This window comes from Schistocerca americana, chromosome 4 (assembly GCF_021461395.2).
Source record: "Schistocerca americana isolate TAMUIC-IGC-003095 chromosome 4, iqSchAmer2.1, whole genome shotgun sequence".
Taxonomy (NCBI): domain Eukaryota; kingdom Metazoa; phylum Arthropoda; class Insecta; order Orthoptera; family Acrididae; genus Schistocerca; species Schistocerca americana.
This window is the reverse complement of record NC_060122.1, coordinates 280,907,425-281,051,603: the sequence shown is the minus strand read 5'-3', so window position 1 is coordinate 281,051,603 and position 144,179 is coordinate 280,907,425. Positions and strand designations below refer to the sequence as shown.

The 144,179-nt window shown below is 40.6% G+C and overlaps 1 protein-coding gene across 2 annotated transcripts; it reads left to right on the top strand.

Annotated features, from left to right (window-relative positions):
- Positions 1 to 22,782: 22,782 nt before the first annotated feature.
- Positions 22,783 to 127,923, top strand: LOC124612507 (protein maelstrom homolog). 2 transcript variants are annotated; one of them, XM_047140752.1, is made up of 14 exons: positions 22,783 to 22,887; positions 32,220 to 32,358; positions 32,433 to 32,631; positions 43,558 to 43,704; positions 43,781 to 43,914; positions 45,474 to 45,576; positions 69,770 to 69,963; positions 78,734 to 78,901; positions 79,051 to 79,149; positions 79,792 to 79,908; positions 87,485 to 87,566; positions 87,675 to 87,740; positions 99,746 to 99,910; positions 124,657 to 127,923. In XM_047140752.1, exons 2-14 carry the CDS (start codon positions 32,224 to 32,226, stop codon positions 124,686 to 124,688), a joined length of 1,641 nt encoding a protein of 546 aa, XP_046996708.1. In that variant the 5' UTR covers positions 22,783 to 22,887; positions 32,220 to 32,223; the 3' UTR covers positions 124,689 to 127,923. The 2 variants fall into 2 exon arrangements, with proteins under 2 accessions (XP_046996708.1, XP_046996707.1); XM_047140751.1 differs by having other exon boundaries at positions 22,793 to 22,947.
- The last annotated feature ends 16,256 nt before the right edge of the window (positions 127,924 to 144,179 follow it).

The window sequence follows — 144,179 nt, the reverse complement described above, 5'->3', positions numbered from 1 at the left end:
TGATAGTACAGTGAGTTGTTCTGTACCACTGGCATCCGTTGTTTCGTCGCCAAGGACAGCATAATATTCTGCTTCTTTGACTTTGTCGAGTACCTTTTTCATACTGATAGAATCGCAACAATCAGTCAGCTGATTCTGAGTTGTTTTGCTCAGATATGTAGCATTTTTTGGCGCCGCTCTAAATGTTTTGGAGAGACGAACCACCTGAGTCAATGCAAAATTTTGAAAGTGCTCGAAATTTTCTCAGTGTACCATCATCTAGGTGGCCTCCTAACGGTATGTTTTCTCGACCACACAATATGATCGTCTTTACTGTGGGAATCAGCCGCTCTCTGTTTGATTTAATCATTTTCAGTTTCTCAATTTCGATTAAATTATTTACAGCTTTTTCAAGGTTTTCATATGAACTTCTGAAATGTGTGCTTTTTAAAACTTCCATTTTGTGATAATCTGTAGCAGAATTGTTTCTGAAGATTTCTAGTGCTTTTTTGTGTTTGCAAAGTGGACGAGTGAGTAAAGATCTTAGAGCCACAGAATGCTTGCCCCCACTATCTGGACCAGAAAACATCACGCAAGGCAAACAATATGTACCGTTCTGTTATTGGCCATAGACTAGCCAAGAACATTCCTTTAACCAATGAGAACGGAAGTTTTCTTTTTTGTCCACCCTCTGTCTGCTTCGCATATCATAATTACGAGGCTGTTCTGACGACTCCGAAATATCAAAAGGATTTTCAGCGCAAGTAATCGATATACTAGCCACTCCCACTGAGACTGGTTCCGATTCTGTAACAACAGCAAACAAAAACTACAACTTCAACGCGAATCAGAGAATCATACGTAAGCAAATCAACAACTTACCAACAACTACAGTAACTCTTCGGAACTACGGTATATTACAGGGTTATTTAAAAAGCCCAATAATCATTTAAGGGTTCAAAATAAAACTCATTAATATGGAGCTTTTATTATGGGACAAACTTTAAATCAGCTAGTCCCTGTAAAAGTTACGTACAAACCAACCTACTCGACCAAAAGGTATGAAACAACTGATTTTTTCAGATTTTTAAGTTGGTCCTACAGTAAAAGTTGTTCTTATTGATGAGTACTTTAATCCATTAAAAGACTGGTTACCGATTTTTGGTAAATAACGCGGTATAAAAGTATGAAATTCACAGCAACACCGGCATGCGCCCGAAGAAAGCTAGATTAAAAATAATTCAAAACCGAACAAATCCGATGACTGATATTACATTACATCATTTATGCTAAATATTACTTCACGCTGTCTCTTGTAGGGCAGGCAGAGAGGATCGAGTGCTCAGAACATTTTTGTTGCCAACAATGAAATGAGATTTCCACTAAAAGAATTTATTCAAAACCACTACACTTTTTATCGTGCCTTTAACAAAACTATTAGATTGTTATTTTTTACGCACTGAGTATGCTGAGTAACCGAAAGTATGAAACAATTCAATTTATCCCTTTGCTTAAAGCTAGAACAATATTATGAAATGGGGCACAGCAAACTTACCTAAGGGAAAATAAGGAGATCGTGGTTATCAATGTCTTCCTCGACAGAAGGTTCAACACCAGAGGCAGAGATATTAGCGGATAAAGTATATTCAGATGCTTTACAGTTCCTATCAGGTCACATGAAATTGAATGAAACCACAAACAGATGTTATTTGATGGTCTATTAAGATGATTAGTTTCTTTGCGTTAAAGCATCATCTTCAGGTGTAAGTGGTGTCACATATTTTAGCACACGGAGACACCCCAACGTTCGTAGTCAGGGAATCCAGTCCCACGAGGAGAGGAAGTGTTCAACGAATGAAAATCGGCGAAATATTGGGGCGAATAGTGCAGGGGATGCGGCAGCTGTAGTCAGTAGTCGTAAGGGTAAAGCACGAGTGGATTCTCTGACTACGAACGTTGGGAGCATCTCCATGTGCTAATTTATGTGACACCACTTACACCCGAATACGCTGCTTTAATGCAGCGAAACCGGTCGGGTCAATAACAGCTATCTGCGATTCCATTAAGTTTCAAGTCACCATGAATTTCAACGGATGCGGCTGCCCATGTTACAAAGTTATTAAGTTCCTACCTGCGTCAGCACTTCTGTTGGCAATTCATTATTGTGGCGACACTGTTTTTTTTCCCTTCCGATTACTGCTCGAATCGACAAATGCATTTCTTGCTTTAGTTTTAATTACGTTTATCTGGCTAAAAAGTCTTTCCACTTCCCCATTCGACCCATGGTAAAATTAGCCGTGACAGGGCAAAAGTTGTCAATTCGTGAAATGGGTTGACATCATTTGCATCTCTGTGTTGAAGCACTTCACACCAGAAATTAACAGCGTCTGTTTCGGACCATTTGACATGAGCTAAATTTTTTGATTGAATAACAGTTTTTGTTATTGTGCCAGGATCAATATTACACGATTCAAGGAGAGAAATCAATGACTCTTTACGACACGAAGAGCTTTGGACACTGAAAGAAGTGAAATTCTCCTCAACATTTCATTGTTGTCTGGAAGTCGTTGCAACAACTGATTTATTAATTGCTACACTAAGTGGATGCATCTCAGACATAGGACATGTTCTTGTTCTGGGTATAATTAAGATTTTCTCAGTTCATTAATCTTATGTTCGAACTAATATCCCAGATATATTTTGGGACCTAAGTGGTTTTCAAAGTGTAAATTCAATTTGCGTAGGATATGTAGGGACAAAAACCTTTTTATTAATGATTCTGTTATCACTACGTGGTTATTTAACAGCTTACACGGATCCTCTGTGTTGGGTTCAAAATGTTATTAACCAGATACAAATGTGAAAGAATGGTCTTGGAAAATATTTAAATACACCCACCTGGATTCATCAGAAAACACTGACTAAAGCAGTTGTGCAGTGTAACAGTTGTCTTTGATTCGCGTTTTCACAATGTGCGTTGTAAGCTCTAACCGCTGGTCTGTAGTTCTTGTTACCGCAGACTCTATGGACAACCATCGCATAACACATGCGCGTGGAATTAAAAGGGGTCAGTCTGATAAATATCACTATTCAACTGTTGGCGAGGTGAAGAATGCAAAGACCAATTATACGTTTCCCTAGCTAAGAAGTCCAGATTTCCTGGAGAGTCTCACTTGCAGTATAAGTAGCAAATTGAACTGAATGGCTTATACATTTTATAACAATCAAATCCAGAATTACATTTTTCAAAATTTGATTGAGACCATTGTGAATGCCTACAATTTCATTCGTGTTGTCTGTGCCCATACCCTGCAGCTTGTTTAGATCTAATTTCAATTCTTGAGGCGTGTCTTCAATTGCTGCTACACCAGACTGTACATTGTAACATTCGAGATGGCTAATTTTAAACACGTTGAAATGATCGCATTGGCTGCACCATTGTAATATCGTTATTCCTAAAAATTTGGTCACGCTAATGTCTGTTCATTCATTAATAATAATGATATACATGCTATCACCGATATCTAGCTGCAAATTTTCCACAAAATACCGCCTTATTACATGTTTTATAGCTGCACTACATTTTGCTCTACGTATTTTAAGTTTTCTGGCAATATTACTGTCTGTGAATTTACTCTGGCACAGATCAGTTAAGTGATGACATGACATGATAGGACAAGGGGTGGAAACAAATAATGGAAGGGAACCCTCAGCTTGATTCACTTCTGAACACTCTTTCACGGTTTTGAAAGGTATTTTTGTTTGTTGACAATGGTGCCGCCGCTGTTACTGTGGCTTATTATTGTAGCAGAACACGCTAACAGAATATTACGGAAAAATTTACACGATGCTTTTGTGTCAGCAACCTGAATTCTTTCTAGCCAGTCTGCAAATTTACTGTCGCGTAGCGACTGTGCACGAAATGTTTGGGTTTGCTGTCCCTTTACTTTACATATATTTAGCACTAAAACAACAGCAAGTGATTTAAAAAACACTACATTACCACTGGCACTACAGATATGCGCTGTGCATGCAATTGCAGATTTATTAATACTGGAGCGCATAAGAAAACGGGTGCATAACAATACGGCCACAAAACAAAATGAAGACAAAATACTGTGTGTTGTAAATGTTTAGGTGATATAAATTTAAGAGCTGCTAAACGTTAGCAAATTAAATAGTGCTGTTTGCTGTATGTGGAATGGATCAAGTGATTTTAAAAAATAATTTTACCAGAAACCAATCAAACCTTTTTAAAATCAACCATAATTGATACCAGCCAGCAGATGCAAAATCTGCACAATAGACAGGTACCAAAAATCACCAAATTTAGTGAGAAAAATCACTAACTTCGCAATACTGATCCAGAATCTAGTCAACAGCCACCCACACCACACTGACCGAAAGATCAACGAAGTCAAGCCAATAAAGAGTCACAAACTCGACCAATCGTATTTGTATGAACTTCATTAAGTGCATACAAAATAATCAGAAAGATGTACCTCCTCAACGTTGAGTCGACAATGATAAGTCACCGACGTTGTTTCCAGGTAATACTGGTTCATTTTCGCTCGATTCTACCTATTCTTCCTTCCTTTTCAGTGAAAAAAAAACGAAGATCTCCTTGTCTTCATTTCGATGTCACATTTTGAAAATCTTACAAATACAAACAAAAGAACACCTTGATTACAATTAAAAATCAGTTGAACAGCGCATTCTATTGTGCTTGATTCGACAAACCATACAACAATGCCCTATGTGTACAGTAGCGCGGCGCACCCACTCGCAAACCGCACACTCGTATCGGATGGGCCGGTGGTTTTGGGAGAGGTGTGTGTATGTAGCTGCGTACCCGCCCGGTTGGCAGTGCGGTCTAACGCACGGCTTTCCGGGCGGGAAGGAGCGCCTGGTCCCCGGCACGAACCCGCCCGGCGGATTAGTGTCGAGGTCCGATGAGCCGGCCAGTCTGTGCATGGTTTTTAGGCGGTTTTCCATCTGCCTTGGCGAATGCGCGCTGGTTCCCCTTATTCCGCCTCAGCTACACTATGTCGGCGATTGCTGCGCAAACAAAATCTCCACGTACGCGTACACCACCGTTACTCTACCACGCAAACATAGGGGTTACACTCGTCTGGTGTGAGACGTTCCCTGGGGGGGGGGGGGGGGGTCCACCGGGGACCGAACCGCACAATAACCCTGGGTTCGGTGTGGGGCGGCGGAGGGGTGAAGTGGACTGCGATAGTCGTCGTGGGGTTGCGGACCACTGCGGCTGTGGCGGGGACGGAGCCTCTCCGTCGTTTCTAATTCCCCGGTTAACATAACATAACATAACATGTAGCTGCGTTCCGAATGGGTGGCACGCGATTTAAAAACTAGTCACATAAGAACCTTCTTACAGAAACGTAAAGTTTGAAAATACACTACACCTACTTAAAACGGATTACGTAATAAGTGATGAAAATTGTACTGTGGGTAATATAGTACAATTTAATTTGAGATTTGTCACAGGTGGACCCAGATGCTTTGGGAGGGGGGGGGGATTTGTGCCTCTTCCCCCCCCCCCCCCCCCCCTAAACTGCTACTGCTACTGTGTGCATGAACCGACAACCATAGCGCTGTCCGTCAATCGACGAACGGTAACAGGGCAATCCCATGCCCAATCGGAGCGCGTGGCGGTTTTGATTCCTACTGGCATCAGCTAACCAGGGTTAAAATTTCGTGACACAATGTTTCTCCAACCTGTATTGTAGAGGAAGTGAAGGAGACTAAATATTTTTCTACCACATTAGGCTCCACCCCCGTTGTTACACATGTGAATCAGCTGTCTTTTGTGATAAGGTATTTATCAAAAGATGGACTTCCTGTTGACAAATTTATCTGTTTTGCCCCAGGGCGCAGATCAGATGAATTAGTTGATTCGCTAGTAAATTTATTAAGTAAATCTAATTTGGATATTCACTTATGTGGGGGTCAGTCATATGACAGTGTAAGCCATATGGCTAGTACTCTGGTCTTCAAGTTCGAATTAAACAAATCAATCCTCTTTCTGTATATATTACGTATGCAGCTCACGCTCTTAACTTAGTAGGATCATTTGCAATAGAGTGTTGTGCTCAAGCGACTCTTCACTTTTCCCGTTTGTTGCGACAAATAACACTTTCTTCTCTGCTTCGATGAGCCGTTGGAATATTTTGCAGTCAAAATTAAATACACTCATGTTAAAAAAAAAGCACACCTTGAACGACCAGAGATGGGACGTTCATATTCACAGGACATGTACATTAGTATGTTCTGCAGAAATGATTAACATTTCAGTCACCTCGGTTCAGACTATGTCCTGTTGTCTAGTAGGCACAGAGTCCGCCCTGGGCCTGACATCTTGTTCCATGTGTGATGGCATCAAAGCATACAAGGCGCGAATGGTGTCCTATGGTATAGCCATCCATACTGCTGCATTCACCCTGATCCAAAGTTCAACTTTGGTGATTGGCACTGGGTCACGCACTACACCTGTCGTTTCACCATATCCTATACATTTTAGATTTTTCGATTGGCGACAAGTCCGATGATCTGGCGGGCCAGGGCAAAAGGCTGACATCCTGTGACACCAAGAAGGCACGTGTTCATGCAGCAACATATAGTCTTGCATTGTCTTGCTGAAAGATTGCGCCTATAATGTTGCGCAGAAAGGGTACGGCTACGGGTCCCAGGGTGTCATTCACGCAGGTCACACTGGTCACAGTGCTCTGTGATTCCTAGCCATACGCAATAGCATCCCATACCATATGGCTTTGAGTTGGCGCTGTGTGTCTTTGCGAATGCCGCCACTGTGATGCCGCTCCCCCTGTCTGCGACGAACCAAAATGCGGCCATAATTTTCAGACAAACAGAACCTGGATTCGTCCGAAAACGTTATCTGATGCCATTCCTATCCCCAGTGACGTCGTCCTATACACCATTGCCGTCTAGCGTGTTTCTGCACTTTCGTCAAAGGTAGGCGGAGAAATGGACGACACGCAGGTAACCCATGCCGTAATACACGGCGATGGACTGTCACTCCTGATAGTGTACGATGTGTTACACTGTTCCACTACAGTTGCACCAGGTCCTGGGTGGACGCAGACCAGTCCTGCAATGCCATTCGGTTGAGGTGTTGATCTTTTCATGGAATGGTATGGGTGGTGCAACCTGACCAATCTCATCGTGTTCTACAGCCTTCCGTAAGCCATTCTGCAGACACGCTCTGCACTGCCAAAACAGGCGTCCCCCACGAACAGTAATTTCCCAGATGGCTATATCACATTCTTTCATGGCAATAATGCGCTATCTTCCAGATTCACTGATCTGACTGTACGGTTCGCACATATGTCTGTTGGAGTCACCCAGACCTGTTACCTTCGGTTTGTTGCGACAACGAGAGTAGCAGGCACATTTTACCTACAGGTGGTGTTGAGGCGCGATATCGATGTTCACCTTGAACCTTCGGGCCGACATGGTTCAAATGCTAATCATTTCTGCACAACATACTAATGTACGTGTCCTGTGAATATTAACGTCATATCTCCAGTCGTTCAAAGTGTCCTGTTTTTTCTGAACATGAGTGTAGTTCAATTTCATCTCAAAAGGCTTCACTAACATGCGAGACGACTAGAATGCTGAGCAGTTACAATGTCTGAGAACTGCGATAATGACAACTTTTTGATCCGTGACATTGAAAAATTTAATGTTATAAATAAACTCTTGGAAGAGAGGAAGATTTTCGGGTGGATACATTTCTGGTTGTTATAGACAGGCTGATATCTAAATTAGAGAAAAGAAAGAAACTCGTTGGAAGAGTTTTATAATAACTTTGAGTTCCTAAATAACTTTTCTGGACGAAACAACAATGAACTATTGAAATGTGCTAGAGCACTGCAACACCAGTACAAAGACAACTTGGAAGCATTTTCGAGTGGTGAGATTATTTGTTTTAAAGCATACGTGAAGAGGAACGAAATAATTAAAAGATCCTCCCTAAGTACCTTGTACAGAGTTTTGCGTGGAAACCACGTTTCCTAATGTGGAGATCGCATTAGGAATATTTTTGTCAACCTCTGCAACGAATTGTTCGGCAGAGCGCTCTTTCTCATTCCTCAAAAGACTCAATAAATTACTTGTGGTCATTCATGTCGCAGGATCGAGCCAGAATTTGTCTCGCAGTCCTCTCCATGAATTCTGACGTAACACAGCAACGAGATTATGAAGATGTGATTGACGAATTTGCTACAGAGAAAGCATGCCATAAACAGCTTTGCCTGATATGAGTGTAGTGAGTCCAACATGCATTTATTTATACATTGTTATTATCAGCACGCAGCAGCAGTCGTAGTATTCAGTTACGTACAGACGAATGTTACTTGCTGGTCCACATACAGGGGATAGGCAAAATAATGTGAACAGTGGTATTTATGGGATGGATCTGTTCGAGGGTCAACAATGCAGGTAAAGCACGTGTCACCCTGGACCGAGCATGTTCAGTATGGACTAGGCATCGGTGCTGGTTGTTTACGAATAATGCACACTTCGTATTTGCATTCAGAGGCCGACGTCGACGTGCAATGAAAGACCTAATAGAGTTCCAAAGAGATTGTGAGGGCCCGATTAGCCTGGAGGATCAGTGACCAAGACAGTAAACTTTTTGAGTATTTCAAGAGCAACTGGTTCAACAGTCATGACAGCCTACACAAAACATGTAAAGACACTACCATGTAAACATAACAGTGGGCACAAATCAAAACTAATTTCAGAGATCATCGTACGCTAACTTGAATTGTGTCAAAGCAACACAAAACTACGGGAGCTAAAATGACTGCAGAGCTCAACAGCTATCTTCGAGGCCCCGTATCTATTGACACTGTCCGCCGAGATCTCCGTAAACCGAATATTCATGGACGAGCTGCTATACCGAAACCATTAGTGACGACAACCAACGGAAATAAAGCGTAAAACATGGTGTCAGGAACATAAATCCTGGATGGCTGATCAGTGGAAATGCGTCATATGATCCGACGGGTCAACGTTTTCGTTGGGTCGGATTTACGTCTGGAGAACGTCAAAAGAAGCCTACAATCCTGATTGCTTGATCCCAACTGTTAAGCATGGAGGCGGAAGTGCTTTGGTGGGGATAGTCATATCATGGTATTTCGCTGGTCCCATCAATACTCCCAAAGGCCGTGTTAAAGCCAACGATTATGCGAATATTTTAGGTGATCAGGTGCACTCAATGATTCAGATGTTGTTCACCAACAATGATGCCATATTTCAGGACGATAATGCAGCCATTCACACAGCCAGGACAGTACAGTCGTGGTATGAGGAGGATGCACCTGAACTGCAGCTTCTTTCCGGGTCATCACAGTCCCCGGATTTGAACATTATCGAACTCTTGTGGGCAGTATTGAGCACAGACTCCGGAGCAGAGTTCCGCCTCCCTCGTCACTGCAGGAGTTAGAAGAGGTTCTCACCGAAGAGTGGCATAACATTCCACTGGAGACTATACAATCATTATCTGCCAGTATTACAAGAAGAATCGCAGCTGTACTACGGGCAAGTGGGGGTCCAGCCCCTTATTAATAAACAATTCCAAAGTAAGTACTGGTCTTAACATTACTTTGTCTATCACCTGTATTTCAAAATAAGGGACACAAATATTTTTCGCTGCCTAAGGCGGCAAATAGCAGAATTTGCCCCTGCTCGATACCCTATGTTTTCCATATCGACTCCAGTTTCTTTTTCTGTCACATCATCAGACAAGTCGTCCGCTTCATGGAGGCTTTCATTGAACTCTTTCCACCTATTCGCTCTCTCCTCTGCCTTTTTACAGTTGAAGTCCCTTAATGTTACCACCCTTGCTTTTGATTTCACCGAAGTCTCTTTGGACTTTCCTGTATGCTGAGTCAATCCTTTAGGCTATCATTTATTTTACAACTTCTTCACATTTTCCTTGCAGCTATTTCCCCTTGGCTGCCGTGCACTTCCTATTTATTTCGTTCCCAAGTGATTTATATCGTTGTATTCCTGCCTTTGCTTGAACATTTTTGTACTCTTTTTCTTTCATCAATCATTTGAAGTATTTCTTCTGTTACCCTAGGTTTCCTCAGAGTTACCTTTCTTGTACCTATCTTAGTCTGTCCAATATCTGTGAGTGCTTTTTTTAGAGATCTGCACTCATTTTTAACTATCCTGCCTACTATGGTATTCCTTATCGTTATATTCACATCCTTAGCGAACTTCAAACGTGTGTTGCACTGGAATCTTACTGTGTCTCTGGGTCTTTTCCAAGTATATCTCCTCCTCTTGTGATTCTTGAACAGAGTATTCGCTGTTACCATCTGAAATTTATTGTAGAACTCAGTCTTTTTCCTCTCTCATTCATGTTGTGAAGCCCATGTTCTCCCGTAACCCTTTCTTCTGTTCCTTCCTCTACAACCACTTTGCAATTCTCCAAGATTATTAGATTTTCGTCTCCAATTACATACAGAATTATCCACTCAATAACCTCACATACTTTCTCCAACTCTTCATCAACTGCATCAAATACCTTAGCATCCTCAAAGGCCGCTTCTATTTCCCGGCTTCGCTCCTGTTATACGTCGCGAGGTTCCGGATATGGCGGTTTCAAGAGTTCGACAGGAAAGGTAAAGTCGATTGCCAGCGTCTCGTGTTCTTGCGGCCAATTCAGCAACCATAATGAAAGGCTATGTTCCTGTAGCATTTGCAGCTTCTAGTATATCTTGGGTGTAGCAGCGTGGGCCCAATCGGGACACATTTATCGAAAATGGGACAATATGACTTGAAATTATTATTCTCAGTTACTTCACAACGTAATTTCAGAAAACTATTGTTACGTGAGTTCAACAAAGTTTTCACTGCAATGAAAGTAAATTTGAGCAACTTTACAGAGCCTTATGATGAGAAGCAATTGAAAATAATGTAAATGATGGGAAACCGCTAAATCTGGGTATGTAAAAACAGGTTTTACTAATATACTACGTGGTCAGCAACAGTCTGAAAAGCTTGCAAGTATGTTGCAGGGTAGGTTACCCTGAGAAATAACTGTTAAGATAAAAATCAATACTTTGCTCCGTTTCTAGTTAAATAGTATTAAAGTTAGATAATCGGGTCGTAGCGCACGCAAATTCTAGCTGCCGGCCAGATACAGTTAGTGTCAAATTTCTCATAGCGTAGGTGACCTCTAGTTCGGTTTTAGGGAACCAAACGAAGTATATGTTTGGCGACACTGCCTCTGGCGGACCGCTTGAATTTGCGCACGCAAAGGCCCATTTGGCTAAATCCAATGTTAATCAACTCGGAAACGGTAAAACATATTAATTTTTTCTTAACATTTATTTCTCAGTACAACCTACTGCTGTACCTACGCTGTTGTTAAACACAACTTTACAATATGATTAGCCACAGCCATTGAAATTCATGGTAAATACGCCACCCGCTGTGGCCGAGCGGTTCTAGGCGCTTCAGTCCGGAACCGCTGCTACGGTCGCAGGTTCGAATCCTGCCTCGGGCATGGATGTATGTGATGTCCTTACGTTAGTTAGGTTTAAGTAGTTCTAAGTTCTAGGGGACGGATGACTTCAGATGTTACGTCCCATAGTGCTCAGAGCCATTTGATTTTTTTTCATGGTAAATTCAATATTAATAAACCGCAAATAGCTGTTAAGTTGTGATTCATTAACGCCGGTTTTGCTGCGTTAATGCAGCATATTAAGGGCAGGAACAGCATCAAAGAATGCCTGGGGAAACGCACTTGCTTCACTGCTATTATCAAGATGACAAGACACATTTACGCCAGAATATTTAAATCTATAATAGGGTGGCTTATTTTACTTTGCACAGGTGCCTCAAGAAATTCGTCGAGCATATCTTTCTCAATCTGCCTGCGGCTGAAAGAGTCTCTTTCAGTTGTAATTAAATTTATACTTAGATTCACAGGGTTATCAGTAGTCACAATTGCAGCTGTCTTTTCTAACCTGTCCAATAATTTGAAATCAATGAACTTGATGGATTTTGTTTTGATGAAGGTTTCTCGGGTCTCCAGCGTTGACATCTCGCGACGTTTCGGGAAGTGTCATACTACCCATCATCTGCATTCTGACTTCGCCAGAAAATGGGTAGTATGAGACTTCCAGAAACGTCGCGAGGTAATAACGCTACCACCCGGCTGGAGACCAGAGAAACCGTCATCAATACGCCGGGAAAGCCTACAGTCACAGATTTTGTTTTGTTTACAGTACTTGAGTTGAACATTCCGAGCAACGGCATTCCATCGCATCATTGCTGTATAAATCATCATCCGTCTCTACTTCTCCGGACTAGCTATCACAGCTCGTACGTTCCTCATCATCTACTAACTCCTCCACCTCAAAATTTTGCAGTACTCCAGGGGAATTTTAACCTGCAGATTTCCATCGGTATTGTGAATGTAAGCATTTACTTCATCTTTGTTACCACTTGCAATCAAGCTATTTGGCTCTTCCCTATTATCTGTAATGTTTTATTTTTCATACTAAGGTCGCAGGTTCGAATCCTGCCTCGGGCACGGATGTGTGTGATGTCCTTAGGTTAGTTAGAGGACTGATGACGACAGATGTTAAGTCCCATAGTGCTTAGAGCCATTTTCTTATTTTTCTAGCTTATCCCACTTTTCTAACAGCCCATATACAAAACAGTGTCAATTACATAACTAACACGGTTGAACTAAGTATCGGTAGTGGTAGTTGTTACTGAAACATTATCCCTGCCATCGATCTGTGTGTGTTGGTTTACTATTTCGGTATTTCTGTCAGTTACTAGTCAGTTATTGTATCCGCCTGGTAAGCACCAGTTTCCTCATAGACGGGAATGAATTTCTTTCCTGCCACCCATCATTTTCAATAACCACCTTCTGCATCTCAGAGGAACGTTCTCCTCAGGTCTGTCTTCGTCATAATTTTGAAAACGTGGTGGCTGTCAAGCTCCTCTCATGTTACCTCTGCCACGAAATTAGAGTTCGAACTTCTAAGGCCGCGGTTATAGTGGAGCGGCGTGGCATATCAGAGCAGCTCAGTGCGGCGAGCAGAGCAGCGACGACGAAACAAACCAGTACCCGACGCTCACGAGGGAGACAGGCCGCGGCGCATACGTCACGAAGGTAGGGCTGAAATCGTTCACTCGCTCAGCTCAGCAGACAAAATGCGTTTCTAAATCTGTTACCTCACAGCTGGGCGTGTACGTACTAACGAAAATTGCGTCTTCTATTGGAATCTGCTATTATGAAGTCTTACTGATCAACAGTACTACAACAAAATTTAATTTAATATCAATACTCGATGCAAATGGTGTAACGGCTTACTTATAGCATTTAGTCTCTTCTGCTTAATAGTCCTTATTTCATACAAGAAGTGCTGCCTTACGCAACAGATAATCATTTTGGCATGATTTCAGTTTTATTGTATCCCATTACATCTGTAAGAAATTATAAATAGGCCTATGGACTTCCGATCATTGTAGGACTAACCACAGTAAGACCCCATAATAGCGAATTCTAGTAGAAGATACAATTCTGTTTGTACGTACACACCCAGTTACGAGTTAACATGTGTAGAAACGTATTCTGTCTGCTGAGTTGAGCGAGCGGAGCGAGGTCAGTCCTACCTTCGTGAGGTACGCGCCGCGGCCTGTCTCTCTCGTAGGCGCTGTCGGTGTTGCTCAGAGTGCGTGATTATAGTGGCGCTGCAAGCATGGCGGCGATGAGCGAATTAAACATCGGGGACAGACCTTTCGAATGACTCGGTTTACCGTCGGCCAACACTGGCGCATTCGGCTGTTGCTGCGGGTAGCAGCGTCAGTACTGTTGCTGGCTCTTGTGTTTCTTTCGTTGTTTTGTGGAGAAAATTGTATCAGCGGAAGTTTTGATAGCAGCTATGTTTGGTTGGCGTCCTTTACAGGACCACCGAAACAACTATGACCTTAACTGTTTCATTTTGACAAGTTATGTGATGAGGTGGGAGCGGAATTATAGACAGAACGCATCTCATTAATCTCTTATTTCTTTCATTGTCTTAAAACGAGAGTCTATAATAAAGCTGAAGTAGCATAGCTGAGAAACACTCATCGTGTCTTATTACTCGAAAAAAATTTTCAAAGCTATCTCGTCTGGGCAACTTCATTTGGTCTGTTAAATTTCTGTCCTTTCTGACAAGTGCCTTGTGTAGAACGCTCGGTGTTTTATTCATGTTGCTCATCGACAGCCGGTGATGCCGGTAAGTCAATGAAAGTGCAGTGGAGAACATGTACATTACACAATATCGTCAGCAAATTCTGGTGAAGCTTCAATTGGCTTCCTCCAAAAGCACATTCTGTTAATCATTGTGATCTGGAGGCCTTGTTTGTTGAAGTATTCAATCTATGGATCTAAAACGCAAGCCAATGGATCGAAATGTGTTAATGTCAGTTTATCATCTGACACATACCCGGAAGCCATTGTAGAAAAACAAAGTGTATGGCGGTGTACAAAGTTGCAGTCATACATTGCTTAGATGTGCTACAGCTGAAAAACAATGTAATAAACTGCTTATGAAAGAACAATATGGGATCTCTCTCTTGTCATTGACAGTCTTCCCCCAGTACAGTCGACAAACCTTTGCACAGATCTGTGCAAGCAACTTCGACCACTGACCACTTGCTCCGATGGAGCGATATTTGCATATATAATATGCTCGATGTCAACATGCAGACGGTATTTGTTTTTCGATATATCGGTTGAGAGAGGCGTGGTAAAATCTTATAGGAGGTTTTATTAGACTGTGGTGATATGCCTCGTTAAAGTCTGGATGCAGATATAGTTCTCTCAAAACTATACCGATTTTACTCATAAAACTAAAGGAAAAACGTCTGCGCCTTATTTTTGTGGTAAGAGGATATTTATTATCACATCAATTGTGTTTTCCTGTTTAATAGATGCTCGCTTATAGGAGGTTCATTGACGTTAAATACAACTGTTACTGTAAAGTGTTTTTCCCCTCAGAACGGGGTGCGCTTGCGGATGGAGCTACTGGAGGTGTGGGGGCGTGTTCCATAGAACGTCGGAGCTGTGCGTTTGGCACTTAAGATAAACAACCCACGGTCAGGATGGCTGTCAGTTTTATCGCTTTGTTCTGAGGGATGTTGGCATCCCGGTCTATTGTATATGTGTAGCTTGTATCGCTATCAATAGTGCTGACCGCCCAGCCACGTGCTCGTTGGGGACGAATTGTACTGCAATCTAGAGAGTTATCCAGAATTTCGTTGTTGATCCAGGGGGTCCAGTCTTTCCGAGAAATACATTTTGTCTATCTGTGACTGTTTGGCACAGACTGGAGACAGTAATCAATGCCACCAGCAGGATCGTTCTGTGGACCATCAGTGACAAGATAGAACAGGCCTTGCAGTGAGGAGAGGGGCGGTTGACGAGTGGTAGGGGGTGGGGGTTAGACTGCGTCTAAGTTGATGAGTTTGTGACCACTCATCGAGGAGGACACAGGTACAACAGGGTCGATTTTTGCAGTAGTCGTGTTATTACGATGATATTTCACAATCCCCAGTACATGTATTGTTTACGAGTGTTGTTGTTCTTTTTTCACCGCACTTTCGATCTGTAATGGAACAGTGAAGCATTTTCCGTTAGTTATGATAGCGTTTATTGGCCTTCCAGAATTTCGAGCACGTGGGCTGCAAGTTGATTGTCGAGCAGGCATCTTAGCGAACTCTGACTTCAAACAGCAATAGATACTGCCCTCAACTGTATGCTTACAGGTAATACACTTATTAAACTCCTCTCTGTCCAACACCAGCATCTCGTCAGTTGAACACAATTCCCACCAAAAATTAAGACAATACCTCCCATTCCTTCATTTTTCCCACCAGCTTGTAGGTGAATGGTAGAGTTTGAGTACATCTGCCATTAGCTTTGAGTGATACTGAGAAATTTTTTCCGATCAAGATAACACCAGTTTTTAAGTTTTTAACTGTATTGCGATTTTAGGCACTCCTTGTGTGGCGATATGCATATAATTGTCCAATTAGGACAGATCTTTATGATTAATTACTTAATTAGAACCGATCTTTACATTAGTTTCCCAAGCATAATAAAGAAAGTACACTAACCTAACCTTTGGGTGCTATGTTGGCACTTATTGTTTCTGGTAAGAGTTCATCTGTCCCACTAATAATAATTAACTATCAGTTTGGCACAAGGGTTCTTTTTCTAATACCTTCATTCACAAATCTGGCGATCATAGAATGATTTACTTTTTCAAGTTACCTGCAGACCGCTAAATACGAAGAAGAAGGCTCTTCTTTAAAAGTACCAACAATTAAATTTGCAATGTAACGGCCACAAGTGTCTGTAGTTTCGTCAACTGAAATCCAGATAATGCTGTCTTTAAATTAATTGCGTATTTCTTCCAGAACACTTACGTAAATTGTCGGTACGTAATTTTTACGCAAGGTTGATTCATCTGGTATATTTTGATTTAAACAATATTTGCGAAGGAAGCCTTTGAGGATAGGGTTTGTAAGTTTATGAAGAGGTATATTGCTTGCAATGAATGCTTCACATAGATTCATGTTAAACCGACTTTTCTGGTTACAGTTGAACAAATCCCTGCTTGCTGTTGTCAGAATTGTTGTCGTGGTCCATTCTTCTGCATTCCAGCGATATGAAGACTTGTCTTGACAAGCTGGTCTGTTTGAAACTTTTTTTTTTGCACGGTACGTTTTCCTCGCAAACTCGACAGTATAAAACAATTCCGTCATTTGTAAATGTTCCAGAATGTTCAGCCATCCACGAAACGACGTTTCTTTTTCCGGGCGGCACGCCCCACAACACGTTACACGTCGTATAAACACGTCCAACTGTATACAAGCAAATAGAAAGCTAAACTGAAACAATGGACGTGCGACTAAAAGCTTTCGTAGTGTAATTGTTGCCGGCGTGTACGGTATAACGGCGGAGGGGATTGACCAGGGGGGCGCGGGCGCAGCGGCATTGACTCTGTCTGCCTGTTCCTCTTCTGTAATGATTTAGCTAGGTTAGTGATTGCACGCAATTCTAGGTCGCGGTCAATCTGTGAGACATCAAATCTAGATCGATTTAGGGACCGCCTGTCTAATTTTTTAAAATATTGTAAACATAGAGCGGAAATATGCATCGTCACTAGTTTTTAGTTAAAATATGCAATAACCGGTGAAAAAGAGCCAAATATGCAAATGCATATACAGCATGCAGATGCATTAATCCGGTCTCTAGTGATGAAATTTAGGGTCAATGTGACATCATTAACCCTCCTTATGAGTCACATGAACTTTCTGAGTTGCGGTCTTTTTTTCGCTTGTGCCGACACATTGTTGTTTGCAGTGTCGTCGAGCCCGAGGCTGACGTCGCAGGGCACCACGCTTTTGCAGGGGAAGGCTGTACACACCTTTGAGACAAACAATCGCTGTGGGGGTAAGAACCACCTACCTACTGTCCGCAAACAATCGCTGTGGGGGTTAGAACCACACAGACCGATGGCAGGGATAATGTTCAGGAGGTAATATGACGTCATAAACAATGGGATGCATAAAAAACTACTGCATCATACTAGACGTTTAAGTGAATTACTTCTATGCCACAAACTGTATTCGTAATAAATTTCGCAGGCAGTATCCACATATGCCGCTAAATTAGGGTGACCAAATTATTTTCGGTGAAAACCGGGACTCATTCGCCCGGGTGCCAATGGACACCTCATTCCACATGTACCCAGGTTCCTTAATTTTAAATATTAAGGTTTGGTGATACATTTTGTTAACCCGATTATTATAACTAATAAGAGGATACAAAAGATTGATATAATCTGGATTATCTGTATAATTAATGCCATTTAATAAACGTATACAGTAATAAAGAAATGTATTACGATTTTACAAAATTCAACTTTTAATCAACTAATATTAACATTAGCTTTAATATTACTGAGCACTTGTAGATGGAATCGACTGTCCCTGGAGAAAAGGGTATTTTTCACTGCCTCCAGCCTTCTTGATCATGTCTTTGTTCTTTGAGACACATTGATAAAACTCGGCACAATCCATTTTGTAGTTGTACAGGATCTGCAGGATTGCTTCAAGAGAGTCCACCTCCATTCTGTTTCTTTCATCAGTCCACTGGCCATAATGAACGAAAATATTCTTTCCACATTGGCATTACGGGTTGGGATTGCAAATAAATACCTTGCAATTATTACCATCTCAGAGTAATGCTGAAGACAGTCACAGCTTTTAAAAAAACTCACCCACTTCTCATGACATTCCAATGGTGTTTGTTTTTTCATCATTCCACTTGTGTAGACTTTCTTCAACAAAATTTGTCAGTATGCCCAACTGATCAAAGAGAATGGAATCATCGATTTCAATCTCTTTACTCTTCAAATAAGTAACTGTCTCTTCAACTCTTTCCCATTTTGGCACTCTCTTCAGTAACATCCAATCAAACACCGGCGATGAGGGTAAATATGAGGCGCTCCACTTGCTGAGATATTCTACACAAGTGTCACAAAACCTGTTACCTTCTTTTCTAAAACTCCTTTCCACTGCTTCTGATACTTCTGGCTGTTCTCTCCTCTTAGTAACAGTTTCCAGAGTATTTTTCAAAACATCATTTACCTCTATTACACTTTTTGTGCTTCCCTCAATTTCCTTTATCCCATTCTGTAAAGTGCTAAGCTGACTGTGAATGAACCATAAGTAGGCTTCACTTAAAGGGTTACTGAAAAACTGATCCAATATTTTGGGGGCTTTGTCTTCATTTAGGAAAAAATCTTAACGGTTCAAACAGGTGGATTACTCTTTCAACTGCTGGGAACAGTGATAACCAGCTAGTTTTCGAGTGACACATTACATTCGTATATTCAATTCCCACATAATCACAGAACTTCGTAAGCCTCTCTGTTCTAACAGTATATATGTAAAAGTGTGAGTATACCTTCATGACGATAGTTTCAACATCACAGCTTAAACTGTCAGCAGATGTCTGCACGCTATTGTGTAAAACATGTGCAGGGCACCCTATGCCTTCAATGTTTTCATGCAATGTTGCCTTTAATTTGGTAAATACGTTGCATTTGCCTTGTCTTTTTAAACCACCAAAGTTTGTGTTGGTGTTGTCTCCACAAAATGCCACACATTTATTTTTCTCAAGAGCAAACATTTCGATAGTATTCATACAAAATCTTGAAATTTCGTCAGATGTTTCATTAGGTAGGAAACTCACCTTCAAAAGTTTGGTCTGAATTCCCTGATTAATATCGAAAAACTGAACAACAAACGTAAATATTTTAGTGGCCTTATGATTGTTGGCATCAGTGGATATCCCGTAGAAAGAAGACTTTTTGATGTATTCACAAGGCTTTCCTTTAACTCTGGGGAGCAATAACTCCTTTCACTAAGGCTGACACTTTAGTTCTTGCTGAACTAAACTTTTTTGCAATGGAAGAACCATCAAACATAATGCTGTTAAGCTTATTAGTACAATCACTAGATCTATAAGTTTGGTGGTGTTTTACCGCGTGGTAGGCTAGTGTAATCTCGGCTGCTCTATCTTTCGTCTCTTCACTTGACTGATGTTTCACAAAATAATTTTGTAGAGTTTTACTGCAGCTCGGTGCACTGTATCTGTTAATGTGTTTTTTTGACCTGATGTGATCAACTATGTCGAAACGTCCACCATGACTTATACTAATAAAACATTTACTTACGGAACACTCACTCTGCTTCGTAATCAAAACGACCTTTCTTAATGAAATTCCATTCCTTGGAATAACAGTCACTGAACTTGCAGGCACGTTTCGGCATTGCGTTTCACAGTACTGCAGCAATAATACCACTAATATGAGAAAAAACTATTGCAGTTTGTCTGACAAAAAATCAACTACTACACTGTTCTGACAAAGAGTGTGTGAGTAAGTGGCGCAACAATCGGACGGTTTCATAGCTCTATTACAATAATACTACTTATTACTTGTTGGCCAAAGTACCGCTCAAAGTAAATTATTGCCTGAGTGTATCAATACTGATACTGTGATTACTAGTATGGGACAATGGAGGTTTTAGACAAATAAGCTAAAATATATTAATTTCTTGTGTTGTATTTCCTTTAATATAGCGAAATCCCAAAAATTTGAGAAAGTTGCACGAAATGTATTTAAAAACTGAATTCCGGGACCTTTGAGCGTCCCGAAACAAATTTTCGGGACACCGGAACACAGGGATGAAAACCGGGACAATCCCGGTTTTCCGGGACGTTTGGTCACCCTACGCTAAATGCACATACAAAAGTATATCATGGTACCACACTTCAGGAGACACATGAACACTGATGTGCGTGAAAAACTGCCGAATCATGTATGACATTTAAATTTATTACTTCTTTGCTACTAATTCTAATCGCACCATATTTTGCTGGTAGTTTCCAGATACGCCTCTGAATGTACCTACACAAATACATCGCTGTACGACACATAGTTCAAGAGATATGACGTCGTAAACACTGAAATACGTGAAGAAATGCCGCATCAGGCATCAAGTTTTAGTGCGTTTATTCTTTATCACTGAGACGCCCCTGCAGTCGAGTCAAGTTGAGGAAATCCCTGACATCTGGCAGCGCTTTTGACGGTTTTCGTCTGCGAAGAGCTAGCGGCTGTGGACGCAAACATTAGTAGGCTCTATAGCTATGAAGGGGCGTAGCCACAGAGATGTTTAAAAAATCACATTGTGGACACGCGATAGCAGCTGCACCTAGCGTTTAGAAACTGTTCGGGATCTCTTATTTGGAAACTGTTCTTAAACATTTGTACATTATGCACGTTGCTCTGTACAACTGTTTCATAATTTCCAAGGTGTTTTCAGGAATACATGAAAATGATTTTTTTTTTCGATACGTGACTACAAACACAGTTAATTTTTGGTACTGATGGCAAAATGAAAGCCCAGGGAATTCTGGGTTTGTCATCACTGCGTTTAGCGGCTTACGTTAATAAAGATGAGTCTTTTTTTACAAAATAAATGGTGGGCGATGGGCCATTTCTGAATTCATTTTTGGCCGGCCGGGGTGGCCGTGCGGTTCTAGGCGCTACAGTCTGGAACTGAGCGATCGCTACGGTCGCAGGTTCGAATCCTGCCTCAGGCATGGATGTTTGTGATGTATTTAGGTTAGTTAGGTTTAATTAGTTCTAAGTTCTAGGCGACTGATGACCTAAGAAGTTAAGTCGCATAGTGCTCAGAGCCATTTGAACCATTTTTGAATTCATTTTTGGATTCGGCAGATGCAAGTACATAAGAATCAGCTGGAATTATTTATTTAAATTTTTTATTTTTGACCAGTGCAATTTATTTATATCTTTGTTTCAGCTGTAAGCCTTCAGGCGAAAAGTCACAGGAAGAAAAGAAAATAGTATCTGTTCTTAGTATTTCCCTTTAGCGTAACTTTCAAGAAATTGCGTCTCAGAGAAATGGAGCACTTGAAAATCATTCATCCGAAAACTGAAAAGTATATTTGCCATACGATTAAGAACTATAACACCAACAAATCATCACAAATTTAATAAAGTGACACTCTACACAGTTTAAAATCGTACAGTGTAGTTACTTTTGCCCAGTATTTCACTTAGCACTATGACTGTGATCACAGTTCTGCGGACGGTGGCCCAGCGAATGTCTTATGAGGGGAATTCTGATTCTTTCGGTCGCTACCAACTACATTCGCGAAATCAGTTTTTTTAAAGATCTTTTCGTTTCTGTGTTGCCCTACTCACCTTCTCACGGTTTGCCAGTTCTACCCATAGATTCACTAAGCATGTCGAATTTTTTTGTTGACCACAGGTACGGCCAACTTGTGAATTTTCTTTATTTATGTTCACCTTTTCCTGGCTGGAATATTTTCTGCAACGGCTCCGACCTTAAGTTCATCCAGATGAGCGTTGCATGTACTCATACGCAAGCAACTGAAGAGTACCCTGTGTTAAACATAGTTTGTAATTTCTAGAATCCCTTGCCAGTTACGAATTCCTAGTAATCATGTTACATGAAAGTTAACTGACAAATTTGGAAACAAGTACACTAAAAATATAAACTCTGGTACGACAACGTTTTCTTTTTGGGTGTGTGGTCATTTACTTTCATTCTCTCAGAATGGGCTGTTTTCCTGTCACCAGACCTAGTTGGTTCGGTCTTCTCGGGTTTTTCTTCCAGGCCAACTCTACACACTTGCGTTCGTCAGTAAGTTGTGAAGCAGGAGGATGGGCAGAGGAGATAGCGTGGGGGGCGGGGGGGGGGGGGGGCGCATTTCTCATACAGTTCTATAAGCAATTGGATAAGTTGGAATATAGTACCGTGTTTTTTTGCGTCATCTTCAAATGGCATAACAGGTCTCGGAACTCAGTTGTCTAAAAAATCGCAATTTTAGTCTAGGCCCTGCCCTGCCCCCCCCTCCCCCCCCCCCCCCTCCCGCGGCACGTCACCAAAGTCGCACAAGACTTTCCAGTCGTGACCTTGCTCCCTTAAATTTTTTCTGTCTGGAATATCAAGTTGTGTTATTACTGCTTCTTCCAGTTCTTCTGTTACCGTACAGATTCATTTTACGATGTTTCAGTTTAAGCTTATTCTGTGTGGTTTCAGTCAAATGCTCCGCGTTACCAGATACCAAACTCAAATGTTTAACAGCCTGGCCGCTTGGCGCGCTGCTGTGCTGCTATCGCAGTTGCTGGCTACAAACAGGAGCGTCGAGGAGTAGCAGAGCGGGAGCTTAGCTGTTGCTTGTGATCTGCGAAGTGTTTGAGTAAAGTGCGGCCTGTTATTGTAGGTGTTTTGTGCATACAAGTTCGATCTTATTGAGTGTTAAATAGTTTGACTATATAGGTAACTAGCTTACGGATGTCATTACGACAATGTTTTTAATTGGTTGGTGTAGTGTAACAATATATATTGTAGAATGAAATTTGCTACCGTATGGGAAGTTCGCCCATTGTGTTCAATTTGCAGATTATTGTATTTCGAATGATGCAGTAGCCTGTAAATAATTGAATCGATCACATTTATTTATGTGAAGTTTATTTGTTTGTGAGAAAATTAGGTCTACCTGTGGCGTCTTCGCATAGAGTACAGTCAAGCCTGATTAAATTAGAGTTAAATTAAGTATTTGGAAGGGTAACTCAGCATAATAGTTCGGTTATAGCTTTTGTCTAATGAGCTGTAAGATAAGTTTTTGTTAGACGCACTGTTCTGGTATCGAGCTTTTCTGCACAATTTATGGAAAAAACCTAATACATACGCAGTTTAGAAATTCCACCCGGAGCCATGGAAAGAAATAATGAATGAATGTCTTGTAGATTACTTAAAAAGTTGAAGAGAGATGAGAACATGAGAGCTTATCTACATTACCGCGTTCGTAATTATACGTTATTCTCATGCAGTGCTTGGTCCTAATTGCGAAGGGCAATCGCTATGTTACATGTCACAGTAAATCATCAGTAGCTGTATCCAGAATAAGGCTTCAATACTAGTTTTGTTTAAGACAGGTCGAGCTAACGTAGTCTCAGTAATGATAGGCTAAGTATCAGCACATTACAGTATAGTTCAGGTTAGGAAAACCATCTTTACCACCGTGTGGAATGTGTAAGAAATGTGGCTTGTGTGTTCCCCCAATGTAATTACTTACCATACCATGTTTTAGCATTCTGTCACTTTCCATTTCTTGGTACTTCAGAAGTGGAAGTTTTTTTGTTTCTATTAGTGTGATTGCAGGAATATACCCCTTCTAACATTTTCAAAATAAGTTACCATTATCTTAATTACCACCCAAACAATATAAAATTGGAAGGTTGTATACAGTACACAAGGTTAGTAGGAAAAAATCTCAACAATCAAGAGAGGTAAAGATGTATACATGCGTTTGAGTTTTTATTTTGCTAAACAAATGTGGTTCACCATCACAATAAAATCAGTGGGTATTTTGCTATGTATTGTTTCTGTAAAAAATTAATGGTTTTTAAATTTTATCTTGTTTGTATTGGAGGGCAGTATGGAGGTTAAAAATTGTAGAGGGAGACCAAGAGATGAATAAATTAAGCAGATTCAAAGGGATGTAGGCTGCAGTACGTACTGAGAGATGAAGCAGCTTTCACAGGATAGAGTAGCATGGAGAGCTGCTTCAAACCAGTCTCAGGACTGAAGACTACAACACCAACAACAATGTGAAATTAACTGTTGAAATTCCAAGTACACTGAATAATATCCTTTTGACGTACCTTATATTTTAAGTGATTAAACTTATTAAAATAAACTAGTGTTTATTTGTTAGGATGAGAAATGTATGATTGCATAGCCACAGCCAAGTAGGTAGGGCAGGTGGCAGAACTGTGTTCACTGGCAGGTTGAGCCAACAGTATTTGGAAAAAGAAAAAAAAAGTTGATTCAGTTTTGTTTTAAGCAATACTACACATAGTAGACATTATTTATAAAACTAACTTTAACAGATTGCACAAAATCCCTTGCAAATTAAGTTCTTCCAGTTGTTTTTGGATTATCAACAACAGCAACATATGGGGCATGGGAACTGGGCAAAAAGCCTCTCATTTTGATGAGTGGAGTGACAGCAAAAGTCTTAAAGGATGCATAAATTGTATGGTAACATCAGTTAGTGCAGTAATTATTTTAGATTGCCACATGTTGGGATATTTCCAAAGCTACAAATCTTGATGTGATGTAGACTTGCTTGTTGATTTCACATGGAAAAGTCTAAACCAACATAAAAAGAAAATACAAATTCAGTTGCTGACTACCCCCTCGCCACTGAAATGTTCTCAACAAAATATTCAAAATACATTTGACATTTAAATGCTTAGCATGGAACCACAGAATCTTTACAAAAGAAAAGTGTTTCATAACAGAACCAAAGCCAAAAAGGGGCAACTTAAACTTCAGATAACTGATCTGGCAATAAATTTTTACCAAAGTGGTGGACAGTTTACTGTGTATAGGAAAAAAGTTGCTTTTTCAACAGTTTATACAAAATGTATTCAAATTTTAAAAGCAAATATCCAGAAATTAAATTAGGATTTTCTTTGTTAAGTTTTCATCCTAAATTGTATCAGCAGATGCTATTGATACTTCCTCTGAATCTCTCCACAATTCATCACAACATAATTTTGTTAGTGAATATAGTACAGTTTGGAGAAAGTAAGAAGTGTATCATTTAAAATGATAGGCCCTACAGTGTGAAAACCTGACCTCTGCCTGTATGTTAAAAAGTTGTAATGAGTGCAGTCTAAAAGCAGCACTGCTGTTTCCTAAAACAAAAAGCTTTGAAAACTGCATTGAGGGTGAAATCAACAAATTTCAGCTGGCAGGAGACACACATACTGGAAACCTTGCTAACTTTATTGATGATCTGCTATTTAAATTGGGAAAATTTAGCCACATTCTTACATTGCAAAGTCTCATTCAGAACATGACACTTAAAGAATCATCTGATGTAAAGGTTGCCACAATATTAACGGACTTTAGTGAAAATAACTCTTTTACTATCCATGCCAAAGCCCAACAGACATCTGGCTCTTGCACTGTGCATCCTATTATAGCCTAATTAATCTAAGGAATACGGAAGGTGACAGATAATTAAGTCTTTTAATGTGATGACACAAAACATGTCTGCACAGTCCAAAAAAATTCAAGAAACAGTGGCTGAATTCATGGAAGATGCTAAAAAACTGTTTTAGTGCTAACCAGTTCAATAAAAAATTAAATTTTATAAACCGTCTTCTTCAAAATTATTGTAATATCAGGGTTGAGTGAACATAGTTTTGAACTAGCCGTGTAAAAACAGTGCAGTTTCACAGGAGGGACGGTTAAGAGATTAGCACAAAAGAAAATTTTTCAAGGCCCCTAGGAAATAAAATAGCATGTGCATCATATTAGTTTCAGTTTTGCAGTGTTATCACCAGTGCTAAGTTTTTCCCCCCTCCCCCCAAAGAATCTGTAAATCACACACATATTGAACCGGGTAGAACTTCATTTCTGGAAGTTTCTTACATTGGGGAACTTGGAAGCAAGGGGGTCACTAGTGATGGAGCCTACTTTGAAATATAGTTTAAGGAATATAGTGGCATTATTCGGTGAAGAAAATTTGGTTCCATCAAATGTCACTTTTTCCAGTCGGGGGTAGTTGAGGATAATATAAGTAATTGCTACAGGACATGGTGGTACTGTACTATTCATGCATCTTTCAAAACCTGTGGCAGCATTCCAATAGCCAAAAAGGAAAAGATATTTAACTGGTTCTCATTCCCATGTAATTGAATGTCCTCCAAAATAAACTGGAAAAAATGTAGCAAATTATTTATTTATTTCAGTGATACATCTACATATATACTCCGCTAGCCACCAAGCGGTGTCTGGAGGAGGGAACAGTAAGCGCCAAAGTCGTATTTCCCCCCGTGTTCCACTTGCGGATCACGCGAGGGAAAAATGACTGACTGAACACCTCAGTATGAGCTCTAATTTCCCTTATATTTGAATGATGATCATTACGCGATATGAAAGTTGGTGGTAATAATATATGCTCTACATCCTCAGTGAAGACTGGATTTCGGAATTTAGTGAGCAGCCCCTTCTGTTTAGCGTGCCGTCTATCTGCTAGTGTGCCCCACTTCAAACTTTCTATGAGATTTGTAACGCTCTCGCAATGGCTAAATATACCAGTCACGAATCTTGCCGCTCTTCTTTGGACCTTCTCAATCTCTTGAATGAGACCCAACTGGTAAGGGTCCCATACAGATGAACAGTACTCTAAGACTGGATGAACTAACGTATTGTAAGCTATTTCCTTTGTTAAAGGACTGGGTCGCTTCAGGGTTCTACCAATAAACCACAATCTAGAGTTCAGCTTACCCATTACTTGTGTAATCTGATCATTCCATTTGAGATCATTTCGAATAGTCACACCCAGATACTTGACTGACGTTACTGCTTACGAAGACTGATCATGTATTTTGTACTCATACATTAATGGGGATTTTCGCCTTGTTATACGCAGTAGGTTACACTTACTAATATTGATAGATAACTGCCAGTCATTACACCACGCATTTATTTTCTGCAAATCCTCATTGATTTGTTCACAACTTCGAGTGATACTACTTTCCTGTAGACTACAGCATCGTTGGCAAACAGTCTAAGGCCGCTGTCAATACTATCAACCAGATAGTTTATGTAAATCGTAAAAGGCAGAGGACCTATTAAGCTGACCTGGGGCACACCTGAAGTTACTCTTGTTTCTGTTGAAGTTACCGTGTTCCGTACGACATACTGCTCCCTGTCTGAAAACTTTCTATCCAACCGCATATGTCATTGGATAGACCATACGCGCGCACTTTTTGTAGCAAACGACAGTGCAGAACTGAGTTGAACGCCTTTTGAAAGTCGAGAAATATGGCATCAACCTGCATAAAGAGGGCCAGCTGTGTCTTGCATGACTGCTGTTTCCTAAAACCCGCTGGTTTCTGCAGATGAGCTTCTCATAGTCTAGAAAGGTCATTATGTTTGAACACAAAATATGTTCTATGATTCTACAACAAATCGATGTCAGTGAAATTGGCCGGTAATTATGTGCATCCGATTTTCTACCCTTTTTATAGATTGCTATGCCCTGGGTCTTCTTCCAGTCCCGTGGAACTTTCCGCCGTTCCAATGATTTCTGATAGATGATGGATAAGAATGGTGCTATATTTGTAGCAATGATTTCTGATAGATGACGGATAAGAATGGTGCTATATTTGTAGCATAGTCAACATATAATCTTATGGGGATACCGTCTGGGCCAGATGCCTTTCTGGCGTCTAAGGATCTTAACTATTTTACAATCCCAGATACACTAAACACTATGTCAGCCTTCCTTTCGTTTGTTCGATAATTGAAAGGGAGAATGGCGCTGCAGTCCTCTATCGTAAATGAGTTTTTGAAAGCTAGGTTTAGAATTTTGGCCTTCTGTTTGTCATCATCAGTTACATTACCCGTACTGTCAGCAAGAGAAGGTATTGAATTATTTGTAGCATTCATAGATTTTACGTACAACCAAAATTTTTTGGGGCTATTTTTAGAATCTGCAGATAAAATATTGCTTTCAAATTCGTTAAGTCTCGCATTGTCCTTCTGACAGCTGCTTTCATTTCGCATAATTCCTGTTTGTCAGTGGGGCAGTGATTGCGTTTAAAACGACTGTGCAAAATTCTGTGCAATTTCTCATCAACTTCCTAATATGTTTATTGTACCAAGGTGGATCCTTTCCCTCCCTACTTTTGCTAGGCACATACTTCTCTAGCACATGGTGGACAATACCTTTAAATTCCGACAGAAGATGCTCAATATCTTTGTGTCCCGTGGTGAATGCTTGAAATTGACTATGTAGATATTCATTAATAACACTTTTACTTCCTCAAAAACTCAGGTCTGCCTGTCGCCAAGATATCTAATACGTTCCTATCTCGAGTTCGTTTTCTAACCAATTGCTCAAGGTTTTATGTTGAGAGTGCTCCTAGAATGACTTCACATGAATCTGTGCTTCTGCCCCCCTGTGATAAACATCTAATGTTCCCAGTCAATGGATGCTAGATTAAAGCGTCCACCTATAACTGATGGGTAATTTGGATATTTGCTTCCTATGTACTCAAGACTTTACCTGAAATGTTCTGCGACGTTTGTTGCGGATGCTGATGGTCTATAAAAACATTCTAATACAATGGTTAGTCCTTGTCTGATTGACAGCTCTATCCAGACTATTTCACAGTCCGACGCAGTATCGATCTCAACTGCGTTTAAACAGCTTTTAACTTCCTAAACATTGTCCAATCAGAGTTCAAAATTTCACTCCTTTTTATGTCTGGTTTTAACCAGCTTTCACTGCCTAATACAATATTGGCATTGCTACTGTTAATTTCAAACATTAATTCGGGGATCTTGCTACAGACACTTCGACAGTTTACTAACATGAAATTAAGCATATTTAAATCCTTTGGAATGACCTGTTTAGGCGAACTAACAATTTCTACAGTTGGCACACCCACATCAGTGTCGTGAACTGGTAATTTTTCGAGCCAGTGGTTTGTTTCCCATAGGGAGGAACCTAATCTAAAAAACCCCATGTGCACGCCACAAGTACTGTGCTACCTATGTAGCTGCTTCCTGTGTGTAGTGCACTCCTGATCTATCGAGGGTCATCCTACAACCTTCCACCTCATAGCATAGGTCGAGGAATCTACAACCATTTTCGCCACAGAGTCGACATAACCTCTGGTTTAGATTCTCCACTCGACTCCAAACCAGAGGACCCCGGTCCTCCCTGGGTAAAATGCTGCAGATCGTCAGCTTGGCTTCCACTCCTTGAGAGATGGAGGCCGCCTTCACCAATTTAGCCAGCTGTTGAAAGGACCCAAGGATTTCCTCGGAACCCCGACGACAGGCATCGTTGGTGCCGACATGCGCAACAATCTGCAGCTGGCTGCACCCCGCACGCTCAATAGCTGCCGGAAGAGCCTCTTCTATGTCCTGGACAAGGCCCCCCCCCCCCCCCCCCCCCCCCCCAGCAAGCACACAGAGTGAACATTGGACTTCTTCCCCGCCCTAGCCACTATGTTCCTGAGGGGCTCCATGACGCGCCCAACATTGGAGCTCCCAATAACTAACAAACCCCTACCCCCACGTGCCTGTCCGGACCTTGCTGAAGGAGCAGCCACTATACTGGCAGAAAGTGCAGTCTGATCCGGCTCAGCCTCCCCCTCCCCCCAGCATCAGATAGCACACTGAATCTATTAGTAAAATGCATGGGATTCGGCAGGAGCGTGCATCCCCCATGAGGCCTTCGCCTTGAGGCTCGAGACCTCGACACAGTCTGCCGCCCGCACTGAAGTGAGAGTGGGCCAGCCGGCTCAGTCGCACCTGAGCTCGGCTCAGTGATACAGAGCTGTGACATCCCCCCTGATCCTCCCTGCACATCTAGTACAGCAGAGGCTGCCCCAGGCACCCCATCCCCACCGCACCTCAAGGTGGCACTCTGGAGCTTGTTGATTGTGGCCAACAAGGCTTCCAGCAGCGTTTGGACTTTGGCCAACTCCTCCTGAATCCGCACACAACAGACAGTCCCTACCCATGTAGCTAATAACTGATTTACTATAAAAACTTAAGGAAACCTACTGTCACACAAGGTTAACAGCTACACTCTAGTTGGCAGAAAGTACACCCAATAATGAAAATAAAAATTTATGGTAGAAGCGAGATCTGGTGCTTATTCTCCTGCTAGGGGCTAGTTAGTGAATACTAAAGAATAAGACAGTGACCTACAGTAAACATGCTAAGGGCTATCTAGTGAATATTATAAACGAATTAAACAGTGATCTACGGTAAGCTGCACCAACTGATTATCCCTCGTATTTGTAATTTAAACAACAGTTTATGTACATGCGAAAGTGACCTAATAAAACTATAAAAAATGCTACCTGAAATGTACCGAGTCTAAATGAGACTAATAAACGTAAACACTGGGTATTGTACACTGACAGATGCAGGTAAAAAAAAAAAAAAAAACCTTAAGCTAACAATAAGAGTTCAGAATGTAAAGCACAAATACACATTCTACTTTATAGGAACCAATGTGCTTACAGTAAACGATCACTAAAGCCCACAACAAGCTAAGGAATTTAAGCAGACGGCGAGGTGAGTTTTAGCGTTCTGCTAACTAAACCGTATGTTTTTATAGGAACCAATGTGCTTACAGTAAACGATCACTTAAGCCCACAACAAGCTAAGGAATTTAAGCAGACGGCGAGGTGAGTTTTAGCGTTCTGCTAACTAAACCGTATGTAATAAGAGCTCAGAAGTTGTATTGTAACACTGATTTACTCAGATATTGTAGTGTAATACTAATTTACCACGTATTATACGTTTAACTTTTAACGGTCGCGGGTTGCGCTAGTCAAACGTATACAAGTGAGGTTAGAAATCACTGTCAGTATCACTATTCCTAATAAAACGTATAAAAACTTCTACCTTCAATGTATCAAGTCTAAATGACACTAATAAACGTGAATACTGAGTATTGTACACTAACTTAAACTGATAAACCCTCGTGTTGGTAATGTAAACAGACATTTATGTTCAAGCGAAAAATAACCTAATAAAACATATAAAAACTGCTACCTCCAATGTATTGAGCCTAAATGACACTAATAATTGCAAATACTAAGTATTGTGCCCGGAACATATTTAATGTCTGTTAAGAATGTAAACAAATGTTTGCATATGCCCGGAACTGTCCTAAATAGAAACTTAGCTTATCTTATTCAGACAGGATGTATCACAATACAATGAAAGTAAATCCTTGAAAAATATAAACACAATTATGCAGTGTAGATTTCATAGTTTCTGCAGCTGTCGTGCTGTATTTGCTAGATTCCGTATTTACGCTTGCTTATTCTGCAGATGTGCGTTTCCAGTGCTACAGTGCATTAGAGATTTATCCAAGAGCTGCCCTTTTTTTCTTGGTTTGTTGTGCTACAGTGCTTGGAAATGTGATACCAATATATAAAAATTCTATGCCTTTGTTTCTTCTCGTGTGAAGTAGCTGCAGGCATCACATGCAGTGAGGAGTTTTATGTAGAAGCGATGAAATTCACATTGTTACTGCAGCCAAAGATACAAATGTGACCATGTTTTGTGTATATTGTGGAGTGCATGTATATGTTTCTTATGACACACATAAGACGGACTTGACATTATAGATCAATATGTGAACATAAAGCTTTAAACTGCTGAAATTTAATTATATGTTCTCATAAATATACAAGATTAAAGGTACCTGTAGGAGAATGACACAGTGGTTGAAACTACATTGAGAATTTGTTGACCTGCAATGTTGATGGTAACTATTAACAATACAATACTAGACAAAAGTATTCAGACTGATGTGAATTGAGTACTAGGGAAATGAGGCACAAGGAAAACTGAGGATAGTTTTGCAAGATGAGCTCAGTTGTTGTTAGCAGCTGTGTGGATGGGTTACAGTAGTCTTAAGTGTCTACTGTAGGATCAAATGATATTTCATTGTGTGCATGTTAATTATTTGAAACTGTTGTTTATTGTAGCAAGATGGGACCGAAGAAGAAACAGCCAAAGAATGCATTCTATTTTTTTGTTATGGAGTTCAAAGACCAAATGGCAAGGAAGGGTGTCATCTATCCTAATCACAAGGAAGCATTTGATGCTGCTGGTCCTGAGTGGCAGGTGAATACAGCCTACAATATATGGTTTTCAAGCACATATTACATTGTTTTAACTGATATTCATTTTGCTTTCAGCGTCTGAGTAAAGATCAGAGGAACAGATATGAATCAATTGCTAAGGAATACAAATTAGCTGAACAGCAGACAGTACATAAGTATACTACAACGGGGAAAACATTTGAGCAAGTGGATCAAGAAATACAGGAGAGACAAGCAGCACAAGCAAGGATGGAGACAGAAATAAAAACAACTGTTGCTGTTTTGGATAAAAAAGGCATGATGTTTGCACTGTATTTCCAGTTTCTTTCTTTGTTTTGTATAGTAACTGAGTGTAGAAACTCAACAGTCAAACAGATTATTGTACCGTAGACAGCGAATCCAAAAGTAAACAAGATGTCAAAAGCTAAGTTAGAATCAACTCTTTGGTTGAGTTTCTGTCTACTGCTCAGTGCTTTCTGTGTACAATAAGCAAGTATTCGATATATGGATACATGCTCTTCAATCAACTGTGAATGCACGGTAGAGGATACTTAGAATACTTGAGTCTCTCCCCGTTGCATTCACGTGTGTAGCATGAGAAGGAGACTGCTTAAACACATTACTGTGTGCCGTAGTTAGTTGTAATTTTGTCTCCATCTTCCCTTTATGAGTGATACGTCGAATGCTGTTGAATATCTCTCAAGTTTTTCACTTACTATTGATTCTTCAAGTTTTGTAAGTAAGTTTCCATGGGATAGTTTGTGTCCATCTTAAAGGGCCTGCCAATTCTAGTTATTCAGTATTTCTGTGACTCCATCCCATGTGTCAAGTGAATTTGAGGCCAATTGTGTTGCCTTCCTTCGTATACGTTTAATGTCAAGTTTTAGTCCTATTTTGTATGGGTTTCTCACACTATTTTTTACGGCTTCGCTAATTGTAATTGTAAATTATTGATGTTTGAGTTAGAAGGTACTATGTTTTTTCATTTTGTGAAGTGCATAATTTTATGTTTTTGAACATTTAAAGCAAGTTGTGAAACTCTGTACCACTTTGAAATCTTATGAAGATATGATGGAATATTTCTGTAGCTATTTTCAGGCAGTGCTTAGTTATAAATAACGGTAGCTAAGCAAAAGTTATTACATTGATATTAATATAGCCTGCCAGGTAATTAATACAAGGTGCAACAATGAAGTAATGAGACTGAATTTCTTTGCAAGATGTGGCAACCATGCAGGCTTGCGTAGGCACAATATCTTTGACCTTTGTGTATAAGCTGCTTCTAGTCCAAGCGGCACATCGATGCAACTGCTCAGTCATGAGTTGTGCTGTAATAAGTTGTGTCTCTTGTCACGGAAATAGAACCGCATATTATTGTGCAACGGTATACCATTTTTTTTTCGTTAAATTGGAGGAAAATGCGACAACTTCCAGTAAGCTTGAGAAGGCTTTTGGAGAGGAGGTATGTCAAGAGCTCAAATTTTTCATTGGCATAAAATTTTTAGTGAAGGCAGAATGAATGTTGAAGATGAAGGCCACAGTGGACGACCATCAACCTCAAGGACGGATGTCAACTTGGCCAGGGTGCGTGAACTCGTACGATCTGATCGAAGATTATCCGTGAAAATGATTGCAGAAGAACTGAACATCAATCGAGAAACGGTTCGCCTAATAATAACTGAAGATCTTGGTGTGAGAAAGATTTGTGCAAAAATGGTCCCCAAAAATCTTACAGCACAACAGTGAGAAACATGGAAAAATGTGGCAGCCGATCTGTTAGAGCAAACGGAAATCAATCCAGAATTGTTGAGCCGTGTTATCACTGGTGATGAAAGTTAGTTTTTTTCAGTATGATCCAGAGACAAAACGCCAAAGTTCACAATGGTGCTCAAAGGGATCACCCAGACCAAAAAAAGGTCGCATGTCAAAGTCAAAAGTGAAATGCGTGCTTGTGTGCATGCTTTGATTCCAAGGGAATTGTTCATAAAGAGTGGGTGCCTCTTGGACAAACAGTTAACCAATGTTACTACAAAGACATTTTAGAAAGACTTCGTAAAAGAGTTCATCATGTCCGTACCAACATTGGTGATAATTGGATTGTGAATCACGATAATGAGCCACCCCATACTGCTCTGTCAGTACCGCAATTTTTAACCTCAAAACAAATTTCAGTACTACCACAGCTACCTTATTCACCAGATATCGCTCTGTGCGACTTTTTTTCTATTTCCAAGAGTCAAATTGGCAGTCAAGGGACACCATTTTAAAACCACACAAGATGTCCAAAAAGCTGTGATGAGGGTCTTGGAGGATATTACAGAAGATGAGTTACCGAAATGTTACCATCAATGGCCAAAGTGCTGGAATAAGTGTGTGCAATCAGAAGGGAACTACTTTGGAGACAACACTAAACTTGACTAAAACGGTAAGCAACTTTTTTTTTCACATCAGTCTCATTACTTTATTGTCACATCTCGTATGTGTAATAGCAACAAAGGTCTCGATACATTTTCGTGGGGCACACCTGAAGTTAATTCTGCTTCTGTCGATGAGTCTCCATCCATGATAAAATGCTACATGCTATCTACCAATTCTTTTTGCACAGTTTTTTATTGTTGATTTCATTTTGTTGTTAATTACACTTGAATAAATTTGGTGGGACACGCAGACACTGTGGAGTGTCTGTGGTATCTCAGTTTTCTACTCAGGTTGGAATAGTCCAATTTTTTCAATGTGTTCCCCCTGTGGGTCCGGGGGCTAGAATAGGCCCGAGGTATCCCTGCCTGTCATAAGAGGCGACTAAAAGGAGTCTCTCACGTTTCAGCCCTGTAAGTTCAGGTCCCATTTTATGGTTCGACCTGCCACTTTCCAAATTCTACAGAAGTGCGGGCCATATGGGGAATGACATCATACGTGTTGCACGAGTTATCCATAGTGCCATTGGATTCGATCTCCTGTCATTGCTTTGCATCTCCACCTCCAATTCAACTATTTGAGCGAGGACACTTTCTGGGGCATGTCATATTCTTCCAGTGTCATGGCTTTGCATCTCCACCTGCAGTTCAACTTTTTGGGCGAGGACACTTTCTGGGTATGTCGTCTTATTCCGTTGTCTCCTGTCCTCTTTCACCTCCATAACAGTAGGTGCCTGACTTCCTGGGGCATCAGGACTCCCGGCAACAGCCATCATGCCATGTGGCCTGTGCTGTGGCTGGGTGGCACCTATGGGGAGAGCCCCTGATCAGAGTAGGTGGCATCAAGGCAGATGACCCCAATGAAGCGGACTAAGTCATTTCTTGCTGGTGACCGTATGGCACCAGCAGTCTCTAAGAAGGGTAAGATCGAGTACAGTGCTTACAGATACTACCCTAAATCGTTTCCCTCCCTCGCTACACCATGGGACGAATGTAGGGCTACAGATAGAAGAGAGCTGTATTTCTTTGGTATTTAGTCTGTAGCAAAATGGACTCCTTCCTACCTATGAAGCCTCGATTTTTTGTTGAACATCTTGAGAATAAGTTTGGGGAAGTCACAGCTTTGTCCAAGATGGGAAGCGATGCAGGCTTGGTTCAGACAGCATCCCAGCCCAATCCCGGGCGTTACTCGCTTGTGACCAGCTGTGTGATATTTGTTTTTCCCTCACATCCCATAAAAGCCTGAACATGTTCGGGGGATTATTTTCCATAGCGACCTCCTCTTGCAGTCTGATGACGAGCTCCGTGCCAATCTAGAACAGCGGGGTGTTCATTTCATCCGGCGCGTTTACACGGTGGGAGCAAGCGCCCCCCTCCCCTCTAACGCTGGGAACATTCTTCCCCTCCTCTGGCTCCTCTTGTACAGAAGGTGTCCCTTGGGACCCTCTTTCCCAAGGTTTCCACTAATGCCTCAGTGTACACTTGCCAGTGGCTAAAGGAGCCAAAAGCTGCTCGACAAAGAGCTTCACAGTCTTCCTCCATGTCTGAAGTTACTTCAGAGAACTCCTCCCAGCAAGACCCTAAAGAGAAGTGAGAGGGCAAGCAAAGAAGTCGGATACAAATACTCTATCGGTGGCAGTAGGTGACTCTGAGGCATAACCTGCCTCCTTGCCTCCTTCATGCCTTCCCAGCCTCAGGATAATGTCATCCTCCAGTGGAATTGCTCCAGTTTTTTCCACCACCTGGCTGAGCTACGGTAACTGTTAAGCTTTACACCTGCTTTCTGCATTGCCCCCAGGAAATCTGGTTCCCAGCAATGCGCACCCGTGCCCTTTGTGGCTATAGGAGATATTACAAGAACTGTAGCGACTAAAATAGTGTGTCAGGTGGCGTCTGTCATAGTGGGATGGCACTGTGTTTACTGACAGAGGTAGAGATGCCGAAACTTTTCATGTCTCAACTCGACCTCTGCCTCTTAAATACTTGGGCCCTCACATTTCAGTGTGGCTCATGGCACTTTTTCGACCATTGATTTATCCCTCTGCAGCCCCATCATTCAACTGGAGAGCCCACGATGACTTGTGTGGTAGTGACCACTTTCCCGTCTTCCTGTCCCTCCCCCAGTGCCGTTCTCCTGGACGTCTACCAAGATGGGCTTTAAACAAGGCAGACTGGAAAGGTTTCACCTCTTCTGTCACCGCTGAATCTCCCCCACAAGGTACCTTTGATGTGGTAGTTGAGCAGGTCACTAGAACGATTATTTCTGAGGTGGAAAACACGATGCCTTGTTCTTATGGGTGCCCCTGGCGAAAGTCAGTACCTTGGTGATTGCCGGAAATAGCTGAGGCCATTTGAGAGCGTCAGCGAGCTCTACAGCGAGATAAGCGGCACGCTTCCCTAGAGCACCTAATAGCTTTGAAACTGCTCCGTGCCTGAATTTGCCAACTTATAAAAAGACTGAAACAGGCATGTTGGGAGAGGTACGTCTCGACCGTTGGGAGCCATATGTCACCTTCCCAAGTCTGATCGAAAATAAGATATGTTTGTGGGTACCAGACCCCCAGACAGATGTTACTGGCATTAACATCAATGAAATTGCCGAGCACTTTGCTGAGCACTATATTCGAGCCTCCGAGTCACAGAATTATCCTCCAGCATTTCGCACCATCAAACGGTGGATGGAAAGCAAAGCACTCTCGTTCACTTACTGTCACAGTGAACCCTATAATGCTTCATTTACAGAGTGGGAGCTCCTCACCGTCCTTGCCCATTGCCCTGACATAGCTCCTGGGCCAGATCGGATCCACAGTCAGATGATCAAACATCGCTTGTCTGACTACAAGCGACATCTCATCATCATCTTCAACCGGATCTGGTGCGATGGCGTCTTTCCTTCGCAATGGTGGGAGAGCACCACCATTCCGGTGCTCGAACCCGGTAAAAACCTTGATGTGGATAGCTGTCGGTCCATCAGCCATGTTCTTTGTAAGCTGCTGGAACATATGGTGTGTCGTCGGTTGTGTTGGGTCCTGGAGTCACGTGGCCTACTGGCTCCATGTCAGGGCGGCTTCTGCCAGCATTGCTCTACCACTGGTAATCTTCTGTCCCTCGAGTCTACCATCTAAACAGACTTTTCCAGACGGCAAAACCTACGAAAAGCGTATGACACCACTTGGTGACACCATATCTTTACCACATTATACGAGTGGGGTCTCAGAGACCCGCTACAGATTTTTATCCACAACTTCCTGTAGCTTCGCACTTTCTGTGTCCAAGTTGGTGCCCCGTATAGTTCCCCCATATCCAGGAGAATGGGGCCCTGCCGGGCTCCGTATTGAGTGTATCTATTTGTAGTGGCCATTATTGGTCTTGCAGCAGCAGTAGGGCCGGTCGTCTCACCTTCTCTGTAAGCAGACGACTTCTGCATTTCATACTGCTCCACCAGTACTAGTGTTGCTGAGTGGCGTCTACATGGAGCTATCCACAAGGCGCAGACATGCGCTCTAGCCCACGGTTTCCAGTTTTTGGCCACAAAGTTGTGTTATGCACTTCTGTCGGTGTCATACCGTTCATCTGGAACCAGAACTTTACCTTAATGACGATACACTCATCGTAGTGGAGGCATATCGATTCTTAGCACTGGTTTTCGATGCCCAATTGACTTGGCTTCCTCACCTCTGTCAGCTTAATTGGAAGTGCTGGCAGCAAGTCTATGCCCTCCGCTGCCTGAGCAACACCAACTGGGGTGTAGATTGCTCTACCCTGTTGCAGCTCTACATAGCCCTCGCTCAATCTCGTCTTGATTATGGGAGTGTGGTTTATGGTTTGGCAGCACCCTCAGAATTGCGTTTACTTGACTTAGTGCACCACTGTGGCATTCACCTAGCGACAGGAGCTTTTAGGATGAGTTCAGTGACCAGCGTCCTTGTGAAGGCCGGGAATCCCTCCATTACAGGTTAGGCATGCGCAATGGCTCTTCAGTTACTTTGCACACGTTTGTAGTTCTCCTGTGCATCCGAGTTACTGTTCCCTTTTCCCGCCTACAGCGGTTCATCTCCCGAATCGCCAGCTCAGGTCATGGGCTTACAATTGCAGTTTGTGTGCGAACCCTTCTTTCCGAACTGGTGTCCGTGGCCTTTACCACCTATACTTGAGGTTCATTCACAAACACCTCCACGGCTTCCCCTGTACGTTTCATAGGTCCCTAAGGTCTCAGTTAACCCTGCGACTCTCCGCTGTCACTTCCTCTCAATTCTCTACATGTACCAGGGCCATGAAGTGGTTTACACTGATGGCTCGATATCTGACGGTCACATTGGCTTTGCCTGTGTTCATGGAGAACATATGGAACAGTACCCCTTAGCAGATGGCTGCAGTGTTTTCACTGCAGAGCTGGCGGCCATATCTCGTGCTCTTGAGCACATCTGCTCGTGCCCAGGTGAGTCATTTCTCCTGTGTACTGACTCCTTGAGCAGCCTACGTGCTATCGACCAGTGCTGTCCTCATCATCCTTTGGTAGTGACCTTCCAGTAGGCCATCTATGCTCTGGAACGGTCCAGTCGTTCAGTTGTATTTGTCTGGATACCAGGTCACGTTGGAATCCAAGGCAACAAACTCGCCGACAGGCTGGCCAAACAGGCTACGCGGAAACCTCTTACGGAGATCAGTTTCTCTGAAACTGACCTGCGTTCAGTATTGCACCACAAGGTTTTTCGGCTTTGGGAGATGGAATGGCATAACCACAGTATGCACAACAAGCTGCATGCCACTAAAGAAATTACGAATGTGTGGAAGACCTCCGTGCACACCTCTGGCAGGGACTCAGTGGTTGTCTGTCGGTTCCGCATTGACCGTACGTGGCTTACGCGTGGTTACCTCCTCCGTCGCGAGGACCCACCTCGGTGTTCTGTGGATCTCGAATGATGGTCATCCATCTCTTGCTGGACTGCCCACTTCTAGCCACCCTGCGGCGGACTTTTAACTTTTGAAGCACCATACCTTCGGTGTTGGGCGTCAATGCCTGAACAGCAGCTGCAGTTTTTCGTTTTATTCATTTTGAATTTTAGCATTTGCTCCAAGTTTTAGCACATGTCCTTTGTCCCTGTGTGTCCTCCACCATAGTGCTTTCAGGGTGGAGGTTTTAATGTGTTGCAGAGTGGCTGGCTTTTCCTTTTTATCCTCATGGTCAGCCAGCCATGGAAACCTGCTTTCTTGTGTTAACCTCTTCTACCTGTTCCTTGTGTTTTTGTGGCTTTCTTGTCCTGTTTTGTCCATTTCAGTGCTTGTTGTCCTTCTGTCGTTGTGGTTTTTCCTTTCATTCTGTTTTGTGTTGTAAGTCTCATTGTCTTATTCTCACCATTGTGGCATTGTTTTCTTCGGTATGAAGGACCAATGACCTCGTAGTTTGGTCCCCCCCCCCCCCCCCCCCCCCCCTTTTAAACCAACCAACTCCCAATTTTTGACATTCTGAAGTCACAAGAACAAACTGCAGAAGTATGTGTCAGCAAGAGAACTGTGCAGAGAATAGTAAATGAAAGTGTCAGATCTGTAAAAACATCAGGAAATTTGGCTTCATGTCACCTAGAAAGCCTCAAATTCTCGACAGCTGTAACACAAATGAATTGTTTCGACAATATTTTAAAGTGCAAAAATCAAACAATGGAAAATGCAGGGTGGAATGTAATAATATTATGAAAAGGAAAGTTTCTACTCACCATATAGCAGAGATGCTGAGTTGCAGATAGGGACAATAATGACAACGTATTTTAAAGTGTTCCTTGTTTGAAATGTATAGAAGTAGTAGATACCAGGCATCGTAAAATCATGTTACAATCATACTTTAGAAAATAGGCTTGAAAGGTAGTGCTTCATCAGTGCAAAGAATTGTAAGAGACATTGGTTTCAGATGTTCAAGAAGAGTTTTTGAAGGAAGTGACATATGTGCAGCGTGAACCACATCCCTTGTAAAGATGCTTGATACAAGAGGAGGAGGTAGTTAAACAGTGTATTACCCTGATGAAATGTGGGTGAATCAGAATCATTACAGGAATACATGCTGGACAAACGAGTGATGTTACAACAGGTTCTTGGATAATTGTTCTGAATGCTGTCTCCTTTTTCTGATTTGATCGCAAGGTCATAGGTCAACCGATCCCTCCACAGGAAAACACGTCTGATATATTCTATACGACACTGGTGACGGCATGTGCGTCACATGACAGGAATATGTTATCGATCCACCTAGCTTGTACACTTGGCGAATGGGTAAAAAGATTCTTCTGCCTTGCCCGATTTAGGTTTTCTTGTGGATGTAATAATCACTCCCAAAAAAGTGATGAAAACATAAGAGTTTGTCACATAAACTGCAACAAATGAATGCAACAGTTTCACAGTTGCACAGTTTTCCCTGTGCTCTGTCAAAACATGTTTTTAACGTTTTCAAATTTTTCTGTGTGTAGAGCGTCAAATCCTGCATATGTCCAAGCAAATATGAACATGTCCTGGAATTCTGGAGAGCGAAGTTGATTATGTGTGAGTGCCTGAACTTTGATAATTGTCTGAAAATAAAAAATTGAAATTTTCACTTGAGGGAAGACTGGAACCAATGACCTCTCATTCCGTAGCTGCTCACGCTAACCACGAGACCACGGCGCTCCTGAGCTCACACGTTCCTTGATGTTGCCTATCTTTGGCATGGACTACTCAGTTTGTATATTTTGCTTATTTTTTTCATAGTTCCCCACAACTTCTTCCTGTTTTCTCAATTGATCTGTGTTCAATTTTCAAGCCCTATCCACTCTGCCAACTTACAACTAAATCTGAAGGGGGTGCGATGGGGAGGTTCCCTTGTTAGGTGTAAGAAATGCAGCATTGACCACCAGTCAGAAATGAAAGTTGTCAGTTTCAAGAATTGGTTCACTAAACAATCCTTGTTATACGTACTTTGAAGTCAGTCAGTCGTAATTACCATGCAAGTTGCCATCCAGCTGTTACACAGAAAACAAGTGTAGACAGCAAGAAAGTGGATATCATGCTCTGTCTAAAAAATAAATATATTCTGCACAGTATAAGTCAGGCTCGTGTGAACTTATGCAGCTCTTTAATTTATACAAGTCGCGCTACAGAACATACAAATTTGACTTTCTTGCACATGAATGTAGCCCAGTTCTGCGTTTACTTACATACAACTGTCAGTATAATCCGATATAATTAATTAGGGCACAGGTTAAAGACTACGTGGGGGGGAAAAACAAAACATTGTAGATTAGACACTGAATCACTTGTGCATGAAGCAGTAGACAAAACACCCCACCCCCACCCCTTTCAGCCTGGGCATACTGTGTGTGGCATATTGAAAAGTCTCAGAAAAAAAAGACTTTGATAGGGAAGTGAAGATGGGTATAAGCCTTGAACCTATCATCCTAAAGTTACAATCAGATGATTAGGACAGCCTCAGAAAGCAGTTAAGATGGCATAATGTCAGCTTTAGAAATAAAATAATAATATTCATGGTTTTAAGGACTAATGGTTTAAAAAATGTTTGTCGACACATCAATTGCATACGCAGTATAAGAGAGATTCCTAGCCTTTATTGATTAGAAGTTTATATCCTATGAAGTATGCAGATTATGATGTTAAACACATTACACAAGAAGTAGTTAAGCTTTTCCCACTATATTATATACTCTAAATACTCGCGAGAATGCTGCCGGATAAATTCGTCAGAAACTCCTATATTTCAACATGTAAACCACTGTCATTTTCAGAGCACAAATTGGAAAATTCCAGACAAGATATTGGTAGTTTTCAGTGTTATCGATCAGCAGTCACTAGAGTTATTCACAGAAGATGCCTAATTCCTTGCTTGTTTCAATGGATCATGAATGTGGTCTCCTACTGTAATGTCAGATGAGTTACTTTATACTTACAATGCCTGTTGACAGCAAAAATTATGGCAACATATTGATGGTTTTTATGATTACCTTTTGCTTTAGTCTTTGCTACCAATAATTATTTTTTACACACAGCAATTTACACATAACTAAAGTCATTCATACCCCACATACACTAATTATACACATTAAAGTAAATAAATAAATTATATATATATAATTTTTTTTTATAGAAGCAGTGTTCAAGTAAATGTAATGATTTTGGTTTGAGTTTGAAGTTCATTTTGTTGTATATTACATTTCTACTTATGATACAGTACAAATTTGCAATAAATAGCAAGTATTGCAACCAGTTTCGATGATCGTGTCAGTAGACAATCGTCATTTTGAGAAGAATTGTGCTTGATGTCATCACAAAGATGCGTCAGCTGTTCTCATCTTCCGGCATCATGTGGACAATTACTGTGGAGCAATGGATGTAACATGAAGTAAGATTTGTCTCATGTAGACGACTGATCAAAATGGGTTTTAAAATATAGTGTTCCCCTCATAGATTTGGACATATAATACGATATGCCATAGTCAAATAAACCTCATTGTCGTTCGCAGCAACACAGTTTGGCAATGCAGACTTTGTTTGCTTGCTCTCTGCCATCACACATGTACAGAACTCATCCCCTCCTTGCTTCCCTATCATTCCCCCTCTGTATTTTTCCTCTGCTTCAAGAATATTCATTTCTGTGCATGCATTTTCCGATCAGCAGACATGTAGAAACTCATTTGCAATTATTGTTGAAATGTTATGTTTCTGGATGTAGGTCTTTTTGTTTGCAGCAAATAATTTGAAGAACTCAAATTATGTATTAAATATACTATAATTGTGCACAGTGATGACAAAGCTTTTTAACTTTTCAGGTCTTCAGACAAAGATATTTTACTTCATGCACGTTAATTATTACTGTAGAGTCGAAGAAAAGCAGTTCATACCATGTGAACTCGCAATATGTCAATTTAATTTTGCACTGGGAGCTTTTAATTTCTACCATACACTCATCAACCCAGGCAAGTGTTTTGTTAAATCAGAGCGATATCCGAGCAGTAAATTTGCAAATATTTAAATGTGAATTTTCTCTCATAGGTGAGCTTCCACTGGGCTATGCTTTTGAGGCAAAGAAAAGATCGGATGAAACTCACCAGATTCCACTCCCTCCACCATCATCTGCAGAGAAAAACTATTCAAAAATTCTTCTTAATGTAGTGAAATTTATGAAGGTATCTTAATAGCACAGCTTCTCATCTTGTATTTACTGTATATTTTATTATGAATGCTTAGGGTAGTTCATGTGTAAATGTCTGTAGTTTAAATACTTTGGGATGAATAGTTTTATCATTTATGTGTGTGATGATACTAGTTGTACAGCAGAATTTGAGATAAAGGCTGTTGTCTTATCATTTTGTGTTTGACACGAAATATGAAATGTCGTAATGCAATGGTAATAAATAGTTTTTAGTTATCAGTTCAGTGACCAGCTTTATTTTATGAAAATGGCTTAGTTGGCGAATTTCACTGAAGTATCTGCTGTCAGATGAACAACAGGGCTTTCTTGAAAAATTAGTGATCTCTGGGGTACATCAAGGAGCAACTACGGTTATACACACTGGCCATGTACTGTATTAGATGCCAGAAAGGCTGTCAGTACATTAGCCAGATGCAACAACTGTGCGTGGAGTATTCGAGATGGGTTCATCTTGGCCAGAGAGGAAAATATGCTGTAGCATAATGAGAGAGGCAATTAGCAAGTACATCACTCTCTTCTGTTACTGCGTGGCATCAGTCACAGCTTAAGAGTAGAGTAATGAGAAACTTGTTTCAAGTAAAAGAGCTCATGAGCGAGGTGACTCCAGCATATTCGTGCTGGGAGGGGAATCGGTGAAGTGTGATAGTGAAAGACCTGCATTGAAAATAACGTACATGACAACTTCATGTTCCATACATTTCTTAATCATGGTATTTATATCTTTTAATTCTCTCTTGACCTCTTATTTCAAAATCAATTTTGGGGAGAGCATAGGCATTGCGCTTGCCACCAAAACAACACATTGCCATGCTTGTTGAGGTACCTCACAAACTCATCTTTGTGTTTATAAGTTGATTAATATGAAGTTGGAAACTGTTTTACACAAGAGAGGATTGGATGTTTTTCTCCTGCCACTGTGCGGTACAGCTTCTGATGAACAGTTTGATAATTTTTTTCTTTTTTCCCTCACTCAGAACTGTGATGAATGACAGTCTTGTAGTTCACTAATCAATTTCTTTTTTAGGAAGTCCTTTGCATGTTCTTTCAGTTTCAATATTACATCATCATCTTCACTATGGCATGTATCTAGTATACTAAATACCCATGGTACTAAAAAAGACAAGGTCACTTTTGTTTCACCCTACAGGTTGTTTGTAGCTTCTGTTCATTATAACTGGCTAATACAAATTGTAGAGGATATTCCATCTAGTTCCAATATTTTGATGCAATGATTTTCCTAATTTTATCAACAATCCAAATCATACTGTGTAATGTACTGTTCTATCCTCTATGTGGGTGAAGATATACATTGGATAACCCCTCCCTAAGGAACATTTGATGTAATGTATACTGTAATGGTGAATTTATGCACTGCAGAAATCTGTGATGATGAGTAGCTTTTTTTGGTCAGAAATGTCACTATGCTTGTTCCATAAGTAACTTACCGATAGAACTGTTATTCAGTTGATCATCTCAGAATAACTCATCAGTTGATTTATTTATTTACATCTGTGTAATTTGTTATTGTTACAGGATGATGTTGAAGATGGGAAATTTCCACCAATTTACACTTACGGTACTGATGGCACTTCCGAAGCAGTGAAAGATGTTTTAGATGCTCTGTGTGAATACGAAGGTATGATGCACATGTGGTGTTTTCTATTTTAGAAGACGCAAGAGCTGTTTTTTATTCTTGTTACTTAAGTTTGTTTTATTACTGCATAATAGTGGTACACACATAAGAATGCAGGAGTCAATGCGCAGCAGTGTACTGCTTGACACTCCAACCAGTAGGATCATTCTGCTGCTTCTTCTCGAATGCATATGGTACATTTAGAGTTCACTTTCATGTTACAGGATACATATGGTACGTTTAGAGTTCATTTTCGTGTTAGTTTAGGTATGCTTGAATTTACTTCATCACTGTATTGTTTCATAATGGGTAGCTTGATGCAAACCCAGTTAGTACTACATTAAGAAATGACAGTGAGAGCTTTGCAGGTATATACTTTTTCTAAATGGAGGCAGAAGCAAAAACAGTGGTCTGATGTGGCGCATACCTTTGTGTTGCTAGTTACCATGGTAGGCAACAGCTGGAGTGTGACGTGTAGGACAATGTGAGAGAGCACACTGGTGACTCGGCAAAGTTTGCTCAGTGTCTGTGCAGAACACGTCATGCAGCTGACTTCTTAGTTGCCCATCACTATAGTCACTGTACCTGTACATTCTACAAGTCACATTGATTTTGGAGGGAGGGAAGGGGGTAGAGCTGTCATTTGTTGATAATATCATAAGTGCTACATTGCCATTGGAAGAATAGGTTATGGTTGGAGACAGATGCAATACACAAATTTAGCAAAGTAGGAATTAGTTAATTTCATTACAGTAGGTGCTACAGAGAAACACATAATTAAAATAAAAGTAGGACCTGCAGGATACCCTTAATGAACTACTTTCATCAAACTAGTCATAACATAAGACTCAGAGCACAGTTAATATTCAGATTTCAAGAATGTCATTGAATATCCAGTGCTTTTAGGTTCATTTAACTACACTATGTGATCAAAAGTATCCAGACATCTGGCTGAAAATGACTTAAAAGTTCATGGCGCCCTCCATCGGTAATGCTCGAATTCAATATGGTGTGGGCCTATCCTTAGCCTTGATGGCAGCTTCCACTCTTGTAGGCATACGTTCAATCTGGTGCTGGAAGGTTTCTTGGGAAATGGCAGCTCATTCTTCATGGAGTGCTGCACTGAGGAGACGTATCAATGTCAGTCGGCGAGACCTGACCTGAAGTCGGTGTTCTGAAACATCCCAAAGGTATTATATGGGATTCAGGTCAGGATTCTGTGCAGGCCAGTCCATTACAGGGATGTTGTTGTCGTGTAACCACTCCGCAACTGCATTGTGAACCGGTGCTCAATTCTGTTGAAAGATGCAACAGTCATCCCCGAATTGCTGTTCAGCATTGGGAAGCAAAAAGGTGCTTAAAACATCAATCTAGGCCTGTGCTGTGATAGTGCCATGCAAAACAATGGGTGCAAGCTCCCTCCATGAAAAATGTGACCACTCAATAATGCCACTGCCTCCGAATTTTACTGTAGGCACTACACACACTGGCAGATGATGATCACCGGACATCCGTCATACCCACACACTACCATCAGATCGCCACATTGTGTACCATGATTCGTCACTCCACACTATGTTTTTCCACTGTTCAGTCATCCAATGTTTACACTCCTAAAAATTGAGGTGTTGTTTGGCATTTACTGACATGATGTGTGGCTTATGAGCAGCCTCTTGACCGTGAAATCCAAGTTTGCTTACCTCCTGCCTAACTGTCATAGTACTTGCAGTTGATCTTGATGCAGCATGGAATTCCAGTGTGATGGTCTGGATAGATGTCTGCCTATTACACATTACGACTGTCTTCAACTGTCTGCGGTCTCTGTCAGTCAACAGACAAGGTCGGCCTGTACGCTTTTGTGTTGTACGTGTCCCTTCATGTTTTCACTTCATTATCACATCGGAAACAGTGGACCTAGGGATGCTTAGGAGTGTGGAAATCTTGCATACATACGTATTACACAAGTGACATCTAATCACCTGACCATGTCAAAGTTAGTGAGTCCGCGGAGTGCCCCATTTTGCTCTCTCATGATGTCTAATGACTACTGAAGTCGCTGATATGGAGTACCTGGCAGTAGGTAGCAGCACAATGCACCTCTTATTAAAAACATGTTTTTGGGGGTGTCCGGATACTTTAGATCACATTGTGTATGTTTCTTTTCTAGAATTAGATCTGATTACCTTAGAAAATGCCACAAGAGTACAAACAGAAAATATTGTCGTTCCATCGCTTCATTTTTCAACATTGAAAGAAAACCAGTGCGGAACCAAGCCAGATAGCGAATATGGATGTAGCTCCTCTGACATTTGGTATGCTGAGTAATAGAACTGTTGCAATGAAAGTTGCTAAAACTGTAACTGTAAAAACAAGTGGACATAAAAAATGCACTACACTGTTGTTCTTTCATGTTACGCTGATGGTACTAAATTTAATCCAGTGGTCATTTTCAAGTGCAAAAAAATGGCAAAACTTTTTGAAATATCACCAGGTGGTGTTCACGTACATGACAACGGTTGGATGGATGAGGCTGTTATGAAATAATGTATTAACAGTGTGTGGGAGAGAAGGGAAAGTGCTTTATTGAAGAAGAATGCTCTTCTTGTGCTACATCAGTTTAGTAGTAATTTGAAAAATTCTTTGAAACGGAGACAGACAGGGAAATACAGAGTTGCTTGTTATTTTGGGAGGACTTACTTCACAACCTCTTTATGTTTTGATAAATAAACCATTTAAAGTGTTAATGCAAGAGGAATGCATCGAATGGCTGATGGATGAAACCCAACATGAATTCACATCGAAGAGAGCTTTAAAATGGCCTACAATCAAACAAGTGTGTCAGTGGCTAAAACAGTTGTGGTCTAGAGCAAGAGACGACATCTTTCAAAAAGTGCAGCACAAGCAAGTGAAGACCATCTTATAGATGATGATGATGATGATGATGATGATGATGATGATTTAGTTCACAATTTTCAGGGATTTTATAGGTCAGCTCGGTTTTATAAACTAAGAATTTGTTTACTCTGGCTAAGTGTTATTTTTTTTTAATTGGTTAAAAATTAAGGTGCATCTTAGTTGCATCTTCAAGACTGTAAAATAGAGTACACCTTTTTTCACTCAGTATTATCCAGGCCTTGAATTTATTAATCAACTACTATTTCTTCCTGAAATCATGCCCTGAAATGAGGTCCATTCTGTCCAGCATTTTTCCCACCACACCTAGAATAGCCTTTGATCACGCTCCCAGCCTCCTCAATATCCTTGTTGGACACTATGCTCTTTTTGCACCCATTTCCCCTTCCCTGTGGATCCTACTGCTGTGACTGTCCCTGATGTAAGACTTGCCATATACACCCTCCTATCACCGCCTATACCAGCCCTGTAACTGGCAAAACATATACTATTAAAGAGAGACTCATCTGTGAAATGACATTTAGTGTACCAGCTGTTAAGTAAACACTGTCTTTTACATTGGAGTGACTATCACCAAGTTATCAGTTAAGATGAATGGGCATAGGCAGAGGCTGTATGCTGGTAGCACACAATATTGTGTAGCATGCTCTACAACGTAACAGTGTGACCTCATGCCTATTTCACCACATTTGCCATCTGGATTCTTCCCCCATACGCCAATTTCTCACTACTACTTGTGTAGAACTGGCATTACCTTATGTCCGTGGTCCATGCCATGCACCTGGCTTAATCTACATTATTTTCTTTGGTGTTAATATTTCTTCACAGTAACTATTCTTTCTTCACTCCATTTTAGTTTGTACGTCCTTAATTTTGTGACCTGTCTAAGTTTTGTGTCCCCCCCCCCCCCCCCCCCCCTCTGTCATAAGCAGTGCACGTAGCTTCTCCTGTTCTTAGTTTGTTGAAATGCACAATGACAATGAATGGATGCAGGTGATCACACAGGGTGCTTACGTACATGTCACCTGTCAGCCATATCTAGACATATCGGGGGTCCCATATCACTCCAGCTGCACATCCCCGACACCATTACAGAGCCTCCACCTGCTTGAGCAGTCCCCTTCTGACATGCAGGGTCCATGGATTTATGAGGTTATCTCCATACCCATACACACCCATCTGCGTGATAAAATTTGAAACAAGACTTGTCTGACCAAACAACATGTTCCAGTTGTAAACAGTTCAGTGTTGGCGCTGACGGGCCCAAGTGAGACGTAAATCTTTCTGGCATGTGGCCATCAAGGGTACACAAGTGGGCCTTTGCATCCCGAAATCCCATATCGATGGTGTTTCATATGCTGACACTTGTTGATGTCCCAGCACTGAAATCAGCAGCAAAGATCTGCAGGATCTTTTTCCGGCCACAACATTGTCGGGTATGTGATATTTTACCAGATTCTTGATATTCACAGTGCATTCGTGAAATGGTCGTACGTGGAAATCCACACTAAACACTACCTTGGAGTTGCTGTGTTCCATTGCTCGTGTGCGGACTATAAGACCATGTTTAAACTCACTTAAATCTTGATAACAACCTGCGATTTTAGCATCAATAACATAACCTGTGATTTTAGCATCAGTAACCAATCTAACAACTGCGATAGACACTTGTTGTCTTAGATACCCGTTGCTGATTGCAACACTGTATTCTGCCTGTTTACAAATCTCTGTATTTGAATATGTGTGCCTATACCAGTTTCTTTGGTGCTTCAGTGTAGATTAATATACGGGGTGTCTTATATTTACAGTTGAGTCTTTGCCAGTTAATGTCATTTGCAGACTTAATTTGCAGAATTGAGAATGTTTGGATGGAAACAGTGACTCGAACTTGGCTGAACATCAGGACGGATCTGGGGAGGGGAGTAGTGAGAAACCGAAAAAGGTTACCTTGGCTTTTTATGAAAATCTATCATGTTTAAACTTGTTATCCTGAATCCATTTGTAATTGGAATTGACTTTAATATGTGACAAATACTTGTCAACAGTACACATTTGTACAAGAGACAACTTAATGATAACATACATTTGCTCAGAACACTTCAGCGCAACGCAACAAATGAAACACAAACTCTACAATGGCATTAAACCTACTGCTGCTCAATGGTATTGTTTATTTTTAAAGTTCCTCTACTGCCAAAGTAGCAAGAGTTCTGCCAGCTCCGTTGCAGTGTGTCCAAACAACAACATATTGGTGTCATTCAGTTTGCTGCAACAACTGTAAATTGTAGCAATTGCTAAGGAATGCAAGTACAGTTGTAACTGTTGAGAAACGTGGATGTAAGAGTTCTCAGTTCATAATTTTATGTTAATGGTGATTCGTGAAGCAGAGGCCACAAACAACTGTGCGGCAAGAAGAAAATTCAGTGTTGCAGAATTGTTAAAGTCAGTCAGTTGTACATGCCAAACATTCAGCAGACTGAAGTGGAAAAGTTTCCACAAATTTTATCAGCAAGTAGTTTGTTACATGAAAGAGAAACTTATTGAAGACTTCCCAATTACTTCAGAAGTTATCCAAATTAAGGCTGTAGAGAGAGAGGAATTTTTGCAACTTCATACCTGACAGAATTCAAAGCAGTACTGGATGTTGTTCGTTGTTGTTGTGTTGTAGTGCCACAGATGACTTGCTTATGCAATAAGCAGAAAAAGCAAGTGTAGATAAAAATTGTGAACCATTCCTTTTTATTTATTTCTCCCTGTGTTACAAAATGCAGAGAATCAGTTAATGGCATAAGCTTAGAACAGGTATAATGTTAACTCTTTAGGCAGGTACTTCGTGTCAGTGGGTCAGTCTATACCAAGTGGTCCAGTACCATGGGTAAAAAAAAACAGGGTTGTTGTCTGAGCACGGGGCTCACAACCTGAACCAAAAAAAATGGTTCAAATGGCTCTGAGCACTATGGGACTCAACTGCTGAGGTCATTAGTCCCCTAGAACTTAGAACTAGTTAAACCTAACTAACCTAAGGACATCACACACATCCATGCCCGAGGCAGGATTCGAACCTGCGACCGTAGCGGTCTCGCGGTTCCAGACTGCAGCGCCTATAACCGCACGGCCACTTCGGCCGGCACAACCTGAACCACACGCCACTGTTAAGCACTAATGAAGGACTGGGTCCATTACTTCCATTACTCATAATTCATTAAGGTCAACCCAACACACTTATTTCAAATACTATAAATGAAGTTACATTTGAATCTGTCTGACATTAAACAGGAATTAAAAAAAACAATTTCAATATCAGCTGACTTAGTGCGTGAAGCGTGAGTTAAGCCAATAACCAGGTAAACTAAACAGTTCACCGTAATTCAGAAGAAAGAGAAAAACAAAATTGGATCAATACACGCCTTTGACAAATTGACAAATATCCAAAAAAAAATTTACAATACTACTCAAAAGAATATACTGAAGTGGGGATCAGTCATTCACCCGACAGAACACTTCAAAATGAGTTCAATAACTCAGCTGCACCCCAGAAAACAGCAAGACATTAAATACACTTCGTTTGACGATTAACAAACACTCCTGTTTGAACTGCAGTGTCCCAAAGAAACAGGTGCTTATTCTGAAAGAACATATTTTTTTTATATGTTTAATTTACAGCATTAAGGAATTCCAAATCTTTCCCCTTTCTAGGCGGAGGCTGAACTAGAAACACAGTTTTACTGTGAAATCTTACAGGACACCCATAAGCAGTAGCAGACAAGGGGTCAGTACCCACATGTCACACAGGCTAAGAGTCAGGCTGGGAGCCCATCCTACGAGAACTTGTTCACACTGTGCTCACCACAAACTGTAGACATTCTGGCCGAACATCCGCTTGCGGTGGCTGCCCGGACGAAGCAACCAACAGTCCCATGCCGTGCTTCTCACACAGGCACCTCAATTTGTAAAAAGATCTAGGCCAACACCAACTTCGGACTCCCCTCTCACTGTGAGACTTGGCACTGTTTATATGAAATGCCTTCCAGGCAACCAGGAACTGCCGTAGGAGTTTCATGGTTAGCAAGCAGCCCCAGTGTTACAGACATCACACATGTGCTTACACCCAAGCCACAACTCCGCCAGTCTCACCGGCCGCCCTAATCCGACTGCCTCTCGCCGTCCCGCGCGCCTCAGCCGAAAACGCATGGCTGCTCATGCCCGGGGACGCGCCAAAGATAACAAGCCAATCGCTGATGATTGACCAGTGATCTGATCTGGCGCAGCCCCCCCCCCCCCCCCCCCCTCTTTACGTAAAACCCTCGAGATGAGGTTACACAAGCAGGAACTTAGCAACTACCCAACATTGCTAAGCTTGATTTGTGATATGTGCACTCTTTTTTCCTGGTCAGATTGTTGATGCTGTACACAGGTCACCGGGGTGAGGACCTGAAGAACCTGATAGGGGCCCTCAAAGCGAGGCTCAGATTTAGATGACACTTTATGTCCTTTACCCCGTGCTGGGACACGCTTAACAAAAACCAGGTCACCCCCTCTGATGTTAGTAGGACGACGCCCCTTGTTGTGTCGTGCCGCTTCCCTCTTGTGGACGAGATCTATATTGGCCCGTGCTCTCTGCCAGTTCTCGTGGATAATTTACGTTGATATTTCCTCTGGCAACAGGTCCGAGATCGACCACAAGTTAACAAGCGGAGAACTTACAGAATAGGCCAACAGTAAAGCGGACGGGGTGGTTTGATGCGACTCGTGGCGGGCAGTAGTGGCGGGCAGTATTGAAGGCCAAATTGAGCCACAGGAGGGACCTATCCCATTTTTTCGGCTCTTCTCGTGATAAATTATCAAGGCTGATTTAAGTTTTTGGTTAAAACACTCAGCGAACGAAGGCTGCGGATAATAGGGTGTCGTCGTGACATGAGTCACGGCTTGATGAAAACAAAACCTTTCAAACAAAGCCAGGTGCATTATCACTAACCAAAACCTTGGGCGGACCAGACAAGGAGAAGATCCTGTCGAGATGAGCAATAGTATTCTTGGCCGTGACTCCGGTGCTCGGAAACATCTGCCACCCAGCCTGGGTACGGGGCAGTTGGCCCACATAATCAATAAAGAAGCGCTCGATAGGACGCTCAGCATGTGAAGACTGAACAACCCCCGATGCGTGTTAGAACTGGGTTTAGCCATACTGCTTTCCCTGCAGGCTCTCACCAATTTCATAACATCCCGATGTAGGGTTGACCACGTCAAGGATTCTCTAATCTTACTAATAGTTTTAAAGACCCCCACATGTCCTCCAAGAACCGAACAGTGATAATACCTTAAGACGGCCGTGATCAAGGATTTGAGCAAGCAAATCTTAAACCTCTGATCATAGCGAGTACAAAAACGCAAAAATTCCTCTCCTAAGCTCGGAACCCGAGATAGTATCTCCTGCTTCCAGCCGCTCCCTGATCCTGGCCAACTCCGTGTGCTGATGCTGCTCCTCTTCAGGTTCTTAAACAACTCTGGCACTTCACGTAATACAGCACCTACCAGAGCTTCTTCTTGTGTGCCCGGTTGGAAACATAGTTGATTCGGTTGGAAACATAGTTGATTCTCGCTAGCCTCTTCATCGGATTCCTCAAACATGCGGCTCAGGGTGTCAGCTAGCACATTTTCGGTCTCCTTGACATGCTGAACTACGAACTTAAAGGCTGACAAATGCACAGCCTAACGGGCAATCCGCCCTGTTTTCCGCGGTCGTGCCAAAACCCAAGTGAGAGCCTGATTATCGGACTCTAAAAGAAACTTGCGATGCTCAAGATAGAATTTGAATCGCTCGGTGGCGAAGACACCGCTAACGCCTCCAACTCATTAGTGGAATACTTCATCTCAGTGGCAGTAAGGGCACGTGAGGCATAACCAATTGGTCGGCGCTCTCCGTCCTGTTCCTAAACCAACACGCTCGCAATACCGGAGCCCGAAGCATCCCTTTGAAGAATGAAGGGCAAATCAGAATTTGGAATGGCCAGAATTGGGGCATTACTCAATGCAGTTTTAAGAGCATCTAAGGCGCCTTGCTGGCTTTCAGTCCAGTTAAAGGGCACCCCTTTCTTTCTCAGAAAGTTCAACGGAGCCACCAGTTCCGCAAAACGGGGAATGAATTTCCTAAAAAAATTTACCATACCCACGAACCCAGCCACCCCCTTTTTACTCTTAGGTGGTCAAAACTCACGGATGGCATGGGTCCTCAAGTGATCAACCTTGATGCTACTGCAGGACACCACATGGCCCAGAAAGGAGATTTCCTGACGGGCAAACTCGACCTTAGAAGGTTTAACAGTTAACCCTGCCTGTTCCAAACGAGCTAGCACTTTATCAATATGTCCTAAATGCTCTTCGAAGGTCTTACTATAGATGACCAACTCATCCAAGTAATTAAAAACAAACTGAAACTTTGTCCACCAAAACAGAGTTGAGAAGCCTAGAGAGAACCGCAGCTCCGGTCGCTAAACCAAAGGGCACGTGGTTAAATTCGTATAGATTCCAATCTCTTGTGAATGCAGTAAGGAGCTTAGACTCCTCGGCCAGTGGAATCTGGTGGTAGGCTTGATTGAGATCCAATACAGTGAAGTAACACGCTCCTGAAAACCATGTAAAGAAGTTGTGGAAATCAGGAAGTGGGACCGATTCCAAGACCGCCTTTTTATTTAAGGACTGATAGTCAACCACCGGCCTGTAGTCACCTACATTACTTGTAGGAACCAAGAATATTGGGGAAGCATAAGGCGAAGTAGACGGCCGAATAACCCCCTTTTCAAGATGTCGTCAACTATCTGCCTCAACACCTTCATCTTAGGAGGCGACAACCTATACGGTGCTTGCCTCACGGGTTGATTATCGGTGACATGGATACAGTACTGAATTTTATTGGTGACCCCCTAGCTTGTCCATTAACACACGAGGAAACTTCTCCAAGACTTGCAACAACTGCGAGGCTTGTTGCTCAGTAAAATGACTCAAGTTACAACCAGAGACATTACTACTAGCACTACACACCTGAAAATCCCTTGTATAATGGTTACAAAACTGAAACTTGGTAACTGGAGGAAATCGAAAATAGAACACGCCTCCCACGTAATCCAATACCAGCCCAGTAAGCTCTATAAAGTTACATCCCAATAGGATATCCATTCCCAAATTCCTCACTACACATACCTTGACAGGTCAAGAAAAATCGCCAACTCTGCACCCCACCATCATTTCGCCAACCACATCTAAACGCTAGCCATTTACACCCCTACAGATTACCGAAACACTCCGCAGCACTGGGAACTTACAAATGAACTTATGTCTTTGATACCACTGATAGTCGATAAGAGAGATATTACTGCCAGAATCAATCGGAGCACACACCGGCTCATTGTTCAAACTTGCGCAAGCGAACGGTAATCTAGCGTTCGACACTGCCCAGACTATGTTGCAGGCACTAGGAATGGGACCACTGCGACTTCGCCTGCTTGCCAGCTGGTGTCAGATGTTCGACATTGCTCCCCCCTTGACCTTGCACTCACGTGCGAAATGTCCCGGTTGGTTACAACGCTAGCACACGACCTTAGCAGGTACGCTACTTGCAGGCTGGTAATTCCTTCCCTTTTCCTTATACCCACTGCTACCAGAAAATCCTTCGCACTCCCGCATGTCATCTGCTCAAACCCCCTCAATTTCATGAACTAGCCATTCCAAGTCTGCGATGTTGGCCTTTCACCGAACAATACACGACTCCGATCTTCCGGTTTCAACCCCCGCACTATACTTGAAACGACTTCATGCTCCAGGAGGTGAGTGTGAAAGGCCAGCACCGCTGTTTGTACATTGGTTATGTAGTCACTCAGGGACTCCTGCTTCCTCTGTTCTCTGAATACATATTTATTCACTAGGTGGCTTTTGTCCCAAGCGGTTAACTTTCCCTGCACGATCTTTATTCGCAACCCACTCAAGCTACAGTCACTCTCAAGAACGGATGCTACTAATTGAGTCAAGGAACCACTGGATAAAGGATAGAGCAACTGACACACCACACCACCCTTGCCGGCGCATTTAACACATCAGCAATCCTCTCCAACTTAACTAAAAACCACAAAAACTGAACTAAATGCCCCATGGATTCAATCGACAAAGACTCAACTCTCTGGAATGTGGACACCAAGGGGTTTGGAAGTTTAGCAAAATAATTATCCCCACTAGTCTGATCTCGGGATCCAGTCCCAGAGGACTCCATTGGCAAATTCAACGAAGCGTCACCTCCCTGTTCACCCTCCACTGCAGCGCTTTCCCATTCCAATGCACTCAACTGAACTTGCAATTTCAGAACCCGCTCCCGAAAACATTTGCCTTATCCTTGAAACCCAGGCTGACAGCCACCTGCACAAGATCACAAAGTCAGTTAATGAAGTGAGTGATTTTTACGTGCAGACGGTATACTTGCGAGTGAGAAATCTAAGTTTGACTGAATCTGATCCAGGGAGGAGGCACAAGACAACAACGTGTCGCCCACCTGACCAACGCACTCCGCGGATACCTGGATTGGGAGCACCACTGTGTCTCGCAGGCACGCAGACAGCTCACGCACGCCACCGTCGTCAGGCTGCCCCCGAATCCGTAACTCGTGTTGCAATTGGTCCTTCTTCAGGCACCCAATCCCCATGACCGCACATGCAGACATGACAATTCTGTAAAATACGCACACTAACAGCACACAGCAGAACAACAAATTTACAATTTAAAGACAATATCCATTAATTAAAACATGATCCATGTGCAATATCAGTAATCACAGAGCAACCACGCTCTGCTACCAGAAAGAGCACGGGGCTCACAACCCGAACCACACGCCACTGTTAAGCACTAATGAAGGACTGGGTCCATTACTTCCATTACTCATAATTCATTAAGGTCAACCCAACACACTTATTTCAAATAACATAAATGTAGTTACATTTGAATCTGTCTGACATTAAACAGGAATTAAAAAAGCAATTTCAATATCAGCTGATTTAGTGCGTGAAGCGTGAGTTAAGCCAATAACCAGGTAAACTAAACAGTTCACCGTAATTCAAAAGAAAGAGAAAAACAAAATTGGATCAATACATGCCTTTGACAAATATCCAAAAAAACTTACAATACTACTCAAAAGAATACACTGAAGTGAGAATCAGTCATTCACCTGACAGAACACTTCAAAATGAGTTCAATTACACAGCTGCGCCCCAGAAAACAGCAAGACATTAAATACACTTCGTTTGACGGTTAACAAACTCTCCTGTTTGAACTGCAGTGTCCCAAAGAAACAGGCGCTTATTCTGAAAGAATTTTTTTTAAATATATGTTTAATTTACAGCATTAAGGAATTCCAAATCTTTCCCCTTTCTAGGCGGAGGCTGAGCCAGAAACACAGTTTTACTGTGAAATCTTACAGGACACCCGGAAGTAGTAACAGACAAGGGGTCGGCACCCACATGTAACACAGGCTGAGAGTCAGGCTGGGAGCACACCCTACGTGAACTTGTTCACACTATGCTCACCACAAACTGTAGACATTCTGGCTGAACATCTGCTTGCGGTGGCTGCCAGGACGATGCAACCAACAGGCCCACGCTGTGCTTCTCACACAGGCACCTCAATTTGTACAAACATCTAGGCCAACACCAACTCCGGACTCCCCTCTCACTGCGAGACTTGGCACAGTTTATATGAAATGCCTTCCAGGCAACCAGTAACCGCCGTAGGAGTTTCATGATTAGCAAACAGCCCCAGCGTAACAGTCATCACACATGTGCTTACGCCCTAGCCACAACTCCACCAGTCTCACCGGCCGCTCCAAACCAACTGCCTCTCGCCATCCTGCGCACCCCAGCCGAAAACGCAAGGATACTCATGCCCAGGGACGCGCCGAAGATAACAAGCTGATCACTGATGATCGACAAGTGATCTGGCTCAGGTACAGTTCATAAACTTTTGATGTGTTACAAAGATGAAGATAAACTAGTCAGTTTTTGTGTCATAAGTGACCACTTTGAACACAATACTACAGCAATGCATACTTTCGAACTGCTATTAACAAACTATATAAAACAAACTACTCTGCTTAGCACAGTTTTGCAAGCAGATGTAAAAGCAAAAAAATTAACATTTCCTTTCATGAAGGAGATTTTGGACTTGCTGTAGAATGGCAGTTTAAGGAGGGCCAGTCTGCAGCGGATGTGTGAGGACGAGATATTGGTACCTCAAGAAATATTTTAATGTTGTGAAGGACAGGTAAAAGAAATTACCTACGTTTTTGTAAAATGTGATGAAATAGGAGAACTCTGCACCAGTGTGTTGGAGGAAAGATTGAACTCTTTTCAGAAGGTTAAAGACACTGGTACTTTAGACTTTTTATGCCCTAATCGCACAACTTGCTCAGGTGTATGTTCACATCAACATCCCCTGGTCATGAACTTCATCAGAGTGGAGAACTTGTACCACTGAATTTTCAAAATAGAAACATAGTGGCTTGTGTTGACAATGAACTGTAGTGGATTGCTGAAGTTGATAATATTGATTGTCAGAATCAATATGTGCATGTTATATTTTACCTCCCACCGGGATCTAGGACCTCGTTTAAAAAGTTGAGAAGGATTAAGTTGGATTCCAGTTAAATATGTACAAATTGTTTCCCCTCCCCGAGGTTTAACCAACTCTATTGACATGTACTGTCAACAGCTGAGACATCTTGCAAATGCAGTCCAATATAAATGACCTGGAAGGCTGTCGGAATTGGTGCTTCCCCATGATAATGCCCACTGCCGTTCTTCTAGACTGACAAAAAAATCACTATAGAAGAGTTGGGTTGGGAAGTCATTGTGCACCCACCTTATTCATCTGTTCTTGTGCCCTCAGATTTTCGCATTTCCTGCTTTATCAAACAACTTTCAAAGAACTCCTGCCCTGAATGGAAATGCGATCCAAACATGGCTCGACAAGTTATTGGTCTCAAAATCATGTGATTTCTACAGTTGCGATATTGAAAAGCTACTGCAGCTTTGGCAGTCTTGTAAATAGAGGAGTACAGTTTATTATTGGTGACTAAAGTCCTGTTATATGTATATCAAACTTACTGAAAAATGCTACAAACTTACACAATAACCCATACTTTATTCCATTAGCCTAATATCGCAGATGTTAAAACTCACTTTTTACTAACGTTTGTATTTTTTCAGAACATGCAATTTAATCTCAGAGTTGAAATTTATATTGAAGTTTGATGTCGTAAAAAATCTGTTAAGTGCGTAATTTACAGATTTTTTATTGGGTCCACTTAAAGATATTGCGGGCCAAGAAATGAAAAAATCCAAAAAATACGTTTTTTAAAGTGGTGTATCTTTTTTAATGTAAGCTACTCACCAGTGATACTCTGTAAAAAGTAACTATGTTATATAGTGTAGTAGTGGTTTTAATTTGTAGGCCAGCTTTTGCTGAAATAATTGTTCTTTATTGCAATTGCCTAAGGCAACACATCACTGAATACTATATTTAGCGGACTATAAGAGACACCTTAATTTTTAAGCAATATTTAAAAAAAATTTTTAACACTTTTATTATTAGTTGAAAAGCCGAACTAAAAAAATCTTAGTTTATAAAACTGAACTGTCCTCTAAAATCTCTGAAAATTTCTCCTACTTCCTCCTCCTCCTCGTCCTCCTCTTCATATGTAAGATGGTCTTCACTGCAATCGACAGGGATGCCACAGACCACGTCTGTTTGATCCGCTGACACGCTTGTTCAATTGTAGGTGGTTTTAAAGCTCCCTTTGACGGGAGTTCTTGTTGGGTTTCATCCATAATCTGTTTGTTGCATTCCTCTGTCATCTACACCTTAAAAGGTTTATTTATCAAGACATAAAGAGGGTGTGCAATAAGTCCTCCCAAAATAACAAGAAGCTCTGTATTTCCCTGTCTGTTTCTGTTTCACGGAATTTTCCAAGTGACTACTAAACTGATCTAGCACAAGAAGAGAACTGTTCTTCAATAAAGCACCTTTCCTTCTCTCCCACACTCTGGTAATCCATTATTTCATAACAGCTTTGTCCATCCAACCTTTGTCATGTACATGAACAACACCTGGCAGTATTTCAAAAAGTCTGGAATTGTTTTGCACTTGAAAATGATAATTGGATTAAGTTTAATACCATCAGCACAGCTTGAAAGGACAACAGTGTAGTGTATTTTTTAATGTCCACTTGTTTTCATAGTGACAATTTTAGCACCTTCCATCACAACAGTTCTGTTAATCGGCACATCAAAGTCGTAGAGGTTTCATCCATATTTGCTGTTTGACTTGGTTCCACACTGTTTAGCTTTCGATTTTGAATAATAAAGCAATGGAAACATGATAATTTCTGTTCATACTCTTGCGACATTTTTTGAGGTACTTTGGTTTTGGTTTGCATGCTAAGTCCTTGATGCTTCATAAACCTATAGCAACAACCAACTCCACCCTTGAAGTCTGTTAAGTTCCACTTTAGAGCTAGCTTACGAGCACGTATTTGAATAATTTTTTCCATTACAAAACTAGCTACTAATAAAAATATTATACTGCTACGGATAACTTAAATCACTTTCAATTAAAGTTCACTGGCACCGTAGACTGCAATGACGCATTGTATGCTAGACAGTTTTCTGGGCTTCTGTGATGTTGGGGCAGGAAGGAGACAGTGTCAGCAAGCTTGTGAATCCCCGAAACTCGTGTTCATTGCATCGATGCACTGCTGTTGCCAGATAGAGATAAGTTACCCAAGGCATCAGGTATATGGCCAGTTTTTAAGACTGGTGGGAATTTTAAATCAAACACTCGAAATTTTTATTTTTATTTCGAGTATAAGATGCACGTGAATTTTGTCGGCAGTTTTTTTGAAGGAAAAGTGCGCATCTTATAGTCTGTACAATGCGGTGATTTAAAAAATTGCAGATGCTTGCAAATGCAAAATAACTCTTGTGGCCTGAAACAAAAATGGCCGCCATTTATGAATCATAAACAGTAAACATTTTCTGAAATGTTTTTGAGCTTTCTAAACATTAGGGAATTCACCCAGCAAAGATAAAGTTTTTCTGAGATAGGAAACAATAATTTTTTTTTACCTGGACTACATGGTTTGGAATGACTCCAATAAAAAGATTATTATTTTGATCAGTCAGAATATGTTAGAAATTTCCAAAGCAGTTAGTCTTACGGTCAGATAAAAATGAGACTTGGTGTGACCAATTAAGAACATATTTAACGTTCTCTCTGTCACAACATATAGCATAACATTAAAAAAGATTTTAGCACTTACGTCATGAGGACTAGGAAAAAAAGTATTGTATCCTTGTTAGGGTGACTAATATCCATGAAACTTTATGTTGTGCTTATACACGTTGTGCAATAATGGAAGTCAGGTAATAACTGGATCTGCAGAATATTTTTGTGTCTGTTGTTCAAATGGAGAATAAATCCATCTTCTGTGTTGTCATAAAAAAGTCTTAATTTTCTTCGTCAAGGTCTCTATTCTGTAAGCCTCTTCAGAGTGGAGACTGCTTCAGGTGCCATTATCACTTTCTTCTTTCATGTCTCATTTTTGATGATGTACATGGAGGACGACTCGAGTTCATAATTTTCTTATCGTGGTTTTCTCCTGGATATATATGTGAGAGGAAGTGCTATGTTGCCTGACTGTTTTTAGAATGGAAGATGTCCAAATTTTAACATTTCATTTTTCCGTGATGGACAGTATATCAGCAATATAAATTCATCCTAAATGTATGAGAATATTGGGAGTGAACTCATTTAAAATTCAAATTTGGTGATGAGATGGAAAACCTACTACTTAATAGTTAATGGTAGAAAAAAATACCAGCAGTAGCTTCCTCAAGGAATTAGTTTTAAAATTGAAACTGGAAATTTTCACAGTATTAAAGAAACAAGGTTTTTGACATATTTGAAAGCTAAGCTTCAGGTATACAAAATTCAACCCTTTTGAGACAGCACCTGATGCACGATTGAAACTCTGGTGCCACCTCAAAAGAGTTCAAAAAAACTTTTTCCAAAAGTAAATGAGACAATTCAAAGTACGGATGGACTTTATAATAAACTGTTGTAACTATCTCTGGTGTACATTATTCAAAGTTCGACTTAATGCCTGATGCCATGACAAGTATATACTGTAGGAAGTATATCAGAGCATAGAATAGCTGGAAAGATGGATGTAAGTAAAATAGTGCCTACAGCAGAGAAACAACTAGGCGAAATGACAAAGCCCAATGGATATCTTTGGATAACACACTAAGTATAAATCCTATTTGATGTAAGGAGAAGAATAAAAATTACAGTAACTTAAGCAGAATCCAGGCTGCAGTGGAAAGAGTTGAACACACAAAGGCGGCATACAGTTAAAGGTGTGTGACGGGGTTTTAGCTTACCCACTCACATTTGTCAGTCTTACATTGTTAAACTACTAAAGAAGATACAGAAATTTAGAAAAGTCACAAGTTCAGAAAAAAAAGAAATGAAAACTTTGAAGATTTTATGATGTAATTTTGTCAGAGGTGGCAAAGGAATTGGTAAATGACTTGAATGGACTTGAGAACAAGTTATAAAATAAACATTAACAAAAATAAAACGAGGGCAATAGAGTGGAGGCAAGTTGAAAGGATACAGAAGTAATTATGTTAAGAAATGAAACTAATAGTAGTAAACAAGTTTTGCTCTTCTGGCAGCAAAACTGATGATAGCAGAAGTAAACAGGATATTAAATGTCAATTCACAGTAACAACTGAATCTTCTGTTGAAGGAGAAATATATTAACATTGAATAGAAATTTAAGTATTTCTTCTTTCCTTTCCTGAAGGTAAAGGGCCTTAAAGTAGTGCACCAGTTTTGAATGAAATAATAATTTTTTATTGTTGTGTGCAATTTTGGTTTACATAAACATTGAGATTGTTGCCTCAGTTTGAATTTCTCGTATTTCTTCATTCTGTGTCTTTGGGGAATGAGAAAACCCTTGCATGGTCCTGGGGAATGAGAAAACCCTTGCATGGTCCTGGGGAATGAGAAAACCCTTGCATGGTTCAGGAGAGGGAAATGGATCCACAGTAAGTGATGGTTTGGTGTAGTTTTTGGGTTGCTGGCATAATCTGCCCTTAATTTTTTTTAAGATGAAGATGAGGCAGAACAATCTGTGGCAGTTAATGTAGACATGTACTTTGTGATGATGAGAGAAATTTTGTGTGTCTCAAGGGCTCAGCATTCGTTTGTTGAGTACGGGCTTGACGACCCCCGGGGTTCCTGAGCTGGGGACTGGTAAGCGCCACCAGTCCTGTCACTGTAAGCTCTCATCATACTTCAGTTGACCACTGTGTGGCACAGCGGTGGAATGTTGTATGTTTCGAAGAATGGGGGGTCTTGGCTTCACTGCCATGGCAAAGGAAGGTACACATCTCTACAAAAAAAATAAAAAAATAAAATAAAAAAAAAACTCAACTTCAAAGTGTGCTACATGCTGAGGAAGTGAATGGCTGTTGAGGTAAAACAGTCTTTAGCTGGCAACCTCTGGGGCACGTGCTGTCCCCGAGTTGTATAAGGCTTGCTCAGGCATGCAGTGCTCCGCCCGGGTTGACGATCCTTTCCCTAGTGTCTCATGAAAGTACTACTACTACTACTACTACTACTACTACTACTACTGTCTGGCAGCAACTATACCCACTCCTCAAAGAGAGCTCGGTTGTTCAGTCCTCCAGAAAAGAAGTCTCTGAATCATAGTAACAGGGCATTAGTGTGTCATAACACTTTCATTGTAATCAAGTGAAAAAGGGGGAAGCTTTGAGAAGATTTCCCCTTTCTGTATTCACAAGACACTGGAAGGTATTGCTGTGTCTGACAAGTGTCAGATGACTTCGTAATGGAACACTTTAAGTTGAAACTGCTAATTACAACCAAACATCTAAGCATCTGTGATGGAAGGCCTTAGGTGACTACCCAGTCGAGACTGAGTTACATAACACCCTTAACTTTAGTAAGGGCGTGGTTACCTGCTCCGATATAATGGAGGTGGACCACGTGGAGTTATGTGAAGAATGGAAAAAATATGGGCGTCACAGAAGTGCAGAATTATATGGGGAAAGTCAATGGCCAATTGGAAAAATCTGGGGTTCACAATGAGGAAAGGAAAATTCAAGAGTTGAAAGTAAAAGAGACGCATACCCTATGGTGAAGCTAAAAAAGCTTTCAGAGCTATGCAACCACCGGTTTTTGCTACTAGTTTTCTGTCAGCCCTTAAGACACCATTTGCTAAGTGTGATGCCTCCACGCAAACTCAGACCACAGATTCAAGTACGAGCACATGCATTTGTCGATGTACCTGTGGGGGGAAATGCTCCACTTGCAACTGTAGTCATTTGGAAGTCGTCAGCAGTAGGCTTGCCACCTAGGCCACATACCACTCCTCGACATCAGAAGCCAACTGAGCCATCCCCGCAACCCAGACAACAACCTCCTGTCAGTAAAGAAAAACATCCTTCAAAAAGTCCAAGAAAGTGGTAGTTGAACCTTTGGATCAATGAGCTCTCTCCCTTCCTGGTGGAGACTATGCTCTTCAGGATATGGACTTCCAATCAGAGGAACCAGAGAGCACAGAACCGGCTAACTTTCCTCCTGCCCTCCCTGGTAAATCCCCACCTCTGAGGGAGAAAGGAAAGAACAACCATTGCTAACCAATAGCAGTGGAGTTTGAATGGATATTGCTCACATTGGGAAGAATTGCAGCTGCTGGTCCAGGATAAACCTATCTGCATCTGCTTACAAGAAACGCATCTTAGTCACACACACACACACACACACACACACACATTACGGAGCTGCTCTCCTGTCCTCTTACCACGACCATGCAAGCTATTGCTGTGAAAGTTCTCGCACCCTTTAGTATCACAGTGTGTTCTTTGTATCTGCCCACCAATTAAGCTTTGGATGCAGAATCACTGGCAGACCTCTTCCAGACACTCCCATTCCTCCATGTGGGAGACTTCAATGCCCACATTGTGCTGTGTGGCTTGGCTACTACTTGCTCGGTCGGATGATCAAGTGACTCATCCATTCTGAGAATATCTGCCTTCTGAACGCGATCAGGTGACTCATTTTTCCACAGCTACAAGGTCTTTTTCAGCTATTGACCTTTGTTTTTGTTCTCCAGGTATTGCAGACTCAGTTCAGTGGGAAGTGGCTACAGATTTACATTCTAGTGACCACTTCCAAGTGTGGATCCGTCTGTCGACTAAGATCTAGGATGGTGGATGGATGATACAAAGGGAAAATTGGTTACAGTACAGTCGACAGGCAATTTTTGAAATAAAGGATTGTGTAAAGGAGGTGATGGCCCATATCACTCGTGAGATCCAAAATGCTGCCGCAGAATCCATTCCCAGGTCTAGTAACCACCTCAGACGACGGCCTGTACCTTGGTGGAATGACTACTGTCGATTGGCAATCAGGACCAGACGGACAGCTCTGCGGAGCTTCAAACACTGTCCAACTACAGATAATCTACATGTCTTTAGGTCTGCGAGAGCACATGCAAGGCGAGTGATCAAAGAACGAAAGAGGGCTTCCTTAAGGGAATTCGTGACTTTCATTAATCGATCCGCTTCTGCTGCGCAAGCTTGGGAATCAATAAGACGGATGTCAGGCAAGGGTATTACACATCCCCTTACGGCCTTGTCAAACAATGGCATCTTGATGGATACACCAGAAGACATGACTCACATTTTAGCTGAACACTTCTTTTCTGTTACTACATCATCCAGACAAGCTTCTGCTGTTTAGGCATTGCATTGGACTGTGGAGATGAGGAAGCTCAATTTCTTGTCACGCAATGAGGAAATCTACAACCTTCCATTCTCCATATGGAATAAAAAGAATCAGCTTTGTCGGCAGCCAGAGACACTGCTCCAGAACCTGACTAAATGCAGTATGCCATGCTTAGTCATTTGGGCCCTAAAGCGAAAGGACAGCTCCTATATTGTTTCAATCAGATCTGGTTTGATGGACAGTACTCCATGCCTTGGAAGGAGGCAATATTAATTCCATTCAGGAAACCAGGAAAGGACTGCAGCACCCCAACAGTTACCAGAGTGCTGCCCTTACCAGTTGTATGGGTAATACTCTTGAACACATGGTCAACCGCTGCCTCGTCTGGCTGCTTGATTCCCAAGGGCATCCGAGCCGTGTGCAGTGCGGTTTCAGGCACTATTGTTCCACCCTCGACAACTTGATTCTACTGGAGACGGTGATGCAGGAGTCCTCCTTAGGCCGAAACCATTTGGTTTGTGTGTTTTTTGACCTCGAAAAAACATGTGACACTACTTGGCAGTACAACATCCTTCGCCAACTTCATGAATGGGAACTACGTTGACACCTGCCACTTCTGATCCGATCCTTTCTTGAGGACTGGCGTTTTCATTATCTCATTGGCAATGCCATGTCTGATTGCTATGATCAGGGGAATGGTTTGCCCCAGGGCAATGTCCTCGGTGTCACATTGTTTGCCATCGCTATCAATGACATTTCCTCCACAGTCAGGAGCCCTGTCAAATGCTCTTTGTAGATGACTTTGCAATCTTCTACTCTGCCTCTGATCTTATGATGATGACGAGGCAGCTACAGCTGACCATTGTGAGGCTGGAAACCTGGGCCCAGACAACTGGTTTCCGTTTCTCACCTGATAAGACCGTGTATCAATTTTAACTGTGCTCTTCAAAGTTTAAACTAACCAGTGCTTGCAATGGGGGACCATATTTTAAGTTTTCAAAACACTGTGCAATTTTTGGGTTTATTATTTGACTTTAAATTAACTTGGCTACCACACCTGAAAGACCTACGAACAACGGGCTTCCGGTCGTTGAGTATTTTGAAATGCCTTGTTGGAAAAACATGGGGAGCTGACCAGTCCCGCCTCTTGCAGTGTTAAAGGGCATTTGTTCAATCTTGCTTAGACTATGGCAGTGTGGTCTATGGATCGGCCCGTCCTTCCTACCTCCGGACGTTAGATGCTGTCCACTATGAGGGCATTCGGATATCGCCTGGAGCCGTTTGGATCAGAGCAGTTCAGAGTCTGCGTGCAGAGGCTGGTGAACCACCACTCTGGATTCGACGACATATCCTTTTGGCTTTGGTGGATACACCTACATATTTATGAGCTAAGAACTGAATGTATGCTTTCTCTTTCGAGTATTAAGGAAGATGTGTTTTGTGTGCAAAACACAATGGTTCAAATCACAAAGTTCCACAGCCCACACATTGCCATCCAAATTTAATTTATGAGCCCAGCATTGTGTGTGTACTAACCCTTCTGAAACTAAAACCCTAACTGCATTTATACACTTGCCCATATAATGGGCTGAATCTGAAGTTGTAGAAACTAAATTTCTGTACTGAATTTCAAGTTTCTGTTTTACACTCATAATTGCTTGCACACATTCTGTAGCATTTGCATTTGCAATAACTTTCACTCCCCCGACAAATAATTTCTAAACTGCACCATCACCACAACTAAGTACTTTTATCAGAACCACAAACACACACTGCCCTTTTCTGTCTGTCGTTTCATCACAAAGAATTGAAACTCTTTCGTCTTTCACGGCTCCTTTTATTCTTTCCTCTTCTTCTTTGATGATTCGAGGTATGTAACCTTCCCATAGTCTTCCAGCTGAGGGTAAGCCTCCAGCACCTTAAAAATGTCAATAGAACTGCTATTAGAGTACTATGTAACGAATTAAATTACATTAACTAATTATAAGACTTTTTTAAGAGGGTGCCCGATGAAAAATTATTTTTAATATAGGCCTATTCTGACCAACAAAAATTATTGGCTGTGGAGATTACCTAATCTTTGTTGCGATTAGCAGACCGTAAATTAATTATTACACAAACCTGGTATGTATTTGTTCATCCATTCTCTCAGCTTCGGATGATCAACTTTTTCCATCGGAGTGTTAGCCTCAATGGAAGCTCGAGTAGTCAATAAAATGAATTCTTCTTTATCATTTTTTGCTCGTTTTGCTGCTGCAGTGACTTCCGTGAGTTTGTATTTTTATACCTGTAGTTGTTAGCACCTCCTTGTTCTACTTATGGGAAGAACTGTTATTAATGTTTCAGGCACGTGTCATTCCTATGCCACTCAACACACACATTGCAGTATTTGCACATAAGTATCTTCCTACTTTTGTCGAAAATGTAAAATCCTTCTGACGAAAATTCCTTTTCTCGGTCGAAAACTGTCACTATCATATTAATCATCTGTAGCACGAAAACAAAACACAAACTACCACAATCAATGCGCCGACAATCCACAATGATTTCCAACACGAAATACTGAATACACTGCCAGAACATAGTAGAACGTTTTTGGAATACTCGATATATTGTATATATCAAAATGGTGTACAATCGATATCCGGATTGTATTACCACAACTCCAATCGAATTTCCGCAGTTGAGTTCAAATGAAGAGATTTTGCAAAGTTTTGTCAATTATTTTTCGATTTGGCTTAAAAGTAAATAGTTTCGCGTTTTCAGAAAAATGTGTTAAATTTTGCGATTTTGCGCTTTACGAAAAACAGGTGCCTCTAGCAATAGGCTATAAGATTACATCAGTTTGGTATCTTCAGTTGATCATAAATTACTAAAAGCTCAGTTTCTTAGAGTTTATGTGAGGTATGCCTTTTTATTTTTCTCTCCCTCTTTCCTTTTATAAATGACAAAAATGAAAGCCAAAACTTTATATTATTAGGGACAGAAGAAGAGCAACTGTAAGTAGGTAGCTGAATCAGGGAGTTATACATTCATAAACTCTGAAATAACAAAAGCTCCCCAACCTCATGTTTTACTTCCACTCTCTCCTAGAGTATAATGGTATGTTGATTATAAGCAAGTTATAAAGCATTGCCAGACTGAAACTCAAAAAAATACTTGCCCAAGTCTTGTTACCCTAGCATGGCCTACAGTCTGACTGCTTCATTTTTGCCATTTATTTCTCCTGATTCTCTGTTATCAGCAAAGCATTTAAAGCATTTTCAGGGAACTACTTACTAGTAATGGATATTTTCATAACGTATTTACATGTATAAAACATTGTGTTACAAAAGTTTTAAGAAAAGATTTACCCCAATTTTTTATCTTCATTTGGAGTAATGATAATCATGCTTCATGTTTGATTCTGACAACACCTTTTCTTTTATAGCTATGCAAGAATATCCCAAAGTTCAAGTACCAGAGAATTTCAGAGTTTATCCATTACCAAAACTCTTCTTTGAACTAAGAAACAAAGCAGGAGATTTCGCAAACAGGTCTAGCAAAGCATTTCCTGTTGAGAGCTTGGCAGCCAGAGAGCTTGAGAAAAACTTGTATAGCTTCACACCAGGCATTTGCTGTGAGGTAAGATACAAAATACATATAATGCTGCTTTGACATTGTGTTTAAATATTGCCACACACCATATTGTAGGCATCTGTCTGTAAAATTTGTGACAGATGTCAGCTATGCCCAGTTGCACAAGTTTTCTTTTTGGCTTCAGATTAATGAAGTTACTCATTTCAGCAGTGAAGCAGAGATTAGTAATTATTGATGTCCAATAGCAAACTTTATACATGCAGCTGTTGATCATGTCAGTACCAGAAGGGTGTGTTGAGAAGTAATGCCTCGAATTTTTTTACAGGAAAATTGTTAAAGCTTTCTAAAGATAACGGACTTTATTAACATTTTACATTTTTATTCTTCATGTCTACATATTTATTTCTCAGCAGTTACCCTGGAGACAAACAGATTTCTCCCAATGAGAGATCAGTTTGTTGATACTGTCATTACAAAATGTTGGTCCTTGTTGATGGAGCCACAATCTCACCTCTGCTTGCACCACTTAATCACTATCAAAGTGGAGTCCTGGGATTTTTTTTTAAGTTTGGGAAACACATGAAATTTGGATGGAGCCAAATTGGGACTGTATGAAGAATGATCAGTGACAGTGATTCCAAGGTGTCAAAGTGTGGCAGATGTCACAGTGCTTTTTGTGGGCCAGCATTGTCACACTCCATGTGTGGATGAACTCTTAGAATTCAAAACTGTTACAGCACGCTGTTTCTCATGCACAAACATAATTACATTGCACACTGCCATGCAACATGCTACAATTTTGAGACATCTAAGAGGCGAGGGCTGCAAATATGTAAACCTGAAGCATAAAGATGTAGAATGTTAAGGACACTTGTTTTATGTAAAATACTCTGAGCTTTCGCATAAAAAATTCTGTGGAATTAGTTTTCAGCATGCCCTCATAGAATAATTTCAGCAAAACTGCTCTTGGATGTTGATCATTCATTAAATAAAATATTGGTGAATCCAAAACTTTAAGAGCATACAGCTGGACTTCTTTACACACAATACTCAACTGGGTGTTTCAGAAGTAATTGTTGTTGTTTGAGAATGGACCTCACCCTCTCTGGCTCCAACCAAATCTCAGTCCAAACAGGTCCACTGACTGTCAAGAATACATGGATTTTGATAATGTCATCCCTTCCACACCAAAGAGCACTTCCATACGTAGTCTGGCCACCCATGGACAGTGCACCTGTTTATTGCCAATATGCTGTAGCTATACTAAGGTCTTCACAAAGAGGCCTCCCCTAAACCTAGTTCGCAGAGAGGTTTTCCATGCCATATCCACATGCACCACTGGTCTTCCAACCACCCTCAGAAACTGTTGCAAAGGAACGCCTCCTCTCATCACTCAATATTTTCCTGGAGAGGAACACCTGAACAGGGTTTCAACTATCATAGTGCCCTGAAATGAAGAACACCCAACTCACAATCTTTCCACCTACCCCAAAGAGGTATTTTGCTGCTCACCCAATCTATGCAGACATCCTCATTTATCCACTTGAACATAATATTTCCTAAACCTCTCGTGTCCTGAATCCTTTTTTTCATTACTCAGCTGAACAAAATTTCAGAAGTATCAGTAACAGGCAAGATTGTTACTCTCTCCACAGAGGCAGCAGCAGCATCAGCCTACGAGAAGCTTTGTTTGCTGCTTTGTGTCAGTGTGCATACATGTGTTAAGTATGAAAAACTTCTGAGGATAAGTAATATTGCCCAGAGCTGTGCTATATGCAGCATAGTATCACAGTTGGCATCGCTGGCTGGGATTCTGCGGGTTGCTGGGTCAACTTGACAACATGTTACTTATCATTTAGTATTTACCAGTAAACTCCCAACCCAGACTAAAAAAGAACTGAACGCTTCTGTATAAAACAGCTTCAGACGCGTGGATACTTTACAAATAAGTTAATGTGTCAAATATTTGCCTTTAAGCGTGTGAGTGGGTAAAGTTAAGTAAGGGTTGAAAATTGTTTAAAATTTGTTGGTCACTAAGTGTTCTCATTATAAAACAATGGATGAATACATACTGGGTAACTTGTGTTTAATTTTAAGCAAAAGGTATTTTTTCACTCATGTTAATATAAATGACGACGTACTGCCTGAACTGTGTTGTGCAACAATAAAATTTTGCATGTACATTCCCATATGTATATACTGTATGCAAAATGTGTTGTAAAGAAGTAACAAGTTAAAATGTTATGCCTGATTCTCAAGTTATGCTGTATGGAAAACAAAATACGATAAGCTATAATTTTTTCCTTTCCTCTTTTTGTGGTGGGGTGTAAGCAAGAAAAAGTTTGTTGTCGTATTGTGGTAAACTTTTAATGTAAGGTTATAATTCTCAATGAGTAGATTGACAGCATCCTAAATTTTTAAATTTGGTATATAATTATGCAAAACATTAAACAAATCTTTGCTGTCCCTATGCTGCAACTGGCACTGGATTCCGGGATAGCTTTTTAGTAATACAGATCGGTTCAGGAAGGTTCTTGAAATAGCTTTTTAGTAATACAGATCGGTTCAGGAAGGTTCTTGAAATTTAGTATGTTTGTAGTGTTTGTATATAGTGACAAATTCAATGTAATGTAAATGGTTGTATTCCCCACACAGGAGTTCAGTTCTATTCTGGCTCTATATTTGTGTTTGTTATAAACCTGCTTCAAGTGCTTAGTGTTGTATTTCATGTATGACCCTACTTTCAGATTTGGACTTGATTGCGATTATGACATGACATTGTGTAGTAGAGATGGCAGATCCTTCAAAACACGTGCTACACAGAAGTTACTATTAGGCAACATAAAAGCTGTCACATATAGGCACTAGAGTACAAACAGTACAGTGGTCCTGTGGTCCATATATTCAGGGGACCAGTGGATCCCAAGCGAGCAGTAATTTAGCTCGAAGGCAGGCATCAGTGAGTGTGCTCAGGTCAAAGTAAATGGCTGAAAGGATTCGACCAAGTCATGAAATTCAAAAGGTGAGATTGTGGGATGGCAAATATGTACTTTTACGTTGACACAGACCAGCAGTGGTTAGAGAACAACGAAGATAAAACACAGTAGCTGGGATAAATTTCAGGTCAACATGAGGCAGACGTTTGGCATCATTCAGCAGCAAGTTCGCTTACTGGAACGACAATTGAAGAACAGAGCCACGCATTACAGTGTCTACATACTGAATGTTGAACACAATGCTCCATTGAGAATCCAAATATGATGGCCATCGACAAAATTTTGCTGGTGAGAGAAGTTACAGAAAATGTGTACTAGGCTTTTCTGGCAAACAGTGTCCCAATAGAGGAATTGTAGTGGTGCCTGCACTTTGAGGAAAAGCAACGAAAAGAGTCCTGTGAAAGAGTATTACACTCCAGTGTATGCTCCCTCTAGCCTTAATGGTAGACCACCATGACCTCATTTCTCTCGTGCACCAGGTTGTAGGAGAAGAGATAAGGTATTTTATGGCAGTCAGAACTGTCAGACTGAGTGAGAAGTGGGAGCCAATCATGCGACGCCATACAACGTGAGATAATAGAATATTGAAGAAGAGGTGTGTTGAACTTCAGCACTAGTTTGTGCCACCAGTCAATGCCCCACAGAACAATACACATTTGCCAAGCCAAGGACAACCTGCTGGTACATTTTTATTGTGGATGCCGAGGACACGTTGTACACTGCTGCAAAGAAAGGAGAAGAGTTTTCAATGCCTAGTACTCGCCAGTTGTTGACTATCACAACTGCTCTGTTCACACCTGTCAACTGCCCAGACTATTATAGTAGACGTTTGGAATGATATCCCAACATGCCATAGCCATTTCCGTTGCCTTACAGGGATACCAGTTGCTTTTCTAGACACCAATTGTACTGTCTAGGCTTACGATTTGGTGTCATGATATGGCAGTACCTTGGAAGATAACAGAGCAAACATCATGTGCATTAATTTCAGCACCAGAACAGTTGAAGAGTACACACCATAACTGTCAGTCTGAAATTTCATGTTCGTAAATCAGTACGTGTTGTGATTTGTTGTGAGCTAAAAGTTGAGAGATATCTGTTTCACCCACAATTCTAAATAATGTTGTACAGTGGAAACATTTCACTTATAATACAGAAGAGTTATCCTAAAGGACTGCATCATTTGTTTTTCTTGAATAGATTGGAGCTCTTTCGGCATACACTTCTGCAAAAAGTGAAGTAATCTATTGTTAATAAGATAAGTCACAGTCTAGTGGCAGTGCATAGCATGACCACTACAGCAAATTAAATCAAGAACAGAGACCACAAGATATTTGTAATGTAAAAGTTGTCAAACATGTCAGTCAGGTAAAAGATCATATACAGAGAGGAATCCGTCATTCCTAAACAGAACTTGTCACACTCTTTAGCATCAACTCTGCAGTCATCTACCAAACTCCTGATGGCCTCTACGTGTTCAAAGTTATGCCATTTGCACTACGTAATGCTCCAGCCACCTTTTAGCATAAGGACAATCTGATTCGACTCCTTAACTGGATGACATGTTTTAATGACATTGTTTTTTCAAGGACATTCCAAGAACATCAAAGTCACCTGACAACCATGTTCAAATGTGTTCAGACAAGCAGGACTTTCCTGGAATCCATAAAACTGCCTCTTCACTGCTCAAGAAATAAAAATCTCAAGGCATCTAGTGAACAGTGACAGAGTCTGTCCTGATCCAGTGAAAATAAAAGTTCTCAGGTTTTCCTCTGCACATTTGTGATGTGAGAAGTTTTCTCGGAATGTACTCGTGCTACTAACGATTCATAAAGAATTTTTACATCAAACATGACCATCGAACTTTGGCAGGGAGATCGCAAAATTTTCGTGGAACGAGGGACAAGAACGATCCTTCCTTGTCCTTAACTAGACACTGACATCTTTTCCAGTCCTACTAGTGTTTGATTAGAATGCCCAGACTGAACTTCACAATGATGCTAGCAGTTGTGGGATAGGTGCTGAAAAGCTGATAGCTTCCAGAGTAAACTCAAGTCCAAGAGAACTACTCTACAGCTGAGAGAGAGTATCTTGCGGTTGTTTGGTCCATGGACAAGTTCCAGTTGTATTTGTTTGGCAAACCATTTACAGTGTGTCTGACCACCTTTCTCTCTCTCTCTCTCTCTGTTGAATGACAAGCCTGAGGGATCCAATGGGTTGCAGAAGAGATGGGCACTTAGGCTTCAAGAATACGTCAGTGATATAGAAAAGCAAAGGATTCCTTTAAACACAGTCAGTATCCTTGTGTTTACAGGGGTACTGACTGTGTTTCAAGAAATCTTGGGAGGCACACAGCAGTGTGTATGAAATCTGTCATTGCTGCTGAACAGAGGGAAGATCCAGCATTGCTGGAAACCATAGAAGCCTTGAAGAATGAGGAACGAACCACAGAACTCCAAATGAATCAAACATTGTATAGGATGAATTGTGATCTACATCTACATACTACTATGCAAACCATGCATGGTGTGCGGCAGTGGGTACTGTATACCACTACTAGTCATTCCCTTTCCTGTTCCATATGCAGATTGAGCGAGGGAAAAATGATTGTATGTCTCCATATGAGCCCTAAATTTCATGATCTTATCTTTGTGATCCTTTCACAGAATGTTTGTGGGCAGCAGTAGAATCATTAAGTCAGTCAGCCTTAAATGCAGCTTCTCAAAATTTCCTCAGTAGTGTTCTTTGAAAAGAACATCATCTTCCCTCCAGAGATTCCCATTTGAGTTCCCGAAGCATCACTGTAACACTTGAGTGTTGTTTGAAGCTACCGGTAACAAACCTAGCAGCCTGCCTCTGAATTGCTCAGATGTCTTCCTTTAATCCACCTGGTGCGGATCCCAAGCACTTGAGCAGTACTCAAGAATAGGTTGCAGTAGTATTCTACATGCAGTCTCCTTTACAGATGAACCGCAATTTCGTAAAGTTCTCCCAATAAATCAACCATCCACCTCCTCTACCACACTCCTGACAATGGTGCTCCATTTCGTGTCACTTTGTAATGTTACACTCAGATATTTAAACTTTGTGACTGTGTCAGGCAGGACACTACTAATGCTGTATCTGAACATTTTTTAAAGGTTTGTTTTTCCTATTCATTAGCTTTAATTTATGTTAATCTACATTTAGAGATAGCTGCCATTCATCACACCAACTACAATTTTTTCAAAATCACCCTGTGTCGTCATACAGTCACTCATCTTTGACACCTTGCTGTACAACACAGCATCAGCATAAAAAAACTGAGATTGCTGCCTCCCATGACTGCCATATTATTTATGTGTAAAGAAAATAATCAGTCCTATGACACTTCCCTGGGGCACTCCTGACGGTACCCATGTCTCTAACACTCTCAATCAAGGACACCGTACTGGTTTCTATTACTTTAGAAGTCTTCAAGCCGCTCACATATCTGGCAACCTATTCTATATGACACTTACCTTCATTAACAGTGTGCAATGGAGCACTGTGTCAAATAGTTCTTGGAAATTTAGAGATATGGAATCTTCATGTTGCCCTTCATCCATAGTTTGCAATGTATCTTGTGAGAAAAGGGCACGCTGGATTTCACAAGAGCGATTCTTTCTAAAACCATCCTCATTCGTGGACATAATTTATTATATTCGAACTCAATCATCTGTAATGTTGTGGGTCTGTTCTTTTATTCTTATTATACACGTGAGTCACCTGCATTTCTTCCCAATCGCTTGCGACTTTGCACTGAGAGAGAGAGAGAGAGAGAGAGATTCACGCTAAATGCAAGCTAAATAAGGGGCTGTTGGCGTAGGGTACTTATTGGGATTCCATCCACACCTGGCGACTTCAGTTGTTTCCCTAAACCAGGAATAGTCTTTAACGTGTTGGCCATATGGGAGTCTGTGTGCTATTCAAACAACATTGTGTTTGTACGATTCTCCTGCGTGAACGATTTCTCAAACACAGAATTTAAAACTTCAGCTTTCGTTTTGCTGTCTTCAACTTTCACACTAGACTGGTCAATGATATCACGGTATTAGTTGTTGTATGTTTTGTGCATAGATATTTTCCTTTGGGGTGGAAATGGGTGTTTCTCATTATGTGTGACCAGTTGTCCTGAAATATTTGCACTATGGTATGTCTGATCACCTGAGATTTGTGAAGATCCAATACGGAATCGGACCTAGTTACTACTGGCCAGGAATCTACCAATCTGTTGGACAATGTAAGGATTCCCACTGATGGAATCGTGCTGTAATTGTGTCCAGGGTATCTGGTACCAATTATGCTGCAGCAGCACCATTACACCAAATTGAAGTTGACCCCTGGGTGAGATTACCAAAGTGAAAAAATGGGAAATGATGGATTATAGTGTGCACTGACTACCTTTCCTGCTATGTTGTTACCAAATTAGTACCGACTGCCAAAGCTCCACAAGTTGCAAGGCTCTTTGTAGGAGAGACAAAGCTTCGAAGTGTGGAGCACCCTGTGTGATTGAAATTATCATGGAAAAGTTTTCAGCCGAGACTGATATAACAAGGTGGTTTCATGTTGTGGCATCACACATAGGATTACAACTGTCACTTCCAAGAGATGAGTGTTCTCACAGAATGCTTTAATAAGACAGTGGCAGCTGTGCAGTTATGTACGCTGATGTCGAATCGACAGATTGGGTTACAGTATTGCCAGACATGACATTTGCGTTCAACACGGCAGAGCAAGAACAGAAGGCTTCACACTGTTCTTTCTGATCCACCACGCTAGGGTGAAGTGACAATGGTCAAACAGTACTGGAGCAGATTACGTAAAACAGTTCATCACCAGGACTGAAAAAGCAAGATGTTTGGCTCGCATATGGGCCTCAGGCACCCAGGAGAAAGACTGAGCGCACTATAATGCCAAGCACCAACCATTGGAGTACTATCAGAGAGAGTTGAAATCAATTTTTCTGCCTATGTGGAAAATGGAACTTCAAGGAAAGGTATGAAAGCGTTATTTCGGGCCATATCATGTCTTTCGTCACTTGGCGTAAGTAGCACACAAAGTTGAGGATTTCAGTTCTTCATCAAGAAGTCATAAGCACAAAGACATCATCCACGTCTTCCATACGAAGTGCTAAACAGAGTCCTGGGGTGCAGATAGACAGTGGGGCCATCTTGTTTGAGCAGACGGAAGACTTGCTGAACAATTGCAACATTTTGTTGGGAGCGGTACCTTCGATGCTTGTCATTATGAGAAGGATGTGACAAAACGCCCAGAACCTGAGGATCCGACAGCACTGCCATGGAGAGGTGCATTGACAAGATCTAGTGCTAGGATGCTGTAGTTGCCTCCAGTGAGAACTTCTGAAACAGTGAGTTGCTTTTTGGCTAGGAGGAGCAATGCTCCAAGGTGTGCAGCAGTTCAGTGTGACATACTGGTTAGTGTCGCTGGATGGTGTGCTGCAAGTACCCAGTTCAAATCCTGACACCTGCAGTTATTTGTCATTTAGTACTTATCAGTTTTGGAATGTTCTGAAAATTGCTTGCATTTTTAATCTCTGCATCTTCTAGAAAATTTTTTGTTTATAAAAACAGCTGCCCACACTGCCCAGGAGCTCAGCTCATTCCTGTTCCTTCCCTGTGGGCCTGGGGGTTAGAATAGGCTCGAGGTACACACAAGTTGTACACCTTGTATTATTGAGATTACTAGTACTACTACTACTACTACTACTACTACTACTACTAATTATTATTATTATTATTATTATTATTATTATTGCTATTCTTTATTTTTAATTTCAGATGCATGATGGTACTGATGCCAGCCAGTACTGCAGTCTCTCTCTTGTTCGAAGGTGGAGCTTCATAATTTCAGATCACTGCTGTAAAGATTTAGGTATTGAATTGGCACCAGGACAGCATATTCCACCACCCATTACTCAGCAACAACCACGCCGCACTCAAGCTCAGGTGATAGCACTAGATTCAACTCGGGGAGGGGAGGGAGACGAAGAGAGAGAGAGAGAGAGAGAGAGAGAGAGAGAGAGAAAATATCTTTTGATTTTTCGTTTTATATGTAAGCACTTCTATTTCTATAAATGGATACATCTGTATTGCAGATAATGCCTGAGAAAGATGACAAGAAATCACCGGATCCTATAGTTCCCTCCATCATTGATTACTCAAAAATTAGGTCAAGGTCAAGCTCGTCGCGTCAGGTATTGTAACTTTTGAGCCATAAAAATTATCATTATTTATATGGAAGGTATATGCAAATTTCTTCAGCCTTTAACTTGATACCATTAAGCATATTAAAGAGCAATAAATGTAGCTAGAGTGCCTCATGCTTGAGAAATATGGTATGATGCATGATACATGTAGCATGAATTCTTAAATGAGAAAAGGTCTACTGAAGCAGTTGTTTCAAAATCCATCTTAATTAATACTCAAAGTAGATTACACTTCTTCCTTTCAGATTATGCCAAAATTGTGTCCATGGTAGTATTAATTGCATACATTAATGACTTAGAGTTGGTAACAATTCATATAGTTACAACTGCATTCAGGAAGGCAAAACTTTAGACAGCAATTGGCTTCGTCTCAACTTAGTGCCCGAGTGACATACCTCCATCATCCCCTTCCAACCTTCCACACCCAATCCCTGCTTCCTCCTTCCCTGAAAATGGAAAGTATAGTTTGTTTTTCAGCAGTACTATGAATTTTGCCTTGTGAAACTGAGTACTGGCTATCAATTCTTCAACCTCGTAATTTTAACAGTTTACTCAGTTGATAAAGTGAACTACATTTCTAAGATAATGGACATTGCGGTGACAATGTACAAACATTAATATTTCTTGCAGCTAATACCGGATGAAGAGGAAAAGAAACATGTGGAGCCCATTATTCCAACCATCATTGATTACTCTCAATCCAAAATGACTCGTGCTTCTGCTGTAGCGTCTTCTGCTGCTTCAGAGGTATAATATTGATGGTCTTGAACTTCAAAACAATGGTACCAATGAGATTTTCTTGTGATTAACATTTTGCTAAAGATTGTTCAAGTTTTATGTGGCTTGAACATCTTTGTTTTTAATTAATATATAGTTATCCACAAACAAGAATAAACATGTATATAAATACAGATTCTACTGTATTTGGCTAAGCTCAGAGTATTTTGCAGAGACTTTTACATTTGGTGACGGCAGTGGGATAGAAAAGAGTTATACTCTCCCATGGGCCTGTAGGAGAAACAGAAAAATTGTAGGAGACTAGAACTAGTGCCTTTGGCAGAAAGTGAGAATGTAAAATCCTCCAAACGCAAACGACAACATTTAATGGAAAAGGAAAAGGGGAGATAGGATTAAGTAACAAGTAAAGGGTGATGGGGAAGTGGGGGGGGGAGAGCTCCTTCTGCACCACGTTGGAAGACAGATGAAAAGAAGTGCCTTATCCAGTTGGGCCCCCAGGGACTCGGCATTCATTTGCCGGGTACGGGCTTGGCAACCCCGGGGTTCCTGAGCTGGGGACTAGTAAGCGCTGCCAGTCCTCTGTCGCCTTAAGCTGTGGGCATACTTCAGCGACCACCGAGCAGTGCGACTTTGGAACGTTGTGTGTCTCAGGGAATGGGGACCTTGGCCTGACCGCCCAGATCCCGAGGATGGCATAAACCTCTATAAACAACCCTTCAATCTCAAAGTGTGCTGCACGCTGATGAGATGCATGGCTGTTGAGGTGGAACAGTCGTTAGCGGGCAACCTCTGGGGAACCTGCCGCACCTCAGTTGTATAAGGCTTACCTAGGCACGTGGGACTCTGTCTAGGTGGACTTCTAGTTCCCTAGCTGCTCGTGGGACAGAGATGAAACCTCGAACTTTTATTCTTCTCCTCCCAACGGAAAGGGTGGGCCGTTGGTAGGTTCTAACACCCAATCCAACAAGAGGGCTCGTGTAGCCAGTCCTCCTGATTCAGTCCCATATGGTGAGGCGAAGAAACTATACAAGTCCATACAGCTGCCCACGTTCGCTGCCTCCTTTTCTTCTGTTCTGAAACAGCCACTCTTGAAAACTGGTGCCGCTATACAGAATGCGGACTGCTTCGCAGAATGTGTTTCTTATAATTAAAAGAAAAAAGGGGAGTTTCAATAAAGTTTCACCATTTTATATACAGAAAGGCTTAGAAGGCATTGCTGTCACCTTAAAATGTGTAAAGCGGTTGTGAAATGGAGTCTTGTTGGTTGAAACATCTAGCTTCCAGCAAGTCAAGAACCGTCAGAAGGCACAGTTCCTTGGGGAGTTTGTGATAGAGAGTGAATTTCACAACACCTTGAACTACAGCAAGGGTGTTGTGACTGGCAGGGATCTCGTTGACATTCCACAAGACGAACTGAGGCTGGATGGTCCCGGGAAGGAATTGTCGACGTGCAACACATTATGAAATGGGTGGATGTTGCTCTCGTGAAGTCCGATTCGTTTATTTTTACTTCTAACAGCACCAAATTGCCAGAGCATGTGAAGGCAGGTTTCCTAGGTCTCAGTGTACGGCCTTATTGCCCCAACCCCTTGCAGTGTTTTAAATGCCAACACTTCGGGCACATTACTCTTGTCTGTAGAGGGGAAGTCACTTACGGGAAATGTGGTAAAGCCGCCCACGAGTTGGTTGCTCCTCTCCTCCCAAGTGTGTCAACTGCTCTGGGGATCACCCTGTATGGAGTAGGGAATGCAGAGTTTTCTTTGAGGAATGGAAGATCCAGGAACTTAAAATCACAAAGCGAATCCTGCATGGTGAGGCGAAGAAACTATACAAGTCCATGCAGCCGCCCACGTTTGCTGCCTCCTTTTCTTCTGTTCTGAAACAGCCAGTCTTGAAAACTGATGCCGCTATACAAACGGAGGTTGCTACTGTCAGCACTAGCACTTGCGTTTGTCAATGTACGTGTGCTGCTGCAGTTCTTGTGAAGCCTGCTGCTCCCCCCCGGACCAGGCTGTGGTAGCTGACATGGACCTTCCTGCCCTCCCCAGGTCAAGTCTTGTGCACTGCCCAGTGCTGCTACACCTCCTACCGCTTCTGAGGTTTTGGCTCCAATGCCACCTCAGACCAAAAAATTTAAGCCAAAGCCAAAGGTAAAGACTCGCCTGATGAAGGAGACGGAAGGTATACAGTCTGCTGATGTTGATGTCATTCTCTTTGACGTCTCTCTCAACTCCTCTTCAGAGGCGATGGAGGTTGATGTGAGACTGGGGCAATCATCTCGCCCCAAAACTGAGCCTCCACCTGTTGTGGGCTCTCCTCCCCGACAGAAAGTGAGGATGAAGGTACTCCCATCCTGATAGATGGCCCCCATTATACAGTGGAACATGAATGGATTCCAGACACATGTGGAGGAACTGAAACTCCTAGCACAGAAATGCCCCCTGTGCTTGTGTTTACAGGACACACATTTAAAACCATCTGATGCTCCTGTACTAAGGGGCTATACGTTATATTACAAGGATGACCTTACTGGGGAAAGGGCCAAAGGTGGAGTCGCCGTGTTCGTCAATAATGGCCACCACTCCTCTGCTCTCCCCCTGGATACTGACCTGCAAGCAGTTGCAGTTGAAATTCATTCACGTCGGAGGCTTACTGTTTGCTCCCTTTATTTACCACCTCTGGATGCAGTGAACTTGGAGGCTCTCACAGATCTTATCGAACAACTCCCCCGCCCATTTCTCCTCCTGGGCGACTTCAATGCCCATCATGTCCTGTGGCGCTCAACTTCTCTTTGCACTCGAGGTAGAGTTTTGGAGAGCCTCCTAACATCTCAAGTGTTGTGCGTCCTCAACACTGGTACTCCGACATTTCTCTGCTGCTACTGGGTCATTCTCAGCCATTGACATACCTTTCTGCTCTCCAGCCCTCACCGACTCTGTTCACTGGGAGGTCATTGATGATGACCTTCATTCCAGCGATCACTTCCCCATCTGCATTCATCTCCTGGATGGTGTATTGCTGGAGCAGAGGCCGCCATCGTGGATGATTGGCTGTCTTTGAATGCCGCAACAGCGTGATCCATCATGCTGCTGATCTGTCCATACCAAAGTCTTTTGGCCCTCTTAAGCGGCTCCTTGTACCTTGGTGGACAGAAGAGCGCCATTCAGCCATCCGGGACAGGCGTGCGGCTCTTTGACGATTTAAATGCCGCCCAACAGTGGTCAGTCTTACCGCCTTTCGAATCACGAGAGCCAGGGTACGCCGGGTCATTAAAGAGAGCAAAAGGAGGTCATGGCAGGAGTTCCTAGACTCCATCAACCGTTCCACTTGTTCCACAAAAGTATGGGAAGCCATCCGGAGGATTTCTGGTAAATGCAGCCGTTTACCGATAGCTGCAGTCCTGAACCAGGGGTGCCTCCAAACGACACCCAGAGACTTTGCTCAGATGCTGGCAGAGCATTTTGCACAAAGTACTGCCACTGCAAACCAGGATCCAGCGTTTCATCGCTACTGTGCGACTGTGGAGAGAGCAAACTTGGACTTTTGGTCGAACAGTTCTGAGACCTACAACTCCCCATTCTCCATGTGGGAACTCGAATCGGCACTTACTGAGACTTCTGACACTGCACCAGATCATGACTGCATCCGGTACTCCATGCTTCGACATCAGCCAGCAGCGTCATAGGAAATCCTCCTCGAATGTTTTAATCTCGCATGGCAGACAGGAGTGTTCCCCACCTCGTGGAGGGAGGCAATTCTCATCCCTCTCCTCAAACCAGGAAAGGACCGCACATGTCCCAGTAGTTATTGGAGTATCGCCTTGTCGAGCTGTGTCGGAAAGACCCTGGAACGGATGGTTAACCGTTGTCTGGTCTGGCTGTTGGAGACCAGACAGCTCCTTAGCTGCTCTCAGTGCAGATTCCGAAAATTTCAGTCCACGGTCGACAATCTGATTATCCTAGAGGCGGCTATTCAGCAGGCTTTCCTCCGTCAGCATCACTGTATCAGTATCTTCTTTGATATCAGTAAGGCATATGATACTACTTGGAGACACTGTATTCTTGCACAACTGCATCAATGGGGCTTTCGTGGCCGCCTCCCCATTTTCATTCGGTCTTTCCTGTCTCAGCGGTTTTTTCGGACCCGACTTGGTAACACACTGATCGCTTTGAGCAAGAGAATGGTGTCCCCGAGGGCAGTGTTTTAAGCGTTACCCTCTTTGCCATAGTCATCAACAGTATAACGTCTACAGTGAGGAGTCCAGTACAGTGCTCCTTATTTGTGGACGACTTTGCTGTTTTCTGTTAATCCTCCAGTGTTGCTTTGCTTTTTTCTATTAATCCTCCAGTGTTGCAACTGTGATCCATCAGTTGCAGCTAACAGTGCAGTGGCTAGAGGAGTGGGCTGCAAAGATGGATTTTCGGTTTTCTGCTGATAAGTGTGTTTGTGTTCATTTTAATCGTCTCATCATCTTTTTACTTTGCCTGCCTTGCATATGGGGGATACTGTCCTACATTTTAGAGACACAGTGCGGTTTCTGGGCCTAATGTTTGACTTCAGGTTGTCATGACTGCCACACCTAAGAGACTTGAAAGCCAGAACCCTGAAGGCACTGAACATCCCCAAGTGAGTCCCTCGGTGTGGAGTCTGTACAACCCCAAATCCTGCGTTTTAACTGCCTGCCACCCTGGTTACTGGAGAGGCCCAGAGTGATTTTATATTTGGTGCAGTACAAGAGAGATTGCACTCCTGCGACTGTTTTTAATGCAGCATTTTCTGCCATTTTATCTGAGCACCACGACTATGTAGCTGTTTTTACGGATGGGTCGAAACGAGAGGATTCTGTTGGTTGCTCTGTTTTTTTTTCCGGATCGTGTCCTCAAGGTTCGACTGCCTCAGACTTTTACTGTCTTTGATGCAGAATTGTCTGCGATTTTGCGGGCACTGGAGCAGATGAGATATTCTTCATGTCCTAAATTTCTTCTCTGTTCCGATTCACTAAGTGCCCTTCACTCATTGCACCGTTTGTACCCAACAGATAAAATAGTCCAGACCATCCAGGATGCCCTCCTCCAACTACAGCGACTGGGGAAGGTGGTGGCTTTCTGCTGGGTTCCAGGGCATGTCGGCATTGCTGGAAATGAAAGGGCAGATCTCGCAGCCAAGGAGGCGTGTCTCGGTCCACAAGTATTTCAGTGTGCTATCCCCCCCCCCCCCTGCACGCACCCACCTCGCTGTGGAACTCCCGAGTCATGCATCGGTGGTAGGATGAGTGGCTGGAAGTGACTGACAATAAGCTCCATTTAGTCAAGCCCACAACGCGTGTGTGGTGTACTTCCTTTCAGCCCCGTTGACAGTACGAGGTTCTCCTCACTCGGCTTCGGATAGGCCACAGCCCTATGACACATGGCTTCCTGCTCTGGCGAGAGGACCCCCCAATTTGTGGTGCTTGTGGCGTCCAGGTCACTGTGCGCCACGTTTTATTGGATTGCATTTTATTTTCTGACCAGTGGGCCGCGGCTGACTTGCCAGTGGACCTGCCATCTCTTTTGGGAAACACTCGGACGAATGTGGTTAAAGTTTTAACATTCTGTGCCATCTCAAATGTTTTTACAAAGATTTTAGGGAGAGGGTCTTAATTTGCTCACTGTGTGACAAGCTCTCCCATATTTTATGTAAATGGCCAGCCAATGACAATTTCCTGTGGCTTTCTTGCTGCTACGATTTCCCTTTCCTTACTTTTTACTTTCTTATGTAGCATTTTCCTTCATTTCCTGCTTTCTTTGCGAGTGTGCTTCAGTTTGTTTAGGTCTGTCCACATTCGTTCCTGTGTGTCAGGGCGTTGATGACCTCGACGTTGAGCGCCCATAAGCCCCAACATGCGCACACTCGTCCAATTGGGGAGAAAATTGCAATGACAGACTATAGCTGCAAAAAAGTTGTGGGTTTGGAGAGTGTGAAAACTAGAAACAGCGAGATTTAGATTGGCCGACTTCCGCCAGAAGTGTAAGTGGTAATCAAGACAGAGTGAAATAAAATTATGCAGGATTCATAATTGACTGCATTTATTGAATTGACTGACTAAAATTCAAATTCAAACTATGTTATAGTCACTCCTTTTTTCATTGTTTTGCAGAAAGTTACTGTCTGTAATAATTTCAGCCAATCCATCAGCTGCTAATCAACAATTTGTGAATGTTAAAAGTCCCAGCAAAGATTTTTGACACTTAAATCACAACTATTTTTAAACTGTACTTTAGTTGTCTGCCAACAAAAGTCTTTCTTTCATCGAGCACTGATAACATTATTGTCTGAGGGGTCTGGCAGCATCTCTAGTGGCAAGACTGTGTGGTGTAAAGTGTTTTTCCACTTCTTCCTTGCAGTCTGATGAAAGATGCTCATGTAAAAATGTTGTTTAGGTAGTTAGCACATAGCAAATTTCCCTCTGCTCGCGTTCTGGTTTGGTAAATGTACAGAGTTGGAATGAGATGGACGAACACCGAACGTCAGTAAAATCTGACAGAAATTTAGGCATCTTCACCTGCTGTTAAGGTGTTGCGCACGCTTTGGCATCGTGGCTTGGCAGTATTTTGGAAGGCAGAGAACAGTGACAATGCTCAGAAAAAGTTGATAGACATTGAATAGAGATGTCATTCTATTTCGTTCTCTTCTAAGAGTCACTACAGACAGATGTTGTGGTGTGCAGATGAATAAGAGCTCTATTAAGCAAACATTGTAATTGTTATATTGGATCAACAAATTTCAGAAGAGTTATTGAAAGTAGTTTACTTCATTTTGTAGTTCGAATACTTGAAAGCACTGTTCCAGCCTTCGACCCTTTGGAAACAGAGAAGTCACATAGCAAGAGTTGATGGCACTGCATAGCATTTCCACTACATTAAGAAACACTAGGAAAGGCGACCATACAAGCAGATAAGTAAGGTAAAAAGTATCATTGGTGGCATCACTGGGGTTAGTCCAGATGCAGAACCACCCACCAGAACATTCCAGCCGCAAACGTCGCATGTAATAGCGATTAGGTTTCTGTCACTCTACAAACAGTATTGAGCTGTTAAGTTGAATGATCAAATAATTGAGAAAAATTAATTACAAATCTTTCACCTCAAATATCATTGGTATTAGCTCCCAATTAAAATTGTAAGTCAATATATCTGTGTGTCACACACATTTGCAGGATGTTCCTCAATTTTGCCACTGTGAGAGCAATGCTTGGTTAACTAGGTATAGCATAAAGGGAGAGACTAGAGGGAGCTACTTTGGGAAGTGTCACATTCTTAGTGTGCAACAAAAGTTTCTTCTCTGACTTAAGTTTGATATTAAACTGGTAAACTGGTTAACTTTACATTATTATGAAGTTTCAGAATTAAGTATAGCCACACGATACTTAATTTAAAGAGTTCGTCGCGGTGGTGTTTACCCCATGGAGTATAAGGAAACCTTGTAGTGCCAGTGCAAACTGATTTATATTTGAAAGAATCTTCATGAATGAAATTCATATAGCTCACAATTTTTATTACGGATGTTGTGTTTCCCTTGTTGATCGAACTTTTTTCCTTAATTTCAGAAGATTGAATCTTGTCCTATTGGCAGAGGAAGAACTATCGCACCAAACTTTAGTGGTGTTGTAAGAAGACCAAAATCTGTTGGTACGTAATTCAGGCTTGTGACACTAAATTTAGTGACTCTTCATTAGTTTGACAACAGTTTTATGGTTTGTGGTATGAATCCTTAAATAAAATAACTGTCATTTTCAGGTCTGGCAATGCAGCACAGCTCACCTCCATCAATTTTGTCTGAGAAAGATTTTCCAGCAATTGGAGGTCAGTTATGTTATTACTTCAATTTCCTTAGGTGTGTGTGTGTGTGTGTGTGTGTGTGTGTGTGTGTGTGTGTGTGCACTAAGAAACTGGCAAATGGATATCTATTTTTATTCATATTGTATTGAAGGCTGTATTCAAACACACTTTGTGATATTGGATTGATAACTTGGTTTTGTCTGCCCATGTATGTCAGGGACATGGTTCCAAATTTTTCCAAGGTTTGTGTCTGTGGGGAGATGATCTAGGTACACATGTGCATGTGCAGTGTGGTTCTTATTAAATACAAAATCCTGGAAACGATGTAGATGACACAGAGTCAAGTAATTTAATATAAGACAAGGGACTGCAAATGTCGGAAATACCCCAAAAGGGGATGACAAATGTTGAAAATGTGACATTACCAGATGACATACCACACCAAAACTGCAGCCGTTGTGCTAGTTGATCCTACTCTCACCAATAGGAAAAAGTGCAACACATCGCTCTGCTAAACTACTGTTTCCACACAACTTTTGTAAACGTGATCCGATGTAAATGTAGAAATCACAATTGTTGTCCTTCCCGTAATAACAAGCAAAAGCTGTTCTAACTTTGTGTTTCTTTCCTCCCCTCTTTTTTTGCCATGGACTTTTTTTATAAAGAACACACAGATTATTTACTGGTACTGATGCATTTTGGATGCCTAAACTAATTTGTGATGCAACAACATAGGTTTTTGTCGTACTGTACTTAGCAATTTACCAGCAAAGACTGTGAGAATGATAAATAAAATAATAAATCTTACCTCAACGTAAACACTTAACTGTCTAATGCAGTGCAAAAAGTAGAGTGTACCAGATGCAAGACTCATACCGTGAGCCCCATGCGCTTCAGTTGCACACAAAAGCCCGGTGACACTGGCGTGAAGACTTTACTTGACTTTGGCAGACATTGTCAGGTGTGACAGACAATAGATTCCCCCGTGCGGCAAGGCTACATGTGCAACATGGTACGTCATCTCGTGATCACGTTTTCAACATTTGTCATCCAATTTTGGGGTATTTCCAGACATTTGCGCCCCCATGTGTCTTATGTTAAACTACTTGTCTCAGCCTCATCCAAGCCACTTGAGGGCTTTTTAGACTTTAATGGGAATCGCCCAGTACAATGTGTTAAATGTAATTATAATTTTAAGACCATCTTAAATGATTCTCCCTCAGGTCTGCTGCCAGATCACATTTTGTAAATCTGACCCTGTTTCTTCGAAACAATTGCTTGACATGAGAAGGCGAGGAGGATTGGTTGCTGGTTACTGGTGGTAAGTAGCAACTGCAGGTGTCAACATTCCAACAGTTTTGTTATAGAGGCCTTCTTTGAAAGTTGTCACAAACTGCCATCATTTGGTCTGGATGAAACTCGTACAGGGCTTCCAGAAGAAGAATGTTACAGTTTGGTTACGAACAGTGGCTACTTGACAGCAGTAACCAAAATCAGACCCTTGGCAATGTTGAGCTGCTATCTCAAAAAATAACGTGGAAATAACAAAGTGTCAAATATTTAAAGAAAGGAAGAAAAGGCAACATGTGGGCGATGAGAATGTCGAAATAAACATCCCAGTTCATGTTCAAGATAATCTGAATGAGTGGTCCCAAATCATAGTACGAAAAACACAATTGAAACAACATGGAACCACCTCCAACCTCAACTACATTCATGCCTTGCATAATTTGAAGAGGTTCAAAAATGTGACTTCCTGGCCAACACTACATTCCGCCAGTTATGGGGTATTCAGTTTCTATGTTATTTGACCTATTGAAGAAGTGCAAGTTTTTGTAATGCTGTGAGTGATGCCCTTGTGCAATGTACCAAAGCTAGAAAAGTCCATTGCATGCAGTTGGCTTTAGTGTTTGTTAGGAAACTGGTGCAGGTGAACCTGCATTAACTGACAGAACTGAATGTCATTGGCAGCACATGATAAGTCTCCAGTGCTTGTCGGTTACAATCCTTTCAGGATCTCTGTTCTTACAGAGTTCCATGGCTGGGAGTGGTGCAGCTGTCCTTGAAGAGGCATTGAACAGTCCGTGTTGATATACAAACTGGAATCGGGCACCTTTATTTGTGATGGGATCATGGGCATGTCCAAACATGATAGGCCTTTTCTGCCATTCTGTCATATCTCTTTATCGACCCATTGCACTGTGCTAATTCCAAGCAACTGTTCAGCAAGTACACACCACTTCATTGCTATGACATCTGTCAGATGCCAGTAGTTTTACTATTGAATTCAACAATATTTTCCTATGTTTTTGTTGTTTATTGAACTCTACTGTTTACAACACATACTTATAAATGACAGCTCTTTGATAATCTGCCATGTGGAGTTCTCTTCATCTCTTGCTTGACTGTGGCAACCTATATCCATTTGAAACTGCTCACTATATTAGAGACTTGATCTCCCAGTAAAATTTGTACTCCCCAAACTTCCTTCCATTACCAAATTAATTATTTGTTGATGCCTCACAATGTGTCCTACCAAGTTATCCCTTCTTTTAGTCAAGTTCTACTATGAAGATCTTTACTCCCTGACTTTACTCAGTAGCTCTGTCCTAACTGTACATCATATCTCCAGGCATAGTCCATATCAATTCAGGCAGCCTAGGAAAAAATCTTACCTTCATAGTGTCAGATGTTATTGAATTTAGCATATGTTAAAGTGAAGGACTAACTAAGGAACACGTATTTTTTTGTTTTCTCCAAAAAAAATTTCTGCTCAAAAATACAGCCCTCCAAAGAGGACACTGTACATAGCATTTTGAAGATGCGAATTTTGGAAAAAAGTTTAAAATGCTTTATCTCTGGAACAGTTCTAGATATTTCGTTGGGGTTTCTTTTATTTGAAAGATAATTGCTATATGATTACAAAGAAATCCTCTATTTGGACATATGTCAGTTCTTTTACTATAGAGTTCTGAACTTTTTTATAATTTATGGAATTTTTTTCTTCAAAAATGCCAATCCAAAAATTTTGATTTCTTTTACTCTTTTTTGTTGATTAATACCATATAGTTCTACATTCGCTGAAAAGGATTGCTTCCACTTTTTGGTTGAACAGGTTATATAAACAATTGAAATTTTTACCATACATAAAACCTATTTTGTTACCATATTATTGCACAAGAGGCTTGTAAAAATCAAAACCTAGCCTTATTTAACATAATTTTGGTTCTGAAAGATGAGTAAGAGACTCCATTTTCAAACATTTTAAATGGTTCCAAAATGTGTGTGAAAGGTCCAACGACTTAAAGGTTTCAGTTTATACAACTTCTGTGCATGCTGTTTTGTTCTGAAATTAGCCAGTCGGTAACTAAAAATGTATTCCATTGCTTCACTATCTTCCTTTGATATAGAGTGGTGCCTTCCCATTCAACCAACAGGAACTGGAGCACTTACTGTCTTCAAAACATTGTGAACAGGAGGTGAGCACTGATGGCATTGTTGCTGTCCTTCAGCTGGAAATGTGTATCCAGCAGGTGGTCCATGTGGTAGCATAAAGTTCGCTACAGTTTTGTTTAACTCATACCTGGTGTCTATAATCTCTGCAATCCTCCAGTCATACACACACGCCACAAACATCCCCCTTTTCAGGTTGTGACTCTGAATATTATCCTGCTGTTTCTGAGGTGTTGGCTGAATGAGTGAAATTTATATTTTCTTGCTCTTTAAAGTGCGTGCAATATGAGTTCACCCATAACTTTTGAGTCAAAAAATGTGTCTTCTGTATTCCTTTCACAGGAGTAGTTTGTTTGGACCATTCTTATTTTTTCTGCTCACGCAATTCTTTGATTTCCTCTTTGGACAAAAGAATGAGGGCTGTGGATGTATAAGATTTCATGACTCTCGTAAAATCCTCAGCATTCTGAATCGCAGATGTATTTGGTGTGGAAAGATTGTTTTGTAGCACAGTGCTTCAGCAGGCCGCCCACACCATCACAAGGCCCCTTCCTGTGACCAGTAGCACTGTATACCCAGTCAGTTGGCACAAGCGACTTACTCAATTCAAACAGCTGGTAACGATGTTTAAAATGACTAGGAGCACCAACAGAAATAATGATGATCTTCTCTGTCCGTTTGCAGTTGAAGAAATTTGGGTATTGCTAGCAAAGCATGTGCTGAGTTATGTTCTGTGTCATCACTTATAACTGCAACACTTGTGGTCTTGTTTTGAAAATATGTCACTTCTGTAAAAATTGAAACCTGGTCATTACTTCGATGATTCCCTTGTACTACTTTTGGGAGAATTACAGACCAGTTCTCGGCATAATCACGGTGAAGCATTAAACATAGTTCTTCAGCCTGTACATACTCTTTCACTTCTGCAATGTGGTGTTGATGCAATTTCTTCAGAAGCTGGTGTGTTACTGCTTTCGCTGACCATTTACCAAGTTCATCAGTGAAACTGTCAAAGGTTACAGTTTTCTTAATAAGTTTATTTTCCTCCCATGTCATATATGTAATTTCAGCAGAGTTATCTACTATGTCTTCCAGGCCAAGTATCTGTAAAGACAGTCTTCCCTTTCCAGGGCTGTCACCACATTCTTGAAACAAACAAGTCACTCACTTTATGTCACAGACTACTAATGACTTCACACGTCCAACTAAGGTGTCATAAGTCACGTGCTCCAGTAAGTTCTTCAAAGTTATCACACAAAATTCAGCATTCGTGCCGTACACAAACAAACAGGCATCTGTAGGTGGGTGTGGAACTACCCACTTAGGTCGTAGTGCATAAAATTTCTGTCTTCCAATATGTGAAGTTGTATAGTTGCACTTTAAAATTGCAAAAGTTTCTTTAAGATTGTGTCATGTGCCTCTTCACTTTCACAACTTTCAGACGTACAGTGTCTTTATTGTTGGCACTCTAGTGAGAACAGTCCCATTTATCTACCAGATAAAATGACAGCACTATTTAAACTTTAAGTGCTTCTAGAGGATGGCCATAATAGGGATCTGGTCTTCCAAAGATTCCTTTTACAGACCTCACATTTCTTGATTTGTGTACCATGTACTTTGATACTGATGGAACGTGGTTCAAAATTTTCTTTGAAAATGTCTCTGAAATAATAGTTAAGACTAGCACAGGGTGTATACGACCCAGGACAACCAGGAGATCTGGGAAAAACGCAGGAATTTTTTCATCCAGGAGAAAACCGGGAAAAAAACCTGGGAATTTTTCATTGTTTTAGTTTACAGTTAAATTTTTGTAATTTTGACAGTAATAACCGATACTCTAACATAGGATATTACTGTATCCCACTACTGCAGAATAATACTGCAACAATAAAACATAAATGAGAGAAAAAAATGAAAATAACTTGAATTCCAAAGGAAATGCGCCATATACAGCGACGACACACAGTGCTCATGCAAGCATCTGCCAACAGCGAAATGTGTCAAAAGCTTTAGGAAGACTATGCAGTGCTTCGTAACAACAAATTGCCTCCAATGAGCATGAAGTCTCAACTGTTTACATTAGATTCGTTTTAGCAGTTAGAGCGGGCTCATGCGTATGTGCAGTTGAGTCGCGTTTGAGTTGTAGATTCTCCCACTTCTGGCTACAGGAATGTGGCTGTTGGCTGTGCAAGCAATCGCAGCAAGCAGCTAGATGCTACCGGGAAAAGGGGACGCCAAATTCATATTTCTGAGGGAAAAAACTTGTTTCACAAAGCGCCTAGCAACCAGCGCACGTTGATATATCGATCATTCGTATGATTTGTAAATGCATCCCTGTTGTTTTTTTAACATTTTTGAACACATTTTAAGTTTATTTATGAATGAATCATAAGTTGATATTTGAACGCGTGCATAGTGTAAGCAATGTCTCTGTCGGGAGACTCCTCGGGGACGGGGCTATATGAGCTGAGCAGAGTTAAAGCCGAACAGGTGAGTGCCAGTCGCTGTCTTATTGTGTGGTTGATTGGGTTTGCGAATGATCAGTGTTGTTATAATTACTAGCGAAATCTATAGATTCAGACTAACAGGAATAACAGGTGAGAAAGATTACGTATTATCTTCTCGGTGTATCCAATAAAATGGAATTATGACAGAAAATTTTTGTCCAGATTGCTACACTAGTAGGGACCAGTTACACAGTCCCTGGCTAGCATCCGCTTAAGTTCTATTCTGGAAGTAACGCAGAAAACGTGTTGTACGAACATGTAACAATGCCTAACTGGAGAAAAATCGTGGGATAACTAAACAGGTGATTCTGGCAGGGTTAATGAAGTTAAATGGCGAACAAATTTTGACAATGGCAGGAACAGTTACAGAATTGGTGATGACAAGCTTGTTTGTTAGGACGAGGAAGTAGAAGAAACGAGGACATCACACAACTTATGGAAGAATAAGACGATTCCAAATTTATATGAATATTTCTTAATGCTACTGTTTGATCTCATGCTTGAGAAACTGGTGCGTATGAATCACATGTGAAAGTATTTCCTAACATAAAGCTAAGTAGTAGGCCTAATAGGCATTCGATATTGGTACTTCGTAAATTATATTCTGTCGTGTTATAAAAATGACCATTTGTGCCGAAACAGTCTCGTTTATTTGGTGTGTGTTACAAAAGTGCTGCAATATTAGAAAGGCCTATTTTATTTTATCTAGCAGACAGTGACAAAATAGACGTAATCAGATTGAGAAACCACACCAGTCTTGGGTATTATTTGCATTAACAGCTTTTTCAGTATTAGATAACGACATTTCGATTTTTCATGTAGCAAAACGTTTGACAAACTTTGATGAGGTAATAGATTCTTTCGCAGAAATGAAAGCACGCCATGTAAAGCTGTAGCAAGATTAGAGAGAAAAAAGTGCTAGGTGCTAAGGATTGAAGAAATGTGTACTTTCTTGCTTGTCTCTTATCTTTATTGGTTTTACGTATCGTATATTTAATTTTATGTCACACAAAACAGCACGTTATTAGCTAAAAGGCAATAAAGAGTGCAGATTTTCTGAAAAGTTCTTGTTCTTCAGATTACAATAATCCCATCCACGATTGTGAGATTTCTTTTTAGGAGGGGCAAGGCTGTCAAACCGGCTGACTGGGAGCAGGAGAGTCACCACAGGACATTTCAATTTCCGTTGTTCTGAATATAGTTCGATGGCATCCATTACAAAATATACACGTTTCAATTCCACAGAGCGAAATACACTGACGTGCGATAGAAGAATGCTGTATGAAGCTGCGCAAGCGGGGTGTCGCCTGTTATGACTGGCTTCCAAAAGCGCATCGCAATCTCGATTTCAATGATTCGGTAATACGAAAATATGTAGCGTGCATGTTGCTGCACATCAAAGATATTTTCAAAACGTGACTTTTTCCCTGAGTTTCGTTTTCTAAAGTGCCGGGAAATCCTGCGCCCGTGGCTAAAACCATAACAATTCAAAGGATTGATAAGTTTTGCAGTTCCGAGGGAAAATACACTGTCGCTTAACATGGAAAAAGTGTGTTTTCACCCGGGAGAAAGTGTATTTTTAACCAGGAAATCTGGGGAAAAACCCGGGAATTTCTTTTTCCTTGTCTGTGTATACACCCTGTAGCACTTTTTCACTGTGGGATGCACAATTTTCAACAGCTGAATCGGTATTTGTGAAAAATTCCTGGAAAGAGGTGCAGGAGTGCTTTGGTTCTTTTTTTTTTTTTTTTTTTTCCCCTCTCTCTGAAGATGGAATTTCTACTTTGAAGAGAGTGGTCAGCCTTGGTGTAGTGTATTCATCCATAGCATTGGTAATTTCTCTGTGCTTTCTTGATGCATAGAGCTTATGACTCGACTTCACTGACCACGGTTTCTTAACAGGACTGACACCTACATCTGTAGTTGACTCATTAAGGTTATTTAATTCTTCCTCTATTGATGCAAAGTCTGCATCATCTGCACCATGGAAGGCTTCACCTTGTTCAGATACTATCGCTGTTGTTCTGTCAAAACATTTAGAACACACAGTCACCACTGGAAACATCTTTACTTTGAAACAGTCTTGTAATTAGTGCACCTATTCCCAACCTGAACGAAGTCTGTTTTTGTGTGTCGCTCTTTTATGTATATGCAAATAGTCAGCACACTTCACTCTCCTGTGGCCCCAGTCAGAAGACATTTCAAGCAGTCCTTTTCACAAAACACACTGCAACTGTGTCATTTATCAAGTTCCTCATGAAAAAACAGAACTCACTGGATGGTCTCAGATTTCTTAGAAGCCTCTTCAGTAAACACATTAGCACTGAACAACTACAGTACAGAGACCCGCAATGAACAACCATGACAAAGAAACTAACAAGAAACAACATCAAAGTGAAAATAAATATCTACAACAATGAAAGTGGAAAGAAATAACTGCAACAAAGACAATAGAAATAAACATTTGTAGTACTTCTAGAATTTACACGTAAATTCTGGAACCACTCAACCTTCTGCTGCCTCGAACACACGATATTTTAAAGATATGTTTGAGAGTGAGCCTATTTACTGCGCAACACGTGTCTGTGTGTGCAGGTTGGACTTTGGTCCTGGGAGGACAGGAGCTGCATCAGATGAGTGATGGCGGCAAGACCTGTTTTTGAATTTCTGGCGGTTATGAAACCCACCACAATGTAATTATTTTTATAGCATCTAACGGGTATCGTCATAGTTGACTTGCAAGAATTTGTATGTTTATGTGAAACTTGTGGAGATGAAAATATACCTGAACTTAACTGAAAGTATGAGAGTACGGAGTTATTTCAAGTGTGTGTGTGTGTGTGTGTGTGTGTGTGTGTGTGTGAGAGAGAGAGAGAGAGAGAGAGAGAGAGAGAGAGAGAGAGAGAGATTTTTTAGTTCCTCTAACCTGCACTATTTCTTTGGAGAAAAAGTTGTAGAGATTGACGCAGCCGCATATTCAGAGAAGAAGATCGGCTAAATATTTCAAGTAAGTGAACTGTAGTAAGAGAAGCGTGAAGTTCACAATCTAGTTTTGTGCCGCTTCTCTTGTCGCCGATACTGTTAGACATTGTAACAAAGAAATTAGTAAGAAACCACTTCAATGAAGACCTACGTTACCGTTGAAAGTTAAAAAGATGATTCCTTAAAATAAAACCTGTCCTACTTGAAAGTGGAAGATATCATTTACAAGAGTACTACATGGTACTAATCAACAGAAAAAATCTTTAAAAATTCAAAAGGTGACAATAAAAGAACTTGGACAGATCTATCCAAACAGAGGATATCATTTTAATCATAAAGCAGTTCTCTTTGAAATAAAAAAAATCTCTAACGAAATATCTAGAACTGTTATGAAAATACAGCATTGTAAAAATTTTTCCGAAATTTGCATCTTCGAAATGGTGTTCACAGTGTTATCTTTGGAGGCCTGTATCTTGGTGCAGGAAATTTTTTGGAGGAAACAAAAAAAATTACACGTTTCTTACTTACTTCTCAATTTTAACATATGCTACATTCGATAACATCCGAGACCATGAAGGTAACCCCCCTGTCAGAAGCGATACAGATTATGCCTCCAGCAATGTTATGCTGTGCCACATTTCAAAAGCTTCAATACTTTTTTTATCTGGGTTGCTTGTTGTCCCAGTTTTACTTTCGTATGATGGGTAGCCAAAAAGTTTATCACATGAACAATGTGATTGTATAGAATCTTTCTTTCTTTCTTTCTTCCCCCCCCCCCCCCCCCCCCCCCCCCCCCCCCCCCCCCCCCCCCCCCTCCGTACTCATTGCAGTTCTGATACACATCGAAATCCAGACATCACAGTACTGTAGCACTCCTCCAGAAGAGCTGAAACAAAATAGCATTAGCCATTGATAGTTATTCAGTAATTTGTTTTCTGCGGCAGTGGAAATGTGTTGCTTCTGCATCAGACCAATCCAAATGACTTCTTTAGCTCTTTGTGTTGTTCTGACGTAGCTGCAACATTTCTGCACCTGCTGAAAATGTTATTCTGCAGTTCAACTAGCCTTTAGTGACAGGAATCAATGAGGTTTTTTTAATCAGCATTATAATAGAATTTATTTAGTTATCATTGAGAGATGTTCAGTCAGCTGGTCATTCATGTAATTTTTAGCTAGAGGATAGTATAACTTTTTTCTCTGGGGTTGAGAAAAGCAAATGTGTCTGTTGTTGTAGAGAACATTTTGCAAGCAATAATGATAAACAAATATTTAAAAGCCCAAAAAGAAAACAGCAAAATTCATTAGTTCAACAAGTCGTCCCGACTAAATTATATACTGTTAATCTGTGCTTTTTTGCATTTTTAATTGAGCAGTTACACCCACCTCATATTGACAATACATGCTGTAGAACGATACTCCACTTATGCCATTTGGTTTTGGATCCTCTAGTGGTGTGCTTAGATATTGTTTGGGGATTTCAATGCCCACCAGGACTGCAGATATGTATGTTCAAATAAAACCATTAATGACATGACTTAATTGTTTTGAGTTAATAATTTAAACTTTTGACTTTCCCGTCTTATAAAGCCACACTTCTGAAGAAACTTTCCTTACTCTTCTCAGTCTGTATTTTATTTCCCTTTACTTTTGTCACACTAGTAATTTTTTTTAAATAGTCCCAGAAGGTTGTATGAGTGCGAAACATCATCAGCTCTAGACGAGGGATGTTCAAAGCACATCATCTTGAGTGCAAGTTCAACAACTATGTGATCCATCTCTCTCTTGGCCACAGTTAGACAATGGACATTCATACGGACATGCCGTTGCATCTGTGGTGATGAGCAGTCCCTCTCCAAATATGTGAAGGGTGGCATGGAGACCTCTGCAGACTAAAATTACCTTCCCAATATTGTACAAAAGCAGATCTATGCCTTTTTCCCCACTCACCTACCACCTCTCAACCACCACCATTGTCCGACCATAAAGGAGCACTCCTCTCGTGACTCAGTATCATTCAGGACTGGAGGAACTGAATCACATTCTCCGCAACGGTTTTGACTGCCTGTCTCTATGCCTTGAAATGAGTATAATTCTCCTCACTCATCCCACAGTGGTATTCCGCTGCCCACTGAACCTCCACAATATCCTCTTCCATTCCTATTACACCGCTTCTCCTAACCTCTAACCCCTTACTTCATGCTTCGTATCCCAATCCCATACATTCTCCACTTGCTCCAGTCCTTTCACAGGCATCTCCTACCCCATCAAAGGCAAGGTTACCTGTGAAAGCAGCCGTTTGATGATACAACTAAGCTGCAACCATATGCCACTTTCTATGTGGGCATGTCAACTACTGTCTGTCTGCATGATTTGCCACTGCCTAGCTGTGGCCAAGAGACAGCTGGACCAACCAGTTGCTGAACATTCTGCATGTAATGATGTGCTTAACTTCAGCAACTGCTCCACAACCTGTGTCATGTGGCTTCTATCAACACCAGCTTTTCTGAGTTCTGCACAGCCTACAATAATTGTTTCTGTAACCCCCTGATCTAAAACTTTGCTAATGCTTGCCTTTCATCTACCTACTCCTTTTGTGCTCCCGCTCTAGTACTATGTATGTCAGTCGTGCCAAAACACCTACAAGTCCTTTCCTCTTCAGTAATTCTCTTTCCCTCCTCCTCACCTTCCCAGAGCAGAGCTCCCTGATGCAGCACCTAACAGCCGCATCTCCCCCCACCCCCCTACCATGCCCATGTACCTGCATGCTCCACCAAGCAGCACTAGTATCTTCTGCCAGCTGTACACTGCTACCCTTCTTCCTCCCTGCCTCATTCTACTTCCTTACTCCCACCATCCATACCTGATTGCTGCTCTGTCAGACCAGTGAATAGCAATCTTTTCCATAATGTAGTTATTCCATCTGGGACTTGCCATCTTTTAACAATGGTTGTGGAGTTTTTAACTGTTCATGAATGTACACGAACTTCTTGTGAAAGTAATAGAGAGACAATTTTGTTTTGTATCGGGAGTTCAGTTATTTATTCTTGTATTATATTACAATAAAACGTGTTGTCTGTTCTTTTCCAGGCAGTTCAAGTAGTATTAGCAAGAGCAACAGCAACAGCAACACCAACAACAGCAGCAGCAGCAGCAGTGTCAGCAGTAGTAGCGGTCTTATTTTAGGACAAACTCCACTGAAAGTTGCTGGTAGAGGCAGTTCTGTTGCAAGCTGGGGCAATGTTCCATCAAGAGGTCAGTAAAACAGAATGTTACTTCGTTTCGCATTATTAGTGATTTTAAAAATTATATTGCTGCTTTAATATTATATCATGCCACTAAAATGCATAGTATCTGTTCATAAGTATCCAAACATTTCTTAGTGGACATTAATACATTGTTTGATCACCTTCCCTTTTATGACAACATGAACTATGCTGGGGACTCTTTCGATGAGGTGTCTGAATGTCAGTGAAGGAATCACAACCCATGGTGTTTTGATGTTGGATGCAGGAGTGAAGATGATGATCTAACTGTTCCCATTTGGGTTCAAGTCAGGACTCCGGGTAATCCAGTCCATTTCATGAATATTATTGTCAATAAACCATTGCCTTACAGGATTTGCTTTGACAGAGTGCATTATCGTGCTGATACAGTCACCATCTCTGAACTATTCCTCTGCAGCAAGCGGTACAGAGTGCTATAAAATGTGTTCATATCCTTCCTCATTTTGCACTTTCTTAAGAGTAGTACGGGAACCACATCCTAACCATAAAATAACACACACCCCATACTGTGAAACTCTGTACTACACTGATGTTACTCGACATGATGGCAGATAATGTTCTCCTGATTTTCGCCAAGCCCAAACCCTCCCATTGGATTGCCACAAGTAGTTGGCACGTGACTGATACGGTATTGCTTTTCTAATTGAAACAGGCATTTGCCATCCACTTCTATATAAAGACCACATCGAGAATTCGCCATGGATTATGGTCTAGAGTTATTACGTGTCCACAATGTGCCACCAGTTTCTAATGTTGTCTACCTATTTTCCACAAGGTATCTACATAGCCATTCGTGGAACCAGAAAAGAACTTCCTTCTTGCATCTGCTATGTATCCACCAAACTATGTATGCTACACTATAATTGAACCTTACACACTAGCCTGGTCTTGTTCAGTTAGTTTGTTTTCTTCAATTAGGATTCTCAGGAAGCACCTTTCTGTAGCTCACTGAAGAATACTCAGTTATTTCAATTATTTTTAATAACCATGTTTAATATTTCATTTACTTACGCGGCAGGTTGTCTTCAGCTGCCCAAGTACAAGAACTTTTCAACTAGTTATATGGTTTAATAATTAACTTGTAAAATTTTCTTCTTTTCAGTGTCTTGCTTGTACATTCTTTTTGTTTTGTTACAATTGTTTTTCAGATCTATTTTCAGTCTGTCTGTTACTTTAGAATGCTGAAAATAGTGTTGGTGGTGTGGAATCTAGCACCTATTTATGTTTTAAATTGTGAACATCCCACTATCCCAGTGGGTGCTTGAGCAATGATACATACATTTCTTTTGCACACTAACATACATTGAATCATGTCTTTTTGTCTCAAGGCAGTTAACACCAGGGTGTATACGACCCGGGACAACTGGGAGATGTGGGAAAAACCCGGGAATTTTTTCACCTGGGAGAAAACCGGGAAAAACCCGGGAATTTTTAGAATTCCGGGATTTTTTTGTTTTAGTTTTCAGTTAAATTTTTGTCATTTTGACTGGTAAGAAATAATATTCAAACAAAGGATATTACTGTATCCCGCTACTGCAGAATAATACTGCAGCAATAAAACATGAACGAGAGAAATAAACTAAAATAAAACTTAAGTTGCAAAGGAAATGTGCCATGTACAACAACAAAACACAGTGCTCATACAAGCATCTGCCAGCAGCAAAATGTGTCAGAGGCTTTAGGAAGACTATGCAATGCTTCATAACAAAAAATTGACTCCGATGAGCCTGACGTCGCAACTGTTTAAATTAGATTCGTGTGAGCAGTTGCATGCGGGCCCATGCGCATGCGCAGTTGCGTCGCGTGTCTGTAGTACCTTCTCCCGCTTCTGGCTACTAAAGTGTGTCTGTTAGCTACAGTATATAAGCAGTAGCAGTAAGATGCTATTCACAAAAATTTTACTGTCGTGCGCAAGCTGCCATATTCACTAGGAGCGAACCGGGATATCTGCCCCGGGCGGCAATTTCAGTCAAGCATTAATCGCCTTGCAGAACAATGAAGTTATTTTTGTCTGTTTGCTAATGAAAAGTGGTTTTTATTAATCTTTTCTGCTGAGGCAGTCAATTTAATTGCGATGAAATGCTTAATTCCACACTATTGGCCAGTTTCAACTGTTCTCTGCATTTCAATAGAGCGTGTTTTCGTCTTCTTGCAAGTATGACATTATGCCGTAATAAAGAACCAAAATTGAAATAATACAGTACTGGTATTCCAAGAAAATTTACAACCGAATCTGGACGTACGAATGTGCACTTTAAACCGAATTATGCACGTTATTATGGGTCACGAAATTATGATGCTCTTGGAATATCCTCTGATGTCTTGTTTCTTTTATGAAGTAACGTAAGATCTTTTAATGTTTTACACGTACGAACATATGGGCTTCTTGCGACATCGTAGCTGCGCAAACGGTGTGACGCCTTCAATTGGCACTCTCTGGCAACTGCTGAAACAAACCTCTTTCTAACAGGTTGCGGGAAAATATTGCAAATGATTGACTGAAAAGCGTTACTTTCAAAGTAAATTTCCTTTTATCCAAGATGAACTATGTGCGATGAATTTCTTTAATCACAGAGCGTTTGACTCTCATTTAAAAATCAACTCTTTGAGGATGACCATTTAGAAAAATTTCGAGCCCAGAAGATCATACGTTTATGTTGTTATTAAAAATTTTACTGGCACATTTGTGAGATGTATCTTAAAGTGTAACACGCGCAAAGAAGATCAACGTTATACGTGAAAGTTAAGCTTCTCTTGCAGCTTATTAATCGTTGATACCAATATTGTATGTGAAAGCTTTGATTTTCTTGTAGCAACACTATGTATATTAATTTAAACTATTAAATTTTTCTATTTGTGTGTACGCGCTACTTAACAGTGATAATGCTATTGGCTGACGACATGACGTGTCCTTTGCTTTGAATATCCGCTGTATCGGCTGGCGAGATCATGTGGCATGAACTACGACTGGCTAACAAAAGCGCATTGCAATCACTATAAACTGATAAGTTTTACAGTTCCGAGGAAAAGTATACTGTCACTTAACACGGAAAAAGTGTATTTTCACCCGGGAGAAAGTGTATTTTTAACTGAGAAATCCGGGAATTTTTTTCCTTGTCCACGTATACACCCTGAGTTAACACAGATTTTTCTTGAAATTGACTCCTACCTTTCCAAGTAATCATTAATCCCAGCCCAAATGGTGATTCATCAACTTGCAAAATGTTCATTGTACTACACCCACCGTTGAAGCCTGTGTGCTCCTTTGCCTATTTAAAATCCAATATTTTTTAGATAGTTGGTGCTAAATTTATTGAATATCATGTACATAATGAAGAGGAGGTTCATAAGTCTGTAGTTAGTCTTTTTCTGTTTTTTCTCTCCTGTGAAGTAAGACATTTACACAGTTATTTAATTTTACGAAATTGTCTTCCGCCACAAAAGTGAATATTTTACTAATTCGTTTTCCACTATTTTCCTGAAGTTTTCTTCAATTATTTTTATTGAAACTCTTGTCAACTTGTAGTGCCTTCCCTTTCTTTGTATCTCAAATGGCTTTGTATAGATCTTTGACCATTACTGATGTATCAATGACGATTGGTTTGTTAATAGCCTGAGGGCTCAAGAAATTTTCACTGTGGAGTTGCAGAACAAAACTTTATTTGCATCCACTGAAGGAACGAGGTGGCGCACAAGAACTGGTGAATACATGTCGGATAAACAAAATGTTTTACATAGATAAATGTATAAATGTATCTCCGAGAAGAGCATTACTTTTGCTAGACATAACTACAAGAGAATAATAATTGGCTAGAAATAACAAAAGAACTATTATATCTCAAAAATAATATGTACGCTCATAGGTAGCTGTGAAATGTTCAGTGCTGACTTCAGTGTCCCTCCAGCTGCTAGCACAGAAAGTCAACTGACAACCACGATTATAGCAAAACTGCACTCATACACATTACATGTAACACTTCACTGCACTGACAGAAAGTGAACTTTGTCGCTGCAGATCTCTTGGGTTTTTTTTCCCTGTATATGTTTGTGCATTCCCTCAATATACATTAATGGTTGATATTGTTTCATTCAGCATATTCTCTAAACAATCTAGGAAAAGATAGATTGCTACTTACCATAAAGAAGACACTTTAATTGCAGACAGGCACAATTAAGACACTTACATGGAGGTTTTGGCCACAGCTTTCATCAGCTGTACTACACCTCACATACACACGACTGCAAACTCCAGCAGGATGCTGGCGTTAGCAGTTTGTGTGTGTGTGTGTGTGTGTGTGTGTGTGTGTGTGTGTGTGTGTGCGCACCTGCAACACAGCTTAGAAATGTTGACATAACAGCATGCAAGTGTCCAATAGTAGCTCTTCTCTATGGTCTTCCACGTATTATGATCTTGTATCTCGTCTCCTTCTTCTTCTGCATCAAGTATTTTCAGTATCAACTGTAAATTGTGGAACCAAGTAGCTATTGTTATCCGCTTCTTTTTTCTTCAGTTTCACATCCAAATAGTAAGTTTCGGTATATTTGTTTCCTCGATTCCTTTTACGTATACAGCAACTTCCCTCTATCCAATCCATAGCATATTCCTTCTGTCATTTCCAGTCTTTTTAACTCTTAATTGTTCATTATGTTTTCTTTACTTGCAATTGTTGCTTATCTTCTACGTTTACTTCTAAATCTACATGATTATTCTGCATTTCACAAATAAGTGTCTAGCAGAGGGTTCATCAAACCACATTCAAGCTGTTTCTCCTGTTAGACTCTCAAACAACACAAGGGGGAAAAATGAGAACTTAAATCTTCTTGTGTGAGCTCTAATCTCTCTTATTTTATCATACTGATCATTTCTCCCTATGTGGTTGGGCACTAACATAATATTATCGCATATCAGAGAAGAAAGTTGGTGAGTTAAATTTCTTGACGCTCCTGCCACAGCAAAAAATGCCCTTTTTTTTTAAATTAATGCCACTCTTAATTCATGTATCGTATCAGTAGCACTCTCCCCCCTGTTTCATGATAATACAAAACGAGGAACTCTGCTTCAAACTTTTTTGATGTCCTCCATCAGTCTCATGTGATGTGTATCCCACACCACACAGCAATACTTCAGAAGAGAACGGACAAGGGTAATGCAGGCCTGTTGCGTTTTCTGTGTTTTCCCTTTCCCTAACATTATCCGTGTGATAGTGCCAATTTAAGTTACTTGTAATTGTAATCCCTAAGTATTTAGTTGAATTCATGAGCTTTATATTTGTGAGATTTATTGTGTATCTGAAATTTAGCGGATTCCTTTTAGTGCTCATGTAGATATCCTAACACTTTTCCTTTCTTAGAGGTAGGTATCTTGTCTAAATCATTCTTGATCATCTGATGACTTCACAAGACAATAAATGAATCATCTGCAGACAGGCTAAGGTGGGTGCTCAGATTGTCTCCTAAATCATTTATGTAGATCTGGAGCAGCAGAGGGCCTTTCTCCATGGGAAGTTACAAATACATTTGTTTTACTCTGTGACTTTACATCAGTTCCTATGAACTGTGACCTTTCTGACAGGAGATCACAAATCCTGTTGCACAGATGAGGAACACAATTTGGTAAGAAGTCACTTGTGAGGAATGGCGTCAAAAGCTTTTTTGAAATCAAAAGCACAGAATAAATTCGTTATCGCCAGTCAATAGCACTCATTAATCCTTGAGAATTAAGAGCTAGCTAGTTGTGTTTAATAGAAACTTATTTCAATTCTTGTTGCCTGTTTGTCTATCAGTCATTTTCTTAGAGAGAGATTTGAACACAGTGTATGTTCCAAAATCATACTGCAAATAGACGTAGTGATAAGAGTCTGTAATCTAAGAGATTGGTATTGGTGCGACTTGTTCAACTTTCCAGTCTTTAGGTACAAATATTTTGACACATGAGTGGTTGTATATGATTGTACAATTGCTAAGTATGAAGCTGTTGTATCAGCATACTCTTGAAGGGACACAACAGGTATAGAATCTGGACTGGAGGCCTTGCCTTTATTAAGTGATATAAGCTGCTTCGCTACTCCAGGGATGTCTTATGTTGCTAAGTTACTCCTGTTGACAGTAGCTCTCAATTTGAATTCTGAGATATTTACTTTGCCTTCTTTGGTGAAGGAATTTCAAAAAACCTTCATACTAACTGTGCTTTAGTGGCGCCATCATGAGTAACATTTCCGTTGCTACTGTGCAGTGAAGGTATTGATTGTGCATTGCTGCTGGTGTATTTTACATACAACCAGAATCTTGTTGGGTTTCCTGTTATATTTTGAGACAGTTACATTGTGGAAACTATTAAAACCATCTCACATTGAAGATCACAATAAATTTCAAGCTTCTGTAAAATTTTGCCAGTCTGGAGGATTTTATGTTGTTTTTAAATTTGACATGCTTTTTTCATTGCTTGTGCAACAGGTCTCTGACCGGTTTTGTGTACCATGAGGGATCAGTACCATCACTCATTAACCTATTTGGTATACTTGTTACCTTCCAATTGTCATAGATACCATTTCTTTGTGTTTTAACCATATCTGGTCTTCACTTACATAATCAGATTGGAAGAAGTGGAGACTGCCTCTTAGGGAGGTGCCAAGCAAATTATCTTTTTTTTATTTTTTTTTTTTTATTTTTATTTTTATTTTTTTTTTTTAAGGTGGCAACACCAATTAGAAGTTGTGCAACATAAATGAAAGTTGATAGGCATGTTTCTACATCTGGAAGATGTCTATTCAGATTCCACAGTAGTCACATTAGAGTGGCGCTAATAGTGCCACTATGAGATGAAAATCAAATTCGCTTTAAATACACACTGTAAAGGTCGTGAGCATTAGTTACCTCTGAGATTGAATGAGGCAAATTGATATTAGTGAAGAATGACTTTAAAGTGGCAAAGAAGCCATTATCAGCACTTCACTGAGGGTGGATGAGGTTGTGTAGTAGGGCTAGGAGAATCTGGATGTTCCTTTTGTGATATTGTTGAAAGACTTGGCAGGAATGTAGCCCTGTACATTATTGCTGGTAGTGGTGGTCACAAGAGTGTATGGCCACAAGAAAGTTGGGCTCAAGAGGGCCGCATGGCACTAAAGAGGGGGAAGACCATGTTTTCCATGTGTCTCTGTCGCATCTTTTTGCATTTGCAGCAGCAATTTGAGCAGCAGTTGGCTACCACGGGGCCCCAGCCTTTGCAGCATTTTTTTCCCTTCCGTGCTGTATGTCTAGCCTCTTGCTATTCTTTTTCCCCTCATTTGGGGAACATCTCTGGGATGTTATTGGGAATGTCTGTTGCTGACGTAAAAACAATCTCACTTTGTTTTTCACTCTTTTCCTTTCTTTGTTTCCCTTCTCCTCTCATTCCTCTGTTTTGGTGTTTGAGGTTCCTCTTTTTCTTCTTCCTCCCTGTGCGCTCCTGAAGGCTGATCCATGTGTCTGATGCATAACAGGTGACTGTGTAAAGCGTAATTCCCATCCCCAGGTTGACAGGCGGGGTTCGCATGTACTCCCTGGTACAGGCCAGGCCCAGTGTGGGGTGATTGCCTGAACTGCAACCTTCCAAATTGCTGATTGGTCCCACCGTCAGGTGTTCGGGAGGTGTGACCTGAGGTGTGAACAATCGCCTAAGGCGGGTGCACCCCTTTGTGAAGGGAGCCCCCAGTTGGAAGCAGTGCGCCATCGGAGACGCTGGCGATCATGGGGATTTCCTCGCAGTGAGTCACTCCTGTTTGCGAAATGTAAATGTAATGAGGCTAATGGATCCAAGATCCACTGCACCACTGTTCCTCGTGGTTTCACGTACTGAAGACGGTCAGTCCTTCACCACGGTCAGTCCGTGTTTATTATTCAGAAAGGTGTTGATGCAATTGCCAGCTCTGTGAAATCCTGCTCCCGTTTACGGAATGGCACTTTGCTTTTGGAGACTGCTTCTGATTCTCAAGCACAGCAACAGCTTGTTGCCTCGCTTCTCCTAGACTACCCCTTTCGTGTCGAGGTCCATAGAACTTTGAATTCTTCCCGTGGTGTAATTAACACCAGGCTGCTCGATGGTCTAACCGAAGCCGAAATCCAGTCTTACCTCTCTGAACAGGGTGTCATTGTCGTCCATTGTGTAGTGGAAAAGGTAGATTCCTCCTTAGTGGCCATCCACACTCTTTCCCTCGCCTTTGATTGAATGGTACTGCCGTCCAAGATCACAGCAGGCTATGAAATTATCACAGTCTGACCATACATTCCGAACCCGATGCGGTGCTACCAGTGTCATCGTTTTAACCACACTAGAACATCTTGTCGACGCCCAGCCAGATGTGTCTCCTGTGACTGGGATGCATACAAGGGTGATTGTCTGCCTCCTCGTCTCCACTGTATAAACTGCAATAGCGGCCATGCCGCCACCTCTTGGGATTATCCCATGTATCTTGATGAGTGGGCTGTCCAAGAGATTTGGGTGAAGGAAAAAGTGCCTTGCCCAGTAGCTCGCAAGTTACTGGCTAGTCACAAACCCTGTGTTCTCCTGTCTGGCACCTACAGTTCTGTTCTTGTTACCCCTCGCTCCATGAAGGACATGGCTACGCATACATGCGACATCAGATTCAGCTATGAGGTTGTGAAATCGCCCAGTGTCAAGGTAGCATCGCCATTTCCCCGTCCTGCTGTGCAACAAACCGTCAAACTGTTGCCTCAAGGGGCAAACCCACCAGCTACACAACCAGTCGGCGGGAATGGACAGAGAGAGTACTCCCATGAAGACTTTCTCCGTCCCTCCAGCCAAACATCACCTTAGTCTTCCTCTAACCGGAAAGGCTCAAAGAAGTCGTCCAAAGGCAAATGGTCTTCTTCTTCGCCAACTCTAAGGTCCTGTTCAACGGTGTTGCCACATGGTACCTTAGCCCAGCCCGCCTCTGTCTCACTGGTGTGCACCACCAATTTTTCGGTATTGGACTCCATGGACCAACTGCACAAGTAAGCCGATGCTTCTGTGGACCACATGGAGCAGGATCCTCCTGCATCTGTGCCCTGTAGTAGCACCTCTGCACCAACTGTCACTCGCGGCCATAGAGTTGACACCCTTCCTCGTCACGACTGTCCTCCAGTGGAACATTCGGGGCCTTCGGTCCCACAAAGAGGATTTACGGCTTCTTTTAGCGTTGCAGCATCCCTTTGTACTCTGCTTTGAGGAAACAAAATTGCGTCCTCACTACAGCTTGGAGCTTCCACATTACTTACCGATTTGTTTTGACCTTCGCCCTGAGGTCAGCATTCCATCTCATGGGGGCGTCATGTTGCTCATATGGGATGACATTCATAATCAACCAGTCTCCCTGCCTACTCATCTTCAAGCTGTTGCAGTTCGCCCTTTCCTTCCCCACCTGACTTTTTCCCTCTGTACCATTTATGTATCTCCGTCATTCGATGTCACCAGGGCAGACTTCCTTCAGCTTATTGGGCAGCTACCTCCCCCATTTTTGCTACTCTGTGACTTTAATGCACATCATCCCCTTTGAAGTTCTCCCAGGACCTGTCAGAGGTGCCCTCTTGGCTGCCCTTCTTAACCAACTTAACCTCTTCTGCCTTAAACACTGGAGCACCCACTTTCCTTTCCGACTCCTCACACACCTATTCCCATTTGGACCTGTCCTTCTGCACTGCCCAGCTTGCCCATCGTCTAGAGTGGTCCGTTCTTTCTGACACGTACTTGAGTGTCCTTTCTGACACCTACTCAAGCGTCCATTTCTTGTGTGCTCTCTGTTTGCTGACTCCTACCCCATCTGCGTGCACGCCCAAATGGCAGCTTACTAAGACTGACTGGCAGCTGTACTCGTCTCGGGCAACCTTCGAAGAACAAGATTTCCCCAGTTATGATGACCAGGTGGACTATCTCACCAACATTATCCTTACTGCTGCAGAATGTTCTGTCCTTCGCATTTCCTCTTTACCGCGTCGTGTCCCAGTCCCTTGGTGGACTAAGGCATGCCGTGATGCAATTCATGCACAGAGACATGCTCTCCGCATTTTGCTGCCTTTACTATGAGGGAGCTCAATAATGCTCTCAGCTCGTTCTGATCCTCTGCCCCAGGGGGGGACAAGGACAGCTGCAAACCAGCGCCATTTGCGACTTCAGTGATGTCAAGCGAGCTCATTGGATGGCAGAGTAGAGGTCTGATGTGTCTTCTAATGAAAGTGGGTTCTGCCTCAGTGCTGGTGATGGTTGCATGTTGGTCAGGAGACGGGCAGTTGAGGACCTGCAACCTGTCTGTCTGCATGCTAGGCACACGGCACCACGAGTTGTGGTCTGGGATGCAATTTTGCTTGACAGCAGGAGCACTCTAGTGTTATCCCATGCGCCTTGGCTGCAAATTTGTGTGTCAGTTTGGTGATTTGGTCTGTTGTGCCATTCATGAACACCATACCAAGGGGTTTTTTTTCAACAGGATAATGCTTATCCACGTACCACTAGCATTGTAACCCAACGTGCTCTACAGTGTGTCGATATGTTGCCTTGGCCTGCTCAATCGCCAGATCTGTCTCCAATCAATTACATAGGGAACATCACCAGCTGACAACTCCAACATCTTCCACAAACAGCATTAACTGTCACTGTAATGAATGACCAGGTGCAACAGGAGACATGGAACTCCATCCTACAAACTAAAATCCGGCACCTGTACAACACCATGCATGTACGTTACATGCTTGCACTCAACGGTCTGGCAGTTATGGTGGTTATTAAATGTATCAGGATTTCACATTTGTGATGGCTTATCTCGTGGTTTCATTAACCTCTTTCTTGCAATGTTAATCACCTAAGTATGTTTCCTAGGCAAATGTATTAATGTATTCCTGAAATTTCATTACTCTACATTAATTGTTTCTTGATGTTGCAATTTTTTTCTGTCAGTGTATTTTGTTTTACTTTTGGTGGATTTTGATGTTATGGTATTCAGTTTTGTTACAAGCGCCTCATGGTCACTAATCCTGGTATTCTTCATGATGCTTCCTATTTGCTCAAGGTGTTGGCTAAGAGGTCGAGTATTTTTTCACAACCATTTACACTTAGTTGGCTCCAGAGTTACTTTTTCAAAACAATTTTCTGAGAAAGCATTCAATATGATTTTGGTTGGTGTTTTATCCCTGCCACTTAAGATCTGTATTTTCACCAACATATTGAGGGTAGATTGAAGTCGCCACCAACTAGAACTGTATGAGTGGGGTAGTTATTTGAAATTAAACTAGAGTTTCCTTTGAACTGTTCAACAACTGTATCATCTGAGTCGGAAGGGGGCGGGGTGAAAGGAACCAATTATTCATCTCATTTGTCAAATATAACCTCTATCCATACTAACATTAACACTCTACTTCAGTTTCACTACAAGGTAAACTACTTCTGACAGCAGTAAACACGCTGCCTCCAACTGCATTTTTTCTGTTCTTTTTCAACACAGGTAGCCCTTTGTAAAAAAAAAAAAAAAAAAAAAAAAAAAAAAAAAAAAAAAAAAAAAAAAAAAAAGGGTAGCTTCAGTGCTTTCTCTTAGCTCTTGGAGCTATGGTCCTTTCCCAATAAAGCTACAATAATTTAAAAGTGCCATACCGATTGTTGCCGGGTCTATCCTCTTCCTGTGTTTGCCCTGCAACCTTTCAGACAGACATCCCACCTGTAGTGTCCCCTCAGACCCTCTAACCTAAAAAATAGCTGCTTCCTGTGTGTAGTGGATCTCTGATTTATTAAGCAGAACTTGAAAACTCACTGCCCTATGATGCAAGTCAAGGAATCTACAATCTACACTGTGGCAGAACCTTCTGAGCCTCATGATTCAGACCCTCCACATGACTCCACACCAAAGGTCAGCAGTCAGCACTGTTGACAATGTTACAAATGGTTAGCTCTGCCTTCATCTTGCAAGCAAGAATAGCAGTATTTGTCGACACCAGAGAAAATCTCATTTGATCCAAAAAGGACATATTATTTGTACTGACATAACCACTAACTGCAGTTGGCTGCACAGTGTGCACACTGGATTCCTTCCACTTTTGGTAGCCATTACCCTAAGCCTGGGACCTGAATAAACTGAAAGAACCAGAGGTTGTAGGGAGTTTTAGAGAGGGGAACGATTGACAAGAATGGGGGAAAGAAATACAGAAGAAGAAGAAGAATGGGTAGCTTTGAGAGAGGAAATTGTAAAGGCAGCAGAGAATCAAGTAGGTAAAAAGATGAGGACTAATATAAATTCTTGGGTAACAGAAGAGAGATTGAATTTAATTGATGAAAGGAGAAAATATAAAAATGCAGTAAATGAAGCAGGCAAAAAGGAATACAAATGTCTCAAAAATGAGATTAAACAGAATTGCAAAATGCCTAAGCAGTGGTGGCTACAGGACAATTGTAAGGATGTAGAGACGTATATCACCACAGGTAAGGTAGATACAGTCTACAGGAAAATTAGAGGGACCTTTGGAGAAAAGAGAACCACTTGTATGAATATCAAGAGCTCAGATGGAAAACCAGTTCTAACTAAGAATTGAAAGCAGAAAGGTGAAAGGAGTATATAGAGGGGTCTGTACAAGGGTGATGTACTGGAGGGCAATATTATGGAAATGGAAGAGGATGTAGATGAAGGTGAAGTGGGAGATATGATACTGTGTGAAGAATTTGACAGAGCACTGATAGACCTAAGTCGAAACAAGGCCCTGGGAGTAGACAATATTCCATTAGAACTACTGACGGCCTTGGGAGAGCCAGCCCTGACAAAACTCTACCATCTGCTGAGCAAGATGTATGAGACAGGCAAAATACCCTCAGACTTCAAGAGTAATATAATTATTCCAATCCCAAAGAAAGCAGGTGTTAACAGGTGTGAAAATTACTGAACTATTAGTTTAATAAGTCACGGCTGCGAAATACTAAAACAAATTCTTTACAGACAAATGGAAAAACTGGTAGAAGCCGACCTCGGGGAAGACCAGTTTGGATTCCGTAGAAATGTTGCCACATGTGAGTCAATACTGACCCTACAACTTAGCTTAGAATATAGATTAAGGAACGACAAACCTACGTTTCTAGCATTTGTGGACTCAGAGAAAGCTTTTGAAAATGTTGCCTGGAATACTGTTTCAAATTCTGAAGGTGGCAGGTGTCAAATACAGGGAACGAAAGGCTATTTACAATTTGTACAGAAACTAGATGTCAGTTACAAGATGGGAGGGGCATGAAAGGGAAGCAGTGGTTGAAAAGGAAACAAAAGAAAAATTCGGAGTAGGAATTAAAATCCATGGAGAAGAAATGAAAACTTTGGTGTGTGCTGATGACATTGTAATTCTGTCAGACAGCAAAGGACCTGGTAGATCAGTTGAATGGAATGGACAGTGTCTTGAAGGGGGTATGTAAGATGCACATTAACAAAAGCAAAATGAGGATAATGGAATGTAGTTAAATTAAATAAGGTGATGCTAAGGGATTTAGATGAGTGTTAATCATCAGGGTGTCTACGACCCGGGACAACTGAGAGATCCGGGAAAAACCCGCGATTTTTTTCACCCAGGAGAAAACCCGGGATATTTTTAGAATTCCGGGAATTTTTCATTGTTTTAGTTTTCAGTTAAATTTTTGTAATTTTGACTAGTAAGAACCAACACACTAACAAAGGATATTACTGTATCCCGCTACTGCAGAATAATACTTCAACAATAAAACATAAATGAGAGAAAAAAACGAAAATAACTTAAATTGCAAAGGAAATGCGCCATATACAACGACACAAGTGCTCATGCAAGCGTCTTCCTGACTGAAAATGTGTCGAAGGCTTTAGGAAGACTATGCAGTGCTTCATAACAACAAATTGCCTCCAATGAGCGTGAAATCGCAACTGTTTACATTCGATTTGTTTTAGCAGTTAACGCGCGGGCTCATGCACATGCGCAGTAGAGTCATGTTTGAGTTGTAGATTCTCCCGCTTCTGTCAACAGGAATGTGGCTGTTGGTTGTGCAAGCAGTCGCAGCAAGCAGCTAGATACTTCCGGGAAAAGGGGGCGCCTAATTCGTATTCTTGAGGGGAAAAAAAACTTGTTTCACAAAGCACCTAGCATCCAGCGCACATTTGCCTATCAATTGGTCATATGATTTTGAAACGCTTCTCTGTTGGTGTTTGAACACATTTTAAGTTGATTTCTGAATGAATCATAGGCTGACTTTTGAATGCATGCATAGTGTACGTGATGTCTCTGTCAGGAGAATCCTCGTCGCACCTAGAAATAAACTTTCCACTGACAAAAGGGGACGGGGCTATACGAGCTGAGTGGAGTAAAGCCGAATGGATGAATGGCAATCGCTGTCTGATTATGTGGCTGATTGGGTGTGGGAATGATCAGCGTTGTTATAATTACTAGAGAAATCCATAGATTCATACTATCAGAATGGAAATAAACGACTGACAGGAATAACAGGTGAGAAAGATTATGTATTATCTTCTCGGTGTGTCCAAGAAAATGAAGTTTTGACAGAAAATGTTTGGCCAGATCGCTACACTAGTAAGGACCAGTAGTACAGTCCCCGGCTACCAGTCGCTTAAGTTCTATTATGGAAGTAACGCGGAAAACGTGTTGTACGAACACGTAAGAATGCCTAACCGGAGAATAATTGCGGGAGAACTAAACCAGTGATTCTGGCAGGGTTAGTGAAGTTAATCGGCGAACAAATTTTGACAGTGGCAGCAATAGCTACAAAATTGGTGATGACAGGATTGTTTGTTAGAACGAGGACGGAGAAGAAACGAGGATATCACACAGATTATGGAAGAATAAGACGATTCCAAATTTATATAAAAATTTAGTAATACTAGTTTTCGATGTCATGCTAGAGAAGCTGGTGCATATGAATGAAACGTGAAACTATTTCCTAACATAAAGCTTTTTGCTTGTAGTAGGCCTAATAGGCATTTGATATTGATACTTATTGGATTATATTCTGTCGTGTTATAAAAATGACCATTTGTGCCAGAACAGTCTTGTTTATTTGGTGTGTTATAAAATTGCTGCCATATTAGAAAGGCCTATTTTGTTTTATCTAGCAGCCAGTGACAAAATAGATGTAATCCGATCGAGAAACCACACCAGTCTTGGGTATTATTTGTATTAACGGCTTTTTCAGTATTAGATAACTACATTTCGATTTTCCATGTAGCAAAACGTTTGACAAACTTTGATGAGGTAAAAGATTCTTTCACAGAAAGGAAAACACGCCATGTAAAGCTGTAGCAGTATTAGAGAGAAAAAAATGCTAGGAGCAGCTAAGGTTTGAAGAAATGTGTAATTTCTTGCTTATCTCTTGTCAGTACTGGTTTTATATATCCTATATTTAATTTTATGACACACAAAACAGCAAGTTATTGACTAATGGGCAATGAAGAGTTCACATTTTCCAAAGAGTTCTTGTTCTCTCGATTACAAATAATCCCATCCGCTATTAATTGCGAGATTTTTTTTTAAGAGAGGCAGGCTGCCAAACCGGCCGACTGGGAGCAGGAGAGGCACCACAGGACATTTGAATTTCGACTCTCCTGAATATAGTTTGGACGTGCAGTAGAAAAATGCTTTATGAAGAGGCATGGAACTGCACTTGGACATACTTAAGACCAAATAATATGTCTTACATTTCCTCAAATACATACGTTTTATGTTTCAGGCTTTTCAGAAAGATGTGCGCTACAAGATGAACATATTTTGAAAATTCGATTTTTTTTAGCATGGACCCGGTTCGCAAATGTCGTAGATCCGGGGCTGATGCGCAGAGCAATCTGAGCTATAGTGGGTAGTCTCCATGTGACCCGTGTTTACGTTCAGTGATTTTGCTGTTTCCCCTTCGTTTACTCTCACGTCAAATGAAAACAAAACGGATATCCGTGGCTAGGAGCTATCAAGTGAATTAAAACACATTCACATAATTACTAAAGGCTGAAATATGTCATTAGTTTCAGATTTTATTTTATTTCCACCTTTCTGACAGTCAAGCATTAATCGCCTTGTGGAACAATGAAGTTATTTTTGTCTGTTTGCTAAAGAAATTTGACTTTTGCTAATCTTTTTCGCAGACGCAAGTCAATGTATCTTAAACGAAATGTTTAATTCCACAGTACTGGGTAGTTTCAACTGTTCGCTGCATTTCAAGTGCACGTTTTCATTTTCTAGCACGTATGGCATTATGCCATAATAAAGAACCTAACATGATATAATACAGTACTGGTGCTCCAAGAAAATTTACATCCTGAAAACCACACTTAAAAGCTTAATATCAGGTTGGGGTCTACGGTACTTCATTGGGAATCTGGACATACGAGTTTGCCTTTAAGTATGCACTTTCAATGTGCACATTTTAATATGGTTCACGAAATTCCGATGCTCTTGCATTATCATCTTTCATTGATGATCTTTTACAAGTACGTACATATGGGCTTCCTACGTCATGATACATACCCAAGCGCGGTGTCGCCTGTTACCTGAGCTCTCTGGCAACTGCTGAAACAAACCTATTTGTAACAGGTCGCGGGAAAATATTACGATTGGTGGTTTGAAAAGCGTTACTTTCAAAGTAAATATCCTTTTACGTAAGTTGAACTACGTACAAGAATGGACCATGAATTTATTAAATCACAAAGCGTTTGACTCTCATTTAACGATCAGGTGTCTGATGACGAACCCTCGAACCCTGAAGATCAGACATTTATATCATTATTAAAAATTTTACAGGCACATTTGTATGATATCTCTTAAAGTGTAACACACGCAAAAAAGATCAACAGTATATGCGAAAGCTTAGCTTCTCTTGCAGCTTGAGACCAATATTTTATGTGAAAGCTTTGCTTTTCTTGTAACAACACTATGTGTATTAATTTAAACTATTAACTTTCCCTGTTTGGCGCGCTACTTAACACTGATGTTGCTATTGGCTGACTACATCACGTGACATGAGTTACGAACGGCTTACAAAAGCGCATTGAAATCTCGGTTTCAATGGTTCGGAAAGTAACATGCGGTGTTTGGTGGATTTTCTTATGTATGTTTTCGTAATACGAAAATACGCAGCGTACATGTTGCTGCACATCAAAGATATTTCCAAAACGTGTCTTTTTCTCTGAGTTTCGTTTTCTAAAGTGCCGGGAAATTGTACGCCCGTGTACAATACCATAACCATTCAAAGGAGTGATAGGGGAAAATATACTGTCATCCGGGAGAAAGTGTGTTTTTAACCGGGAAATCCGGGAAAAATCCGGGAATTTTTTTTCCTTGTCCACGTAGACACCCTGATCATGTAAACCAGGGAGGCTTCACTGTCTGCCACACAGTGGATCAACTTCCCACTTGACCATTATCTAAAAAACCAGCAGAAGTATACTCTGAACCGTTTTTAAAATGCAAAAGCCCACCTCTTAATATTTTCATCTTACTAATATGTTTCTGATTAGTTGTCCAGGTATCTGCTCCATGCAACTTCTACTCTTGAATATGATTAGTTCTGTCATTCACAGTTCAAAATCCCGATGAACTCCAGGCCACTACTATTTATTTTATTAATTTCAACATCCGATTGTCTCCTGCTTCTAAAATAGATACAAGGTAACAAAAATTATTAACCTTTTTATTTTGTTCCCATGTATGTACACTTAATCGGGATTGCTGGTAAGGTATTCTGTTTTTTTGATAATTAATCTTCAAACCTCAATTTTTTTTATTAATAATCTATTACTAACTGATTGCATTTCTGACTTGGATCATCCCCACCTTGTGACATGGTCATCAGCATATACAAAATGGTGTAGATATGTTCCATCTAAAATTTGTAATCTCATGTTGCTACATTTATGACACCAATTCGTCTGTATCTTTATTTAATAATTTTTATAAATATTCATATCTCTTTGTGTTATCAGTTAGAGATTTGCATTGGCTTTTCACTTTGATGAAGTCCTTTAAATACTGACTATGCTTCTTTTGTTCTCTCAAAAGTATTTTCTTCATATTCGGCATCTCAAATGAAATTTTTTTTAGCATTGCTTTTTATTACTCATAAATTTGATCTGAGCTTAGTTCCAATGATTCACCAAATATTCTCTCTATTCCAGTAGTGAAGAACATCCTTATACTTTCGTATTTTAAGTGGTCACTATCATAATGATTCTTTTGATTCTTCTCAGTGCAGTCCATTTTACAGTGTCGTTGTCGTTGTTGTTGTTACTCAAAGTTTACCATGGCCAGAAACATTTCATTTTTACTAGATAGTGCTCTGATGCACATTGGGCTTCTCTGTAAGATGTTAAATCCTTTACTGTAACCATATTTATTTGTGTAATGATAATATAATCTATTACAGATTGTAATTCTTTAGTATTATGCTACCAAGTACATTTATGTTTGTGTTTGAAAATTGTGGAGGCAGTTTTTAAACAAAATGATTCCCAAATTTCAAATAATTGTTCTCTATTGTCATATTTTCTCTCTCCTTGTTTTCCCAGTATCCTGTGTGACTCTGATCCGTACGATCCGTACTTCACGTTAACAATGATAAGTTCTTTCCTTCATGGGACTTTTAGTATATTCTCTGAGAGTGGTCTGTGAAGTACCTTTCTCAGTCTTTTGTATCATTTGTGGGTGCATATATTCATTTCAGCTGTAACAATACATTGTCATAAATTCCCAATTTGATTCTTTTTTAAATATTTTCTTTATCATGATAAAAACTCCTACCTTGTCCCATACAGTTTTGGACACCCCACTCCAAATGTGTACGTGTTAATCAAGCTCTTTTCCTCCTCGACTTTTGTATTTCGTTTCAGAAGCTACAACGTACATTCTACATCTACTCTGTGAACCACTGTGAAGTGCATGGCAGGATGATGCATCCCACAGTACCAGCTATTAAGGGTTTTCCTTTGTCCATCTACATATGCTGGACTGGTATGTGTGGGGTTTTAGTTTATTTCAGAGCCATTTAAAGCTGGTTTCAAAGTAGTTTTTCTCAAGATAGATTCCATCGTATCTTCAGAAGCTTGCCAGTTTGTTTCTTCATCCCTGTGACGCTCTCCCATGAGTCAAAGAAGCCTGTAACCATTCATGCTGTCCTCCTCCGTACACATTCAGTATCCCCTCTAGTCTTATTTGGTACAGATACCACACACTTGGGCAATATTGTAGGCTGGGTTGTATGAGTGATTTGAAAGCAGCTTTCTTTGTAGACTGGTAGCATGTCCCTATTCTACCAATAAACTGATCATTCCATGTCATGTCCATACCAAGTGTTACAGGATACTATTTTTGCTGTTTGGTATGACTGAATATTTGTGCAACTTCGTTCAGACTGTACTTCAATATAGATAACTGCATCATCTGGAAAAAATCTGACTTCACTATTAATATTGTCTGCAAGATCACTAATACACAACATAAACAGCAAGGGTTGCAACACACTTCCCCTGGGGAACACCGATGACACTCTAGCCAAGATAACATGCTTTGTTCTCCATACCGAGAAATCCCCAGTCCAGTCATATATTTTGCCTGATATTCCGTATGATAATCCTTTTGATAGTAAGTATGGATGTGGTACTGGATCAAATGCTTTTCAGAAATAGAGAAATACTGCATCTACCTGACTGGTTTGACCCATGGCTTTCAAGGTGTCATGTGACAGAAGTGCAAATTGGGTTTCACATGGTCCATTTTTTCGAAATCCAAATTGGTTGGCATGGTGGACATCATTCTGTTAGAGATCCTACATTATGTATGATCTCAGAATAAGTTCTAAGCTTCTGTAGCAAGGTGATGCCAACAATATTGGACAGTAGTTTTGTGGGGAATTTCTGCTACCCTTCTTGTACACAATTGTGACCTGTGCTTTCTTCCAGCTGCAGGGCACTGTTTTTTGTTTGAAGGATCTTAGACAGATTATAGTTAACTGAGGGGTAACTTAGCCGCAAATAAGTAGTGATCTCATCGGGCCATGGGGCTTTGAAAACAGCTGAAACCATTAAAATTGAACAATGCCACTGACACTAATATCTATTTTACTCAGTTTTTTGTTAGTAAGAGAATTTAGTTGGCGTAGTACTCCTGGATTTTCTTTTAATAAGGAACATTTGAAAACAGAGTTACTTTTATTAAGGAGCATTTGAAAACAGAGTTAATAATTTACACTTTTGCTTTGCCACTCTGTTTCAGTTCCTGATTTGTCCATGAGTGACTGGACACTAACTTCGATGCCACTAAGAGCCTTTACATATGACATGAGTTTCTTCTGGTTTTGTGAAAGATGTTTGGACACTATTCTGATACGGTACTCAATGAAGGCCTCAAATGTTGCGCTCTTGACTGCCAAACATGTCCGTTCTATATCTTTCTATCTATAGCTTTGTTTTATACCTGTTATGCAGTAGTCTTATTTCTTTATAAATTTCTTTACAGTGACTATGCTATGGAGGATCTCTCTCACTGTTCCGCTGGGTAGATACCTATCAAATTCATGAACAACCATCCTCTTAAACTTGAGCCATAGTTGCTCTCGTATTCCTGGCTTAAAGCCAAAAGTTTAAAGTTCCTCACTCAGATATGACATTACTGCTTCTCTGTCTAGTTTGCTGAGCATATAAATCTTTATGCATGTTTTAGTGCCTCTGTACTTTGGTTTTCATTGTTGTGTTGCTGTAACTGCCCCGTGGCCACTGTTTACATCTCTCCCCTGAAATTGAAGTTATATTTAGTTACTTGATTGGAAACTTTTGGGTGAGAGAGGCCACTCCTCCAGTATTTTTAAACAATTATCTCCCACACTTCCAGGTATAAAATTAATTGTTAGTTATGATTGGAAGTTACAGTTTATAATCATATTCGCTCTGATACTCGTCAGAGTTAGTACTTGGAATAAAAGCTGTGGCCCTGCAGAATTCTGTCGGTGGCAGACTCTGAAGATTCTTAAAATACTCAGAGGCATAATTGTACACGATGGGGAAGCCACCTGGGTGCTGTGACATTCAATCTGCAGCAAGGGAATTAGTGTCCAAGTTGTGTATCAATTTCGCTAAAGTCCAGAATTAAATATCTTAAAATAGAGCATAAACGGCTGTGGTGCAGGCTCTACTGATTTCCCAGGATACAAAGCTCCCTGTGAGTAATGACACACCAAATAATGTTCCAAGCCACAGACAGGGGAGAAGTTAAAATAACCGAAGAATTGAACAAACCTTTTCCATCCAGGAAATAAACGATATTCCTAGTTACATTCCAGTATACATCATCCTCTTGTATGGATGAGATGTTATCACAATTAATCAAATTTCGTTCCTTATTCAAGATGGCAGCTTATAACAATGCTGCTAATTACAGGTCCATTGCAGTCCTACTCTCCACAGTTCTAAATTGGAAGTAGTCATAATTTCCACCATGTGTGGGGTCTGGTACTATCTATTCCAGGTAGTTTTCAGAGAAAGGATTCAGTAACATTTCACAGGATTTCTTGTCACGCCCACTACAACGAAACCTTAATTATTCCAATTCATTGTTAGATGATTAACACCTTGTGTGCTACAAATATGCCCACTGCATTCTGTGGAGAGCGCAGCTTTGCTGCCACCTTTTAATGCTGCCAGGCCTGGGAGACAATGTTCCAGCCACTAACTGTGAGTTGGTTGTGGTGCACTGCCTGGCTCCCTGCGCTGAATATTTAAGAAAGGCTGGCCATGATCGTATCCGCTGCACAAGTAGACATCTAGAGCGTCTGATGGGAGGATCAAAGGTACATGTAAACATATCCAATGCAACCAGGGACAGTGGCAGTTGTATGCATTAACATGTCCAGAGGAGTCAGATGGTTGTAGTATCCTTCAGCTATCACAGTATGAGTAGGAAAATTGATGTACCAGTGAACTAAGATTTTCTCTTAAGAGTTTTCAGTTACATTGGGAGGTGAGTTTGGTGATCAATAGAAGAACCCTGTTACAGTTTTATGCCCACCCTTGATATTTAGTCTTGCCCAATCAATCTCGTATGCAGCTTAAATTTCAGTCTTGGTGGATTTGGGTCTCTTGTCTCCTGTCACAAATTGACCAGCTCCATTACTCATATCCCTATCCTTTTTGTATATGCTTAAATTCCCCCCCCCCCCCCCCCCCCCCCCCAAAAAAAAATTTCACTACAGACAGCTGCAGGCTTTAACCAGTTTTCTTTGGCTGATATAGTGTGAGCAGTGATATTTAGAATCACTTCAAACTCCAGCACTTTGTTGGTAGTGCTTTCAGGATTCTAATACGCTCACCTATGGGAGTCATTTCTTTGGATCTTACTGTGATACTTCTGTGATTCCTACAGCTGTCATTATCTGGACTGGATGAGGAGTCCTCCTGTGCAGTGCACACCTGACCCATTAGGAGGACACTAAAACTATCAAACCTATGACATAAGTCTAGGAAGTCACATCCTAGCTTGTCACAGAACCCTTTGAGTTGTTGGTTAAAGTCTTCCACTCAACTTGGAACTAGGGAGCCACAATCTGTTCTGAGGACAATGCTGCAGATTGTTTTTCGAGCAAGGCTGGTATTCTCAACCCTTTCTGCTAGCTGCTGAAATGATCCACATATAACTTTGGAGCCCAGAAGAGAGGCATCGTTTATTCCAAAGTGCGCCACAATCTTTGCTGGTTGCACTCTGTTCTGTCAGTATCTGATGGAATAGCCACTTCAACTTGCTGATTGAGACCTCCGGACATATAGACTGATGAGTATACCTGGTGTTCCTTCACCATGCATTTGAACTGCCAAAGTTAATAGACCAAGACCCCTTTGCTTTTTCTGCCCCTTGGCACCGGGCAAGCAGATTACCCAACAGGATGAAACGAGTTTCGCTGGCTCACTTTCAGGCTCAAGCTTGTTGATTAGTTGAATGGGTGCACTATCCTGAGTTCTCCCTGACTGGTCTCCCTTGCAAAGGATGCCTAGACCAACCATTGACATATCATTCATAATCAGATGGACAAATAGTGATGGGGCTTGTATTTCAGACAGACAGACATACATACACTGTAGACAGGAGTGCCTTTCTCACTCCTGGTACACAACTCTTGGTAACCCTCCCAACACACCCATTCACAGCAGCTTCTAATCACTAGACAGAAGTTAGAGTGATTTCCAACTGCTTGCGAATAGCTGCCAAATCCTCCCCTGCCTGCGGATGGCAAAGACAGTGGGTCTGCATTATGCATGGTGCAGTATTTCACAGAACAGTAAGCGAATGACGAATGGATGGTGCAGTATTTTACCCAATAGTAATCAAATAACTTTCTTCTAAGCTTGCTGAGTCTCTCTTAATTTGAGTTTGATATGCCATAAATATTACCAGTAGCCTTTTGGAACTTATACAACCAAAAATGAGATACTTTTAAAGACAGCAGAAAACTTTATACAAATTGTGCTGTTTCTCTGAAGTGTTTTTCAGATTATGACCATTAAGAAAATTTGACTGTAGCATTAAGTTACAATAAATTCGTTAATTTAAGATAAATGCAGACAATATACACCCCTGTAAACGAGATAACTAATGTGACATGATAAGCTACCGGGTACTTATTTATATTAACTGTAAACCACAAACACTGATGTAGTATGAAATAGGTTATGCAAAACACTCGCAAATTATGAAAACTTTTGCAAGCCTCAAAGATGTCACATAAATATCTTTTCCGTGTAACTGTGCAATGAAATTTTGCAACCTTAATAGTGAATGAGAATTCTGTGACCAAGTTTCTGAAAAGCTCGGTTAACCTTGTAGCTGATGATATAACATTACACAATATAACACATTCGTGAAAAGTCCAGTTTATGTTTAAAATTGATGATTAATACTACACAGTATATCAAGACTCTGTACAAGTTTATGGTAAATTAAGCATGAAAATCACGTTTGTTTTATGTCAAGTTTGTGTATCTAAGTTTTTGGAATTAATGTGATAACATGTGATTTTACTCACACAAGTGCCACGAATTCACTTACATACTTAAAATAAATAGATCTGCAAATTGCACTGATTGCTGTTTTTCACGAAGTGCCATAGATGAACACTGTAGTTTCAGTAGATCTCACAAAAATAATGTGAAATGCCGGAGCACAACAGACGCATAACTCCGTGGGGGCGGCTGGCATTGTTTCCAACATTTAAGTATCTTTTCTACCAGCTTTTCACCAAGAATTTCATTACTTCTGAGGTATATTGGATGGGTTTATCAAATAATTTTTTTTTTTTTTTTTTTTTTTTTGACGAGAGTTAGGAGCAGGCCAACTGCATAACCTCTAATTTTGGAGGATCATTTGAATTAAGGTTTTCTGCATTTAGATTAGATTAGATTAATTATTCATTTATTAATTTAAACTTACCCTATGTAAATAGCTTTGTTAAACAATTGTCCATTTCTATTTAATTTTCTTGTTTCAAGATGCTGATTTGTTGCTAAATTCAATCTGGTATAGCTCAATGATCTTAAACAAATTTTCATAATCTACATTTCTGCTTTTGTGCCTGATGAGATTTTATTTCTAGTTCTGTATTTGTTTTCACACTGCCTCTCTCTTTCTCTCGCCTATCTAAACTTTGTAACTTCTTAACTGTTCAATAAAATATAGTCTGTTTCATGAACTAATTTATTGGTATTTGTATTTCAGGTCGTGGCTTGTGTACATATCCTAACAAGTAAGAAGTTCAAGGAAGATAATATATGTACTTACATAAATGGGTGTGTGTGTGTGTGACAGAATTCGACTGAATTCAGGAACACCGTGTAACTTGCAGATCAGTATGAATTCTTTGTTGTTAGAGGTTGTGATGTGTGCCAACCCTTTTTCTGTTTATAAGGCACATATAATTTCTGTTTGAAGAGTAATATTTATTTCATTTAAACTTCGAAACTTCAAGTGACAAATCAGACACGTTCCACGAGGTGTAGATTTATTGAATTTGACTAGTACCTTTCTTCTGGTGCATATGTAGTTAGTTATTATTTGTTATGCTGCTGCTTTGGTAAGCACATCTAAATTTTGTTTGATTCAGTATTGTTTTCTCTTCTTAACAATTTGCAACTCACAATGCCTATTTTAGGCAGTGATTAAACTATCATCATGCTTAAGGTTCCCTATTTTACAAAGAAGATATGTTTGTTTTTGCTTTAAATATGTGACTGTAGCACACAGGCTGTGGTACTTATAAATTTCACTAAATTCAGTGTACCTGTAAGTAACAGTTACCAATGTGAAAGATAATTCGTGTACCTTGTCATTCAACAGTACAAAGATTTTATACATATAGTGATAAAAGATTTTTTTTTTTTTCCTTTCGAAACCTTATTTGGCTGCTTGAAGCAATAAATTGACTTTCTCAGAAAGATATAGTTCAACAAATTTCACAAATGATGGGGCTTGTAAGTATCTTTCTTCGTCTCAATAACTTACATTTAAATAGTTGTACATTTGGAGTCCAAATAAAAGAAAAATTTAAAGGTATGATATGATACAAAACAAAACGATCGCATATGGCATGTAAGAGACAACATCCGTTGAAGGCATTTCTGCACAGTCTTGCTTCACTGAAGCTAAACAAATGAGTTTGATGATGGTGCCTCTTGAGCAGGGATTATTTATTTATTTTTAAAGCAGCTCGACGGTGCAACATATAACATACAGGGTGTACATAAAGTTTGGGAACACTTTCAATTATTTATTGCACAAGAACCAAACATTGTACAGATATCATACATATATAATTTTGAAGAGAAACCCTGAAAGTTTTTTTTTTTTTTTTCCCATGTATACTGCCACTTTGTAGTTTGGTAATTTGCCTGTAGTCAGCACTAGTCGCAAACATGACGAGTTCAGGTGTAGAGCGAGCTTTCTGTATGTTGGAGTTCGACAAAAAGAAGTGTGGTACAGCTGTTCTACAGATGTAAGAAGCCACCAACAAGGAAGCCATTTACCACTGGCACAACAAATTCTTTAAGATCAGTTGCTTGTGCCTGGCAAAGAGAAATGGACATGCCAGTGTGAGTGGAGTGAATGTGAAGTGGGTACGAGAGACATGGCTGATGCCTCAAATGCAATTGGACTCTCCATTCATCTTTCAGCTGGATGGGGCTCCACCCCATTTTCATCGTGAAGTTCATGGGTACCAGAACATGGAGCTGCTGCATCGATGGATTGGTCGTGCTACAGGAGACAGCTATTTCATGAAATGGCCTCCCCGATCACCAGATCTCACTCCCTGTGACTTTTTTCTGTGAGGACACATCTAGTGTATGTACCTCCTCTACCATGTGATGTAGCAGAGCTCCGGGAGAGAATATGGGAAGCGACTGCCACAGTCAACGGTGCCATGCTGGGATGGGTAAGGCAAGAATTCGATTATCGTATATATGTCTGCTGGGTCACTCATGGTTCGCATATCGAATGTTTGTAAAAAAAACTTTTAGGGTTTCTCTTCAAAATGCAGTATGTATGACAACTGTACAGTGTTTAGTTCTTGTGCAATAAATATCTGCAAGTGTTCCCGGACGATATGCACAGCCTATATTATCATAACTTATTTTTCCTTAACATGCTCGTAATCTTTAACACAGGGCATGCAGAACTATTACTGATTGTGTTAAATGTTACTCCAGTTGCGTAAAGTAGTTTCACAACTAGATTTGATCTCTAGGCCATTTCTGGGACGTCAGTGGCCAAAATAGGAGACATGCTTTGATAAATTATTGACCACTTGACTCTTTCCTAAGCCCCAAAATCCATACATGTTATAAAAATGTGTGTGTTTGTTTTCCGCATTTCCTAAACCACCTGGTGTATATCAGCCAAACTTGGTGCACACACATATCTCAGTGTTGGGCAACAGTCACTGTGGGGGTTAGAAACATCTACCTATTTGTAATTCAAGAGATATGTCATAGACAGTGAGAAGCATGAAAAACTGCCACATCATGCGTGGTATTTAATTTCATGACTTCTCTGCTACTGACTGTTTTCAGACAGTATCCATATATGCCGCTGAATGTACCTTTAAAATTGTCTCATTGTATGACACACAGATCACAAGAGATGTCATAAAAACTGATATGTGATGTGTGAAAAAACGCTGCATCATGCCTGAAGTTTTTATGCATTTGTTAAGTAGGGTTTGTGTGTCCAAGGACAACCAGGAAAAACCTGGAAATTTTTTAGAATTACAGGAATGTTCCATACCTTTAGTTTTCACTTAAATTTTTGTAATTTTGATGGTAAGGACTGAGATATACTTCAGCCCACTACTGGAGAATAATGCTGCAGCAATAAAACATAAGAGAATAACAGTAATTTATTTGCCAAGAAAATGCACCACTTACAACAAAACACAGTGCACACAGAATCATCTTTTGACAGCTAAATGTGTCAAAGGCTTTAAGACAAAGACATGCAATACTTCCTAACTACAAACTACTTCCAATGAACTTGACGTCACAACTCTTTACATGAAGCTCGTTTGAGCAGTTGCGAGTGGGCTAACACGCATATGCAGAGCTGAAGTTATATATTAGTGGTGTCTTTCCCACTTTTGGCTACTTGAAGCGCAGCTGTTACCTATATAAGCAGTATAGCAGCAAGCAGCTAAATGCTACTCAGAAAAAATTTTCTGAGCGGTCCGAGTTGCAGTGGAGGGGTCTCCACATGACCCGTTCTGACGTTTCACAATTCTGGTGATTTCTCTATGATTACAGCTCTCATATCAAATAAGAGCAAAATGTATAGCTGGGGATGGAAGATATCAAGTGAATTGAAATATATTTTCTTAATTACAGAAGACTGAAATACGTTATAAGTTTAAGTTTTCTGGTTTTGTTTTATTTCCACCTTATTGACAGTCAAGTGTTAACCATGCAGTGTAACAATAAAGTTATTATTGTCAATTCACTAGAGAAATTTGGCTTTTATTATTCTTTTCCACAGAGGCAGGCTATTGATTTGAAATGAAGTGTTTCATTCCGCACTATTGGATAGGTTCAACTGTTCGCCGAATTTCGAGTGCATATTTTCATCTTCTAGCACTTATATCATTATGCTGTAATAAAGAACGAAACATGATAATAAAGTACTGATATTCCAAGAAAATTAGCATCGAGAAAACCCCAAGTAAGGACTTACTTCATTGTGAATCTGGACATGCAAATATGGACTTTAAGCTGAATTGTGCAATTCAGTATTGTTTACAAAATTCCGATGCTCTTGGTGTATTCTCTGCTGTTATGTTTCCTTTATGACATAATGTAAGATCTCTTAATGCTATATATGCACAAACATACGTAAGTGTTCACTTGAAGGTGACTGAGCAGGCAAATTTGGCCAGTAGTATTGAATAAAATGTTCTGTTTCAAATATATTGACAGCTTTGGCAGAATTTTGAAATCTACCATCCATTAAACATGATTTTTGATCACAAAACAAATAAACAAATGTTTCAACATTTTGGTACTTTCTATAGGCTTGATGTTATTTCTTAATTTCTGTTGTTTATGCCTTAAATTTGCCAAACACCATTCTTTGGTAAATTATAGACCGGCAGCATGCCGTATTTATCATTGTGACTCCCCACAAGGCTTTATCATTACTCCTGGAGTCAAATAAAAACTGCCAGTTAATACAGTTTCTTGATTTCACAGAGAATGTTGTTAATTTGGTATATAGTTCGAAAAAGTCATAAAGAACTTGCTGGCATTAGTTCTGGTGTGTACAAACAGCTGTTTTTATTTTTGCAAGAAATTTGTATTCCTTCTCACTAGCTTTTTGTAATACTGTGTGGACGCAAACCTGATTGGAAATGCAACATAACAGTATTGCAGAGGAGGAATAAGAAAAAAAAATCTGTTAGTCACCACATGGCAAAATGTTAGGATTCTTGAGGTTGTAGAGTCTAGTTTTGAAATAAATATTACGCCAAGGACTGCTTTCTTATTTTGCATTCCTTATCTGGATAGGATACAATAAAACAATTGCCCCGAGTACAGTAACTCCGCATCACCCCTCCGAAGAACATGGCGTAGTGCTGCACATGGTCAAGTGATGCCCCAGTATGCCCAAAATTCCATACAGGAATGCGACAAAAGGCGTTATTAGTAAGAGTATGTCATTGTGTGCTGTAATGTCTGTTTTTTGGTGCTCTGTGGCAACTGCTCAAACAATCCTATTTCTAACAGATCGCAGGAAAGTATTGCGAATGATGCTTGACGGAGTGTTATTTCAAAGTAAATTTCCTTTCGTGCAAGAGAAATTATGTTACTTGTGAGAACGTGCAATGAATTTCTTAAATGACAGAGCCTTTGACTCCCACTTAGCATTTTGAGGACCAGCCACATTGAATAATTTCGGGTCCAGAAGACCAGCAGCCCAAACACATTATTTTACTGGCACATTTGTGTTTGATATTTCTTGATGATTCAATTTAAGGAAATCTCAGGCACATGGCAGTGTTTTCAAAAGTTCCCAACTGCAAAGTGCAAAATTGCTGTAGGCGAAGTAGTAGTAGTTGTCTGTAGAGTGTAAAACGTGTTGCTGTAGAGACATCAACAAAATTACCTAGAGAGACGAAGCAGCTGTGCCTAGGGTACAGAAACTGTCCAGAACACTGCACTTACAATTTTGTACATTATGTGTATTCCATTCTATGGCTGTTTCCTAATTTCAAAGGTGTTTTAACAAATACATGGAAATGAAATTTTTTGATGTTGCTCTGCACAGTTCATTTTTTGCATTTGTTTCTAATAGAAAACTGGTGAAATCACACATTTTTATGCAGTTGTGGGTAACATTAACCCTTTCGCTGCTGTGTATTTGCTCTTTGAATATCATACTGAGGGGGCTTTTGTTATGGTTGTAGTGCTCGCCAAATCCTGGTGCCTATGCTGAGAGATGGTGGTCTGGCTGATATGAAATATTTACCAGATTTTTTGAAAACTATTAGGTGAAAAAATTTGATTTTTGCACATCGTAATCTGATACTTTCACTCAGTAAACAACTCAACTTTTATTTCGTTATCAGTCATACTTGCAGCACTCTTCAAATTAAGTAAAACACTGCATGAATTTTAAAGAGCTTGCAGAGGTAATAACATATTGCCTAAACTTTCCATATGGTTGATTTTAGCTCATACATTGCAGCAAATGAAATGTAGATAAGATATAAAAATTTATATAAAATTGGGAGCGGGATGTTCTCGAGTTACTGAGTTTCATATCCGAAGGATGGTCTCGCGTGGTGTGCCCATTCGCGTCCTTGCACATCACGAATCGTGGTCATAACAATCGTCATATCTCATAAATTATTCCAGAGGTCAAAACGAGTTTGTGTGTGTGTGTGTGTGTGTGTGTGTGTGTGTGTGTGTGTGTGTGTGTGTGTGTCAATACGCAAGATCAAATAATAAAAAAAAAAAAACATGGTAGTTACTGTGTGCATTATCTCAAATTGAATCTGTGCACATCAGTTATGAGGAAGAGTGCCAGCCATTCGAAAAATCAGTACATTTAGGATGCTGATATCTTTTTTTTGGAATACTTTCTGGTAGAGGTTAGGAAGGAGATCTTTTTGGGATTATTTTCTAAAAAAAGTGCAAAATGGGGATGCGTACCTCGTTTCAAGAATTGTTCTTTCTTTGCTGTTGTCGGTAACAAGTGAATGCAATGCAGGTAAGTTGCAGCAAAACAGTCGATATGTACAGGACCAACTTGGAGATATATTGCACACAGAGGGCACGCTCATAAACTCCATAATATTTTATTCAAAACAACTAGGAATTTTTTTAAACAGCATTAACTTTTAATTAATACTATTGGACCAAAGCGTCATTTACAATACATTTTACATGTTTCTACTATTGTAAATGTAAATGACACAAATACTGTTGCAAATGTTCCGTAGTAATATTGTATCTTTAATCACTCAAAACATTTTTATAAATAGAAAAGGACCATTTCACATCAGCTGATGTAACAGGGTGGTATTTGAATTTGGGTGCTATGTTGGCACTTAAATTGTTTCTGGTAGAAGTTCACTCGTTCCATTAATAAAACTATCAATTTGGCACAAGGTTTCAAAGCCTGGGTTATTGCTTAAAATGTTTTCAAACTTTACTTTCTGGGAGTACCTCCAGCAATGAGTTCATTAGAATAATATTATTCATTAACTAAGTAGATTCATTCAATGTCAAACCTTGAGTTTCAAGCTTTTTAATACTTGCATTTATATGGGAAAAATGAGTGCTAATCACAGCAATCGCTCTTTGAATACCGGTACCATTAAAAGCTTCCTTGCACTGGCAAAGTGCCAAAGCCTCTATTGGCCTCAAAATGTTCGTTGTAAAACAACACAGCTTCGACCTACGTACCTCAACGAGTTACCCCTGGTTTGGGAGGTAAAGCCGCATTTGGTACTTTTGTCTTGATGCAAGCAGGAACCTTTAGAAACACTTTCTTTGTGGATGAAATCAGTTTGTTTACATTCACAAATGTGAAACGTTCTTCTTCAGCAAGGCGATGTACTGCATGAGCAAAACATGTCATATGAATCAAATTGGGATGAAATATTCGGAGGGCTTTTCCTTCTTTGATAATATAGGGAGCAGTATCTGAAATAAACACAAACACCCTTTAATCTGCAGAAGGTTCTGGAAATATTTTTCTAATACCCTCATTCACAAATCTGGCGATCATAGAATGATTTACTTTTTCGAGTTCTTTACAAGCCACTAAAGAGGAAGGAGGCGGCTCTTCTTTTAAAGCACCAACAATTAAATTTGCAATGTAAAGGCCACATGTGTCTGTAGTTTTATCAACTGAAATCCAGATAATACTGTCCTCGAGTTCATTGCATATTTCTTCCAGAACATTTATGTAAATTGTAGGTATGCAATTTTTATGCAATGTTGATTCATCTGATATATTTTGATATCAGCAATATTTGCACAGGAATCCTTTGAGGATAGGGTTTGTAAGTTTGTGAAGAGGAATATTGCTTGGAATTAATGCTTCACATAGATCCATGTTAAACCGACTTTTTTGGTTACCTTTGCACAAATCCCTGCTACTTCAACTTGTCAGAAGTTGTTGTCATGGTCCTTTCTTCTGCATTCCTGTGATACGAAGACTTGGCTTGACATACTGGTCTATTTGAAACATTTTATTTATTTATTTCTGCACAAAACTTTTTTCTCGTAAACTCATAAATATTAAACAATTCCATCATATGTAAATGTTCCAGGATGGTCAGCTATCCACAAAACGACGTTTATTTTTTTCAGACTGCATGGTGCACAACACTTTACACACTACGTATTGTAAACACGTTCAACTGTGTACAAGTAAATGGAAAGCTAAACTGAAATAATGGACATGTGACTAGAAGCTTGCCGACTCATACAGTATGACAAAAGAGGATTAACCAAGAGCGCGGGCACAGGAGAATTGACTCTGCCTGCCTGTTCCTCTTCTGTAATGATTTCACAGTGGCAGTTCTAGGTTGCGGTCAGTCTGTGAGACATCAAAACTAATTCGAGCTAGAGACCGCCCATCTAAATTTTTAAGATATTGTAAACATAGAGCGAAAAAATGCATGTCACTAGTTTTTAGGTAAAATATGCAATAAATGGTGAAAAGGAGCCAAATATGCAACATGCAAATGCATATAATCCAGTCTCTAGTAATAACCTTTATGAAGATAGTAACTTAGCTTTACTGAAACTGGTTATCTACAGTAAAGTTTTTTTTATAGAGATCTTGGCTAAGTTGTCCTCCTCCTCCTAAATGATATGGTTTCTTTTCTAAACTTGAGTATTGTGTATTAATTACAAGCCTATACTGCTCTGAAATCTTGACTCCACCCCCATAGGCACTGTGCATTTCACTGCAATTCAATAGAGATACGGCAAGGGTAGAATATCCCTTTAATCATTGATGTGATGGGAGCTTTTTTTTTTAAGTGTAAATTATTTGCTCAGACTGGCAGTTGTAAGATAGCTAATGACTGGATTTTTGAGACTGAAATATGTGGAAATAAGGGGTTACAGTATACCTGCTGCTCCAAAATATTAGAGGACTAAAAATAAAATGAACTCCTGATTATTACAGATAAATGTTACCTTATAAATCACACATAGATGTACTACATTATGTGCATGCGAATATCATTTGACTACTGATACAGGAATGCTGATGATGGCTGGGAATAGGGTTAGAGTGGGGTTGCCACTTACATTAACCTTCCACATGCGTGTGTAGCGCTAGTTGTAGGATTCCATGGGGCACATTGTTACCGTGCCAGATACTGTGTGTTCTTCAGAAGTCGCTATTTTCTCATCTAATCTTTTTCTGTTGCTTGGAAACATCAGGAGGTACGTTTTATACACTCTCAGGCCTCACCCACACTTACATGTGTGCTGGCAATTTTTTACTTTTCGCACCAGCAATTTTGTAACCATTTTCATGAACTTGTGTGTGGAACCTTACAACAACAAAATAATAAATTTTTAAAAAATATCTTTGGATAGATAAAAAGAACCTACTCACCAAGTGGTGTCAGAGAAGATAAGTATGAAAGTTAAGGAAATGTGCAAGTGTTGAAAGGGAAGGAAAAGAAATTAAGGAAAGAGACTGGTGAGGTTTAGGAAATGGAGAGAGTTTTGTGATTGAGGTGGCACAGTGGTTAGCAGACTGGACTCATATTCAGGATTATGACAGTTCAAATCCCCATCTGGTCTTCCAGATTTAGATTTAGATTTAGATTTTCCATGATTTCCGTAAATCACATCAGACAAATGCTGTGATGATACCTTCGAAAGTGCATGGCCCATTTCCCTACTTCCCCTTCCTTAATCCGAACTTGTGCTCAGCCTCCAGTGACACAAGAGTTACAAGATCTGACAGTACCATTACTGATAACCTTTATATAAAATCATAATGTAAATTCTGTAGGCAGTTGTCATTCTGTTATCGTGAAGCTGAACTGCTGGAGTTTAATGTCACAGTACATTACAAATAATGAGTGGGAAAGCTCAAGGAAAAAGTCAATTCAAGGAGGACTGGGTCTGGCAAGGTGACTTACGGTATTTCAAAAGGTAGTTACAAACAAACAAACAAAGATACAAAGAAAATACATTCATTTGTGAATAATAAATACTATGCCATTTTACCTTAGTTGGTTTTGAAAATTATGTTTGATAAATGGTGTCCTCCATTGTTGACATATTGACAAAGCCTCACCTGGTAGTTGTCCATACTTGGTGTCATATTTGTAGAATGACAGCCACTTATTGGGTGATTGCCTCCTTATGTACTTGCAAGGGATGTGGGGTGTACTCTTGAGCCCTTAAGTATCTCTGAAGCAAAAAAAATCACGAGATGATAAATCAGGTGACCTTGGTGGGGGGGGACAGTGTCTCCTAATGAAAAAAGACGATGTCCACGAAATAACTCCCTCAAAATTTCTAGAGAATGCAAGAAGTGTGCATTGTGGTGCATCAGACTTGTATCACTTCGTGGTCCCCAACTAATTCGTGTAACTTAGGTTGGAAGGAGGTCTATTCATGTGAAAGTATCAGTTTGAATTAACAGTTACGCCATCTTCTTCGAAAAAATACCCCAAAAAGCAGTTTCAGCAACAGCACTCCAAACTGTCACACAGTACCTGTCAGGTGGAAATGGGTTTCATCAGAAGAATTCAAAATTGCACCAGGGGGAATGTTCTGAACAATATTCTCACAAAGAGCACTGCGATTTTCAAATAACTTTCTTTAATTTCTGGGTAACCATCATTTCGTATGGGTGCATGTGGTGAGCCCTGTGCAGATTCTTCTTGTACTACGAAACAGTCCCAGTGCAGCTGCATGTTTCTGCTCAACACAGTGGTAATTATTGAACAGATACTTCCACCTGCACTACATTTTCTGGTGTCGCATATAATTGGAGGTTGGTCTGTAGTTTTTGTTTTATTGCAGAATGTCATGCTCTAAAGTTTGATAACCAAACTCAAATAGTTTTTCAACTGGGAACAGAGCCACATTGGCAAAGTTTAAACCAAATGCAAAATGCTCGCTGAGTAGCAATCACAGATCTACCATTATGAATGTACTTCTCCATAAGAAATGCACTATGTTCATCTAACCAATCATTGCACCTACTGAAAATAGCATGTACACTAATATTGAGTGATACCCCTTCCACATCAGTGGCCTTTCCAACCACGGGAGATCTTGTCAGACCTTGCATTTGCAAAGTGCAGTCTGAAACAAATGTCTGTACTTGCAAAATGTAATGACTTCTGTCAAAACTGCCATCTTTTTTTTTTTAAAAAAAGGTAAATATATTAAATGCTTCAAAATACTGGCATACAAAAATCAAATGTAAAACTTAAGAGGAGACTATAGATATCGATGATGATGGGGGAAAAAAAAAAAATCACAAGAATTCTATAGTAACATTCTAAGCAGATTAGTGAGCTCTTCAGAATGTGTGTGGTTCCAGTAAACATAAGCTGCTCCAGCAACAAAATATTTGTATACAGCATGGAAGAAATTGAAACAGGAAGCATTAAGTGATAATATTACGAAATTTCTTTAAAAGTAAATAGTGAACTGATTAATTTCAGTCCCATAATGCAGACATATTTAAGACTTCCTTTTGCAGATGTAGAGTTTTAAAAAACTTAAGTGGGTAACATTAAAAAAAGTCTGATAAAATTATGCTGCATCCTCTATCACAATAGAAGTTCTCTTAGTATTAACTTTCTTAAAAATTTAATAATGAAGTGGTTACGCTAAATGAGCATAAGATAAATGAGTATTGTTCAGTTGAGTAAATTACTAACATTTCAAAAAATTTTTAGATGATCATGTACAGTAAAATTGATAAACACTGAGAACAGAAAAACATTCTTCATGGCAAACATTTTGAAGTTGAAGTCCTGTCAAATGGACAGTCTACATTTACCTTTCAGATGAGACACTTGAATCAATGCATCAGAAATTGTCAGTGGAAATGTTTGGTGACTTTGCTACGGCATTTGTTTGTGTGAACATGATATTGTGCTAAAGTTAAAATCTTGTGAAGTGATTCATGGCTTCTTTTTTTTATCTTACGGCATGACAGAAAGCAGTGTGTGTTACTTCCATGGCACAGTCACATAGCCAGAGGTATCCAGTATTTGAAGCAAGTCATACAGAAACTACAAAGGGGCTCTGTATTTTGCCCTTTTTTGCAGATTAAGTTTTAGCAGTACTCAGTACACACAATCTGATACTTCTCATAGAACTCCACGTGGTACAAAAATAGCCTGTCTAATTTGTATTTCATTGTTTGAACAATCTGAAGTTGTTGGGATTTGACTTAGATCATAACTGTAATACGCACACATAAGGATGGAAAATGTGAGTTCATGTTTTGAAACTCGCATTTCTAGATCCATTTCTTGTAATGCAGCTTAACAAGACTTGGTAATGTAAATATGTTTCTTGAATCACAGTCCTGTAGCGCTCTTAAGAGTCTGAGAACAATAGCCTCAAATTACATTGGGAATGGGCCATTTAGGCTGAGTCATAAATATGGGGGTGGCCACCTATTCACAGCAAATAGCGTACATGCAGTCAGGTCGGTCTGCTACACCAAATGTCCGAATAAAAGTCATTCATTTCATTTGAATTGATTCATTTGTTTGGATGGGCTGTACTGAATGTTTAGTAGTGCATACTGTCAGCAAAGTGGGCCTGCCGTGAATGGCCCAGAAAATAAAGGACATTGTCATATTTGTTCCTAGTATATGAATTTCAAAAGCAAAAATAAAAAGATGCATCAGCTAGTAGATATAATTCTTTACAGGATACTAAGATACTAACACTGACTGATAAGAAACGGGCATATGGGTGGGGGATGTTAAAATGTACGTGAACTCCTGTATATTTCAGGTTTGGAGCTTGGTTACAAGATGAATCACCATCCTAAAGGGCATGTGCTTTGTAGATTGTAAATGCTGTAGTATTTATTTTGCATGTGAAGCATGAAAAATAATTAAAAACAAAATTGAGTCAAATCAAATAAAACATAAGCTGTGATCTATTTCAGATGTGCAACAAATTTTTGGACATTAGTGGTTTTGTTTCTTTGTTTGATAGATCCTGTTGACAAATTAAATTTGGCTGTTTATCCTGAGACACTCGAGTAAGACAAGTGCTCAGCTTTAAATACAATTACCTGGCCTTTATACAATTCCAGACGTATCTTGATTAAATGAACTTAAATACAAAAAGTTTTTAAAGAGTGGTGATGAAATTGATGTAAAATCCCCTTCTTACACCTTTCAGCAGACTGACACAAAAAAGTGTAAAATGGTGGAAAGTGTAAAATAAGAGGAAGCATAGGAAAAACAAGAAACAGTAGATGTTTTGCATCAGAAAAAAACACTCAGCTATTGCCTTCATGATAGTCACAGAGGTGCAGGCACTTTGAAACGAGACTCGTCCGGCCAGGCTACATGTTTCCAGTCATCAATTGTCCAAAGTTGGTGTTGATGGGCGCAGGTGAGGTGTAAAGCTGTGTATCGTGCAGTCATCAAGGTTACAAGAGTGGGTCTTCGGCTCGGAAAACCCCTATCAATGATGTTTAGTTGAATGGTGAGCACGCTTGCACTTGTTGATGACCCAGCATTGAAATCTGCAGCAATTTGTGGAAGGATTGCTCTTCTGCCACATTGAACGATTTTCTTCAGTCGTCGTTTGTCACGTTCTTGCAGGATCTTTTTCTGGCCACAGCGATGACAGAGAATTGATGTTTTATTAGCACAATGCAATGAGCAGAAGGAAGATCGCTACTAGAGTCATTATCATGAGATTGTGCACGCATTGTACCTAATAATAGGCAAAGGTTTCGTGACTATTTGCTGGCGCGCATTCGTCACTTGCTCCATAACATTTAGATGTTCTGTGGAAATGTAGGAAACCTCTCGTCGATCCTTCCATTTTCCAATCCATTAGAATACCGCGCTAGTCTCTCTGCTCTCCCAAGTTTTGCCTATACAACGTCTTCGGGGGTGTATTTCCTATTTAATTTCAGAGTACCTGTGGAAAGTGTTTTCAGGTTCAACAGAGTTATAGCTAAATGAAAACTGTTATAATAATTGTCCAAGTAAATGTGACGAGCAACATGCAGCTTTTCTGCCATGAAGTGCAGAACGACCTCTTCAGCGTGATCTTTTCCCCCCATGTCTCCACCACTTCCCGTGTACATAGCGCACTTATTTATGAAACCGTCTGGATTGTTGAGCATGTACATCTTAATGCCATATTTATTACGTTTGCTTTTTATGTAGTCTAAATGACACTTGAGACATTATCGTGTTAAAATAATCCAATATAGATCGTATCTTATATAAACGATCGTCTCGTTTCGGGTTACCTGGAAGTGGGTTTTTTGCAAAATGCAGAGAGCGTAGTATGATCAAATACCGGTTTCTGCTTATACTCATCGCTATTCCTCTGTTCTCAAACAGCGGTTATTTCTTCCAGTAGTCTTGTAATCGCTGATATTTAACGTCACCCATATGTAACGAAACACCCAGGAAAACTAGTAATTCGCCTATACTTAGAGGTTTCCATTTACAGATCCTAGATACCTCTTTTGTATTTTCGCTCAGCAATATGTTGACTGCGTTATCGTTCGTTTCATCAATTACAAGTTGCAACAATTCGTCTGTTACCAATAATCTGAAGAAATCCACAGGAGAATTGCCAGCAGGATGAATTTGCAAAATTTCTTCCTTCGTAAATGGGTGATAATGCATATTATGTGGTTCTTTATGCCAGGAATCACCTGGATTATCTGCGTGTGACAGGTCGGGCTCTTTTTCGTCGTCGATTTCCACACAATCGTCGTGATCCGTATCGTCAGATTCGGAACTGTCACGAGACAGATTCGAAAGCTGTGCTTCCACGCTATCATTATTCTGCAGCCTCTAAATGACAATCTCCATGATATGCCCAGTCCTCACTACACAGAAAATCGCTGTCGTCTAGTACACTAAGTAACTGTTCCTCTGTCAATTTAACACTTTTCGCGCTCCTTTTCACATTGGAAGGTCCAGGTGTCGGTTCATTATCCGCCATTACGAACAATATACGTTCGATAACTGATCGACTTGGCATACTTCCCCACCCTTCCAAACACTGGGAACCTATAATATTGGCGGCAGTGATCCAACACGCCAACAATGAAAATGTTGCTTATCAGACTAACGCTATGTTACACATTCAGTAATTCGGTGTATAGTTTGTATTTTCTGGTTTTCTTCCAAGGCTGACTTGGAGTAAGAATACGGTGCACTTTTTTGCAGAAATCTGTGTGAAAGTGTTAAGGTCGTCAAAGGAAACTTAAAATGTGGGAAATATTGTAACAAGGAATAGTTGATGATGGGGAAATTATTTATTGAGAGAACGGGATTTCAGTTGGGACTGACATAAATGAACGTAAAAGGCAGGAACACACAAATAACATGTTGAATTTTGAGTAAAAGGAATATGAGTTGTGCTTAGTATTGGCAGTTGCTGTCATGTATTTAATTATCAATAAAACCTGTTAGTTTCACAGTTGTTTGGATGTTGAAGTTCAGAATCTCTTTGGTGATGAATCTGTAATTGAACTAGTACAATAGTCACGTCAGGAAAATTATTATGTTGTGTATGGGCTCTGTATAAAAATAGAAGTCATTATACCAGAGAAGGAAAGTTGCTACCCACCATATAGCGGAGATGTTGAGTCGCGATAGGCACAGCAAAAAGATTCACACTCACGCAAACGCAACTTGCACACACGTCCGCAGTCTCAGAGAGTCGAAACCGGAAACTGCAGACGTGTGCCAAGTTGCGTTTGCGTGAGTGTGTGTGCGTGTGTATGTGTATGTGTGTCTACTGCTGACAAAGGCCTTAATGGCCGAAAGCTATAATTGTGTGAATTTTTTTGTTGTGCCTATCGCGACTCAGCATCTCCGCTATATGGTGAGTAGCAACTTTCCTTCTCTGGTATTGTTACATTCCATCCTGGATTTTCCATTGGTTGATTAACAGAAGCCATCAAAATATGATACGAATATTATTGAAAATTTTAAAATGACTCCGCTTGTTCAAATACTACAACACTAAAATAAGTTAGTAAATCTAAAAAATATATTTTTATGTTGAAATCAAAGATGTATGACAAAACTAAGGACTGCGTGATTCTACCCTTCAGTATAGATCCTGTTATGTTGACTACAATGACCTAAGAGAAGTGATGATGAAAGCTATTCCAAAAGGTGAAGAGGCTTATTGGGTTTAATATTGTAGGCTTGCATACATTTTATATGGGCAAACTTTAAGTGCAATTGCTACTACACTGTTATTGCACACTACATTCCTTGACAGATGAGTTTAGCAGTTGTTGAACACAACACACACGTTTATTTTTTATGAGTCTTTCGTGGTTCTTTGGGTAAGTGTCAGACCTCAAATATAAAGGTCTGGATTCCAGTCCCCACTAAGTATTAAGAGCCTTTTTTCACATATCACTTCTTTCACATCTGATATGATTTATTAACATGGAAAATGCCATTATGGTTTGCAGTCTGCATTAAAGAGAGCCACACCCTCCCCTGCCCCCCCCTCCCCCCTTTGTGGCTCAGTGAGCTCCAAGAACCGAGGAAGGCAACGGCATACCACTTTAAAAAAGGGGCAATGCCTAGTAAAGCACTAGTCTTCAAACTAACATTTGCTTGACCTTTTGGAGAGGGGTGTGTGAGATGTGGAAGGATGCACAATTTTATTTATTTCAGGTACAATACTACGTTATGTGATGCTCTGCCTACTGCATACCAAATTATGTCAACAATAGCATCAGCAATACAGGACGTAAAACAGTTACTATAACAAAGTATATGCAGAATGGTTACACAAAAGCTAATAACAATTGAAGAAATAAGTGCATTACGTTATAAGAAGTAACTGCTACAAACAGCATTTCGTCAATATGTGATAAAGATCTATATAAAAGGGGTAACCAATCATAATTGGTTGAAGGACACTTAAAGCAATCGGTGGGGATTTCTCACAAACTTGTAGATTGTATGTAGATCTAACCATTTCAAATTGCAATGGTAAAAATTGTTTTACCATTTACAGGAAGCCGACTGCGAGTGATGTAATTATTAATGCAAATTCATGTCATCTTTCTGAATACAAAAAGCTTTTTTCAGATCTATGATTCACGGAACATTGAAATTATCTCTGGAACCAAATGCAGTCCAAAAGGATTAAACATTTTTAAGTCAAATTGCCAAGGCTGACTGTTTTAACCCCGAATGAAGTTAATTATTTGCTTTGTAAATTACAACAACCTGACAACAGTCTTACCAATCCCAATAGCAAATATACCAAAATGACATACTTCGGCTTAATTTCTGACAAAATTAGTAAATTGTTGAAGATCATCGGTTTGACAATAGCCTTTATAATAATGATCTTTTGCAGAAAAGGCTGAAACATAAACTGGAAACTGCAGTAATATCTATCTACAGTATGGTGTTTATTATGTAAAGATTGCGACAAGCAGTACATTTGCCAGACATATTGGAACTTCAGTATTCGTTATAAGGAAAATACTTGAGGTAGGTCTTGTAATGAACCAGTGTTTGACCAATGCCTAACACAGCACAATAACTCTGAAGAATGTATAATGAGTAACTTAAAAGTTCTTCATAATGCACCTATAGGATTGTTACATAACACATTAGACGAGATAGAAAAATTAATGGTTCAAATGGCTCTGAGCACTATGGGACTTAACTTCTGAGGTCATCAGTCCCCTAGAACTACTTAAACCTAACTAACCTGACATCACACACATCCATGCCCAAGGCAGGATTCGAACCTGCGACTGTAGCGGTCCCGCGGTTCCAGACTGAAGCGCCTAGAACCGCACGGCCACCTCGGCCGGCATAGAAATTTATGCTGACTACAAAAATAATTCCTGATTCATACGCAATGAGCAGTTAGGCGTCAGAGAAAAATATTGCAACAATCCTTTTTGAAAATTTGCTATAGATGGTTACTGCTCTTCTGTTCCTCTTTATTCTTTCTTTTATTTTATGGAATGTTTTAATGATTGCATAAACTTCATTCACTTTATCTCAATCTCTTGGCTGCTTATTTTTTTACTTTTTATTCTTGACTATCTTAGTAGGCCCAGTGTGTTTTGTGACAATGTGCACTAGTTCCCTTGATGTAATGTGATGATTTTGCTCTAGCCTAACTATAGAACACTACTTAACTTCTGTTTGTTTTTATTTCCCTTTTTATTTGCTGTTTTATTGACTTCTCGTGACTGCAAACAACTATATTAACAGTATCTTTTAACTTTTGACCGCATATGCAATTGTTTTACATTTGTGACTACTTAGATGGGTCCATGATGTAATATATTGTAGTGGTGTAACTTATATTTCTGTACATTTGACATTATGTACGCCTACTGTATGGAATGTTGAGGAATATTTGTGACTGTAAACAACTACATTCACAGTTCTTTTAAACGTCAGTTTCTTGTCCTTGTTGTATGTTTTTGACTACTGCGATGGGCCAATGAGATTCTGTGCCACAGTCCTGTTGATGTAACTTATTTTTCCATGCTTTATGTGTTATGTACCGTACTTTACTTGTTATCTTGTTTGTTACTGGTCAGTGCCATCTGGGGGATGTGACACTTAAATGATAGTCATCTTATTTACACATCAGTATTTTGTAACAACTAGTTACTGTTGCAATTTTTAATTCGTTTTCTGTTGAAACGAGCACATAGACACCTCCATGCCATTTCGATGGTAAATAACAGCATCACTCGAGAAGTATTTTTACTAGCACTAAGATCTAGAAGCAGTCTGCAATACCTGGTGCGCTTTCTTTGTGTTGGCCTGCATGCCAGTACATATTTCAGATAGCAAACAAGTTAGCTGGACTTAACTGACTAGTTCTTTCAACAGTTCCACCCCCTCTTCCGTCGTGTGGACGAACCTCCGACGTCTATGTGGGACCAAGATCCATTCCCCAATGTCCAGCCTGACAGTAGCAGATGATGTCATAGTGGGTCCTATTGTTATCTTCAACGCCTTTGGCCGCCATTTCAAGCTCATCCTACTATCACCCTGCCTTCCTCCATCAGAAACAAGCGGAGGGGGGTCAGGCGATTCCGTTCTCTTCTCAGAAGTGTGAGTGCTACAGTGCCGCCTTTACTATGAGGGAGCTAGATCATGCTCTCACTTCATCCCAATCCTCCGCTCCAGGGCTAGATGGTATTCACATGCAGATGTTGCAGCATCTTTCTCTTGCAGGCAAGCACTTTCTGCTTCATACGTACAACTGTGTCTGGGCAGAGAGCACATTTCCCAGACATTGGCATGAAGCCACTGTCATGTCCATACCAAAGCCTTCCTTCTAGCTTCTGCCCTATTTCTTTCACCAGTTGTGTTTGCAAGGTGATGGAATGTATGATTCATGCCTGGCTGATATGGTGGCTCAAGTTTCACAACTTACTAACCACTGTGCATTGTGGCTTTTGAGCACATCGTTCTGCAGTTGACCTTCTTGTCACTTTGTCCAACCATGTCATGAACGATTTTCTGCGGAAATACCAGACAGTGGCCATGTTTTTCGATTTGGAGAAAGCCCATGATACCTGTTGGAGGACTGATATTCTCTGTACTCTCTATACGTGGGGCTTCCGAGGCTGCGTGCCTTGTTTCCTTCAGGAATTTTTAAAACACTTGAGTTTTCAATGTACATGTGGGTTCTGTCTTCTTGGACACCGTAATCCAGGAAAATGGTGTGCCTCAGGGTTCCATCCTGATTGTCGTTGTCCTTGGTATCGCTATTAACCCTATAATGGCCTGTCTCCCGCCGGGCATCTCCAGGTCCCTTTTTGTTGGAAATTTTACCATCTATTGCAGTTCTCCACAGAGTTGTCTCATTGAGCGGTGTCTTCAGCAACATCTCTATCATCTTTACTCACGGAGCATTGACAGTGGCTTTTGTTTTTCCACTGACAAAACTGTTTTATGAATTTCTAACGGTGCAATTGGTTTCTTCCACCATCTGTACATCTTGAGCCTGTTGCTC

What these genes read in the sequence shown, in the direction of transcription:
- LOC124612507 (XM_047140752.1), top strand. Translation starts at nt 32,224, where the DNA reads ATGGGACCGAAGAAGAAACAGCCAAAGAATGCATTCTATTTTTTTGTT. An exon ending in CTGCTGGTCCTGAGTGGCAG is followed by an intron (nt 32,359 to 32,432) that starts GTGAATACAGCC and finishes TTTTGCTTTCAG; the next exon opens with CGTCTGAGTAAAGATCAGAG. An exon ending in CACGCCGCACTCAAGCTCAG is followed by an intron (nt 78,902 to 79,050) that starts GTGATAGCACTA and finishes TCTGTATTGCAG; the next exon opens with ATAATGCCTGAGAAAGATGA.